Source organism: Echeneis naucrates, chromosome 1, assembly GCF_900963305.1.
Source record: "Echeneis naucrates chromosome 1, fEcheNa1.1, whole genome shotgun sequence".
Classification (NCBI taxonomy): Eukaryota; Metazoa; Chordata; class Actinopteri; order Carangiformes; family Echeneidae; genus Echeneis; species Echeneis naucrates.
Window position 1 is genome coordinate 8752998 of NC_042511.1, and position 116388 is coordinate 8869385.

Sequence of the window (116388 nt, forward strand, 5' to 3'; positions counted from 1 at the left end):
TAGCGTTCTGTCATTGTTGGCCTTTTCTGCACCTTTCCAAATAAACACTGTCCAGACAAACAAGCCGGCCTTCATTTTCTGTGACAATTCATTCTTAACTTGGGTTAGTTGTTTGGATGTTGGACATATTTATTCAGAACCTGTGAATTACTGATATTACCAGTATGGGTCGAGGTTTCAAAGCAATGTTCTGCTGTAGGAGCAGGAGAAAACTGTATTTTGGCAACAACACCCCCCCCCAAACAAAAACTTGAAGTCACTGCTGAAGAGCCATAAATTGGCAATCTATCTAGTGACCATCATGGAGCGACGGCACTGGTTGCAAAAATAGGTAGGATTGTATTAAAATCTATGTGAAAATGGCCATACTTCACTTACTCAGTAAACATTTTCCTGATGCTTTGTTAATCTTTGGTTTGAAGTCTTCAACACAAAATCATATACAGTAGGTATGCATCAGGGCATTGCTATATGTGATTGACAAACTTGTGACTACACGCAGCCAGCTGACGGTCAGGACTCACCCCCCTTCCTGAGCTCCCCAGCTCCAACTTTTCTACTCAATGCAGTGTCTTCTGATTTCCAAAAAATCTAGATAGTGATGTTCAAATTACAAACTGGGAGCTTCGAAACACACCAGTAGGTGATGTCACAGTGTGTTTACACTTGATCACATCCCGCTTTGTTTTCAGGTAGATAAATTATATTTAGCATGAATGAGTGACATACAACCCTGTTCAAAAAAACCTGATTATTCACTATGATATAAAGTTGATATGAAGCTTCAAATGCTAATGTTTGACAAGTCTATAGGTCATCTACTCAGTCTAGCTTTGAATAGGTGATATTCTGATCAGTTAAACTGCCCGTCCTGACTCCTAAACTGACTCAATAATTTCTTATTGTCCTGTTTTATTCCATGTGTCTTACTTTCAAATCCTGGTGGTTTGGATTTCCTGCAATGCAATCTGGCTGCATTGACTGTGAGTCTGATGTATTATGCTGTTATCTGTTAACATATCCTGAAGTTGTTGACCTGCAGAGGAGATGAAGAGCGAGGTAGGATGGTTCCATGGATTGCAATGAAAATTCCTTCAGCCTTTAATGGTCCATTCACTTTTGGTTTGACTTGAACTGGAAATAAATACTAACAATTTCAGGATCTTCTGACTGTTCTACTGTAAAATTGATGGTCAGGATTACAAATCTGGAGACAGTTCAATTGAAAACATCTGGGTGTGGAAAACTAGCAGTTCTCTCCACTTCCTTACTAACTGCGCCCTTGAGCAAGGTTGTCTGTCCCATTCTCATGTCCTCCCCCTCCTTTCATTCCTCCATTTCTTACCCCTCCTCCTTCCTTCCATTCAACCCTCAGCCCTCCCTGTGGCTCATCAATATATCAACCACCCTGATTCTCTCTTTATCTCAGTCTCAAAGGCAGTGTGCCACGTACATTAAATATTTAGAAGCAGACAGTCGAGTGCAACAGCCCCAGCAACCTCCACTGAGAGAGATTGGTGGGGTTCTCTCTCTGCCACTCCAGGGGCAGGGGGAGTCTCCGGAAGAGCCCAAAGGGTAGGAGAGCCCCGCTCTCCCCCCGGGTATCACTGCGCGCGTGTTGGGGGGGGTCAACATAGGGTGAGCAGTGCGGTCTGAATATCAAAACCCTGTGTGGTGGAGAGGGAGACAGGAAGAGCCAAATGGAAAATCAAATGGAGGAGAGGATAAGTGGTGTCAGTGTGGGAGGAAATCCTCAAATTAGGAACGTTTGACATGTTTCTATTTTTATTTTTATTCTTGTTTTATTTTCCTGTGTTTGCTCTTAATCTGGTCAACTGGTTTTGTGATGCAGCAAACACACAGCCAGACACAGATCACTTTTTGCCCTGTTGATTTTCACAACAGTCAATGTCTCCTCCCAGCTCTCAGTTCTCTACACTCAGTTTGTGTGTGTGTGTGTGTCCATACCTTTTGTGTAAACTCATTCTTTACCTCCCACACTTGCAGTCGTGAGCCGACAAACCGGCATGACAGTGAGAAAAAAAAGGCAGGACGTCTCTCCCTTGTTTGAGAGGGAACAAGTGATCTTTTGTGCCTTTGTGTAAATGAACAACACACATGTAGATCCAGTGAAAACAGCTATTAACGTCTCTTAATAATCACTTGACTTCTCACAAACAACTCTCTTCTTCAGCAGGGACGATTGCAAGTGTTAAAAGCTGTCTGCAGTACACGGTGAACAGTGTATGGTGTTTGTGGAATCCAAAGCAAAAAATCTTAATCCATTACAACATCAGCATATTTTTTCTTCCATTATGGTGGGAACCTCATTTTTTAATAGTATGAAGTTGGTCAGTCCCATGCTCCAGACTGCTCTCCACCCATCCACTCCCGCAGTGTCAGTAGGAAGAGACCGAGAAGAGTCTTTTTTTTAACAAATAAAACTAAACAAAAAAAGAGAATTTGTAATTTTTGTACATGCAGAGAAGGACAACCAATGAGATAACTCACTAAAAATAGGTGAATGTAAGAGTAATTGAGAGTGTTGTTCATTTGTACTGTGTGAGTGTTTAAGTGTGTGTGTGTGTGTGTGTGTGTGTGTGTGTGTGTGTGTGTGTGTGTGTGTAAAACAACATTCCATTCATTCCTACAGCACTAAGCTTGCCAGACTGGGCAGCAGCACCAGAGCACCAGTTGGAGCCACACACATACAAAAACACACAACCACAGCCACACATATGTAATTTCACTTCAATCCGAACTGAATAAAACATAAATATTTAAACATTGTGTCTGATAAGTTGTAATACTGATTTTAAAGTATTTATCTTTCATTGACCAAACCGGTGAGGCATGACTCACATATTTTTGTAATTGTGAGAGTTGCAGGACTCAAATCTCATCAGTTAATAAGAACGGAAACCTCTTTGGAAAACATGTTTGCTGTTTGTTATGTTAATGTTATGGACCAAGCATAACAATCACTGGACCAAGGTGGAAAAGCCAACTGCTGAATTTCATGTCAACACACACAGGCTGCTCACTCCCTCAGTTAGGGGAGCTCCCTTTTGGCGTAACACATTATTAGCCCCTAAAAAGAAGCACCAGCAAGAGAATTTGAGCCAATATTTAGCCCCAAGCCAGCGGAGACATCTCCTTGCTCGAAATGGAGCAAAAAGAAGTGAACCAAAGCCTTACCCCGTCTACAAAGCAGCGAGAAAGCCGAGATGTTCTAAGAAAATCCTCATGGCTTCAGGTCTGGGAGATTGGGGGTGATGAAATAGTCAGAAACATTGTAGTAATAATTTACTCTGTCACTGTTATTTTTTCTACAATAATTTTATCTGACAAAAAAAATTAATGTGAGGTCCCTGTTTGGTGATACATTACTTTTGCCGTTGGGTTTTCAGTTTACCTAGCGATCAGAGAGCATCCACCGAACTCATTCAATCACCAGAAGATGTGGTTTGCTTTTCTGTGACTTTTTTTTTTAGCTTGATTCTTTCAGCAGTGGTGAGACAACGTAGAAAAAGTTGTTAGATGTAAGTGCTATTTTTACTTGTATTAAAATATTTCTATTTTATTTTCCTCTATATTTCTACTTCAAGACATTCCAGGGGGAAACACTGTATTTTTGAATCCACTACATTTCTTTGACACACTGAGTTGTCAAATCCAGATGTAAATCGGCATTGTAGTATTTAGGTATGCGGTTCCTTTATCCCACAGTCTTTTGGTCTTTGGCAGAATGATTTTCCGTATGTTTCCGTCCTGCATCGTAGATGGATTAACCGTCCACTGCTGTTGTGTCTCTGATCCACTGGGGTGTCATGAAGTGGATGGAGTATTTTAAAGCACTCTGCCTTCCTCTGTGTGCATCACTCCACCACAGCTCCCAGTGAATCTTATCTGGTTCCAATCACAGAGCCAGCGCTTTCCAACCAGTTTGTCTAGCTGCCTTGCATCCTTTTTGTTTTATACTGCCTCCCCAGCAGACCGCAGCATAAAGCAGTATACTCGCCACAACCGATGGTAGAACATCTGCAACATCTTTCTGCAAATGTCTGAGGATCCAGGCCTCCTTCAGAAAAAGAAAAAGCTTTTCATACTCAGCATTATTAAAAACTGTTCTACTCTTCATTCAACCATTAAAGCCTGGTGTTTAAACTCAAGCTCTTACAGACTTTCTAAGAGGAAAGTCCTCTGAGGTAAGCACAAACTCAAACTCATAATTTATTGTTGCAGCATAATTTGTGGCATAATTTCTTTTTAGTATTAGGATTATCTTTTTACCTTTAGCATTTCTACACATTTTAGGTGTTTGAGCAAAGAAGTATTCCCTTTTAAACTTCAGATGGTTTGATTGTTTCAGTCACAAATCAATCAATTTTGAGGTTTGTTTTAACATTCTCTGTGGAATTAGTTGGTTGGGCCCCTCAGAAAGGGTCAGAACACGAGTCCAGTGGGCCAAGAGATAATCAGGTTGATAGTCAAAAAACAAACAAACTAGGGCCCATCTTGTGATGGGATCACATCTGCATGTTGACAGTCTGACTCATAGTAGTTGTGACTACATTATGGTCACGACGACGACGAAGCTATGGCTTCACTTTGATCTCAGCTACAAACCTGTAAAGTTTGTGACTGTTTCCCACATCAGTTATGGCACTATAGGGGACAATATCTGTCCACAGATGTGATCAATTGACATCTGCTGCAGTTCTCAAGGCCAACTCTGTGTTCGTTCTCATGACAGGACGGAACACACACAAGGTGAAAACCATGCACACTGTCACGGCTTCCTATCAAAGTGTGTACCTAAAAATGTTTTTAAATGTGGACTGAGCACAATCTTATGTAGCAAAGTTGTTGTGTTTGTTCTAAAACAGAGTAAGAAAAACATGAGTGAAGTGATGTCTTGGCCCATACAGAAATCACTTCCTTATCAACCTTTTAACACTGAAACAGGAAACAGAAATGAATAACACCCAATGGAGTGGAAGCACAGACACATGCTGGCCATTATTTAATTGTCACACAGATTGTGTGCGAGTGTGCAGGTCCACGTCTGTGTTGATGTACAGCATTTGTGGCGGGGGTGAATGACTGCATGTGTGAGTACATGTGTATGTGTGTGTTGGTGGGATGGCTGAGAGCGAAGGAAGCACATATGGCCTGAACAGTCAGGGATGGAGCTCAGATCTCCCACATGACCTGGTAGATAAAAATAAAAATGAGATAGAGAGACAGACACACAAACAGGGAGAGAGAGAGAGTTTGACTCTGCTTGGACAACAGTGATGTAAACAAGTGGCATTTTGGAGGATGTGATTAGAGATTTTTTTTTCTGTTTGAGCTTGTGCTACACATCTATGTTTGGGCTTCAGTGTTGGCTCTGTATTTGGGACAGGAAGTGTTGTTATTGGTTATCACCATGCAATGCAAACATACCTGTCATTTGTAATATTAGAGAAAATCTGCTGCCCTACTTACTACATTAAAGCGCTTTTTATTTCATTTCACATTTAGTCTGGAACTGTTAGTCAAATATTAGCTGCTGGAAGTTGATGGGAAGATCATAAAAACACAACCTTACAAATTCTCTCATTTGAAGTAAAGGAAAACTTTTTCTCTCATATTTCTCTGTCTCCGTCTCTTAACCCCTATCATTAAAACACAATGGTCCTCTATTTCTTCTTATTGGGGTTTTAAATGGAAATGAAACTTATTCTACCGCTGAACCTTCTGTCAGTCGTGCTTGAAATAAAAATCACCTGAAGGCCTTAAAATGGAAAATGCCTCTATACAAATGTTTGATGAAATGTTCAAAAATATTTGTTCAAAATATCCGTTTCATATAGAGCTTTTTCAACAACTGTTGCCTGTGCACCCTCCTCTTTTTCTTCTTTTTTCAGGGAGTATATGAAGTTTTAGTTGTGGCAATGCAGCAACTTTTGACAGCTCTATGCTCATTTTCAAAAACCTTCAGTTATCAGGGGTTGTTTCCTTCTGAGCCATAAGTCTTTCATCAAATTCACATCCGTGAGTGGCAGATCACTGGCAGTTGGGTGTAATGGCCTTGCTAAGGTGCATCTCAGCAGTGTGGATGTTTTTTTCCCACCCAGATTAAATCCTACCCATCAAAGCAACATGCTGGTCACAAAATCGCATGCTCTCCTCTCCAATGTCGCAAATGACACAAACAACTTCTAAATGGTGTCAGGACCCGTCACGCCTAAGGTGTGGCATGACCAGCTTTAGCTTATCACGCAGCATATCATCTTACAGCATCTGCAGTCTGATTTGTGTCTGCTAACGTACTACCAGGTGAAACAAAGAGCCAGTCAGAGTCCAGAGACCCAGAGAGCCGTTAAAACATGACATCCTGTTAAATCTGTGATATGAAACAGTCCAAACTCACTGAACACTGTGCAGATTTGAGCAGCTGGGTTAAGGCTACTGGTTTACTTTTTTTGTGTTATATGGGTGTGTTCAGTAAAGAGCACACCCATCAATGTCTTATTAGGTTAAGTGAATCTCGTTTGCCATCAAATAAGACTGAGATAAAGTTCAGATCACATCTTTGACCAACTACTGCAAGAAGCCAGTGCATGAAGGGTTTGCATACTTTTTCGTACCACTGTACAAACTCTATTTTCCCCACTACTTTATATTACAGGCGGTATATAATTAATATGTATATAAATACCAATGATATTATGTGACCCACCTACACTGGGCATCGCATGAGTCAGCCAAGTCAACCAATAATTAAATCACAGTACAGTCAGTAGCTCCTAATAAATTAGATTTGTCATTACTATCACTTCCTATTATCAACAACAGTGAAATGTTTAATTTTAGACATAAGATTACTATAATTATAATATCATTCGATGTCATTCCAGTCTGGTTCCACAATTCTGAGAATAATATCTTAATTTGGGCAGAATACCAGACAATTGTATCTGAAGTAGTACATTCCATATTTCTGTGGTGCACAGGACGAGCAATTCTTAGTAAGAAAGACTGTTAATCCTCTGAATGACAAATATAGTTTCATAGTGCGTTTTGATCAGAAATGTTTTTCCAATAACAATTCATAAGAAATCCCGCAAAGTTTGTTTATGAGCAAGACATTTGTTAATCACGGGCCCATGGTTCAGAGTTTCTGTTACCACTTCCACACGCTCAGGCTGGAGCCAGTCAATATTCACTCCATACAGCTCTGACATTTCATGCTGAAATGAGTATTAGTATTAAAGTATCCTGTTAATTAATGAAGTATCAGTATAATAGTATTCTGAAATTAATAACTAACTATCTAACTATAATTATAGTTTGATGGCAAATAAATTCTATAATGCACATTGGCACTACATCAAATCAAATTAAAATGAATTAATTTACTTGTCAGATAGTGAAAAATTTGCTCTATAATGAGTTTATAGAGCACTTGTTCTATCGTTGAACAGAGAACAAATTTAAGCCATGGTTCTCCACTCATCTATTTGTGGCATTATTCATTTTCTATCATATTCTTGATATTATTTTTGTTGCATTTTTGTTTATCGTGTAAATTTTATGTGAATTAACTTTATATACTCTCTTTGTCACCTCTGGCATTTGTTTGTTTTGTGTATTTATTATTCACCTTACTTTATCTATCTATCTTATTGAAAACTTTTGTTGGAGCAAGTTTTAATATATGTTGACTTCACCTGAATTATTATTGATTTCTTATTTTTGGTGGCATTAGCCCCTGCTGGTGTATCTACATCAATGGCAAAGTCCATATTTTTGATTGATACTGTCTTTTTTGAAAGAACAGCTCTCAGGAGGGGTCACGGTCCTCTCCGGAGCACGCTCCGAACTCCAGGCCGGGTTTTGTCGGTGTCCATCAGCGGGCTCCTCGCAGCCTCTCGCTGGTTTCTGCTCGGCTCCTGTCCTGATATCACTCCGCTGGCATGGTGGAGGAGCGGACATGATTATTGTGATGGTGGCAGGCGGCAGCCGCTGACTGCAGACTTCCGCCACTGCTTCCCATATCCGCGTTTTGCGCCGTCTGGGATCTTCTCGTTGCCTCACAACCGGACTACCGAGGGCGCCTGTGCGCTTTCTCCCCAACTCGACAACATCTTCACCGGGATTTCTTTCAAACCAAAACCATATGAGATGCAAGTTCACTGGGAAACTCCGGAGCCCGTTCGGTTCAGGCAGCAAAACTTTTTCTCAGAGGACAACGCCGTGAAACGGCGACCGGACTGTGACTGTTGCTGCCGCCGCCGCTGCTCCTCCGCGGGACGGTCTGTGTGTGTTTGACCGCCGGCAGCCCGCTAACCTCCGTGCTCTTGTTGTTTTTTGTGTAGTTTTTTGGGTTTTTACAGCGGAGTTGTTGTTGGGGGCAGCGTGGCAGCGCTTTTATTGTTGAATCCAGTTTGGGGCTTGTCCGGGGCTCTCTCACTCACGCTGGGTGTTATTTGTGCTGTCGGGGGCGGTTTGTTTGGAAACAGAGCCGGGGAGGGAACGACAAACGGTCCTGAGCCCTGAACCGTGTGACTGTCGGGCGGCTCTCAGCCCTTTAAACCTGCCCGGTTGGCGCTCACTTCGGCGGCTGTTGCCTGTTGTATCTCCCCTTCCCCTGCCCGCTCGCCTGGGACCGTTCGCCGGGAGGACAGCCGGGGAGAGGACACTAGGTGGTGGAGGTGGAGGCAGAGGTGGTCGGAGGAGGAGGAGGCGGCGGCGGCGGTGAGCTTGACGGGGGAGAAAAGTTCTTCCAAAATAGCAGCCACTCGGCCCAGTGATGGGGGACTTCGCCTCCCCCGCTGCCGGACCCAACGGCAGTATCTGCATCAACAACAGCATGAACCCGGCCGCCGGGAGCGTGGTGCCCGCCGGGGCGGTGGGCATACCTAAGCACAGCACCGTGGTGGAGAGGCTGAGGCAGCGGATAGAGGGCTGCCGGAGACACCACGTCAACTGCGAGAACAGGTACCAGCAAGCCCACGCCGAGCAGCTGGAGATAGAGCGGAGGGAGACGGTCAGCCTGTACCAGCGCAGTCTGGAGCAGAGGGCCAAGAAGTCCGCCGGCGGCGGCAGCAGCAAGCAGCCGCAGAGCAAGCAGCCGGACCCGGACTCCGGCTCCTCCGCGGAGCAGAGGAATAACACGCTCATCGCGGTAAGACCGAGCTTCCAGTCACACACTTCACCACACGCTGCGCCTCTTTCACCCCCTATCTCTGTCCCCTAAATGCTTGGACCCCATCATGCTACAAGCTGCACCACCACCACTACTACGACTACTACTACTACTACTACTACTACTACTTGTTCACTACTAAGAAGACTTGTTGAAAAAAACACGCTGGCAATTGCTTTGGAAACGCTTCACTTTTTTCGAAGCAACATGCCAACTGCCGCCTTTGTTTACAAAGAAATTCGGCTCCTTGTTGGACAAAACAGGCTGCTAGAGCAAGAATGCTGCACGATTTGGAAATGACAAGTCTGACAACTGATATTTGATCATATGCAAGATCAGTGCTGCTATAGGCTCAAAGGAAGGCTGAAAGTTTGGAAGGTCAAGTTATGATTTCTGCCTCAAAAGTGGCCAACCAACTTTTTTTTTTTCTTGTTCTTGTTTTTTTTTTTTTTTTTTTTTTTTTGTGTACGAATGGTTCTGCAACACTTACAAGCTACAACATTGCAACATTGCTTCCTTGCTCTGTAAGCTGTGAAACATACTCACAGAAACACAGTTTCAAGCACCTGATCACAGCCACCCCTTCACTGAGTGACCGGACAGTAGAGTAGGAGATGACTTCAGATGGCTGCCACAGCACTTCTTTGTTTTCACCAAGTTTTGAAGAGTAATTCAGAGTTAATCATGGTCTTACACACAAAATAATGCAGTGATCGCATAGTAAAAATCTAATAACTGGGCTCTATTACTGCACCCAAAACTGCCTGTCCTTGTAAAAATGTTGCAGTGGTGCTTTAGGAAATCAAATCCTTGCAAGTCCAACAGAGTCAATATAAACTCGTAGTAAATTTTATAGCAATGCTACGGTGACTTCCTGTTGGTAGGGGGCAGTGGTAACATATGGAGGGTTGTTGAATTTCTTAGGGCGGAGGATGAGGATCTTTGAGCTTCGTAGTCTTTCAAACTGATGAGCAGGTCTGCACATGAAAGTAATAAATTGTGAGATTTTCTCATTTTCAAAGACAATGTCCTCCTGTATTGCTTGCATCAAAGAGAGGGGGAAGGACATGGATAAACTGTGCAGTGTCCCCTCTTTGCACGACATCTCTTGTGGGCAAGCTCCGGTTTCCTTTAGAAAAGATGCACGTCGGGAATTTCAGCATTGTTATCCCTTTTGTGGCTGCAATGTGCCAAGTTCCACCCCTTTTGAAATGCAAAATCAGAATGTCTTTAATTTCAGATGCAGCCCCAGTCATTATTAAAGAGCAACACACGCCTGACCAGTTACAGTTTGAGAGAGCAGCAGTGGTTTTAATCGTGCAGGACCTCCCAGTGGCTCTTGTGGACATTAAACCGAACCGCCCGTGGCCCATGGCCGGCAACAAATGCTCAGCGAATGGAGGGATTGCTGCTTAAAGACACAGCGACATCCCTCCACTTTGTCTCTCTCGGCTCCTCTCTGTCACTGACGGTGACACACTGTATGCAAACACAGCACTGACCAGCTTAATCACAGAGATCTGGGTGTTGGTAGGCCGCTTTAGTTCTTAGCATTGTTTAGATATGGACTATAAGGCAGATGAGCAGAAATAAGAGAAAAATCTCACCCCTCTTTCATTTTTTTCCTCAGAAAAGCTGCAGCTAGATGGCTGTATGTAGTCACTACAGAAGCAAGCATTCTTAGAAAGCCAAATATGCTGTTGATGTGACTACACACGTCACAACCACACATGCACGTAGCATACACAAATACCCTGGGGGCCTGAATGTGTAAATCTGTAGGGGTTTGTCACAGGCAGTTGTTGGGACATATACAATGGGGAGAAGATGTGTTTGAAGATCTTTGTATCTACTCCTATAGGGTGAGTACAGCTGCAAATATGATCTTGCCGCGATTTACTTAGCTGTGAGATTTGTACAACATAACTTACAATGACATTTAATAAGGTTGTGGCTGTAAAATGTGTGTGCTGTAGGATTAGTTGGTTTGCAGTATTAATATAGTTACTCTCAGTTTTGAGGAATGTCTATGATTTATTTATTAAAAAGATGAAATGAGCAAGAAAACAGTGTTTCTAAGTGTGAGATAATGTTTGACAAAGTGGTAAGAAATGATTTAACCAGTTACGGCATATTCTAGCTGTAAATTGGAAATAATGAATGTGGAAATCCATGGTTCAAACTGTTTAAGCGTAATTGTCCTCAAAGTTTTGTATTGTCACAAGCACCTCAGTACACTGTGCCTTGGTCTAATGGTTCTCAGACACACCCACATCGGGGCAAGAGCAAGACTATAATTATGGAAAGTGTGTGTTTGTGTTTATAGGCTAACTATTAGTGAGAAAGGAGAAGAAGACACAGGGGGCCTATTATGCTGTTTCCCACCATTTCTTTGACAATGTTCTCATAAAAAGCAGCAGGTACAGGTAAAAGGGGTCCTGCAGTATGATTAACCATAACCTATTTCACAAGTGTCTTTTTTTTTTTTTAAAGTCACGTGTTGAATTCATAAACTTTCTTCAGCTCAGAAAATGAAGTTGGAAAAATAATAGGAAGGTTTCTAACTAAATACTGGACAGCCTTTCTGCTTCTCAGGTTGGGATAGTTAGGGGTTCATTCAAATCTCGTCAGTTTTAAAGTTTTATACTGTATATCCTATGGATGAATAGTCAAAAGAAATACTGTATGTTGTGGTAATGGTCAAGACGGATGAGACAGGCAGACAGACAGTGTTCAGCCTACAGGGACATCATGAAAGCCAATAATTATAGTTTTGTGATGCATTGAGAGGTTGTTTGTTAGCTCCCTGTCCACTGCGTGCGCACACACACACGATAACTTCATACTCGTAAACTAGTCAGTATATCGACACTGAAACCAGAGCTTTGGTGTTTACTAGGTGAATCAATTAGAAGTTCAAAATAAAGCTAATAGGCAACAGTTTTGTCTCCGATAGCTTGATGGTGGCACATGCTGTGGAGTCTCTCACAGATGTTGTGGCAAATTGTGTATGAGCAAAGATTGATTTTTGGTCCATGTTTAGGTACAAAGGAAATGGATGTCTTGTGAGCTGCACACCTCCAAACCGATCCACTAACACTTGGAGACCACGACAAATGTGATTGGTCAGCTCATGCGTACCCTGGGATTGTTGGTGGTAAAGACAAGATGAAGCTTGTTGATTAAAGGCCCACTTGCTCTCTTAATAATACACAGTACAGCCATCTGGTATTACACTGGTGCCGTCCCATCCCTTTGGATGAAGTTTTTTACATTGGACCCTTTTTTTGGCCTGTCTCTGGTTGTATCTGATGCATTTCGCTGGTGTGTGACTGGCTGTGCTGTGTTTGCTTAGTTTTCTGTCTTATCTCTGTTCTATTTGTATTTCCTCTGCTGCACTTACATCTATTTTTCCAAAGAGATCTTGATCTGAATAAGAATACCTGATTAAATCAAGACTATATATAGTGATTAGTTGAGGGAAACACAAGGCAGTGATGTGCAAAGGATGATGATAAATTGATTCTATTCATAATTTAACGTGCCAACACAAATTCAGCACTCACCTGATGATGGTTCTGCTGGGTCATGGTGTAGTAGGGGACATCAGTATGGAATGAACATGAAGTTATGGGCTACCACTCCTTTTTTTCCTTTTCAGTTTGATGACTAATAATTGAAAACTAATCAGAAGGAAGCAGGAAAATTATCCTACACTGTTAAATACATACAGTCGATGATTATTTGGTGGTCTGTTTTTACATTCTTTGTACCTTTGTCTTTCCACTGTGACATTTGAGAACCGCAGAGAGGTGTGAACTTGCTGATTACACGTGTTGGTGGAGAAATTGTTATGAATGGCAACAACACTGTCAAGCCAGAAAACAACAACAATGTCAGCTGTACTGCATGACAGTCTGTTGAGGCCAGTGTATTATTGTGTGATTGTGGGCAATTGTGAATCTGTACGGTCATCCTGTTTGAGCTAAACAAACATGAGACTGAAAGAGTTTAGCTGCCAAACTTGCCACCTATCGCAACCTGATGTGAAATAGTCTACTTCTGACACAAGACATTTACTACTGGTGGCCCTGCTAATGTGAACAAGGCATGTTTCTTTGTCACAATCTTGATGGGAGCACGTGCACTATTGTGCAGATCAAACCCATGACCTTTTAGTAACAGGCACGTGTCTCTAAAGCAACAGGGCCACAATGTCTCTTAAAAGCAGAATCGTGACCTGAGCATTTTTTGACAAAACATCCAGTCAGATCTGATTACCTAATCACTAACAAGTTTACAGCTGCAAGGCCAAGGTGCACAGTGAGGGGCTCGTTAGCTGCACTGAAACACAGTAGCTCAGGACAGACTGTCTTCGGCTGTGCTCCCTCCTTGGCATCCACCTCACCATGGAATGTGTCTCTCTCTCACACACACACACACACACACACACACACACACACACACTCTCTCAGTTGTCCTGCTCAACTCTTTGCAGCAGAGGCCGGAGTGTAGGCGGCTGAGTTTTCATGAATCCGAGGCCTTCCCTCTTCCCTCCCTCCCTTCCTCTCCTCCCTCTTCCCTCCTCTCCCTCCCTCTGTTCACCACTTCTCTGGTTTCAGCGTTAGTACAGTGCTAATGTAGTGTGGATGGATCTTAGTGGCTATAGCATTGTTAAAGTCAGCTGGGACTGTTGCCCAAGCACTATATTTAAACCACTGAGCTGGCGTGGAGCTGACACTCTCCAGTACTGACGTGCACACATGCAGGGCATGACGTCGACAAACACTCATGACATCACAGACGTGCTGTTTTTGACTCACTGCTCACTAATTTTCCCCTGACTCCCCCAGGTTTTCTTGACCGTATCCTTTAAAGTCTTCTCTTCATCTTCTCTCTGATTTACTCAATGTTTGTCACTTGTTTTCTTTTCTTCTTTTTCTTCTCACTCTTGTCCCTCAGTTTGCACACGTACACTCTGGATCTGGTTTTTGATTTGGGGCGGCTGTGACCACATTCCCTTCCACCCACGCTTGTTCACATGTTCTGCAGGAACACACACACATTCAGCACAGACTCTTGAATAAAGTGAGGAAACAGTTTTCCCTCCGGTCTGCGCAGTTCAGAAAGTTTTAGCTAGTTGTTTGAAAAAATGATAGTATTACCTGTGCCACGCACATGCTCACTTGCTTACTCTGCCTGTTAAGCTTGTGCTTACAACAGAATTTGGGATAACACTTTATCCATATTTCAGTCCTCAAATATTTCCTCAACATTTTTTTTTTGTCATCTCTTGACAGTTCAGCTAACACTTTACTGTCAAAACGCCAGTTTGGGATTTTGGGAGAGTATCTATTAATTGGCCTGTTTTCCTCAAATCTGTGTCTCACTTTTTATTCCACTTAATAAACAATTAATTAATAATCAATAGTAATTTGTTCTGTTATAGTAAAAAACAAACAACAACCAAAAACTTACTTATATAGGGCACCTACTAATATTATGTGAATCAGCATTAATGGCTTATAATTGACTGCATTTATGATTAGAGCTGAAACAATTTCTTGATTAAATGATTAGTCTGTGGACAAAAAAAGCTCCCAGCTCCTCGGATGGCAGGATTTCCTGAATAGCAAACTAAGTCTAAGTTTTGGACTTTTGGTGAGACTAAACAAAAAAATAATAAAAAAAAAAAATAATAATAATTGGAGATTGTTTTTGGCTCTGGGAGGTTATGCCAAATTCATAACAGTTGATTAAATGAGTAATGAAAAACTGAAAGGATTAGAGTCCATCTGATACTGGATTTCTGAAACTGACACTGATCAGTCAGAATTTCCCTTAACCTGCTTAAATCACAATTTTAATTGAATTCTGAAAAAAAGTTACAAAAAATCTCAACATTTGAATGGTTTGGTGTCAGACTATTGGACAAAACAAAGATGCTGTGGACCATTACAACCCCAAAAATTCCTGATATGTGGTCAAGTCAAGCTTGACCACATAGTTTGTTTTACGTTTGTTTTACGTTCAATGCAAATGTCCACCATCTGATGTGGAAATACCGTTGTATTTGTGTTGTATTCAGTAGTCTGCTGTTTGAATTATAGCTCTGTAGCTACAACATAAAGCCACCAGTACACTGAGAGATTTAACTGCTTGTAAAATGTTCTTAAGTAAACAGAGAACCACTGGAAGGTCTTAAGTGTCTTCAGTGTGATCATCTTATCTCTGTGGCTTGTCAGCCCATGCTTCCTCATTGTTTGGATTGTGTGTGAAGGCCATTAGCTTGCTGTTCTGCATACAATAGGAAGTATAGGCCCAAATAGGCATCTGAAGGGCAGTTTAGCTTTGACATAATTGATGGTACAATGGACGGAACTCATCTTTGTTCCTTTTACTCACTCACACTGTAAAATATGAATGAGGTTGTTATCAGAGATGCCTGGGTTCACTGCAATACACATCAGGTGTGTGTGTGAGAATGTGTGTGTCAAGGTGGATATATGTGCACTGCATTCCTCATTAATGTGAAAGTAGAGTGAAACTGTTGTGCATGTAGATTATGTGAATGGATGTGTGATTGTCCATCATGAAGGTCCATCAGTTCAGGTGTTGACTAACAACATTCGTGAGTTAAGCAAAGAAAGACTTAGGAACTAGAAATTCAACTCAATAGTGAAATAATGATAATAATGTGAGAATGGCTGACTACCCACTGTCAAGAAACCATCATTCCCAACCGTCTTACCGTCTTTTCTTTGAGTTGGCTGAACCAGTATATGGGAAATTTAGGAGGAGGTCTAGGCTGGTAAAGCTTTCTGACAACGTGTTTGACAATTTTCATGCAGTAAATTCAGGTTCTTCAGCCTGTCAATTGCATCTGGAGATCAAATAATCTCAAAGAGGTGATTCTTCTCCATAACAATTTTGAAAACGGCCTGTGAAAATTAGGGACTCTCTTTGCTGGATGTTGGGTATTAAGGCGTGAGCATGTGTCTGCATGAAATGTTGTGCAGTTTCACCTCATTTGGACTCAGATGTGTCACTTTGGAATATCTTATCATACGAAATATGACAAAGGGTTTCAAATAATGGTTTTAAATCTGATTCTTCGTGTATACTTGTGGCTATAACTTTAAATTAAATCTAGTGCAATATTTGGCTGTGAGGAAGTTGAAACAGACATGTAAAATACATAAACATTTTACATGAGTGTGTGCGTCATTTTCCATTGCTGGTCTTAGTGATAGTTGTGTTGCAGTTTAATGACCACACTACATTTACACTAGACAAATGTAAGAATGAACACTTTCTGTCTGTGGTTGCAGAGTAAAACAGTGCAGAATAAATATCGCCATGAGTTGTCAGCTTTCTCTTGGTGTTTGGGAACCACTCGGTGACCTTCCTGTTTGTGCGTTTAAACTCAGGGTTAATCAGGATCAGTTTGAAGCTTCCCCCCCCCCCGAAAAATCATTTCCCAGCACTAAATTGCGGTCTATCCATCCTACATCCATCCTCCGTTTTCACTTCACTCTACATCCACCCATTACACAGGGGCTTCTACTTTCTATTTTCATGCCCCCCATCTCCATTCACCCCTTCACCCTTCCTCTCCTACCTCTATTTGACCTTTCATTTTTTCCCTCCTTCCAATCTGCCCTCCCTTCACTCGTTTCAATGATTCAGACCCACCTGTGCTTTACCTTTCCCTCTCCCTCTCCATCCCTTGCTGTGTCTTTGCTCCTTGTCTCCAGTGATCCCTGGTTCAGGCTTGGTTAGCAGGCTTAGCACTCTAAAGCTCTCTCAGCACAGGTCGGTGGCAGGGAGAAATCCAGCGCTAAGAGGGAATTACCCACCGCGCAGGTTTCTGCAGAACATACAGACATGTACACAGACTGTTACTGTATATCCTCAGAGCTACAAGCACAGATACTGTACCCAGAAATGAGTACCTGCTCAGTTGCATGGGACAGGTCTATTAGAACTTAACCTGATAAAAGTTGTTACCCACAAATCTTTTTTTTTCCATGTCTATTTGTCTGTCTAGTTGTGCATTAATGTTGAGACTTGTATCATCTGTCTCTTCCCTCCTTTGTTAAATGACATTTGTTGTCCTTTCTAGAGCTGGCCAGACCCCCCGCACCTTCCTATTGAGCCAGTGTCATGAATTTTTTATGAATGTTTGCGTGTGCAAGTGTGTGTGTGGGGCCCTCAGCTGCATCAATAGCCATTAGTACAGCAGCCGGGGTAATTGTGCCACAGTGGCTGCAATGCAGGAGGGAAAAAAAACACATTATCTGATAATGCTGCAGAGGGCAATAGGGAGGAAAAGATGAGGGAGGACTCAGAGGGGTAGAGCAGGACAGCGTGAGAGAGGATATTAACCGTGTGGTCAGACACTTAGTGACATTGTTGCTATGCTACTGTCTGATAACTGATTTATACTAGGTGATTGCAGACAGGAAGTCCTATGGTAGTGAAGCACTGGGACCTGCAAATATCGCAGTGATTGTCTGATGAGTGCTTTGCAGCCTGGAAATACAAGACGCCAGCACATCCAAGTGAAACAAAGGCTGCGTTGTCAGCTGGCACCTGATTTATTTTGCGTAACACCATTTGGGCCAAATGAATTTATTTGTGGTGATCATGAACTGCCTCTTTCCCTTTTGCTAATATTGGTTCCAGTCTTTTAGTCAAAAAATACAACAACTCTTAGTCTGACAAAAGGTCCACTTACTCAAGTTAGCTGGCGCTTTCAACGAAGTTACTGAAATGAGAAAATGCTAACTAAGGTCTGGTGAAGGCTTTTAATATATACTTGTCCCACAAAGGTTTCTTAGAGCCTAGATAAAATCCCTAAATTGTGACAAAATCCATTTTCTGAATATTTTATTTTAAAGCTGGAGATGAATTCAGACTCGTGAGCTGTCTGGAACTGTTCCAGGTGCTATGTCAGTTTTTTATATGAATCAAAAATGGGATGCACTTGTATTTGTGGCACCTTGGAGATGGGCCTGAGATTAAACATAAAGATCTTTCAGATTTTAACTGAATGGGTCCTCGCTGATGCTGCTTTTTGAACTGGAGATATTTTAATATGTACATTTATACACTTAAAATATGTAAATGAACACATTGAGTAGCAAACTGCAACAACATTGTTGAGGCTTCACCAAATCACCAATGGGTATTTTTTTATCATTAACCCATGCTTGTATAATTTAGTCAACTGTCGACTATGTGGGCTCCAGGCTGCTAGAATATGCAACATACAGAAAGAATGGATTGAAAACTTGCTTTTGTCATTTACATGGACAAAACCTGCTGCACTTGTGGTAACAAGTTTCAAACGTTTAATTCGCTCTGTTTGTGTGTCTGTGTGCACGTGACGTAGTGTGTGAGAGTGGGTCATAGTGAAAATGCACCATGGATCTCAATCTAAAATGTGGTTAGGGTGAGATTAAATGTACAAGATTTATTTCGCACTATAAGAAATTCACATGTATGCATTTTCAGTTTGAGATGGAAAGTGGAGCAGGATTCACCCAGAGCAGTCAAACACACGGTTCACACCAAACCTCTTTTTTTTTTTTTTTTTAAAGATTGACAGGATTATCAACTGCTGTCACAGATCTATACAATATTTATAATCGATTGACTCAAAGTTTTTATTAATTACATTAATGTAACATGCACTAGCAGAAAGCAGACATTATTGAACATGGATGCTGAGTTTAGATTTGTTTGTTCAAATTGTAAGAATATGTGGATCTAGATCAAAAGTGTCATATTGTAGCGCCCTACCGAGTCTTGTAAACTTCACGCATTTCCCAGTTTCACTCCAGTCCTGAAAACTGTTGTGGTGTTTCAGTCTGTGTGGAACAGGAGTAATTCTCATGTTGTTATAACAACAGTCCTAAAATAAACAGCTTGTGGTGAATCAACTTCATCAACGTAAAAAGAAAAAGATGTCATAAGATTCAATATTGATACACATGTACCTATTCTGTGTTTCTTATTGTTACGTGTAGCTGCACTTTTTGGTGTGTCATGAGTTGAACTGAGTACTCCGTCACTACCCTTTCTCTAGATCACTTCCTGAATGGCTCCTAAAATAGCAGCGATCACAACCAAGGAAACGTGGCAGCTGCTCTTTTCAAACATCCACTCGCTTGCTTCCCTGTACTTTAGTTTGGTGTTATTAATTGGATTATATTTTGACATTTTTGGTGAAATTCAGTGTAAATTTGAGTAAATGGATGCGGAGCACTTTCAGTACACAATAAAATTTCTCCCTTTGCACCAAAATAATATAAAATGGCCCCAGTTAAGACCAGTGCTCTGTTAAAATTGACCTTTCCATGTTGCACACAAGCCAGCTGTAGTCTATAAAGCTACTTGGAAAATAAAGCACCCTTTTGTTTGCTGTCAGCGGCTCATTATCTTTAGACTGGCAGTGGAAAAAACAATGTCTCAAATTAATAAAAGAAGTGGAAAATGATGCACAGTGTTGAATCATATGAGAGCCAGAAATATCAGAGAAACAGGCGGATAAAAATTCATCATGCTGTTTCATTTGCGAGTTGGACAAGAAGATTGTTACCACTCTCTCTGCTGTGTGGATAATTGTCTGTAAATATAAAGCTAGTTTAAAAAGCAAAATATTAATTAGTGAGCTTAGCAGCACTTTAGCTGTGCTGCTAAGTGGCTCCTGTTAGCTTTGGGACAGAGCCAGGCTAGCTGTTTCCCAATGTTTCTTGTCTTTTTGCTAAGATAATATGAATTGCTGCAAGAAGTAGCCGTATCTCTTTTTCCAGTCCCAGTGTGCATCAAGGCCAGCTTGGGGGAGTGTGTGCAGTTCCAGAAACTGGACCCATCAGGGACATCAGTCAGGATGTCAGCAGGACTTGAACACAGCAAATACAAAATATGCTTTCTCTTTAACAGTTAAAGAGATAAACCCATCAAGAATCTTTTTTTTTTTTTAGCACCAGACGATGGATATCACTCTTAACTGGGAACAAGTTTGCAGAGTGAGAATCATTAATAGACATACAAAAGCTATGGCAGAGATCAGGTTAACATTCACGAGAAGCCAAATCCTTCAAAGTTACATGGTGGGCATGTGTGAGCTGGGACCAGGGAATGGATTAAGGAATGTTTAGTTGCAACATCACAAAAGTACTGATGACTCCTTTTAGGGCTATGAGCCTTTCTCTTTGGATTAAGTGATTGGATACTTTGACAGTATTTTCATTGCACTCTTCAAAATTAAAGTTAAGTCTGACTTTATTCAATATGGCGCCTTCAAAGAAAAGGTCAACTGCTGAATTGTTCCTTTGAAGAATCATATTTGGGAGCTCCAATTCTGACTTGAGGTTGTTGAGCTCTCAATCACAATCACAAAAACGTATTTTTTCTCTTCTGTTTACAGCTGTTCTTGATAATGTTATAGCAGACCTTTAAATGGTTTAACTGCTTTGACATGATTGTTCTTCAGAGAATGTAAACACAGTTTTGGGAATTGCCTCAGTCTGTTCCTGCTCAAAATCATGACCATGCTGGACTGAAGTGGAGATGCCTAAGATGTTAGTGTTCTTAAAAGCTAAAAGCTATGGCCTGAAAAGTTTTACCCCAGTTTGGAAAATTAAAAACTGTCTTTCTGTTGCTTCTTTTCCTGTTTTCTTTCTTTTTTTTTTTTTTTTTTTTTGGAAACGTTGAGGCTCACCTTTCACCGACCCCCTTTCCTTCCCTGTCAACCTCAGCGAATCCCACTGTCTTCTCAACCCCTACCCTCTGAACTCCCCTTTTCAACTTGTCTGTCTCTTTCTGCCTTTCAGTCTTCCCTCACAGAGACTGTGGACTTCACTGAGGAGACAAGATCAGCAGATGTTTACCACGTTCTCTGCTGTCACAAACTGTTCACTTCAGTTTGTCACGCAATGCACTGGAAGTCATAGGATCCATGTGGTGTTGTAAAAATAGCCAAGAAAAACTACATCTCCCTGAAGATTTGGAGCAGATTTGGGTCAGGCAGGCTATGATTTTTTGTCAAGCAAGCTTTGTAGAGTAGTGGCTTAAAGCTGGGCTGAAGACTCTTTAGTGATAATGTCCTGAAAGGCTTTCATCTGTGAAAAGTTGTAACAGTTTTAAATTTTGGCACTTACACTGCAGGCAGGGAAGAGCAGTGATTATGCTCTTTTCAGCCTTTGTTATTGTCACTTTTGGTTCTTCATGAAAACAGCCAGTCTGGGATTCTTGTTTTATTTTTGGCATGCTGACAGTTAAGGAACCATTGAGTTTTTTTAATGGATACTTAATGACTGCTGCACAAAACATAACAAAGAGAGCCCCTCGAGGATCCTAACCGTCAGCCAATGGATGTCCCTGGAGAGATGGAAAAGTCCTTGTTTTGTTTATGCACATATACTAAATATTTTTGAGCATTAACAGTATATTTTCCACACTATTAATTTTCCTGTTCATTACACCTGGTGTGTGAAGCGATTGGGTATTAGGGGGACAAGAATAATTTGGTCTTTCCTTTCAGTGTTGAGACAGGTAGACAGACAGATACAGATATTCTATGGCTTTAAGTGTCTAAAGGTATGGAGGAGCGAAGCTCTGTGAAGTGATTTGTTGAAGGAGTGTCAACTTTCTTTAGCCCTAGTGCTGCCTGTGCTCTCCGGACCAGCTTCCCTAACAACAGCAGCAAAGCTCGAATCCTCTCTGTGATCGCAGGGTTGCAATTTAGCCTGACTTTCAGATGTTTGTGGTCAGCTTCAGTCCATCTTTTGGTTTTAGAGGGATTTATGACACTTGTTGGAAGGCTTTTATTGCTCTTGTCAACCTGTCCCTCCTCTGCTCTAAGTGTGGGGAGGGGATAAAATACACAGACGGCAGAGAGGAGAGAAACACTATAGTGACTGACAGCAAAAGGCAGTCAAGACTCACACTGAGCTGAAGTGAAACAAGTGCACATTCACATTTTTCCATTTTTCCTTTGGTTTCTTGGGTGGGGCAGGGGAGTCTTTCAAGTGGAGAGAGGTAGGGGAAGATCTGTTTAAATGACAGAACCTACCCAGGTAGTTCAATATCCACTGTGCTTTCGGAGTGTGGAGCAGGTTTTGGAAAAACACTCTGTAAAACAAAAAACTTGATGAAGAGGAGGGTTTTCGTCATCTAAGAATCTGAATTATTGATTAATGGTAAAGTTCTGGTACCAAAATATACCAACATGCAAATATTTGTTAGCAATTGATATGGGACTCATTAGCGTCTGGTCATTTTCATTGCCTCTTCCATCAACCATTTTATTTACCTCACAAGAAAAACTGAATAGAATTGGGCAAAAACTTGAGGAGCAGAAAGTTAGCCACTGACCAGCATTCATTGAAGTGAGTTAACTTTTAATAGCATTGGACGTATTACTGGTCTGGTGTTGGTTCAGTCATTTAAGCATGAGCCTGGGACCTGTAAACCTGTGGTCTCTTTGGTGTGCGTGATATACTGACTTAAAAAAATGTGAACCCTGATAAAATGAGTCAAATTGTAGCCCTCAATACTTTGAGGTGTTGAACAAAGAATAGACTGAAATTTACAGATGAAATAATGATAGAAATTGAACACAAACATTTGTGGGCATTACAATATGTATTCTGGTCAAGACTGAAATAACTCAACAACAGATGAAGTGTTTTAGACATTCATGATGCCCAGGGCATCTAACCAACCAATGATCTTCAATCTAACGCCACCAGCAACTTGAACTCTTTATTTGTCCTGTGAGCCATTTCAGCAGTGTCCAGATGGATGACAAAGCATAGTTCACTTTCATTTGTGGCCTCTTATCTGCCATGCTAAACTGGGGTGACAGTGACAGTGTAAATAAAATGTCTTTTATTTATTTATTTATTTATTTATTTGGTCGCAAACGCACCACCGCCACATCTCTCCACCTTCACAGCGCAGTCGTAGTGTATCATTAGCCTTTTACTGAATTTTTTTTTTTTTTTTTTTTTTTTACATTCAGCTTTTATCTGACATTGTATATAGCTGTATAATATGATGTATTGGTTGTAAGGGAAAAAGCCTTTTTTTTTTTTTGTCTAATATTTTATTTTCAGATTTTCAATTTAACAAAAATACACAACCCACACAAACCAAAGAAGGACCTAACTCAAAGGAGGAGGTTATAATAATGTAAACAAGTAAATAAGAAGGGAAAAAAATACAGTAGATGAATAGACATAAGAGGCAATATAAGTAACATGAGTAACCCTGGCTTAACCAGAGGACTAGTGGTGTATCAATCTTCTATCCCCGTTATTTATTTATTTATTTATTTTTAAATAGCAAATCTGATAAAGGTGTTGGTGAAGTATCAATATAGGTCAAATAGGGTTGTCAAATCTTCAGGAAGGTGTTGTAATAATTTCTTGGAGAATATGTAATCTTTTCAAGTGGAATGCAGCTGTTTATTTCCAAAAACCATCTAGCTATGGGAAAAATCAGATTTCCACGCTACCGCTATACACTTCCTGGCGATGCACAAAGCTATTTCTAAGGACTTCTTTTGGAAGTTCATTAAATGTGTACTAATGATTGTAAAATTAAAAATAAGGCAGCGAGTTACTGGAGAAAAGGTAGACTTATTAGCCAACTCAGTGACGCTAACTTGGGTAAACTAATTGATAGCATTAAGCTAATATCTACATGTCATTATGTATTAACTGCTGACTGCATTTTCAAATGAACTTGTTCAAATATTTCTCTAAGAAGAGAAAGACAACTGGAAAAGATGACGGTTGTCATGCATCATTAGCCTTTTACTGACATTGTATATGGCTGAGATGTATAGGTTGTTGTGGTTGTAAGGGAAAAAAACATTTTCAACTGGCTAGCCAATAAATAGGTTGTGAAAGTTAAATCTGCAGTCAAGTGCCGTTTGTTTACTCCGCCATGCCCCCCCCAGAGGAAACACTGCAATAGCATGCTAACTAAATGTAGCATTGCGGATGGAGCTAGGATGGAGCCTTGCAAAGCTGCTGGCACAGCCTAGTCATGTTTTATCCATTTACAGAGAATTTGCTGTATTGCTACATGTGCCCAGAGACTTATGTCCATATCATCCGCTCCTCACTGTTGTCAGACTTCTTCGGGGGAGAAGAAGTTGAAAGTCTTTCAAATGTCTTTGCTTTCTTCTTGAACCTGCAGCACGGTCAGGTTTCAGTGTGGATAATGCATGAATGATACATCAATGCTGAAGGGGCACTGCGGCTGATTTCGAGCTGGATGTAGCCTTTCCCTGACGTCTGCATCACTAGATAACCTGTGTGATGTAATAGTGTTTACATTTAGTTCATAACAATGGTGAGGTCAGTACTACAAATGGTTTTGCTGGACAACTACAGGAAGGGAAAAGATGTTGCTGGAAAAGTCTGTGAGGTCACTGAACATTTCCAGATATGTCACCCAACAAGTGCACATAGAAGAAACTACACAGTAGCCCTTTATGTACAAAGACCCAGTAGTGGAGGTACTGTACTGTGACATTGATAAATCAGCCTTAAGCTTAAAGGCCAACCAGTATAAGCCCAGTGAAGACATACACATATTCTGACTGACATGGACCCAGGTGGCCAATACAACAGTCTGTGGTCTATAGCTTTTTCATTCTGCAACAAAGTCTGCATTGATTATCAGACTTGAATGATCTGTGTATCAAAATAATCCACTTGAGGTTTGTACTGTAGAAAAATAATATAGACTGTAACCTTGCCTTCCAGCCTCAGGTGTGTGTGATAGTGTTGAATCAGTGGGAATTAATGGCAGAGGCACTGTCAGCATTTAGATTTGATGATATTCTTTTATCTTTTTTGACTCCGACCTGCCATCTTCAGGACAGAAGATGGCAGGTAAAGTGAACAGTGTCAGGAATCCAGCAAAGAAATGGCCATTATCCCACTTTCTCTCTCTCGTGTGTCTGTCTGTCTGTCTCTCTTCTCCTCTGCCCCCCCCGAAATCCCAAGTGGCTGTTTTTGTGGATTGTTCTCCCGCCGTTGTCATAGTGACTGTGATGCAGACAGCCTGAACAGGCTGCCTGTCTTCTTGGATATATCAAGCGTGTGTTTGTGTGTACGCGGGTCTGATAAAACGGCACAGTGCTCTCGGCTTTGAGAGGAAGTGTTTGGAGAATTATGTAATGTCCTCTTTTTTTAAAGTGGGGAAAAGTCAAGAAGAGGAAGAAAAATCCTATCTGGCCATCTGCATGTTTCTCTCTTGGCACACTGCACTCTATAAATGGGATATGTGATGGTTAGGAATGCCATGCAGTCTGAGGCCTAAAGATTTTAGTATGTCAAGGTAGCTCAGCGTTGAATATTTAGTCTTTACCAACTCTCTCTCTCTCACACATATACACATAGAGAGACACACACACACACACACACACACATACACAGTCAAGCTGTGGGGGGTTGACGTGACGCTCTTTCCTGTGTGTTTCCAGTGAGGCAATGGGCTCCATGCCAGAAGCCACCCAGTATAGATGTGGGAGGGGAAGGGGCAGAAAGGAGGAAAAAGCATGGGGATGGGAGGAGAAAGCAAAAGACAGTAGAGGGAGAGGGAGGGATGAACTCAATGAGGGAGAGAGGGGAGGGTGGGTGGGCTCAGCGCCAAGTGGGAGGTGTGTGAATCCTTGTGATGCTGCCATTCTCCAGCAGAGAGCCTCTTATTGGACAACATAAGGGGGGTCTATAAATAGGCCCCTAATCTGCAAAAGAGGGAGCTAAAAATAGAGAGACGCAAACAGAGAGAGTGAGGGAGCGACAGATGGAGGTATTGATCAGGCCTGTGGTGACACAGAGTTGTAAACACAGAAAGAAAGTTTTGAAAATTCAGTAAAATAAATAAATGAATAAATGTAAAGGTTCCCATTCAAGGACTTGGAAAACAAAGTGGTTCAGGACAGTTAGTTTCAGGAGAGCTTTTTATTCCCGAGTGACACCTTTAATTTTAGTCTAATGGTCACACCACAGGCTACCAGTTCAGAACATCTCATAAGTTTCTCTTCATGATGAAAGCAACATGTGATGAGGCTTTTTTCATGGTGCATTCAAAAAGCTGATATCTGACAGTCAACTGCTCTGTTCTGATGTGAGGAATGTCAGTGTATGAAGGAAATTTAGATTTTTCAGGGCATTAAAAGAAGGATCAAATGTCCCACTTTATCTGCATTTTGATTCAGTTTGTCTTTACTTAAAAAAGAATTCAACTCTAAATAAGACTTGGCAATATAGCTTTTTTCACTCCAAGCTCAATTTTGTTTTACAAACTAAAATGACAAAGACATTATTCAAAACAAGCTTGCTTTGGGAATTTGAACAAAATTTCTCATTTGGGTTAAATTGGCAAAGTATAAAAAGTTATTATTTCCAATTTCATGTTTTCCTATGAAGTCTGACACCATTTTTGTCAAAGGGATAATGCAGAATGTAGCTGTCCACAGCAGCGAACCTGAGTGCACATCACTGCTGTTGTGCGAAACACATCAAATAATGACGAGTTTAGCCCACTCTAAACTGCTGCACAAGTTTGGATGATGCCTGAATGTTATTTTGTTGTTTCTTCATGATGACAAACAAAAAATTATTTTAATTGCATTGTATTGAATTGATCTATGAGAGCCCATGGGGAGTGTTGCAACAAAAATTAAAGAGAAAATAAAATTTTATTCAAAACAAATTCAAATTAATTGATTAAATCGATTACTGCCCAGTTTTAGCTCTCAAATAAACATCCAATGCTCAGTAGCGCCCATTAGATGAGATTTACCTTTAGATGATAAACTGTCTTTCTTTGATACATTCCAGATAATATAGATAATACATGGATGGATAGAAGCTCTAATAGCATGTCCTGACTGAAACGCGTCATGTTAATGAAATAGCAGAAACACCCCTCTGAACAGCACCACCACAACGTATAGCTGCATCATCAACTGTGTAGTTCTCATTTCATGGAGGATCAATCGTGCAGAGTAGATTCATCTGATATTTTACCATCAAGTTGTTTGAATGAAAAGTGGACATTGAAGTGTTTGAAGCTTTTCTCGACGTGTCTGATCAGATTTGTTTTTGACAGCTAAACCAATATATGTGTGAGCAGACATCTGTTTGTCCATTTTTTTCCTTACCTCCATATGCTCTTTTGCACATCTGTAATGCACACACCATGGTTCATTCTAAAGGCTCTGGGCGCTGGCTGAAGTTGAATCTCTACTGGTTTATCATAATTACCCTACATGTGTATTTTTTACTGTTGTACAGTGTGTTTATGTGTGTGCTCATAAATAAGGGAAGTGAACACATTGTTTGAGCTTTACACTAACTTTATTTTACCTGCTTTTCACCACACAGAAATCATCTCACACAGTCACAGGAATAATGACTTTCTGTACCTGATGAACAGACTTGCACGTACAACAGATACTTTCAATGTTGGAGGGGACCACTTACATTAAAAGGTTGCAATTAAATGTTTATTGGGATGGATTATCTGTCTAGAGCTAGATTCATGTCTGTGCAGGTCACACCACACAGACTGAAAGCAGTGGAGGGTATGAAGCAGACAACAGTTGGAATAAAAGGGGTGAGGAAGAGCTGCTGAGGTGAAAGCTGTGCATGAACTCGGTGTTGAAGTTCCATCCTGATCTTCCACTCTTAAGATAAACTTTTTTATGTCTTCTAATCTCCTCTCCTTCAGCCCCCTCTTTCCCTGCTCATTCAGAACCCTCTCAAGTCTCTAATTATGCTCACTTGCAGAGTGAATTGGGAGGGTGGGAGTGAGTGTGTGTATTCACTCACTCACACACACACACACACACACACACACACACACACACGCCCGCATGTTTAAGCCTGTAATTAGTGCTCTTTAAGATGACAAAAATTTCTGAGAAAATGTTAAAAAGAGCAGGCCTAGACGTGAGCATGTACAAGCTCATGGAGCCAGTGGAGAACAACCATAAGAAGTGTTCCACAGAGTCCTTTAAGAATTAAGTTTTCTTTGCTCACTGAAATTTGGCAGAAACGTCACTGAAATGTTGCAGTGAGGGGAAAAATGCAATAATATGCCATCAATTCATATAAGTCTCGTGGCTGAAAAGAGCTGCGGATGACTGCTGAATTACAGCAAGAGCTGTGGTCTTGCTGTGAATTTGAGTATAATGAGGCTATATTTAAAGTTGTGTGTGCTTGTGTGTTTTAGAAAGTGACTCATCATTTGTATTTGCTTGGGTACAGTAACCCAACACCCAACCCAGCCCAGTGAAAGAGCAGATTAACACTCATTGTTGTCTTTACCTCTCACCGGGCCCTGGCGTTTCTATTTTTTGCTCATGAGTTTTTGGCTGTTTTCTTGCCATTTTATCTTCTTTGTTCCTGCCTGTAACTTCCTGCTTTATGCCGTTCTCTGTCATCCCTCTCAAAACGCCTTGCACACTTTCTTCATTTGTTTATCTCAGCCACCCTTAGCACTGCCTCCTCTGCTCTTAGCACAAAGAGGATTTGGTCTTAGTTTCGTCACTGGCAGGATTGAAACCACTCTGTCACTTCCCCCCTGAGCCCCAGGTTGCATGAGGTCACTGCAGCATCCATTGTGGCTCTAACGCTGTGCAGTTGCACTGGATCTGAGGCCGTTCTCTACACAGCAGCTATGGCTGCTGCAGTCTGTGTGTGTGCTTGTGTAAGAAGCATATCACCTTCTGCTTTTGATTTTTCGCACATTTAGATTTTTGATTGTTTCAGTGATTTCTTTCTTGTGAACGACTGGATTTCATTATTTTCTAAAAAAGGATCAACAGTCATTGCCTCAAATCAAATAGATTTTTATGTTCGAGCAGACAACATAACCAGAAATCAGCATTTTTTTCACCAAAAATAAAATGAGCTGTGATCTTTAAAACATGATCCTTTTGTGTTTGTATTAGGGCACATGTTGTAAAACTGTAGATATGGAAAGAACCACTGGGTTGTTGCTCTGATCTTCCAGCTGCTAGTGTAGATTTGGAAATAATTCACAGCAGCAGCCCTCATATATAGATCATTATAGTTGACTAAAAAGTCCCCAGCCAAAGAGTCATCAGTAAAAAATGTAAGCTGTGAAGCAGCTTCGATCCAGCCTCAGTTAGCTTGTTTCCCGTGACTTCCTTCGCACAGAAAAGAACAAACACATATATTTTTTGTCACCTTTTTACTCAAAGTCCAGCTTGTTTTCGTCTTTCAGAGGAAAGAGGTGATCGAGTAGCTATTGAACTCTGACAAAGTTGCTTTAGGAGCACAAACCTCTCTGTCTCTGTACTGAACCACTGTCCTGTATGTGGTCAGTGTCATCTGATGTGCAGTGAGAAGTGAGATTGTCTGTCCAGTGGTTATTTCCACATAAGAAGACAATGCAGAAAGGGTATCCTGGTGACTGAAGGTCTAGTCATTTTCTGTTGAATGTAGGAGAAGAAAAGCATCATAGAAACAGAAAGTCCCAAAATGAAGCAGGCAGAAGAGTTTAAGGCCTTAGTTTTATATGAATCATGAAATTTTTGTTAAAAGCGTGCTTCACTATCAAAAGGGCTAAATGTCTCTAACAATAATGAAAAAAAAAAAAGCATTTTTAGTTTAATCAGATTGTTGTGCTGTATTTTGTTGAGGTGAGGTTCTTGCGTGCTGTGATGGTTAACATCTGCAAAGCTTCTGTTGTGACATAAAAAATTATATCAATAGATTTTTCAAAAGATGGTGGTGAAGGTGTGCACTTTAGACCATGTATCCAGCAAATTAGGTTTATTACTAATGTATCACAAAGATGCAAAATGGTCCGTCCCTGGTTTTTATTTGGTCATTTAAACAGGAGAAATTATGATCTGTGAGTCTTTGTGTCCTGATCATCCTCCTCCATCCTTCTGTTTCTTTCCCTCCATTTCCTCTCACTCTGTCTCTCTCTTTGTCTCTCTCTCTCTCTCTCTGCTCCCCTCTCCGACTGTCATTCCACATTTATGACCAGCCTGTGATGTGTACCCAAGACCGAAGGGGCACAGCAAGATGGCCGCTGTTGCCCTGGCAACAGAATAAAGAGCAGGACCAGAGAGTGAGAGGATTTTTTTTTTTGTCTTTTTGGTTGGGTGTTCAGGTTATCAGCAGAGAATATGTGAAGAGGCCAGCAGGGACACACACATACGCAGTGTCAGCCCTTTAGGTTCAGTCTGTGCATCGGCAATCAAAACTCAAACAAGTGTTGATGTGTTTTTGTGTGTCATTATTATTATTATTGTTGTTATTATTACTATATTTTATTAAATTGATATCTCACCTCATGGTGATTAGTGTGAATATAGTCCTTCACTACAGTGAAACTGGTGTGTGTGTGTGTGTGTGTGTGTGTGTGTGTGTGTGTGTGTGTGTGTGTGTGTGTGTGTGTGTGTGTGAGGGAGCATGGGTTGTGATCTTTTGCTGTCTGCCTTGATTCGGTGCTGGATTAGAGGGGTTACATAATGCGCTCTGAGCTTCAAGCAGCATACGCTAAGAGGATTACCACAAGTCTACTAAAGACACTGGTCCACAGACACACTTACACACACCGACTAACACACGCTGCTTTGGTGTGTAATTGTATACTAAAGTGTAGTGCTAACTTACATGCAAAATGCACACTTACACATATAGAGAGAAGTGTGATCTTGTACACAACCTTGGCAATTGGTTTGGGTGTACACAAGCTAAATCTACAGATACAGAGTGACACACACACCTATGACTTGTGTTATGCAACAGTGGGCTTCCCATCTGTTCTTCACAAGGCGGCAGACCTGGGTTTGTATCTACCAGCCATGACAAGAAAACAGAAGACCTAGAAACCACAATTTCTCCATTTACTATGACGTACTTTGCAAGAAACAGAGGCCATCAGAATGATGATCTGTTGCTCACAGATTGTATACAAACTTGGAAGAGACAGACTACGCAGCCTCACTGAAAGCTGCCAGTGCTACATCTAAAACTACCCTTCTGTAAAATTCTCATGGTTTTGTTTATATCCACTGCTTTGTGTTTGACATGAAAGTGGGATGAAATCTGATTCTAATATAAACCACAGTATCACTGTAGCTGGTGAATAGTTTTACATTTTTGACTATAAAACACTTTTGAAGAGGAAAGCCACACCCCAAAATGTGCAGTGTTTGACTGACCTTTCATAGATGGAATTGCTAGGAGAAATCACAACCATTGAGCCAACAAATTGTGACATCAGGACGTTTTCTCCTCTATCAACAAGTAAATGTTGGCTATTTTAGCAATTTACTTGAGCTGTGACAGTGAAATATGAAATATGAAACATCCCCACTCAAATTTTTGTTTAAGTTAACTCACAGTTGGTTGTCTCTTTAAAGGGTTCACTTATCCATCCATCCATCTTTAACTGCATTTCCGTCTCCGGGTCGTGTGGGGTTCAATTATAGTGATGGCAAATATCCAGACCTGGACTCCACCCTTTGGCTGTATGCTACCCATTGACTTGGGGCACAACAAAAGATATTGTATACATGGAAACATGTTGGGTGTCTGCTTTATTGCCTGCTTTATTTCCTGTACACGACAAAGAAATTAAAGTTATATCATGAACTATTTTCATCCAAACAAATGCTGCACCAAACACCGCAGAAAAATAAATGCAACTAGTTCCAGACCAGTTATGTCCAGACAAAGCAAGGAGATATGTTTATATGAAACTGAGCAAAGATTAGTGATGTGTTTAGTGTAATGTTTTTTTTGGTGGAGGTTCTCTCTCTTTTTTTTTTTTTTTTTTTTAAAACTATTTCTTTACTTCTTGTACTCTACTACATGTGCGTCACTGTGCCTGTTACCACCTCTGCAGGTGACACATACAGTCATACGTATGGCATGTCACAGTCACACCCACTCGCCCTTTGACAAGTGTAAATAGTGTAGGTGTCACCACTGTTGTGGTTGCAAACTTATGATTTTGATGTGTAGTGTGTGTTGTTGTTGTTGTTTTTTTTTTAACTGAACCCCGACAACACAATCTGCCCTAAAAGTGCAAACACAGGCTGACTGGGAGATAAAGTTAAACCTTTGATTATCTGAATGCCAAATGTCTTCGTCAAAAGGTTTTCTGTTTGCTTGAGGGGCTGTAGGGGTTGTAGTTTCCCCACTGGTCTTTGCTCTGATACGATTTTGCATGAACAAGTCATGTTGCCAACGTATTGTTCCCAAGCAACTCTTTCAGAAAAGTACCTGGCAGAAGATCAAGTGGCTTTTTGGACAAACCTCATACATCCACAAGTCAGAGCACAGCATTTGTCTTTAACTCATGTATACGGTAATTTTAATAGGCAGAATCAGAAATTTAGCAGCAGCACTGTGTTTTAGGCTATGTGTACACCAAATTTTTGTTTTAAAACACATTTTGTTTTGCTACTTTTCACCTCCTGTCCACACTACTCTGGTTGTTTTTTAAGCCTCATGAACAGAGTGTTGCTGTTCCTGTCTCTAGGTTTGAGCTCTTTGGTAACAATGATGTAGGTAAACTTGGTCACTTCTATTTAGTGTACTAACTTTTTGTACAACTTTTGTTGCTGTTCTCCATTCGTAGTGTTTCCTGTGATCAATCATTTGAGGTCAGACTATCTGTTTCCTGATACCAGCTGATACAAATGCAAATTGACTGGACTTGTGGTCCAGACATAGACCAAGCTTGACTTCTGTCTTGTTTACATGTCTTCCAACTTCAGCAGTGCAGTTTGTCATCTTTGACGTTGAGGAACTGAGTATGCACAGACTCTGCAGGAGTGTGTGTGTGTGCACGCGTGTGTTTGTTTACATGGTTGGGGTGGAGAAGGAAGGCAAATTGGGGGTGGACGAGAAAATGCTTGAAATGGCAGAAGAAACGGGGAGGGGGCCTTGGAGCAGCTCAAGCATTTTATAGATGCTTAAAAAGGGACCCTGAAGGAAGGAAGTAATGACAAACCTGCCCCTCCCCCACCCCTCTCTATACACACACACACACGCACGCACTTGCTCTCCATTTCCTGCTGTAATTGACCCATCTCTTTCTTCTCCTACTCATCCCTTCAGTTAGACCATTTTACCAACACTCACACTCACACACACACACACACACACACACACACACACACACACACAATTGATGACCATTCTGTGACCTGTCATCAGTTGTGAGCAAGAGAGGGAGCGGGTGGGAGAACACAGAGGAAAGATGGGATGGTGAGTGTGGAAGGGAATGAGTGGAGCTGAGTGGGAGGTGAGGGCCTGGGGAGGGGGTGTTCAGAGATGAGTCTGTTAGGACCCTCACGAGATTGGATGAATGCATGAAGTTTAGTATTAAAAAACACCTCAACAGCTGGAAAACTACACAGTAGTTCATTGTTACCACCATCTGCTAAAGCACCTGGTTGAGTGATGAACCAGAGCTTGTCAAATCCTTTTCATTTTTATTAGTTTGAATATTAAACTGAAGTCATATGTGTTATAAAAAGGCTAAGGAAGATTTGTGACCTGTTAGCATTCTGACTGTTAATAAAGTCATGGCTGCATTTTCTACTTGTTCAGTCATCTAAATGTGCATGTAGTCACACCTAAGTTAGTCACAGTGCCTGTGTGTGTGTGTGTGTGTGTGTGTGTTACTGATTTGTGGTTTATGATCACGACAGAACAACTCTATGCTGTGACTGTAAAACCGCTTTTTGTGACTTGATGGCTACTTCGGGGGACTCCTGCGCTGCATAGCTCTGTCACACCAGGTTGTGCGATACAAACGTCCAGTCACCTGACCTCAGCTTCAAAGAGCAGTTTTGCTGAACAGTGAGAAAGTCAACATTTCAGGTGCCCGCAGCTAATTAAGTTGCTTACCTGTTGGCTTGTTCACAACCTGTTGTTTTATCTGACTTATTGCTCTTCTTTCTCTGCTGAGATGTTGTTTTAGTTAGCTGGTGTTAACTCAGCAAGAGCGTGAAACTATGTATGGCCGAAACTATGTGAATAAAATTTAGTTATTCTTTATTTGACTTTTTGGTGTTGGTGGTGTTCTGTTTGTGTTCTCTTGGATGAACCTCTAATGACACAAACAACCCAAATCTTCACAACCAGCTGACATGTGAAAAGACAAAGAGAGTGCCTTTAATGGCTGAAAGTTTGGAAGCACTGGCAACATAAATTGTCGTATTACTTCAGCCTTGTGATTGGATATTTCCTATTGACACGGCACGCTGTAACTTCAGCACCTCCTACAGGGAGGAAGCGTCATCCTCATGGTGGGTTGGCCAATTGATCCAATTAGTTGATACAAAATTCTGGATCATTGATGAGGATTTTCCTGCTCTCAACAGTACAAAGGCATGAATGGTAAATGGTACATGGACCCAAAACATTAGAAGCTGGACTTCTGCTTGCAATTGGCAGGATTAACAGAATTAATCAATCTTTCCTCTCTGGGTTTACATTCCTCATCCCATAGTCCTGTTTTTAGTCTGTGGGACACGAGTCTGTTCTCTCACATCTGCTCTCAGTTGCTTGGTGCTTATATTATGGACTTATTTCACTGACTTTAATCCTTTCCTCTCCTTTTTGCTTCTCTTCTTTCCTCTCCTTTCTTTTGGGATTTTGCTTTGTCTTTTTTTTTTCTTGGATCCCTAACTGTAAGACTCAGTTTCCAGCAGTGAGAAGACAAAAAGAGAGGGAGGGTTGGAGGGCGGGGCTTAGTAGCAGGTAACTTTAGGGCACTTTGGGAACTTTTGCAGCAGCTGCTCTCTCCTGAATATATTTCCTCTCCTTTGATCACCAGCTGATCCTTTTCTTTTCTTGTCTTTTTAATTTCTTCTACTGTTCTCGCAAATTACCTACCAGTCTCTCTCTCTCTCTCCCTCCCTCCCTCTCTCTCTTTTTCACTCACTATTGCGCTCTGTATCTCTCTCTCATGCTCTGCGCCCAGCCAGCCACAGGAATGTATCTCGAGGAACGCCTGGCGAGACGAACTGGATCAAACGAGTTCAGAGCAGCGCTGGAGCCCGGCTGTCTCTTGCTCTCTCCCAGCCTCCATCTCCTCGTCTTCCTCTACACTCCCCCTCCTGTTCCCCAGTCTCCCGCTCCATGTTTTTCCTCTACCCCCCCCTCACCCCCACCCAGGTCTCCCCTTTTCCTCCTTGCTTTCCTGCAATTCCTTTCCTTTTTTTGCTGCTCTTTTTTTTGCTTTTGATCCTTTAATTTTTTCCCCTCTCTCTGCGCTCTCTCTCACTTTTCCTTCTCCTTTGCTCTCGTCTTTCTCTTCTATTTTTCTGGCATGATAGGGAGACAAAGAGATCTTCTGAATGCCTTCGCGTGTAGGAGGTGGACCTCAAGGGAGGAGATTGTGTGTGTGTGTGTGTGTGTGTGTGTGTGTGTGTGTGTGTGTGTGTTGGACTTTGTTTATATGCACATATTAGAGCCTTTTAGCCAAAAAAAAGAACGTAATGCAATTTGATACAAACACACACACACACACACACACACACACACACACACACACACAAGCACACAAGCACATACCTTACATCAGACAGCGAGCCATACCGTGCTCTCCACCCTGTCTGTCAGTCATTCAGGCGGCACTCCTAATTGGCTTATAATGCCCTTGTTACCATAGAGGGACCCTTTTGCCCCACCCCCCAATTCTGTCTGCTGCCTGTTTATTACTTTTAAAAACAGGCCATGAAGCATGGGGGTGGGTTAATATCTGTGTGTGTGTGTACATTCATCTGGGGGTTAAAGGGTGGGTGCAGAATCAAGTCTCCCCCAGGGGCACTTGTGCAGGGATGCACTCCCATCTTTGTCTGAGCGACAGTAGAAAGCTGTGTGTGTGTACATGCATGTTTATGGACATCATATGTGGGCAGATTTTATCTCTGTTCGCATGTGTCTGTGCATATCCAAATGCGTGTGCATGTGTGCACACGGATAATTAGTGTCTCATTTTTGTATTAGACTGGTGACTCCTGACAGATTTCAAGGTCAACGAGCCTCCTGTCTTGACTTGAATCTTGCTGACTGCTTATTATAGAGTAGCTTATTTGTTAGCAAAATGCTAACCGACCTTATGCAATTCTATGCCCCTAACAGGGCTGTTGTGTTGGTGTCATTAGAAATGGTCACTGGAAAACCTGAAAAAAACATCTTTTTCATACACAGAAATTAATAGTCACAGTCTGGTCTGAATCACAGTAGTATTTTTCTGTGTCACCAGAGATAATTATAAGAAAAATAAAAAAACAGTCATGAACTGATCAAAGTTAATCTGTGTTCTCAACCTTCACTCTTTGACCAAAACGAGAATTAGAAACATACATGAGCCAGACTGGTGCACACTGACATGTTCCTTTTTCACTGTGATTTATTTTGAGTATTGAGTATTCGCAAGTCTAACAGATGTGTATTAATTCATGGCTGAAAATAGTCCTTAACAAATGCAGTTTGCTACCATTTGAGTAATGTATAATAAAAACATTGCTCTTTAGTAGTACAAAATGAGTAACTCCTTTTTGTTTCTGATGAAACCCCTTATTTGTAATTGGAACAGAAGGAACAAATGGAGTCAGGGATCAGAAAGATTAGAGAGGTTGCAAGGTATCAAGGAGACTGAAGCCTCTTTTGTTTTGGACTGTGAAAATAGTTTCAACAACCCAATGTGATATGACCACTGAGTTCAGATCTAAACTCCAGAATATTAAACTTATCACATTATTGATTCTGACGAACAAAAAAAGATATACGGTTTTATCATTGCATTAATCAAACAAACTGTAATAGCTTTTCCTGTCCACGCTAATAGCATAAGATTGGTACATTTTCACCTTCCGAAGTTGTAATGACTAACATGTTAGCAAGATGGGGCACAGAACATCCATTACATCTATTTGGTCCTGATGTTTGCACCTGCAAAATTAAACCAAATAGTCATGCTTAATTTCATTTTTTCCTCTGTCGACTATTGATATAAATATCTGGCTTTTTATCTAGTTGATAAGACTTTTGGATCTTATAACAAAATCAGTCAGCTGAAAGAGGGTAAAGATCTTTAGATAGCTGAGAGGGAATGAATTCATCACCCTTCACAAACGATCAATTCATAAAAGTGGTTTTGTCGACTCGAATGCAGCAAATTACACCCTTCAGTTGGTTTTCTTACGACTGAATTTTTTGTGGTAGGCTACTAGACATTGTTGTGAATATAGTCATTAGATACATAAATAGTGGATATTAATAGGCTATAGAATAGTATAGCTGTGTACAGCTGTTCTTAATCATTTATTTATTTATTTATTTTGACTCATACTGCCTACTGATCCTCATAGTTCTGCAGAACCAGGCTTGTTTAACTCACGTTGATTCATTCTTAGCATAATTTTTCTGGGAGCTGCTTTGTACTCATATCTGTGAGCATAAACAAGGAATTCCTCCTTTGTCTCTGTCCCTCAGTCTCTGTCTGTTTTTCTCCCTGTACAACTGTCCAATGCCTCTTTAAACCACATGGTGTTTGAAATCAGGAAGTTGCCTGCCATCTTCTCATTGGCTGCTTGAGTGGGCTGTGGGCAGGCTTTACTCAATGCAACTGAGACAGGGATAAAAGCTGTGCCTGCTTCGCTGAGCTGAGGCAGGCTGTGAGTTTCCCGATGATCTCCCAACAGCATTCACACACGCTGAAATGAACACCCATACACTGTGTGGGTGAACAGTAGGAAAGTCAACAGAGATTAAGTGAATGTGGCATAGAAATGAAGGGAGGGGCGGGACAGCTAGTTCAAATGAAGAGCTCAAGGTAGGATGGAGATATCATTGGAGCCAAGGAGGAGGCACAAACCATGAGGGATGAGGACAAGACAGGAAAGAGGGAAATTAGAGATGTGAGGGGACACAGTCAAAGATGGGAGTGAGAATGAAAAGGCTGAGACAGAAGAAACGCTGATAAAATGAAGGCGATGGGAGGAGAGCTATGCATGTCACAGCTGGAGCGAAAGAGAGGATGGACAGGAGTAGAGGAAAGGTACATGTGACAGGGAGAGAAGGAGAGATGAGGGGGGAGGAGGAGGAAAAGAGCGGTGTATGTCGGCTGAAGAATAAGAGGTGTTCATGACACATCTCCAGGGGTTTCAACTCAACTTGTTCATTCTAATAGAAGCTAAAATAATCAATAACTTCCTCCGTTGCTCTCTTTCTTTCGCTCTCTTCTTTTTACACACATACAAACACATGCACACACACACACACAGGTTAGTTAACACAAAGTACAGCGTAAACTGGTTGTCTGGCCCTGTGAGTATAACCCTCTGAAGCATAACGGAAATTCACATCACACACATGCTACAATAGCTCTTATGAAATCATGCACAAACCCCCTCCTTCAAATCCCCCCTGAAACACACACACACAAGTGACATGAGGAGACAGATACAGAGCAGGAGAGTCCTGTTCCAATGTTCACTCACATGAATAAGTAATGGTGTTAAGAAGCAACATTGGGTGGGAGGGTAGTTGGGAGGTTAGGGGGTGGGGGGGTTAAGGGTGGGTGCAAACATGTATACACAGACCAAGCGCACACTTATTTTTTGCATGAACCATTTCTCAGGATCCCAGAACCAGTGCTCTGGAACAAAGCCTACTGCTGGTGTTACTCAGTGTGTGTGTGTTCATTGTGTTTCATGGCATGTGTGTGACATGTGGATTTTTATGGCCTGGGGGCACAAGGGGAGAGAGCGAGTAGGAGGAGAAAAAGGCAGAACTACTAATAGGGAGGGAGCAAGGACCAGTAAGGAGAACAGGGTGAAAGAGAGAGAGAATAAGAGAGAGAGAGATGAGTGTATGTAGTCATTGAGATTTTGAAATGAGCCGCAGGCAGTCTGTGTGCTCTCTCTCTTTACCCCCCACCCCTCCTTTTCTCTCTCGTTCTTCTTTGTGAGCCTGGAGAGCCAATAAAAGCTGTCCTAGTCTTGAGGACAATAATGGCCATCACATCTTTGCTGCAGTCAGTGTGGCCTACCTGCCTTGTCTTCTCTTTATAGCATGAGAAAGTGTCTTCAATGCCAGCTACATGTTATCACCCACTACACACTGCCAGTGTCGGTGCTGAGGTTAGCTTTGTACTTTGCACATAACCTCCTTTCAGTATCCGAGCATCGTAACACCTTCCTTTGTTCTCACATATTCTACGGACGGGTAACAAATGAAAGAGAAAAGCAACATAAGGTGTCTCAGTAAGGTGCTGGGCCACGTCATGACACCAGAATAGCTTCAGTGTTTCTTAGCATTGATTCTGCAAGTCTCTGAACTTGGAGGATGAGTTCTGTTTTCTCAAAAGAATTGGTGTGGAGAGTACTCTACATCGGTTCAAAATCTCCCTTAGATCTTCAGCTGGCTAGACAAATGGTGACCGTTAAAGCCACAGAAGGTGAGCCACATCATTTTAATGCTCATCAGTTCATTCAGCTTGTGACCTGCAGATGGGAGGATCCTCATCCAGGAACAGACAGAAATGTTTCATCATAAGGTGAAACTGATCACTCAGGACAAATTTGCTATGATTTGCATTCACCCAAACACTGCCAGTGTAACAGATCCACTGGATCCCCTCACTGTAAAGGTCAAGCATTCAAACTTGGCATTTGCCCACTTTAGGAGAGCACGCTGAAGAATGACTCATCTGATCATGTGACTCTTTTCCAGACCTTCTAACCCTGACCCTGCATTGATATGCTCTTCTTTTGCACATGGTCATCTATCTCCTGATGTTATATTATGGATTCAGATGTCAGTTTAGTCACTGCCCCTGTGAAAAAACTTGACCATTTTTAATACTATAGTTGCTGACACCTGTGCTGCAACTAAGGGCCTTCTCCAAAGTCACTTAGGTCGTCTCTTAATATAAAACCAGAATCGTGTTTCTGTTCATGCCTCAGAGGCTGATCACAGGCACGGGCACAGGACAACACAATAGAAAAGATGCTTGTGAGTCCTCACATACAGTGTCTAAGACTTAACAAATGCTTAACACTGATGCATTGCCAACATCCAAAGGTCCACAATGGAGCAAAGTTTTGATACAATTGATCTAATACTCGTATCCTGTACATTAGAACAAGTACTCAGTTCACACCTGAAAAAATGACAAATCATTTTTTGATTTGCATCTGACCTTTCATGCATAGTGGTCACTGCAGCGGACAGCGATTCGAAGCAGTTTTCTTCCATATTCATTAGTCTTGATGTCAGGCTGTACAGTGGACGCTAGTATGTCATCCCATACACTGCAAACCATTGGTCAGCCGTTGTGAGTGCAAAAAAAAAAAAAGTCCTCAAAACCAAGATGGCCGACAGACAGCCCCAAGTGCTGCACAGGGAATGAATATTTGTGCAGTCCTTGTATTATAGGTAGGTGCAGGTAAAAACCCTAACCCTAGTATTTACATTCACTTATTTTATTCATTGTTTTGTTAAAAAAATATTTTATCAGTTAAAAGTTCAGGAGCACATTTTCCAGCCTAATGGACCTATCACCAACTCCTTGAAAAATGTGTTTAAAAATGAAGTTGAATTTCTCTTTTTCATGTCTAGAAAGCAAAAAAATTGAGGGAGGTTTTAATAATTCATGCATGAAAGGGTGAGCAACCTGTTTCAATTAAGACAAAAAGGAACAAAAATCTTTCACCTTGTGAAGATGCCCAGTGGAGTTTCTGACCACTAGAGGCACTACAGAGCAAATTTACCCCACTTGGTTTATAGAGTGCAATGCCATACAGCTGTAATAGCTGGTTTCTGCCTGAATATAGCAAACCAAAACACTATCATTCTTTGTTTTTGATTTAAATTCGTTGACTTAAGACTAAGGTTGTCTGTCATTTAAGGAAATCTAGTGTTTGAGGCAAAGTGTCTGTTTACAGGAATGCCATGTGACTGGTTAGAAAGTCCTTCCCTGTAATGTAGAGATTGATATGTAACTGTATTACTCAATATGCTGACTATAGCAAATTATCAGAGATGACTCATCAGCTTCCAGGATTTCACAAACATTCATGCCATTCATACAATTATTAGTAACATGTAGTAGCAGTGTGAGTATGGAGTCAAGGAAAACAACGCAAAACACAGTCCACAGAGGACACTTCTCCTGCAGTGTGGTCATTAGCAGACGGATATATCTGTTATTCTGAGCAGCTCAAGGTGTGAATGTGTTTACAGTAAATAAATGGCAGTGTATGTAAGAGGCACATATCCTCACTCAACCTTGCCCTAAATGAAGTTTCTTCCACATCAGTGAACATTAGAAGAATTATCTGAAGTGTTACTTGATTCATGCTTTTGACTCACATTCCGCTTGCTCTGCCATTGTGGTTTTTTTGTTTGTTTTGCTCAGCGGTGTTGCCGTTACTTACATAGCTCAAGGTTGGCCTTTCCATCCTGCTGCATTAAAGCCCATCAAGGCCTGTAGTGTGTGTCTATTTTTAAATTCTACGGTCCGTGTGATTTGTCAGGTAAAGGATGAGATTTTTTGCATGGAGTGTACACACTTTGTGAAAGTCTACTGCACTAAAAATGTGTGTAACTCATATCCTATTTCTTGGTGTGTGTGTGTGTATGTGTAGCTACATTAGCAGATGTGTTTGGCTGGAAGTCATTTATATGGTAATGATGTCATTTACCTCTGAAATGCATCTTCCTCAACACTGCCAAATAGGGCTTATCCATACTGGCAAGGGTGTGTGTGTGTGTGTGTGTGTGTGTGTGTGAATATAGATCTGCTTTTGGGATGATGGTGTGGGGTTGCAACACCTGTATCCTGTAATATATCAAGATGAATTGCGTCTGCATCTGTGTGTGCTTGTGGGTCTCTTTGTGTATGTTTGTGTGTGGGCACAGTGTTAAGGTTGCCTTATGTTGACAGGAATGTGAAATTGCCATGTTTTGGAGGAAATGCAGAAGTCATTTGTCCAAAGTGAGTCAAAGCCTGCAGCTACACAGCCTCACTTCCCTCTTTGATGATGGACAGCAGTGTGCACACACTTAGCCTGCATAGCCATCACGCACACATACAAACACTTGACTTATTTATGTCTCTGTCACTGCAAGAAATGAGATGATCCTAACAGGCAAGATGAGATCCCAGACTCTCAGGTCAGCATTTCCTATCTGTATAACCACATATGCCTGTTTTATTTACACATATGCAGGCAACCACACTTACCTTCTGTGATATGAGGAGAAAAGTAAGACATATGCGAACCATGAGCTGTCTTGTTTATGATGGACAGATACCACGAAGCATTTTTCATTGCAGATTTAACCCAAGAAGTCCAAGAACGTTATGTGCCCTCATTATAACACCAACACACCACCACAGATACTCATTCGTATGTGTCTTGATGTTTGTGTCCAGGTTGCCAGCCTCTTACTCGTATCAACATGCCTGGGATAACCACGCAGAACTAGTCACTTTGGCGATAACTATTATTAACACCCAGATTACAGGTGTGAGCATCTTAAAATAACACATAGATAGTGGGGCAGTGGATCAATACGTTCATGCTGGGCTAATGATGGGTCTGCTCAGTTGAGAGACAGGATGCATAACGCAGGACAGATGGAGGAGAGAGAAGGGCTTGTATGGAGGGGAGTGAAAAATGAATGGGAAAGGATAAAGATGGAGTTTCAGAGGGCGGGCGAAAGTGTGTTGAGCCTAGTATAAAAAGTACCGTTTACATGAGGGGAACAGGAGTGACCACACACTGGAAAAACACAGGCATGGAAACAAAAAACAAAAAACAAAAACACAACTGCAGTTGTTTTTGCATTAAATGAAGATCACTCTGCCAAGAGATGGGATCATTGGGATGAAAGCGTGAGGGATAAGGAGCAGCAGAGATAGATAGAGAGGTCTTGATAGATTAGTCTTCTTTCTATCTGCCTTCTCTCTCTCATGATTTCTGCCCTGAGGCAGAGTGGTGAACAAACACACACTTGCACACATGCCAGGCGTGAACACAGAGATCCATTCATACTGTACACTGGCACAACAATTATCTGCCTTCAGTAAAAACAGCAGTACCGTGAAGGTGAAAATTATGCATGAAGTTAGTCATACTGTTCATTGTCTTTTACAGTTACAAAAACAACGGCTGTGCACTATGTGTCTGAGGCTTACTGCTAGCAGCTCTAATTATATAACTCCTGATAATTGAACATGGTTTCACTCACTCAATCATCCTCTACCGCTTATCTGTTTCGGGTTGCGGGGTACTGGAGCTGGGTGGAGCTGGACAGGTTGCCTACAGACAAATAAAGGCCCCAGGCCTGGGAATCAAACTCACAACCTTTTTGCTGTGAGTGAACAGGGCTAACCACTATGCCACCATGCTGCCTGAACATAGTTTATTTAACAGATATGTATATGTACTAGGGGTGGGAATCTTTTACCATCACAATTCGATTTGATTCTGATTTTTGGGGCTATGATTCGATTCAAACTAGATTTTCTAGTCAAAACGATTCCGAATGATTTCTGCTTCAATCTATAGGTGTGCAAAGGATCCTCATGACAAATGGAGACATTAAAGTCTTTTTCACATTTATTAAGTTTTAAACATTTATCCATGCTTAGATGGAATTGTTGCATTAAAGCAGCATCACATATTGCTAAAGTAAAAAAAAAAAAAAAAAAAGTGCAGTTAAACATGGGTTCCCAAAGTGTTGCAAACCATGCATATTATGAAGCTCATGTCAAGCTTGGTCTTCCTGGGCATTCTGTAAATCGGGCCCTATAAAATCCATGATCACGGAATTGGACAGTAAAAATGGCTGACATTTTACATAATTTTTATTTATTTATTTTTTCCCCAGAATAAAAAGAAACTTGTCTGTCAGGAAAATGCTCCAAGGGGGTCACTAATAATGCACGCCCCCCCCTACCCATGAACGAATGAATGAATGAATGAATGAATGAATGAATAAATAAATGTGGTGAGTTAAGCGTAGTGGGTGCGCTTCAATTCCCAGCACCTGAAAATGTCTAGGTTAATTGGTTAATTGGTGACGAGTAATGGACTGTGACCAGACCAGACTTGCCCGGTGACAGCACCCCTCCAGAGTCCTGATCAGACCTGACTAGACCACATACTGGACCTCCCCAGAGACTAGACCAGAGACCGGAACCCTGCAAAGAGTAGAGACTCGACCAGACCAGAGACCAGACCCCTTCAGAGACTAGAGGCTAGACCAGACCAGAGACTGGACCCCTGCAGAAAGACCAGACTAGATGAGACGCTGGACCCCCCTTCAGAGATTGCCCCCACCAGAGAGTAGAACTTACCCCTCCAGAGACTGAAACTGGAACCCTCCATAGAAAAACAGTTTAAAAAAAAAAAAAAAAAAAAAAGCCCGAATATGGGAAAAATAAAAAGCCTTCAACGAGGACGGGGCCAGTTGAATCTCTCTTTCCTCCATTGTTGTAGTTTCCTCCTTGTTTTGGTGCTTACTGCGCATGTGTATGTTCCAGAACCGGTTCAGTGGGTTTTTGGACATTTTAAATCGATTCTGAATCGTAGTAAATGAGAATCATGATTCTTATATGAATCGTTTGTTTGTTTGTTGTTTGGCACACCCCTAATATTTACTGGCATAGGTCTCAGCTCTGCTTTCTATCGTGGATGCATGACATGAAATTAAAAAAGGTGTGAGATGAGGTTTTCCACTTGCTTAAAGGTCAGCACAGTCAAGCCCGTTTTGTTAAACTCCTTTTTTCAGGTTAAAAGAATATTTACAGACGTTAAATGCAGGTTGATGACCTCTGTTAGTCACATCTTCATCCAAATTAAACATTTTTACTCTACAGTCGCGTTGCCACAATAATGACGTGGAAGTGGAAGTTGTCCTTTTCAACAGGTCACATACAATAAAATAGGAGTCAGAATAATAAAAGAATAAGTAACTCGGCTAAAAGAATAAAAATTAATCATGCTCACTGTTCATTTGAGTAGCACTTGTACTTAGAGGTGTTTGTTTGTTTTTACCACAAATGTAACTTGTTACTGCCATCTTCACATGAAGGCAAGACACACACACACACACACACACACACACACACACACACACACACACACACACACAATTGCAGCATGGAAAGATGCAGGTATACAGGTATTCTACCTCTGCCACATCGCGTGCCATTATCTAAGACGTGTCTATGTATGTGATTTGTGTTTGTGTGTGTGTACATACTTGGATCTTCCGAAGTGTTTGTTTCATGAATGTACACTAAATATATACTATGTACATGAAATTGGACTTTGTTCTTTCCAGGTCTAGTTGAAATGTGTGTTTAGGCTATGTAAACAAACACATACAGACACGTTCAAAGAGACACACAAAGGAAACGCAACAGCAGCTACCACTACATGACCTAGTTATGCACACAGTAAAATTGGAGCGAGTGAAGACAGCCAGGACGAGTGGATTTGAGCAGCATCTCATTAGGTGATTTATCACGGCTGAAGTGATGAGGCCAGTTGATCAGCTGATTTGTCAGTTCACAGGAAGGGGTTTGGCTTTCAAATTAAAGTTGGAGAGTCTTGCAGCTTGGATATACAAGAAGGAGACTGGTGTTGTGACTCAAGTCAGTGGGATGTGTTCTCGTGTGGCCATCGATCTGCACAACTAAGGACATCTGGAGCACAGAGTACACACGCTCTCACGCACACACAGGCACACATGCACACATGCATCCCCATCCTCAGCTCATTGCTTTCATTCCTCCAAGAGAGACACACACACACACACACACATCCCCATTCAGCATGTCTCCGGGTCAACACACACTTATTCACCATAATGCGTGTGCACAGCCAGTAAGATTCTGGCATTGCTGCCAAATAGCCATTGGGGCCCCTCCACTGGCTGCCACAGCGATCTGTTACCATAGCAGCCGCCCTCCTTCACTGTAGCGCTTGCTCTCTCGATCCCTCTGTTTGCCCTTAGCTCACAGGCAACAGCGTCAAGAGGGAAAACTGGTAAAGTAGAAGGAAAAAACTGTCATTTCTGTTACTCGAGCATCCATAAATCTCTCTCTGTCTGTTTGTGCGTGTGTGTGCATGTGTGCACATATCTGCACCAGTCTGCCCTCACGACAGACTCTGGCTGAGGCAGAGGCAGACTGGATTTAGACGTAGCCAATCGCACGCTCAGCTCCTGTGGCACATTGCCGAACAAGCCAATCAGAGGAGCCCCTATGAAACACGCAGACATAGACATACAGTACACTCATGCTTCACACTAATAATAACATTACACACAGACATACTTTGTTTTTGGCTGCAGATGGCATTCTCAGCGTGTGATAATGGGGAGGAAACAGAGGTGAAAACCCCCCCACAAATTTCTACCTGTCTCTCATCTTTTTTGTGCCGTCTCTCTTTTATTCTGTGCTCCCCTCACCTTCTCTCACTTTCTCGCTCTGCATTTCATGCTGCCCATGTTGAGTTTTTGCTCTTTTGTTGTTGTGTCCAGGGAGGACAGGTGTTGGACACAATCTGTCTCTATCGCTCTCTCCCTCCTGTGCATACACACACACACACAGCTGTCAGACCCCTCCTGGTGACCATCTGGCCATGAAACCAGGAGCCCCCCCCTTCTCTTCACTCCTTCCTTTCTGGTCGCTCTTTTCCTCTCTTGTTGTGCTAATCTTTTTTCATATCTGCAGTCCGGACTCTGGAGCAGTAGTAGTAGTAGAAACTGTGTTTCTGATTGCTTTCCCATGCAGCACAAAATGGACGGTATAATAGCCTTCCAGACCTGGCCTCCTTGCAAAGTGACCATCAGATCAGGGGAGACTGCAGTCCAAATGTACCTAGTGTCCTGATTGAGATTTTGTGGAAGGGTCCCCTGGTTCTCCTGCTCCTAAAGAGTATGTGTGCCCTTAAACAAGACGCTGAACTCCTAACTGCTCTTTATGCAGCGCTGTGTGTGTGAGCATGAATAGATGAATGAGATGCTTTGCGAAGTCGATAGACTAGAAAAGCACTATACAAATACAGCCCATTTACCATTCTTAGTAATTTAATATTGAATGGCTGCTGATATGGAGTCCTAATCTGATGTTGGTATGATTCTACATAATACAGCTGAACAGTGCGTCGTTGGGCTGGGGGGGGGGCTGCCTAGATATATTCTTTTAACTTAAGTTCGTTGATGGTTTATATACTTCTGCCACAGCTTAAGGTTTGAATCTAGCCAGCAGAACTCTTTCATTGCCTGTTTGCAATGTTTTCTACAATGTCCTGCACTGCTTAGCAAAAGAGGCTCTATGCGTCTGTTGTACCCACAAAGTTTGGATAGGATTTGTAACGAAATCCTGGAGCGCCAACCCAACTTGACCGTACATTGAAATTACAAGTTTCAAAGAATGGGTTTGTAACTAAGCAGTACAATAAATGTTTAGTGGAAATATTAAAAAATAATATAATATATATATAATATATTGTGTTTAGTATTTTTTGGGGGGATTTTTATAGTCTGGTTTTAAAAAAAATATATAAAAAATGTATACCCTGTCAGATAAAACCACTGTCAACCTTGGTAGAGGTGTAGATAGATGTGCACAACTATCTTCTTCACCCAGCATCTTCTTTTCTCCCGCCACTTGGAAACTGTGACACCTATGAGGCTTCACCTCTGCCACCTACATCCAGCTGCCACAACAAAACAGCAGCACGTGATCCTGCAGCGGCTTCCAACAAACAAAAGTCAAAATGTTAACTGAACTTCCCTCTTTACGAATTTATGCTGGACTTAATTGTATCCCATGGTGTTGGTTCAGTTGTCATCCATTTTGTGTGTGTTTCTTTCCCTTTTTTTTTTTTTTTTGTGAGTACCTCTGGAGAATCATAGTTTAAAGCAATATCAGTGGCCTGGGAAGAAGAGGCAAACCTCCCATTAGGGTTAGGTTTAGACAGGCTGGGTACACCCAGTCTATATTTCATTTAGAACATTTCCTTAAATTTTCTGCTCATGTTGTTCTCCATGATCAATGTAACACAAATTTGCTGAGCTGGTGTTAAATTTTCTTTGGCTGTTGATCTGTAGCCATGTACATTTCTCCAAGTTTTTCCACATAGTGTTGAGCTTATGATTATAAAAGTAAGTACTGGAAAGATTTTATTAATTGCTTCCCCTCCTCAGTTTGTTTTACATCTCTCATTCATGTTACATTGACCTACTTTGTTTTGATTGAGAGAGCAAATGAATATTGAATGGCATAGCTTATAGTAAAGACAGATTCTCTCTCTCTGCATGCATGCGCATGCAAGCACGTATGTGTGTATATGTGTGCGCAAGAAGCAAGAGTGAAAAACTTTGGTCAGTTTTAAAGGGTAGTTACAGTCTCAGACTATATGAGTTATGTTGATTTGTGTTTCTTTCTTTATTTTTATGCTGTGATTGCCAGACAGCCAAACTTTGAATCCCAGTTTGTCTTTCTGGTACCAAATGAGGAAGAACAGTAGTGGGTTTTCTCTCACAAACTCTCATGAGTTTATAAAGCTAATGAGTAAACAGTTGCTACTGCTCACTTTGTGATTTCATGTCTCTTCAATGTCCCATTTAGCAAGAAAACTCTGTAATTTCACCATCTGATGCAGAAATATCCTACTAATTATCCTTTAGCACTCTGTTCTGTTCTGTTTCTTCCTCTCCGTCTATGCTGAGTAGTTTAGTTAGTAGCTGCTAGCTGAGCCCATGTTGTTGAGTAAGAGAGAGAGGGGAGGGGGAGGAAGGCGGTTGGGGGGGGGGGGGGGGGGGGGGGGGTGTCTGTTGATTTACTAAAGACTAAAACACGACCAACTCCCCTCCCACACACCCACTCACACTTCCTCCCTCATCCCTCCCCTCCCTCTCTTTCCCTCTCTCTGTCTCTATCCCCCACCCCCTCCTGGAGTGATGGTACAGCTCCAGAAACAGGAAGGAGCCGCAGCTCTATAAATAGAGAGGAGCTGCTCAGCCAGGAACCACACACACACACACACACACTTACTTTCCCCTCTCGTCCCCTCATTCTCTCTCTCTCTCTTGCATCTTTGCTCTCTCTGCTTGCCCTCTGTCTTACTTACTCTTTATCTCTATAATGTAAACAATGCGACACATTCAAGAACACACACACAGGCAGAGATGCACACACAAACATGTAGACACAGTCCACACACAGTCCTTGACTCTGGTGATAATTAGTTAAATGCTAATGGTTTATAAATGTGTCTGTTGACACACATGGCTCCTTATCCCCCCCCTTCCTTTTCTTTTTTCTCTCTGTCTCTCTAGCTAACACAAAACACACAGACACATACACACACACACACACACACACACACTAAGGACTCGTGTTATTGAGTTGTGGGGTTAGGGTTGGGGAGGGGAAAAGAGATGGTTTTCTGTGGCCACTAGTTTTTATGTCAGGTCAGCAGGTTTGAAAGTGCTGATGACACACATGCATGCTCACACTCTTTGTTACTAAGCAAACACACACGCACACCATAATATATATGAGAGAGAGCTGTGATAAAATGCACTTAAATAATGTGTGCGCATGTTTGTGTGTTTGTAACTGTGCAACCTTACATGGGCAGGTAGATCAACACATCCCCAAAAACTGTTAAAACACATTTCTTCCCCTTGTTTCTTTGTGTTAATTTAGCAACAGTATCTCCCTTAATTTGTTAACTATGTTGGACACTAGCTAGCCTAAAACAGAACAATGTCAAAGTATGTGTTCAAATATATAATAAAAATGTAGAAGACCAGGCCTTCCTCACATCTGCCAGTGCTGAAAAACTGGTTTCATTAGCAAAATAGACAAAGATAAAATTTTAGGGTCTTTATTGTTTAAAAGATTAGAAGTGTGTGTGTGCGTGCGTGTTAAAATCATGGGTGTATAGGCCCCCTGTGTACAGGAGGCAGACTGGCAGGCGCTCTCTCTCTCTCGCACTCTGTGTCTCTGTCTCTCTCTCTCCCACACACACACCCTTTTCTGGGATGACAGCCAAATGGTTCTTTTGTTTGTACCTTCCTCTTGTCACTTGGAGTTTTCTGTCCTTCACTCCCACAGACTCTTTCTTTTTGTGTTTTGTCCATCTATTGCTCAATGTTCAGGCATCTGGTCAGGAAACCTAAACTTTTTGTGTCTGAAAAGTTTGAGACTCAGGAAGAAAATCTTACAATGCTACAATGAAGACCATAATGTGAAGGTGTTAGAGCAGAGCACTGCAAAGGGTAGAAACTGTGGGAATGGCCTGTCAAACCTGACCCCTTTTCCCTTCTTTTGCGACAAACACGCAGGTTAGTAGTTTCTTTATACTAAGCTAAGATAACTCACCGTTGGCTTGAACTACACATTTGGAGACTTAGCGTGGTATTAAACTTTTTATGCTTGTCTTGGATGGGAAACACATCTGTACAGTTCCTTTAAGGCCTAAATGTTACCCAGACCTTCATTCTGCGGACCAACGTGGTCCAGAGACAGGCCCAGAGCTCTACACAAATCAATTTAGCTTTCAGCGTCAGGCCACACTGCGAATCTTTTAATGTCTGGATTTTTTACAGAATGACACAGCACTTAAACAGTGTCATTGAGACAAAGGACAGACACTCTGACTCCTTGTCTTTGCAATTTACCTACATGCATTCCTCGTCTTTTCATCGGATAAATAATAATGAAATAACAAATTATATCTGTAAAGCTAATTGACACTCCACACAAATATTCAAAAGTTGATATCAGGACCAGGAAGAAAGCCCCTGCTTCCCTTCATCACATATAGAGGCTGTGTAAAGAAATTGTGAGATACTTGCTGGCAACTGTTCCTGGTTTCCTTTAACATCAGCAATTTGTTCATGGACGCTACATTGTCACTTTTCTATAGAGAAATGAGGTTCACGGACCATGTAGAGTTGTTTAAACTTGTTTGGATGTTAGTTCAGCCCCTCTGCTCCTCTCCCTGACATGGTAATTCATCAAAACAAACAACTTCAGATACATTTCACATAAATCTAAATTGTTGTTGTTGACCTAAAATTGTTTTCCTCAGGAAGGCATCTCTTTGTTATGCTCATGTGTAAGAGACTTTCCAACTCAGCATCACTGTTTCCAGGCACGTCATGCTTTTTACTATACCTCCACCACCGTTACACACACGCTAACACATTTACTTATTAAAGACCTGTTTAATTTAATTGATTCATTTCACAGTCTATTGAGCCAGACCAGGAACAATCATGCACTCGCATAGACTGACACATACATGCATGCACACGTGCGTCCTCCAGGTAAACCCAATGAAATTTGGCTGATTATGACAGATGTTTGTTCTAGAGAGTGTAAAACTGGAATGGTGCAGTATTTTTGAGTAAAGCAAAACCAACTCCATCCTGATTGTACTCCACAAAATTGAACTTCATCTAATAAGTCTCACCTGGATCCCATACTAAATTGTACATGTTTTCTGTACGTTAAGAGAATATATGTTCTGACTAAAAACTAAATTTACTTATAATTTTGGACCTTGCTTTTTAGTTGTTTTAAGTCTGATTCTCATATATGAAATGCCCCCAAAACTGCATAAAATACTTTGGCATCAATAAGTATGCATGTCAGTGCACTGATCTGATACCATGTCATGTATTAATATGCTTTATCGTTTCACAACCACTCTTCCAATAGTCCTACACCAGAGTTGCACAGTGCAGTTGCTAAGTACTCTTATAAAGCAATGAGAAAGAATTGATTTCTGGTAATACTGTAAATGAAGGTGCTGGCTGAAATCACCAGTAGGTGGACTACAGTCTTGGTCCAGACTTAGATGAAGATCCTATCTGGACCTTGACCTCTGACCTATACACTGATGAGAAATATTGCATTTCAGCATAGTGTTTCTGTTATAAAGAGCAGAGCTTTCAAGCCATTACAGCGTGGATTGCACAATGCTACACACTGATCAGATTGTTGTTTTGTACCAGCCAATAGGGAAGTTCAGGTATCAGTCATATGTGTAATTAAACATCTGTTAATATTAGTACTACATTAACCCTTTAACACTGAAGAGTGTTGTCCACTATTGTCCACCTGAACTTTTTGTTCATTTCAACCATAAAACTGCCAGAAAGTGTCCTGTGAGTAAGTAATTTTGACTATTTTTCCAGAACACTTCCAACCTTCAATATCAGGCAGTTTACTGTGTCCAAAGAGCAAACATTCCCAAACTTACAGTAAAGCAAAGTGCCATTGTCCGAATGCATCGCAGGCAGCATACTTGGTTTAAGAATAAAAACAACAACAACAACAACATCAACAACAACAAAAAAAAAACAGTGATTTTCATACCCATGTTTTGTTCACTTTCTTAGTGGGTGTTTCCACTGGTTAGCTGAGTTATTGTAACGCGTAGTTCTTCTCCCACTCCTTTTCTCTGACAAGTTGGTATTTTCCACATTGTCTTTCTGAGATAATTATCTGTGGCAGCTGTAATTCCTTCATTTCTTCAGTAAAGAATTTGTGATAACTCTTAAAGACTAAAAGTAAACGGACTTTTAGAGGTTTCAAAATTAAAATACATCTTAGGCATCAAGACCATAAGGCTTGATAATTTACTGAACATATATATATAAAAGAATATTTTAGAATAGAATATTTTATAGAATAGAATATTTTACTCTGTTAACCCTCTGTTAACCCCAAGTGAAGACAAGGCAACAACACAATATGAAAGGAACTACTAAGACTAAAAACTAGTACTACTTTTAAGCTTTGCCCCTTACTGACTTTTCACATTAGTGGATGTTTATGTAAAGGTCTATAAGAAATCTTGTTCAGCATCAAGCTTCATTTCTTTTTCTCGCCAATAACAGTCTCCCGTGATTGAAAGCAAAGGCATTATTCATTCTCATCTCTATTACATCTCTTCTTCTACTCAAGTTATCAGTATAATAACCAGCTAGAGACTCATTGCGACCTCCTGAAGGCACAGCACAGCCCAGACGCCATGTTATAACTTGTATTATAAAGACAACAATGGCAGAAAATTTCATTGTGTATTGTTGCAACTTAGGTGGACCTTGTGTTCAACCAGGCTGTCAAATGGATTACTGCCTTTTCAGGCTGACAGAACAAACTGATTCACAGGCAATGATTTCAGTCCAGGATGCTGGCTTGTCTGCCAGAAAGCTGTTTAAGAATTTCGAAAATAGTTCTTATTAAGAGAGTCTAATATGAAATCACATTTCAAGTAAAGTGACCTTTCTATTATATTTGTACACTACCAGTGTACACTACCTCATGTTCTACTTAGGATGAAAACAAGTGCGGGAATATTCCTGCTTTGTTCATGTACCTTGTTATTCCGGTATATAACCTGGGCATTGGTCATCCCTTATAATGTTTATGTGTATGTGTGTGGCTATATCCTGCTTTTTATTGGCAGGACTGTCCCCTGCAGTCAGAGCAGAAAGAGTGAAAGATTATGTGGCAATGAGGGAAGCAGTAGCGGAGAACAATAAAGGGTGGAGGTAAACCAGAATAGGAGAGGAGGATGAGAGGAATGGGTCCATGGTATATATGAAATATGCTGCAGGTATTTTCACAAAGAATGAAACAGTTTAGTGGCTTTAGATTAGATTCTCAAGAGTAATCCTGTAGACAAAAGGTTCCCATCGTTGGCCATTGTCCCCACATTAAGAGACATGTCTGCTAGATTCCTCCACATGCGGCTGTCTCGATGCAGATGGATTCTTTTATTGTGGAGACTTTAGTTTGAATTCGATGTGATGCTCAAGCTTTAAAGAGAGGGAGGAAAGGGAACGAGAAGAGAGCAGGCAGGGTGGTGGAGAGTGAGTAAGTGAGCAAGAGGAGGAGGAGGAGGAAGAGGAGGAAGGAGGATGCAGCGCACAAAGCACCAGAGCAGCAGGTTGCTATAACAACAGCACCTTAGTGGTTCCATCTCTGTCTCTCTTCTCCCCATCCCTCTCCCTCTCTGATCACCCTCTCATCGTTTGCTCCCCGCTGTCATTTGGCGCGCTGTGCCTTTCCATCAAGCCGCCTATCCCATCTTGCCCCCCACCACCCCACCCCACCTCTTCTCTCCTTCATCCTCTCTCCTCTTCCTCCTCTTCATCTTTGTGTTCTGGTAGCTCTTCCACTCAGAGGAAAAAGACCATCTGCCTGACAAATAAATCCCTTCTTCCTCCTTGTGTGTGTCTGTGTGTGTCTTACCTTTGTCTCTCTGTATTTTTGTCATTTTCTCTCTTTCTCTCTGTCTCTTGTGGGAACAGACAGAGGAGCAGTCAGCAGGTGTTTATGTCAAAGAGTACATAGAGAGATGCAGGAGGGGAAACAAGCAGCACTCTCTTCCTCTTCCTCTCCCTCCTGTCTTTGCTCTTTTACATCCTCACATCCCTTCATTTTTTTTTTTTTTTTTTTGCTCTGATGCTCTTTTTCCCCTCTGTTCTCCGGCACTCCAGCTTGATTGAACTACTTCATATTTCTCTGTCTCTGACTTGCCGCGTTTTCTCCTTGCTCGAGTTCTTTCTCACGCGCATGCTAACACTTCATTCCTCTCAATTCACTTCACCTCAAAGGTATTTTATTGCTGTGATTGTCAAATGAGTAAAAATATTGTCAGTGCCTGTCAGGTATATTGCTGTAATTCAGAGCTGTAATTAGTTGCTAATTGTGCTAAAAGAAACAAATGATTAATTAACTACAGTTAATTTAAAGTACATTGTACCGGCTCACAGTTTGCCATTCATTCTGTCATGTTCCCTCAGGCTGTGTTGTGCTGACTTGTACATTAGTGAGCCCACAGCACTACAGTCCATCCCTCTGAACACATTCTTCTTTGTTTCTGTCCCTGCATTCAGCATTTTATCAAGTGGTTAAGTTGATAATGCTTTTTTTAATTGATGGGTTTATGTAAAACCTCTGCGTGCATGTGCACATGCATGCATCAGTGTGGGAGGGTGTGATAGTTCACACCACCTGGATAATTATGGGAGTTTTTATAGGTGGGCCTTGAAAGGCGAGTCTGTTATTATCAACATGAGTCACTGGCATTTAGGGAAAGCCTGAAACACACACACATACAACACACACAACCTGGAGCTTGCATCCAGGATACCTGAATTATTTAAACACATTGATTGCAGGACCACACACACAAACACAGAGTTGAAGCCATGTTGTGACAGTGCAGATGTGTGTTGTCCTGTGTTTTTTCTCACTTGTTCCTGTAGTGGCTACGCCAGCAAACCACCCAACCCTGCCCCCCCCAAAAAAAGAGAGAGAAAAAACACACCCATGAAAACATACATACACGTACATTCCAATGCTGTAGTTTTGGTAGTCAATAATAATAATGTTTATCATGCCATAAAAATAATTAGGGTGACTGTCCATCATAGTAGAGGAGAGAGAGCTAGGATGACAGCCCCCCCACCACCAACCAACACGTAAACATACACCACATCTATACACCAGTAAACCAAGAAAGTCAGAAGAAAGGATCATTTGTGTGCTCTTTGTTGTGGTGTATGTGTTTTTGGGACTTGGTATGTGTGTGTACGATTGCCAGCTTGAGTGGGTCCACCTCAGGGTCAGAATACAATCTGAATATATTTTGTCTGTTGTTCCATCTGAATAACAAAGAGCAAAGTGTGCGTTTGCACATTCACATTACAGAGGTGTCGCCTGGTCTATGTGTGTGTGCATTTGGGTCTTTCACGTGAAAGCTGAGAGTGTAGATTTAACAAAATATTTAAATATTCAAAGCCCTTTTAATGAACCATGCTGTTTGAAATGTAGATCTTTATATGTAACTTGCAAACTGTCTTTACCAAAGTGCATTTGTGTGTCTATGCATTCGGATGAATTGTGTATATTTGCGAAAATGTGTGTGTAACAGAGGATAAGGTAAAAGGAATATTTCAGTGAAAGAAAGTAGTAGCGTTGAAATGCAGTTTTTCAACCTGTGATTCTGTGAATTTGCGTATTTACATTTTTCTTTTTTTACCCAATTGAATAATCATCGCTGATCTGTTGTCAGGATTCCTAAGAATATGAATTGAAGGAAATCTACATCCATAGACATTCCTCCTATGTTGAATTTTCCGTGAGTCTTAGGTCTGTTTTGACACATCTTTTAGTGTGAATCTTGAACACGGACTCAGATTTGGGTCGGAGCACAAAATCTCTACCCTGGGAACCTTTCACAAATGAGGTCCCTGCTTCCCATCCTTCATTTAAATAGCATCTACTATTTCTCTGCCAACTTCATTAGGGTTTGAAATTAACAGGAGTTAGGAGTGAAACTGAGATTATTAAATTGCTAAGAAACCAAAATTTTTATGCACTTTACTGCTTTTTTCCATCATGGTTTGGTTATCGCCAATTCACATTGTTAACCTGAGTCTTCACAGCTGCCATCATTCATACTAACCTGCTGGCTGTCTAACTTACATACTCCATAGTTTCACCCTGGCATTATTACACTGTTATTATGTTCTATTACTGCATTGCATTATAAGCCCTTTAGATAAGATTTTAATGTCAGTGCCGTAATGTGAGATCAGTTTTCAGATGTGTCTGCTAAACGTTTAGGTATTTTTTTAAAAAAGCACCCTCTTCAGCTTTCGAAAAAACACTTGTTTCGTGGGAGATAAAAGGACAAACTTGTGGTTTTAGTTTGTTCCTTTCCCTAGTTTCTGGCCTTAACTTTAGCGTCTTGTGTCTCTTTAGCCATGTCTCAGTTTTTGTTTGCTGTCCCTCTGTAGCTCCTCTTCTCTCCCACCCAGGTCTATGATAGTAATTACCTTAACTGCCAGCCGGCGTTTGTAAGCACCCTGTTGTTATCTCGTCTGTGCCATGGCAGCGGCAGTTAGGTTTAGGCTAAGAACGGGGTGTGGATTCAGAGGGAGCATCTCAGTCGTCTATTGGCTGATGCTAATGATGGAGAGGATGCTATACGAGCTGTTCTTTTGATCTTTTCTTCCTTCTACAGTTAACCTAGAGCCATGCTTGCTGTGATCACCCATTAAGGGAGCTGACAGTCTTCCCATTGCTTTGACCCGTCTTTACTTCATGTTACAGAAATGTGTGTGTATAATGTACAGCACATGCTCCATGTGTGAACTCAATGGTGTGATCATTATTTCAGCCAGATTGAGTCCATGCTGAAAGAACAATTGATTTGTCTTGTTGATATTTTGATTTTCAGTACACTTTGTGCCTTCTCACGACAGTTCTTGATGTGTGCAGAGAGGAATCAGCCTGTTGCCTTATTGATTTGGTATCTCGTGTTGTTTCCATTGTTAGCACCCTGAAGATCACAGAAAAGTTTTCTTATTCAGACATAATTTATATTCTTTCTCTTCTTTGTTCCAGCTTCAGGAAACTGTAAAGAGGAAACTGGACAGTGCAAGATCGCCCCTCAATGGAGACCAAAATGGCATCTGTGATGGAGGCAGCTACTCGCCGACCACCAAACGGGTACGAAAGGAGGGCTCTGGTGGTTTGGACTCACTAACAGGTCTCCCAAACAACAATAGCAGTGTACCACCCATCTCTCCTCTTCATCACCAAATGGACATTAAGCCTTTACTTGGTGGGCCCAACACTTCCACCGGAAACAACACTACAAATGGCAACGGCAACCATGTTGGCCGGACAGCCGATGAGCTGGGTAAAAATGGTGGCAGCCACCTCCCAGATATGAAGCTGAATGGCTCACTAGACCTCGAAGACAGCTTCGGCCTCCTCAAAGACCTCAAACAGGAGCCCCTGGATGATGCAGGTGGGATGGAGTCTTCAGACCCACAGTCGCTCTCCAATCAGAACAAACTGTTCTCTGACATCAACCTCAATGACCAGGAGTGGCAGGAGCTGATTGATGAGCTTGCTAACACCGTGCCAGAGGACGATATGCACGACCTCTTCAATGAGGACTTTGAGGACAAGAAAGAGGCTGAGTTTGGCAGGCCGGCGAACAATCAGACTCCAGGCCCACAGGAAGCATCTGGGAATACAACGGCACCAGGAGGAGGGGCTGCACCAGCGTCCGCAGCAGCCCTGCCTCCTCCTCCTCCTCAGCCTCCACAGGGAGGGCCGCAGGTTCCCATAGGCTCACCACAGGTCAGTGTTAAGAGGGTCAACGTGATGTCTACTAACCTCTATTCCTATGCTAAGCTTATGTGATTCAGTCAAGCACTGATGTCCGTAAGATATTTTACATGTGTGTTGGGGTTATAATGTAATGTACAATTTCACACACTAATTGAGATGCCTTTTGGTTTAAAACAATATGGTTTTCAGCATAGGTGAAAAATGTCTAAAGTTATAAACAGATTGGGATATTTTGTGTTTGGACTTCTCTCTTCAGGTCCGACCATCCTCATCGGGCCCTCAGTTTGCCACCACTGCCAATGGAACACCTCCACAGCAACCACTGCAGCAGTCACCAGCTGTTGCTATGGCATCAGGTTCACCATTGCACAACTGTGTGGCCCGTTCCCCTCAAACCCCAACCCAGGCTCAGACACAAGCAGTCTCTAGGCCTGGGAATGGTTATATGATGAATCCTGGTCCAGGGGTCAGTCAGGCTGGAACGGGATCTGTAGCGGCTGGGGTCGCCCCTGGAGGTCAGCCTGTGGGCCCAGTGACGCCTGAACTTTCTCCAGCAGAGCAGCTGAAAGCAATGGCCCAGCAACGTGCTAAACTGTTGCAGCAGAAGCAGCAGCAGCAGCAACAAGCAGCTAACTGGTCACCTGCAAATGCTCCAACCAGTCCCTACAACTCTGGTCCCTTTAACCAGGATAAACCCAACAGCCCCATGATGTACCCACCGCAAGCCTTTAACACACCACAGGGCCCTCTAGTGGCTGGTATGACCCCAAACAATGGGCCCAAAGCCCCCATGAGCAACTACCTCCCTCACAACCATATGAGCATGATGGGTCAACAACAGCCAAACAGCATCAATCAGAACACTTTGTCCAAGCAACAGCAGCAGCAACAGCAGCAAACTGCAGCCATGTTGTCCTATAACAACACCAAACCACTGAGTCACTTCAGTGGCAGTGGAGTGGACCACATAGGCCAGAGAATGACCCCACCGATGGGAGCGAACAGTCAGGTCAAAAACCCCATGATGCCCCCTTACATGGGTGGTGGAGGGGGCGGGGGCCAAGGGGCGGGGCCAGGGCAGACCCAGGGGCCAATCCCAGGACAGACAGCCCACCTGAGTGAGGAGCAGAAGAGGATGTTGCTGATGAAGCAGAAAGTGTTGAACCAGAACATGCCCTACAGCACCATGCAGCCTCACGGACAGGTAAGGGAACCACTGATGCCCTCTTCTGTTGTTTTAATCAAGTTTGCCTCTTTAAAATGTAGCTTGACCTCTGATTCTTGATATGAAAACACAGAGCATGTGCTGTGGAGATGAGAGCTCTGTTTAAGGGGGGTGTGTTAAAGAGCAGTCAGCCCATGACCTTGGGAGGAGAACGAAACACCCTGTAGTTTTTGCTTGTCACTCCTCAGGGAGCTGTGTGAAACAACGGCAATACCCTGGAGGCCTGGAGGCTCTCTAGTGATTCAGAAATAATAACAGGAGCTAAGTTTATTTTAACAGCTGACTGGGAGAGATTACAGAACACAGATTGCTGTTTTATAAAATCTTCCAGAGGTGCAGCAAGGGAAGGTAAAATGGCGGTAGTTGCCCCAGCAACAAACCAGGGCTGGGAATAGACATAGGAAAATGGCCTGTCGAGAGTGTATTGATGCCTCTGCAACACTAGCAGCACTGATAGGCCCCCCCATGCACACTCCCCCTCCCCCCAGACACACAAGCACCATGCACTCCCACACCATGCCAAACACCAAAGCTAAACGGCTCCTTTGCTCATATCCCCAATCTGTCACAGCTGACTGATGGCTGAGATTGGACCGCTAAGCCAAGCTAGCTGCTGTCATTACTGAAAGCCCACCCCGGGCAGTTTGTTTCCAGAGCCCAGCGACCGGCACAGCCCACTCTGAATGCTCTGGTGGTTCAGCCAGGTGTTAGGTGTCTTTAATAATCCACTGGACGGAGGGCATTAAGAAGGTGTGGGTGGACTCTACTTTAACAAATAATAAAGCACGCAAGTGAAATTCACCCTTGTGTGCTTCTTCTCATGGTTTTGCTCATTATCTCAGGGCCATTGTATTATCGTCAATAGAAAGTGCGTGTGGTTGTGTGTGCATGTGTGTCGATGATGCACTCGTCAGTGTTGTCTCCTTCTCTCTTTATCTCCCTGTCTCTCTCACTCTGCTTCCCTTGTGCTTATGATATGGCTACAGTCAGCCACCTCCTCCTCCTCTTCTTCTTCCTCCCTTCTGGTGATCTCTGCATCTCCTGTCCTGCTCCTCCTCCTTCCTCCCCTCTGCTCCCTCAGTCTCTCTCCCTTTTTCTCTCTGCCAGAGACACTCAGCACCAATAAAGGAGCAGATTTATTAATATGGGGCCTTTGTGGCTCCTGCCTGGAGGGCTGTGTGTTTGTGTGCATGAGTGAGAGTGCGCAGGTCTGTGCACATATATGTTTGTGTGGGTTTCATAGATTTAGGGGGCGGTGGGTATAAGGAGGAGGGGTGGAGAGATTTATTTGAGTGAGCAGAGGAGAATTGGAGACCAGGAGGAGAGAGGAGAGGGATGTGCATAGGAGAAAAAGAATGACTTAAAGGAGAAAGGCAAATGCAGAAAGAGATTTATTGTGGAGTGAGGATGGAGCATATTAAAAAGAAAGTCAAGGGCCTGGAGAGAAACAAATAGTGAGCAATATGGGATTAACGGTCTGATTTTTAAATACTCATTATTTTATATGTACAATTATAATGACTGTAATTAGTAAGTTATTTTTTTTATGTATAGTCACAAGGGTCTCAAATGACCTCAGTTGAATCAAATGGAAAACACGGCAGCATATAACAGAAAAGTATGTTGTTACATTGAGAATTTATTCGGTATTTGGCTTGTCCAGGTGATCTTTACAGATTATAAATATTTCTAGGAAAATTAGAAAGAACGGAAAAATGGGCATAAACTTTTTCATTTACCAGGGAGACTGACTCTGAAGAAAAACCCAAACAGAAACCCTGTTTTCGGATTGCATTATGGGAAGTGTAGTGCTGTCAGAGCTTGGCCACAAATAGAATTAGAAGTCTCAGCTCCCGTGGATTTAATATTGACAACATATTTTTAAATGTATTGCTCTTAAATCTTTCCAGCTCTCCCAAAGAGCTATATAAACTATCTTGAGTGCTCTTTTAATGGAAAAGGTTTCTAACACACAATCAACCTACAAGCACAGCTTCTGAGGTGGGTCATATTCAATTCAATGCCAATTGGCAATACATGTCAGCTGTAAAAGAGGTCTTGGCAATTGGCTTTCTAATATTAGAGTTTTCAAACCATCTGTGCCTTAATTGTATGAGCATTGGACAAAATTCTGCAAAATTCTTCAGTATGTTAAGGTGAGAAATCTTGTAAACAGTGGCAACATATGCCAAGTGTAGCAAACAATAAGGTGCTCCAGTTTAAATCTTACATGAACTAACAGAAGAAGCTTTTTTAATCATTTGGTCCAAAACAGAGAGTAAACAGACCTATTTTTAGTTGTAATTAATTATTGCTTGTTGACTTGTTAAGCATTCCCTCCATTGGAGAAATAGCTTACTGCCTGAATAACTAGGGGCAGTCACAGCACTTTAATCCCTGCTCATTTTCTGTGTGTCCTGTCACAGTAGCTGACACACAGTGACCTCGTGGCTCAGTAACATTTTCTTTCTGCCTTCGAAAACCTGTTAGCCTGTTTGTTTCTTTGTGTCTCTAGGCTGTGTGGTGATCACAGAAGACCACCTATCCCCTCACATCGGATCCCCAACATCAATTACATTTTAGTTCTTCAGTTTACAATTTAGGTTTTACTTCTTTCCTGTTAACCAAGATCTGCTTCGTCTCTGGCTGTTTCTCAAAGTTCTATTGCTAAAGCTGTGGTAGTGTGTGGCCGCTATTGTTTTCAGGTTGTGAGTCTGTGTTTGACTATCATTTGTTGGGTATCAATGCTCTCACAGACAGTATTTAAGTACTGTGGGAGCTTCTTTTTTTCACCACAGTGTGACAATTGTGCGCTCACTGAACTCTACAAGCGTAGTTGGGATATAAATGAATTGAGTTTGACGATGGGTGGGGTCTGACCTTTGAACACTTCTCCAGTAATGTAGTAACAACAGCTGTCTGCTACGACCCGCCAACTGATGACCTCAGTCCAAACGGCGTGATAGTGTTTGTGTTTTGGTGAAAGGGCAACAGCTTTGTGTACTTTGTCTGCATTAGTGTATGTGTACTATGTGTATTAGCGTTTAACTGTGTCTGTGTGTGTGTGTTGTAGTCACACAGGTGTTGCTTTAACATCACTTTCTCTGTCCTCTCTGTGTGCGGCTGTGTGTGTGTGTGTGTGTATAGGCTAATCCAGTTAGCAGCTGCTCGGGGAAACTTCAGCCTCACTCCTCAAAAGCTCGTTAGTCAAGCTTTAATTGTTGCCTCGCTTTGCATATCGCCATGACGCTAATTTATGCTGGTTGTCGCGGTTACAGTCGCCACAGCGGTGGATGTCTCAGCGGAAGCAGCAAGTGGGGGAGCAAAGGCATGTGCACGAGCCTGTGGAAGATGTTTGTGTGATTGTCTCCGCGTGACGGATGATGCCATGGCCTGTGTGTGTCTACGTGAGACAGAGTGATTGTGAGATGAATGTGGTTTGTTGCACAAGCCCGCACGCAGATGTATGGAACAAGTAACACGGGGGCGGGACTCTGGGATTACCTGAGTGATGATTGGACAAGAATGGATCGACAGGTGCTGGTCTCAGAGGAGGCCCTTGATGTCATCCTGATAAATCAAAGCCGTAGGTTGGCGTGTATATGTGGGAATTCATATGTATTTGGGAGGAAGCGTGTGCGCATGTGCACTTTTGCATGTACTGCTGGAGATTATGCACACCGACTGCAGCGCATAAAAGAGCTGACACCGGTGCTAATAGCCTTGTGAGTCACGACACCATCCCCCTCACAGACAGACACACAACTCAACAAATAGGTTCTGAAAAACACCCACAGGCATGCACACACTGCTAAAGCCTTTACTGCTTTTAACTTCCCCACCCTGCTCCCTCCAAAGGTAGCATCTCTCTCATCATCCTGTCTGTCCCAGGAACCCCGGCCACCACAAGGTCTCAGAGGCAGAAGGCTACACACTCTGCTGTTTTCACACACGTCCACTAAGTCTGAGCTGATTCTATGCACCAAGTTTAGGGCGCATGAAATATGTTTTGCATTCTTGTCATATACAAAATGGCTACAAAGTATCACAATCTGCAACATGGCGATATCAAACATTTGTTTGTAGCATTCACTTCAGTATTATGTTACCATGATATAATTTTCAAGCATGCTACTTCATCACAGGCTCACTCACTCACCATTGTGTCTCATATGAATCACTTTGAAGGCCTTCTCTATACCACAGGAGAAACAAAGCATACCTTCACAAATTTGTTAACAGGACATTGTTTGGTATACTACCCATATTTCCTGCCTGTTCTCTTTAGCACTAGATCTGCTGATCAAATTCTTTTAATGTTCCCAGGGTGCATTCCCTGCTCTGCAAGGCTGCATTCTTATTTGATGCATCTTAGTCATGAAATTAGTTACAAAATACAAATAATTAGTTAACCATAGTTTATAGTCACCCCAGGCCCAGGAACGGAACCCGTGACCTTCTTATTGTGGGGCAACAGCGCTAACCACTATGCTGCCGTGTTGGCATCAATCAATCAATCAATTAAAGAAAAATGTAAGTGATGTTTATACATAGGTCTTTTTATTTTTGTAAATTACCATGATATATTTTTCATTTGAGATGTGAAGTCTCAATAGCTGCTAGAAATTATATTAATAATAGCAAAAGTATTGATGAAAAATATTGACGTAATATTACACAGGATAGTATACGGAGGATTCATATATTTTTACTCCTAAATGTCAATAAAGACCAGTATTGGCGATAAAAATCCAGTATTAATAAGACTCTTATAAACCACAATGGGAAGGATGAGGAGAAGGGACAAAAAGGCAAGTGAGAGAGGAGAGAGGCAGAAGAAGTGGGGGCAGCACAACCCCAGACCAAGTCCTCTCTTCCCTCCATCTGTCTGCATGGCAAGAAGATATTGCCTTCCCTCCCTCCTTCCTTCACATACACACATTTTATCTCCCTCTTTCTCTGCCCCCCCACCACCACACATACACACACATTCTCTCTGTCTCCCTGAGTTGCACACACATAAAAACACACACGCAAATGAACACTGCTCACTCTTTTACGCTTCCCTTTCTCTATCTTGCCTCCCTCTCTCTCACTCTCACTCTGGCACACGTGTCAGGGCTTGAGCTGAGCTGATCTCCGATCTTTTAGAGAGCCTCTAAAAACTAAGGAACGGGTTTGACGCCGGAGCAGGGGGCAGGTTGTGAGGAAGTGTTTTGGTGGAGGGGGTAGGGTGGAGACCGCTGTGTTTTGGTGTGTATTTGCTCCCTGAGTCTGAAATGCTTCCTGTAACAACAAACATAAGACAAACAGCTCTTTCTGTGCCCCTTCTGTCCATTTTTCTTTCCTTACCTTACCTTTCCTTTGCTCTACAATCCTTTCCCTTCCTGTCCTCTTCACTCTTCTCATCTTCTCTGCCCGTCTCCCATCCACTCTCCCTCTCTCTGCTCCCTGCCTCCTTAACCACTCTTCCTCTCCTGTGCTTAGAGGGAGCTGTTAGTGCTGAGGTCCACTTCACTACTCCCAATCGATAATGTGTGTGTGTGTGTGTGTGTGTGTGTGTGTGTGTGTGTGTGTGTGTGTGTGTGTGTGTGTGTGTGTGTGTGTGTGTGTGTGTGTGTGTGTGTGTGTGTGTGTGTGTGTGTGTGGTGTGTGTGTGTGTGTGTGTGTGTGTGTGTGTGTGTTGCTGTCATTGCCTATGTTTTCTTAATAAAAAGTTATGTTGAATGCAATACTCTGTTCACGTATCTTGATACAAGAATTTATTAATGCATATGTGCGTGAGTGTGATTTAGTGTGCGAATAAGTCATGTAAGCATATGTTTCTGTGTGTGTGTGTAATACACACTAAGCATGCGTAATAGTGTGTTTATTATGCAAATACACAGAGATAAGCGCGCTAATATGTGTGTTTATATATCTCTGTGTGTTTGTCTGAGCAGCATTGGCAGCAGCAGGGGGGAAAATGATTCCCAGGATCCCACTGAACCCTCCACCTCCACCCCACAATATAACCCACACAGACCCTCCCAAAGGTGTTGGGTTTGCCCTAATAGTACCAGAGAAAACACAGACAGACCATCTACACCTATTCAACACATCCTCAGGGTGTGAATACAGGTGGACAAGAAATATCGATAATCACCTCCATCTACAGGCAGCAATATCACTGTATGCTGGAGTGTTTAGTGCAAGTGTGCATGTGAGTGTGGCTGTAATTAAGCCTTCTCTAGTGTCAGCCTCATTTGCAATTGTGACCTGCAGACCTAACTGTGTCAGAAACCAGTCATGACACTGCATGGTGTCTGAGTGTATGTGTATGTGACTGTAAGTATGTGCATATGTAGAAAGATCTGCTACAGCCAAGTGTGTGTGTCATCGTGGGGGGGTGGATCATTCTTATGCTGTGTCTGTGGGCCAAAGGGAGCGAGGAAGGGAGATGTAGTCAGAAGGCTGCATACTAAACAGACTGCTGTCACCCCGCCAGTACCTCACACACACACAGACAGACACATGCACACACACTCCGACACACTAACACACAAACATAAATGCATGCTTGGTTGCTCTACCTCTTACACACATAAACAGACTACATACACACAGATGATACAGGCATGCACACACACACACACACACACTCTCTCTCTCTCTCTCTCTTTCATGCTAGCTTAAACTTTGGCTGCCTTGCTCAGCTGCTGGTTACCATGGCAACCATAGCCTCCAGCACCTTGCAGCCCAAATCAATGGCAGCTTCAAGACAAGGGTAGGAAGGGAAGTGTGTGTGTTTGTGTGCATGCATACACACGACAGCCTGTCTCTGTCCAAATGTTACAGGCTATAAGCAGGTTGTACTTGTGTAAAGTTTAGTGATATGGCAGAAGGCTGAGCTGCAGATTGTATTAACAGTACACTATCAATGTTGTACAAATTGGATTTAAGTCTGGAATGAACAGAAAACTAATTTTTGCACATGTTGAGCGGGAGAAGAGGGAAAACAGTTGGCTATTAGGAAGAGTATGAGGTCAGGCCATTAATTTAGAGTAATAATGCGTTTGTCCCCACTTGCTAATCACCTTGTTTGTGTTGTTGGCTCTTAATGTGCCCACCATGCCAAGTGTCTCAAATGCACACACAAAGACAAACACAAGGGAAGACACAGATGTGACCCCGCCCTTGTCCCCAAAATGCACCCCATCCTCCCCATCTGCTCAGTCAGATGCTAACGCACACATACACACACAGAAATCCACATACACATGCTGCTACTTACCATTAACACGATTCACCACTGTTTAGTGATACACTCCAGCAGGTACACACACACACACACACACACACACAACTCAGTCAGTCTTGTAAAGTCATACACTTCACTCAAATGTGTCTGTCAAAAGTATCTGCATTTGCACGCCAGTCCTTCCTCTCAAACTCCCCCACCACTCTACCTCACCCCGCCCTACCCAACTCACACATCTAGCACTCTACTTTATCACTCCTCTGTGTGGGCTGAAAGGAAGAAAGGAAGAGGATGGAGGAGGAAAACCCGAAACAGGAAGAAGAGGGCAGATGTAGGGGGTGCAGGTACAGGGGGAAGTGTGTTAAGGCTCTTTGAGGATTAGGGTTGAGAATTTTGACTCTGTCTTACAGGGGAGGAGGAGGCGGTGTCGGTTGTGGTAGAAGGGGTAGATCGACTCCTTGGTGCAATTTACCTCAAACGGCTCCAACACAGCTAATCTGCTCTTAAAAGAGCCTAATCCAACAGTCTTGTACCTGATACTGAGAAAGGCGGGAAAGGAGAGTGGCAGGAGGAAGATGGGAAAACTGAGAGGAAAAAGAGGGAGGGTGTACAGCGAGAGAGAGAATGATGGGTGGGTGCATGTGTGTTGATGTGTGGCTCTCTGTGTAAGGCAAACAAAAATCAAATTAGCTGCGTTCAAACAGGCTAATGACTCTTTTGTGATCAGTGGACAAGCAGATTTTTTGATGGCCCAGAAAGGGACACCGTAACACAGACTGTACTGGCATTTTCTTACTGCAGTGTAGGCACAAACCCTGCAAACCTTAACAATCCTGTTCTGTCCCAGTGAACTGTGTCCTGGGACAGAATTCAGATATATTGTTTCAGGTCTTGCAAATTTAGCATAAAGGCAGTTTTGATCAATCATAGAATAGCACCAGGGCCCCTTTTCTGCTGGTTAAAAAACCTACTAACATTGTGCATTTGTTGCCCATGGAAAAGGCTCCACAATCAGCATTCAGACCAGGGTCAAATGATTCTGCTGCAAACACAGATTGTCATGGATGTAACACCAGACCTGAATAAAGCCACACATTTTCATCTTTCTGTAACATCTGCCATAGCACAGACACAGTCCTGTCACCTGTCCAGTGCTGTGCTCTGCTGTAAACCAGTGTCACCATGGCTACATCCTCCACTGAGCTAAAGCTCCAAAAAGTTTTAAAACACACAATCTCACAGAAGATCCAAAACTTTACAAGAGCCTGAACCCTGAGATGAGTTGTGACAGATTTGTCTCATTAGTTTGCAAGGCAGTTAGCAGTTCACCTTCCCTTTGCTGCATCCATGTGTCCTCTGCACTGGTGTGATGATACCGCTCCTCACAGTTTTGTCCTAAGTCCGAGCAAAAAGACAAACTCTGCTGGCAGTGGAAAGGGGGTCTAATGGGCTTCATCGGCAGGTTCACCTGCATTTCCAAACCGGAGTAAACCCACAAATATTTGCAGGAAAAGGGTTTTGTAGGCCAGTGATTAGTAGACTATTGATAAGAGAACAGCCTTCTTAATATAAAAAAAAAGAGATAAGGGAAATGTAAAAACGCTTTTTATATGTCTGCATGGTAAAGGTTTTGTTTGGTTTATAGTTGCACAACAACCATGATTAAACCTACCAACACAATAAGAAAATTAACACTAATCTTCCTCCAGTAATACCTAAAAATAATCAGAAAAGCAAGAAACGCTTTTAAGCAACTTTGCAAAACATCTTAGCGGTTTATAGAATAAAGCCCTGCTAAAGACTGCTCCGTATATTATCGTTAGTTTTTGTACTATTCGTTATGTTGCTATTGATAATGTACCTTAAAGCATTGCTGCAGTAAGCATAAAAGATAAATAGGATATGCACAAGGTCATGTCTGTTTCATCAACCTTTTCCATTTCCATGAAAAATGTGCTCACACCTGAAAGCGGCACAGTTGGATTCATCACACATCTTTGTGAAACACGTGGTATAAGCTATTGGCAATGCAGAGAGCAGTCACCGGGCTAGCTGACTGGAAAGCTAATGGCTAACATGCTACCCGATCTTGCTCATTGTCAGACAGAAAGCCTATTAGCCCAAATGCTAATGAGGAAAGACTATTGTGCTGTTAAATTTGGCTTCCTAACTGTTCAGGAAGCACTACCTTTCTTGGGCGCAGCACAGAGCAGAAATGGTTAAATAAAGTGGGTTTTGCAACACAGCTAACAAAAACCTCCACCAATTTAAATCTTTGCCAAACTACTTTTTTTGGACTGAAGCATACAGGTATGAAAATGTCCAATGAGCTGTCACTTGTTCCGGGGCAGGAAACATAATATATTAGACAATGACCAGTGCAAAGCAGCTAAATTGTGTTTGAAGACTCAGAGACACAAGGAATGAGCTGAGAGGCAGGAATTGTGAGTCATATGTTAGCGGGGTAATATGGAATGGAGAAGTGGGCTGCACTGGAAAAACAGGGCTGGATGATGAGAACATGGGGAAGACAGCCTCATGGACTGTATGATTTTAAAGGGCAGAGAAGGTGCATGGTGGAGAGAGACGGAAACAGATCACAGCATGAGACCACGTGATGGCACTGTGTGTGTGCGCGCGCATGCATGTGCATGTGCATGCATGTGTCTTTGTTGGGTGTGTTATATAGAGACAGATTGAGTAACCTGTCGAGTTGAACACACTGATATGAAGAGCAATAGTAATGCAGACAGAGTGTGAAAGAGAGAGCACACTTCAATGTGTGCACTATGCTCAGGTCTTTGTTTTTTGGTACCTGGAGTAAGTAGCTTTTTCTGGTGTGCATTCCTTGAACCCTTATATTTCCTTTTTCTGGTCTCTGCACACATTTTCTCATTGCCTCCCTCCTCATCTTCTCATTTCCCAGGTAGCTTCAGCCACTATATATTACTCACTGTATTATACCCCAATCCCACCCCCTCTTATGCTGTTTTCTCCATCCGTCTCCCTCCTTTCTTCTCTGTCCCCCGGCTGCTCTCCCTCTCCTGTGTTCTGTGTATTTCAAAGAAAAATGAAGCCAAATAAACTTGAACCCCGAGAAGGTGATTGATGGTTGCGCAAAGCTGCCTCTCTCCATCTCTTTCCTTTTTCCTCTGTCTTTATTCCCACACTCCCTGCCCCCCTCCCCACCTCTCCCACTGGCACTGTGGCTCCCTCACATACACACACAGTTTGATTAAGTATTAGGGACTACAGCATACTGCTATTCTCATGTTAGTCATTTTATGTGCTGACTTTTTACTACTACATACATAATGATTTCTGATGTTTCTGATTATACAAACCAGGCTCAGTTGCTTAAACTAATGATCTGCAACATTTGTGCATAAATAAATCTTTGCTTTGCTTCTCTCTTTCCTCAACTGAAAGAAAAAAGCAGTCATTCAATTCATGTGCACTTCATGACAGTGGCAGTACCTACCATGGGCCAAGGTGCCCAAACAAGAGCGCCACCTACAGAAATCCAGGAGACAAATGACGTTATAGCACTAGCTGGACACAGTCTTTCATCACCAAAATACCATAAAGTCAAATACTGAACAACACAACTTTTAACAATAATTGGTCCATTGTGGTTTAGAAGAAACATAAAAATGGAAAATGAAAAGCTCTTTCTTGCTCTAACTTCTGGAAAGGTGTGAAACTTCCAGCTAAATATGGATAAATATTCATTCCAACCGGGGTGTTCATCTATGAGTCGCTCCGTAAGACATTCAGACTCTTTTCACACGTCTGTGGATTGATCCTCTTTCCTCTGTGAGCACCTGCTGAAGTTTTGGTGTTGTAACCTGAAGACAGAGAGTTGTTTTCCTCCTGCATGCAACAACTCCTGTTTATGCACCATCAGCGACTTTAAGACCAGATGCAACATGTTCCCAGCATGAACTCATCTGTGTCAACACAATGGTTTGAATGAGTTATGACAGACTACGTATTTCTGAGGCATAATAGTTTTATAATAATAGCAATCAATAACACTCCTTTATAACGGGAATAAATAAAAGTAAATCTAACTACTCAGGCATAACATATTGGTCAGCGGCCGAATATTTTGTTGGCCCCCCTTTTGCTGCCGAAAACAGCCCTGACCCATGGAGACATGGACCCCTGAAGGTGCTGTGGTATCTGGTACCAAGATGTTAGCAGCAGAACCTTTAAGTTCTGTAAATTGCGAGGTGGGTCCTCCATGGATCAGACTTGTTTGTCCAGCACAGCCCACAGATGCTTGGCTGGATTGAGATCTGGCGAATGTGAAGGCACAGTCAACACCTCAACCTTGCTCCTCAAACCATTCCTGAAGCATTTTTTCTTTGTGGCATTTTGCGTTATCCTGCTGAAAGAGGCCACAGCCACCAGGGTATAGTGTTTCCATGATCTGCAACAACTTAGATAGGTGATATGTGTCCAAGTAACTTCTAAATAGACGGCAGGACCCAAGTTTTCCCAGCAGAGCACTGTGCATCACACTTCCTTCACCAGCTTGACTTCTTCCCATAGTGCTTCCTGGTGCTGTGTGTTCACCAGGAAAGCAATGCACACGCACTCATCCCTTCAGGATGTAAAAGAAAACGTGATTCATCAGACCAGGCCACCTTGTTTCATTGCTCCATGGTCCACTTGTGATGTTCATGTGCCCATTGTTGGCATTTTCGGTCATCCACTGGGGTCAGTATGGGCACACTGACTGGTCTGTGGCCGTGTAGCCACACATGCAACAAACTATGATGCACTGTGTATTCTAATATCTTTCTATCAAAACCAGCATTAACTTCAGGAATTTATGCAGCAGCAGCTTGTCTGTTGAATTGGGCAACACAGAACAGTCTTTGTTCACCACTTGCATCAGTGAGCCGCCCATGACCCTGTCGCTGGTTCACCACTGTTCCTTCCTTAGACCACTTTTGATATATACTGACCCCTGTGGAACTGGAAAAACCTCACAACAGCTGTAGTTTTGAAGATCCTCTGATCCAGTCATCTTGCCATCACTGTTTGGTCCCTGTCAAACTCAAATCCTTACGCTTTCCTGTTTTTTCTGTGTCTAACACATCAACTTTGAGGACAAAATCTTCACTTGCTGCTTCATATATCTCACCCACTAACAGGTGCCATGATGAAGAGATAATCACTGTTATTCACTTCCACAGTCGGTGGTCATAATGGTATGCCTGATTTAAAAATCTTTTAAAGTCTTTGACAAGTTGCAGTCAAGCTACTTTACATTAATCCGAGGCTTCTGGGACGTTCTGGTGGTCAGCAGGTTGAGACACATCACATAACTGCAATATTGCTTTGTATTCCAGGCACTTGTTACATTTCCCTCCTTTGTTTCGAACCACATTTACTTTTCTGTATCTTTGCTTGTACCTGCCAAAGGCAAAAATGATGTAAAATGTTCCAGTCTTTTAAAATACTAATTATCAGTTTATCTGTATTTAATCTTAACACGTGCTCTGTGTGCCAATTTTGATATAGCTAAAAATAAATGTAAAAATATTTCTAACCATGAAAATTATGACTATGAATAAAGTTATCAATTTGATAATAATAAATATTATTATTTAGGGAAAACAATTTTATTTGATGGGTGCAGGATGGGACCTGGATGATGGATCGGGGACCGCTCATCCAAAAATAGGATGAGAATCACTGCATGCACTTCATGGCATGGTCAGCAAACACATCTTCTGTGTGTGTGTGGGGGTGTGTGTGTGTGTGTGGGTGTGTGTGTGTATGCATGCACGGGTACAGTACCTTTCCTATACCGAGTTCATCTATCAGCCAGTGTGACATCTGCAGTAGAGGGAAGCAGCGTTATCAGGCACAGCACAGGACACCTATCAGGGGTCCTATTGTCTCATCTGACATGATAAGACACAGAAAGCGAGAGAGAGATGAAAGATTGAAAGATAGAAGAATGAGAGAGCTGTCGTGGAGAAGACCGTCCGACAGAAACTCATAGCTGAATACACACTTGAAGGGATCAAATCAAGGGAGGAACAGGGAGGAGAGGTAGAGCAATAAACAGGAAAAATGCATAGGATTTTATTTATTTTCATTTATTCAAATATCCCATATTTTCATATATATATTTCATATATTATTATCCACACAAAGATATGTTGGTAAATTTGTAGTTTAGTTTAACATGTCTCTGGTAACATGTTTGTAAAACCAGTCCTAGTCTCCGATCCTGGACTGAGACCTTTGGTACTTTTACTGTATTTAAATAGAACCTAGACTGATTTAATCAAAGAGCAAACTTTATACAATACAAGACCTTAAAGGTCATCACTGTATATAAATCAAGAGGTCATTTAATTTTTGTCGCTGTGGTGACTCTAACTTGTGTTGTGACAAATGCAAGCTCAGATGGGGGGGGGGGGAAACCCAAACACGTTTATAATACAGTGCCATTCAGTCTTCTGCAATCCGTGCCAATACTGCACCTAATAGAGTACAGTACAGACATACAAGTTACCGATAACACTGTGTGCACATGCAACTTGTGTGGCTTTAAGTGTGTATTTTTATTGGATTCCCCTCTCTGTTATTTTTCCGTCTTCTATCATTTCTTCTCAAGCTTTCCAACATCACATATGACTGCACAAATAAACACACACCCCTACCAGGAAAAATGTTCTGTCACCCCAATTCTGAGACACATTCATACACACCCAGACATTATGACCTCAGAGCGTAACACACACACAGAGAGAAGTGAAGCAACCGCAGCCAGCTGAAGATAATTCCTTTAGACAGAGAATTTAAATTTGGCGGCGCTGAGCGTCAGGCCTCCATGCTTCGTGTCACTCGGTGCTCCTCTTTGCAGCAGCAAAATCCAGATGCCTGGAATGTACAGTTAGTGTGTTAAATATGTTTGCAGCTGCTATTATTGTCTTCAGCTCTGTGTTTTTGAAGGGCTGATTTCAGCTGTGTGACTGTCTACAGAGGAGCTGCTGCTATCATCTATAGCAAAACTGCAGTTTTTCTGGTTTCCTGGTTTCTTTTGTGGTGAGCCCTCCACCAACACACTGACATTTGTAGACAATTTCAGAAATTTTTTCCAATAACCGATTATGATGCCACATAGGATTGAATCAAAAAGCGGACGTGTCGTACATTACATCAGCATGATGTCTTAAATACGGTGTTAAACAGGATTGGCAGCCTAACAACTTCACACTGAAGTCAAGTTCTCCTGAACAAACACAGAATTACATACCTGCATGTCATGCATAACTATTAGTAATAAAGCTGTAGGTGAATTTTAATATTTCTATATATATTTAATCCTATTTAGACACTTTTTGATAATACTCATTATTTTCTCTGAATAATTTATAACTTAGACCAAATTTCTTTAGATCAATTCAAGCCTTTTCCTTAGAGGTTTCTTGTGTTCAGTTTCATATAATCAAAAATATATTGAGACTTTGTAAACATTTTAATGTGTTTTGTAATTAATATTGTGTTGAAAGATAGCAGTTAAAATGATATTCTTGTCCCTTCTGTCTAGAAATATTTCAGGCAGGTCTCCCAAGTCTTCATGCTTACTTTAGTTTGTGTTCCATGAGGGAGGTGAGTAGAGACTGCGTTGAGGTATGAACAGCAGTGACTTTGAGACAGGTATGCTGTCTTATGATTTAGCTCAACCTGTGAGTCGTATAAAGTTGTGTGCAGTCTGAGCTGCTGCCATCCCTCAGACAAAGAGACAGGAAAGAGATCTCACCTCCCTCATAGATTTCCTGACCTTCTTCCCATGTCTACCATCATTTCGTTGAAGGTAAGCAGTAAAACACATTGTCATTCATCTTGTCCTTCCCTTCTCTCTTTTGCCCTCCTTTTCGTCCTCCCTTTACCACCCCCCCACCCCTTTCCCCACCCACCATCCCATTTTCCCTTATTGTAGTTTTTGTGCAAAAAGGCAGAAAATCTGCTTACCCTACACACAGGGATGTTTGCCAGTCTCACACGAAGTTCCAACTGCTTAGGGAAGCACAGCTTTACCCGTACCATCTACACTAGTTTGTGCGTGTGCATGATTGTGTGTGTATATACTAAATGTGCATGTATATTTTCTCTTATGACTTGTGTGTGTGTACAGTAAACAATATCTGTACATGTTTGTGTGTGCTTGTGGCGCTGCCGCTTTGTGTTTACAAGAGCAGGTTTCTTCTGCCTTAAGGTCACATAATTTCATGCTGGAACAAGACAATGTACCAGTTACAGCTTTTAATGAGGATCACATTTTTTTAATTGACAGTTCAGTGTGGTATAACAGAGAACATGTTGTTACATCAAGTGGTGCCAAGTCATCTCGCATGCTTTCAGTCCGTGCTTTTGAGTACAATACAAAGTTGAGATGTCATGCTCAGATGTGATATAAAGTAATGGACCTCAAACCAGTATGAAATCTATCAGATATCAATAGTGTTTTGTTGTAATGTATTCATCAAGAATTAAATCAGTTAGACTCACATCAGCACAGCCATGTCCAAAAGCAAAAAGTACTCGAGCACTGCCCAGAAAAGTCAAATATGGAGTTTACAGCCTTGCTTCCTAAAATAATGTCACCTCAGAGTTGGAGCATTCTGTCATTCTTTGCTGTGGAAAGCTTGCCTTGTCAGCATATTGATGATGATGGCTAGCACCCGAGGAAGCTCCCACACCCGTGGTGGTCCTTGGATCAGCACCTCGGACAGCAGCTGTGGCACAAATGACACTAGAAATGATCCACCTGAGCTGGACAGGAGAGCAAGAGAGGGATTTAGACATCAGGCTGATTTGTAACATTAACTTAAGCCTTACCCTTGGCCCTCTAGAAAATAAAAATTCCAAGGACAAAAACATGTTCTTGTGTCAGCTTTTGAAAACTACAACCATCTCCCTTTAACCATTCAAAACAAATCCTCCTCAGTCAAATCAAGTTTATTTTTTGTGTGATGATCATATCCAACTTAATTCCTTGCTGTTTGTCTGCACGGTGGTCATGTGACAGTTACTGGCTTGTGTCATAATCACGGAGTGGATTCTTACTCGGGTAGTGCAAAATTTTGCCGAATGTTATCCTAATGAATCCAGATTCAGTGTTGGTGTGTGTGTGTAGTATGAGGGGCGCTAAGTAGAATGAATGGGACATTTAGGAGGACAATCTGACATACTGTGGTCAAATTTATCAATTTGAAATTAGTTTCAAGTTAGCTATTCTGTTTTGCTGTTTGAAGATGTCGGGTGAGTTTTACAACGCTGAGAGCTGAAAATGGTTGACAGCAGAGAGGCAGAGTTTGTTTGAATTCGAAAAACTCTTAACGCCAGCATTACACCTTTTAATACATGTACAGTTATATATGCTAATCCATATCGGTACAGTCCACTTCATGAGAGCAGTTCTGTCAGAACGCTGGCTGGACCAAAATAGACTGCAGATCATGCTGACAGCATCATACATTGTGGGCATCGGAGGTTATGTGTTTCTGTTCTGACTGTGACACCACACACACACACACACACACACACAAACACCAGTGAGCTACCATCAGTCTTCGGTAACCATTTGACACCTGGGCTCTTGGCTGACTGACTACTTTGTGTCACACACAAGGGCATTTGGGTCTCCTTTGGCCTTTTCTGGACACCACTCACAGAAACAAACACACACACGCACGCACACCCACCATGTCATCGTTAAGGACCTGAAATCAAAATGTTTCAGTAGCAACTGCTGACCAGGTGTCAGCACACACACACACACACACAGCTACCTTAAATAGACAAGCAGCTCTCACATTTTTAGCGTCACGCCGCTTGGACCAGTAACCACAAGATATTGCAAAACCCAGGAACATAGCAATGTTTCCTTCCTGAGCCCCTGAGGATGAGCCATCTCCAGGGGCTGTTAATAAACAGGGAGCATTAGCCTGTTTCATGTGGGGGGTTTTAACAGCAGGAGGATAGACGACATACCTGCCAAATCAGGCAGGTATGTCAATTTGAATGAGCTTCTCTACACTTTAAGAAATCTACCCAGAATAACAAAACCCGTTTTTGTGTGGGACCTTGTGTTTAGCTCTGGCACAGTCTTCAGTCCTGCACAGTGCACACTCTATATCCTTATTGTCTAGTTGATTGCTGAATGTAGATGGGAAAAAATAAATCACTGTGCGTCCCAGACAGTTATTCCAGAGTCACTGCTCACTGGACCAGTGGTTTTCCAGTAGCACATATATTTGTTTTCCTACTCCATTTCACCTTGACATCGACAGCAGGCATTGGGTTTATGACATTGTGTGCACATGTGTGTGTCTTCCTAAAGGCAGCCTGCTATATGTTTCTGCCTCTCTTGTGGAAAGCAATCTTCCAGGTTGAGCTCATAAATCAGACTGGGGGGATGGAAATGGAGATGAAGCATGTGTGTATGTGATTGTGTGTGTGACTATTTGTCTCTTTACACAGAGCCCATACCTGTTGTTAGTGAAGGGGTGTGCATCTCCTCTGATGTTACATTTGCATTGCTGGATGTAAACATATTGTCAACCTCTTTGTCCATGACATGACCGATCTCTCTCCTTCCCTCCTGTATGGCCTCCCATTTTCTCTTCATGGAGGGATTAGACCACAGGGCACCCCATTCAAGATGAATAGCAATTTAGGAAACTAATAAGCTATAATGGACATTGTGCCCTCAGAGGTAACGGTAATGCAGTCACTCAACCTCCTCCCCAGTCCCCTCCGAAGTGGGAGATGTAAGAACCTAGTGCTGTGTGTTTGAAGGAGAGCAAACAGTGTCTGGCTTTGTTGATAACACGCTCAAGGAGCCTGACCTGCCTGCTTCATCTTTCCTTCCTTTCTGTATCTCCCAATCCCCCTTTTTGTCCTGTTGACTTTAATATGCTCAGTGTTTTTATAGACCCCCACAGGCCACTGTGAGGACCATTGCTGTTTAGAAATGGCAGGTTTTTTCCGAATCTAAAATGGTTTGGCCCTCCATAGATTTTTTTTTTTTTTTTTTTTTTTTTTTATGCAAATACCAACAACAGTAACATGGCTTAATATGTGGGTAATGGAAAATATGGTGTGAAAGTGAGGAAATATATATATATATATATAGTGACTGAGTGAAAAATCTTTGTGCATCAACAACAAAAAGTCAACAAAAATCAGGCCAATTTGGTGGAGGTTAGCAAAAGCAAGCACACTCCTGGAAAAGGCTTGAAACTACAAGAAGGAATACAACAACAGCAGTGCTGCAGCAGTAAAAACTAAAGCCCTTGCTACTCAAAAATGCTGCTGAATATGAAAACATGAACTTGATTATCTATATCCAAGAAGAGTGGGAACATCTGCAAATCACACGGAAAAAATATTCCCGTTCTGTCCTAACCTGACTTGACTGGAAACAAAACCAGTTGAGTTGTGTGTCTCTGGCCTGGCAGACAGCAGGTTAGCAACAGTGCTTAGCATGAAGGATGCTTGTATACAGTTTGTCTACAGAGGTTTAATACAATGTAAGCTCTCCTGTCTCACCATTGTCAAGGAGTCTTAGGAGTGCTTCTTATCCAAATGCTACACCACTGAGCTGATTAGGGAGGAAGTCTTCATGGGCGTGCATGTGTGGGTATGTGAATCAGTGAGTGTGTATTTATATGGTTGTATGCTGTTTGTGTGAATTTGTTTGTCTATCTGCTTTTACATCAAATTAGCTAAACAAGTGTGTGTTTGTAGTGTGAAAAGCCCCATTCCTGTAACAACTGCAAGCCCTTTGTCTCAGTGAGTGTGTGTGTCTTTTGAGGCTCCTCAAAAGCTGCCTTTTTCTCTCTCATGTGGCCTCTCTGGTATGTTTGGTATTTCACAAAGCCTCAGATCCTCCTCTCCTCAAAGGCTGGGGGAGGTGTGTGTGTGTGTGTGTTAGAAGGAGAGCAAGAGATGCTGGCTTACACACACACTCGTGGATCTTAAGTGTCATTTCTCTGCCTCATATTTGTGTGTTGAGGGGGGTGGGGTTGTAAGGGATTGTGCGTGACACTGTGATTAACACACACATAGATGCACACACACACACGCTGTGGCTCTGTTCCTTCCCTTGTTAGCGTGCATGGTAGGGATTTCTTGGTTGGCTGGAGAGGCAGCATTTGTGTATTTATGTGCACATTTGCTCTCTCTCTCTCTCTGTGTGTGTGTGTGTGTGTGTGTGTGTGTGTGTGTCTAAGGAGACCAGGATGTAATTAGACACAATGGCAGTAGCTAATGGAACAGCTGCCTCTTTGTAAATGTTGCTTGCTGCTGCTGCCATGTGTATGCACCAACAGAACACACACACACACACTTTTTGTGACCCACTAGTCGCTCAGGGCATGACACCATGTCTTTCTTTCTTTCTCACCTCTCTGTCACCTCCTTGCACACAAAGAACGCTCACTTTTCAAGCCTCCTGCCTTTCCCCCCCTCTTCTTTCACTTTCTCCTGCTCTCTCTTTCCTTGCCCTCTTTTTCCTTTGCTCGTCTCTCTTTCTTTGTGTCTGCTCTGTTCCTTTGTGTGGCACTATGTCTCTATCGCTGTTCTCTCTGCCTCACTTTTCCTTTTTGCGCCCTCCCTCCCTGCCTTTTCTTGGCTATCAGACCATTTTTCCAGCAATGAGACTCATCACCCCTCCCCCTTTCTGTCCTCTCCCTCCTCCTCTTCTTGTGGCAGAGCTCGTATCATAGAAATGATAACACTACGTCACTCTGTAATCTGGCAGAGGAGGGCTGCAGCGCACGCACACATACAAACACACACACACTGGGCTCTATACTCACTCCGTCGTTGTCGTAGCAAAGACCATATCTGTCTAATTTTCCATCTATCGCTTTCCCCCTTTTCTCCTGCTTTTTGTCTTTCACACTCTGGACTGTAGACCTTGACGTGTGTGTCTGTGTCAGATAGTCACAACAGTTGCCTGCAACGTAATGCCGCTGTAAAATCTCCATAGTAATATGACCTTGCCCATGGCAGCCCTCCATCTCATCCATGTTTCCATCTGTCATCTCTCCGTCTTTCTGTCTCTCTTTCCTCTGACAGGCAGCTGTCTGGTCCAATTGATAAGGAAGTAAATCTCTCTGACCTCGTTGTGGGTGGGCCCTACCTTCACTTTACAGTGAAATGAAAGCATGGGAGAGAAAGAGAGGGAAGAGAGTTTGGGTGGGGTTGTCTGTCTATATGGAAGAGGGGTCACTCACACAAACATATTGTTGTCATACTTTCACAGAACCTTCAATCTTATCTGCGCTATTAACATTTTTCCACAACATGGCATCAACTGACTCCACATAATATGCCTTAAATGTACTACTGTTACCATAAAGACATACTAAGCTATTGTGATGTCATCTTCAACAGGTCATGAGTATAAAAGAACCTAACTCTTTAGTTTATAATGTTGTGGTTTTGCAGGTTTCTATAGTGAGAGCAAAGTAAAAAGGTAAAGTGAAAATGGCAGATTTGCTCAAAACGCCTTGCCTCACACAAAGTTGATGTAGTAATGATGATTTTTCAACAAATCACAGTTACACAACCTTTTGGTATCTCCTCAGTTTGCTTGGAACCACAATGTCAGCCAAGAAGGTGAACAGAGCTGAGTAGATTTGAGTGGAGTGAAGCTGGTACAGTGCTGTGGAACAGGACCACATGAGTCACAACACTCCCCAAGTGTGCTGAGAAATGACTTAAATTTAGCTGTGGTTTGATCGTGATGTTCTGGAGCTTCTGATCGTTTGTTAATGTCTGCCGCTGTCATGTCACTCTGGTCTGGAATGGCACAAACAGTTCCTGCTGAAGTTGCACAAACTTGTCCTCCCTTTTCATTTCCTGTCACTTTCCTCTGTGTTACCTCACACACTGGCCCAATGCTCAGTAGTTACGATAACACTAAAGTGATGATTTATCGCTCTGTCACACCACAATTCCAACTCAATTAAAATATTTTAATTGAAGAATGGGTTTCAATGAATAGTTAAAGTTAGCATCACCCTGAGTTGTCACTTTTTTTTTACAGATATATAATCTTTGCAGTCTTTTTACACATTGAATGACACAAATATATAAAGGACATGTTTTCTTTTTTCTAAACATTTGGTTAACATCACTCTCATGTCAGTGTGCTAAGCCTGTAGCCTAAATCAGGACATAGTTGGCTTAGTTAGCATAAAGATGGGAAAAGGGAGAAATGAAACAAAGTGAAACATGAGGTGCAATGTTATTTCATCTGATTGAAAAAGTGGCCAAACCTGCAAAAAGTAGATTCCATGTTGTAATTAAGTGACATTATCCTGAAAACATGTGTCTAAATGTGTGTATTTGCATCTTTAGACGGATAATTTAGTTTGTTTGTCTCAATTCTTGGAGAGTAAATATGGTTAAAGTGTGTATTCTGTTGGCAAAGGCAGAAACGTACAGGAACATGCTAATTTATTCACAGTCACCTCCTCACCACGCCTTCAGCAGGAGTTACCTGGTGTGTCACACCCCACAAGCTGTGTGCGCACAGGCACACAAACAAAGCACCAAAACTTTGGGAGGTGCACAATGAATCCATGTGTTTGTGCCCATCTGAGCACACAGTGCAGGGTAGGAGGATGCCATTCCTGTTACCTTGTTTTAGAGTTTTGTTTTTTGGTTTTTTTGGGTTTTTTTTTTTTATCCTAATCCTCAACTCCCTCCCTTTCATCTCCCCTTCCCTGATCCTTGTTCTCCATGCCTCTCTCATTCCAGCAGCACCTCCCCCCTCCCCCCTTCTTCCTCACCTCACTAACCCTCTCTGTCTCGCTCTCTCTATCTCCCTCCCTCTGCAGAAGGTCAGGGATTTAAGGACGAGCAGAAAATCACATGATAGTGTCCCTGAGACTCTGGCTGTAAAAACTTCCACATTCAGCCAACCAGGTTAAACTTTTCACACCACCGCACTGATTTGTTTCAACCATCGAGGAACTCGCAGCTGCCCTCATCTACAGTTTAGCAGTTACTGGCATATGTTTAAGAGCATGTAAATCATTCGGGATCATTGTCGTCTCTGTGTATATCCCACCTCAGGTTCTTCTCTGTCTCCCGTCACCAGCAGCAGTATTAAGAAGAGGAAGCAGAGGAAGCAGTATTATTCTTCTCTGGAATGTCGCATCCAGCTAAATTTAGAGCTTCAGTTTCCGTTCTTCTTTCTCCTCTTCTGCCACTCCTTTTCTCCTGCTCCTCCTTTTCTCCCAATTTGCAAATGAGACTGAAATAGCAGGCTTTGTGTCTTGAAACTCACCTGGGAATATGGAGCCTAAACGCTCCTTCATACACCACCTCCCTTCAGCCCGCCAGCATCTGCATCAGAGAATCAGGCCCAGACACTGACTTTGCAGTCTTGTCATATATGATGATGACTTGCTACACCTGAGAGTGCATTTTCCAAACTATGTCTTCCACTTTGGCGTTTCCCTTTTGTTTTGCGATTTGTGATCATAAAATTTTAAATTTGTCTTTTCATGAACACCTGTGCATTACGTGGTATGATCAAACAACTACTAAATTGTTGTGAGGTTCTTCTTTATTACTCTTACTACTAAATGACTTGAAATATAACAGCTTTTTGTTTGTTTAAGTTATAATTGTGGTTTATTTAGTCACAAATATTTAGTGTTACAGAGAAATACTTAGTATTCCTCAAATTAACCATGACATAATTGCAAACATCTAAAGTTCCCACATTTTGCCCATTTCAGGTGTTTTATTACGTTTCATTAAGCACCAAAGAAGATATCAGTGTAGTTTTACATCTAGTCTCTCACAAAGAGAATCAGAGGAGAGTATCTGAGCCTCTCTTCTCATTGACTGCTGAGTGATGGGTAAAAAATAGAATAGATATATGTTAAAGAAACAGAGAAACAAATTTCCTGCAATGTTTGACACAGGGTCCAGACGGACTGGGCCGTGGCTGTGGGCAGCTACTGGTTTGTTCTGACATTACAAAGTTACAGAATTCCTGACAGTTCAGCTCAGTTTCTGAATGTAGGCTGTGAGCTAGAGTTCTGGACTGAGACCTTTGATAATGTCACTGTAGATAGGTTGGGAGAGTAATATCACCAAAAGCTATAATGTCCCTGTACTCTGACTGATTCTAGTCATCAGGGGCTTGATAACACAGTGTGACATGTCAGTGATTCTTCCATAAGGCTTTAGGTACATGTATAACTCTTGGACACGTTCTGGGTTTTGTGGGTGTTTGGCACTAAGTGTATTGTGCACCGTGCTATGTTGTGTGTATGCTTAAACGAGTGTTACAATCTATCAATACAGCCCCTCTGTTGTACCCATTACCACTGATTCATGCCTCGCTCTTAATGGTCAAATCATTAACATTATTTAGACCACAGGCTGCTCTTGGATGTGAGGCTGTGCATTTCTCTCTCTCCATGTTTGCCCATAGAGGAATGTTTGTGCGGACGTAATATACGTGTCTTTGTGTGTGTTTTCCTGAATGTCCTCAGGCTGCTCAAAGTATTGATCTTCATATAGTCAATGAGAAAGGCTAACGACACTACAATATGCCACTCCTGCCTACCCCCAATCAATGTCAGCAGCCCCAGCACAAATGGTCGTCTCTGGGAGGAACTGGCGCATTAGCTCATCTCAGCTACCATTAACCAGCACGAATGAACATCACTAGGTTTTGAAAGACATTGTCAGTAGTGAGGATGAGAAAATAAGAAAGCATATTTCATCTCTGTAGCACTGAATCTTGTTATACTTCTGTGGGTTGAGGTGGATGCACAAATATCTGCAAAACCTAAAAAACGCTCATACGCTGATATACACACAACTGCACACAGAAGAGCACTAGCTAACCGCCAGATCATCGGTTTTCTATGGTGGAAGGGTTGTGTTTTCATTGATTTCTTTGCAGCAGAAACAGGAGGCACAACATTAGACTCCCAGGACTAATGCACACGCTCACAATCACACACATATACACGCATTCACAAAGAAATGTGGAACGTATCAATACTGTGGGTCAATAATCTAGGATATCTCATCTGTTTAAAACAGTGTCCCTTGTGCTTTGGATGGATAGAAGAAAGTGAGAGAGGCAGAAAGTAAAATGAGATGCAGGGATATCCCTTCTTCCTTCCACACCATGTTCTTCCCTTCCTCCGTCTCCTGAGGCACACAGAGAACCAGAAAGAGAAGAAACAGAGAGAGAGAGACGTTACAGTCACACTGCTAGTATTACCTTCACCATTGGTCCCTGTAGATTTCTCTATCACTTACTAACACCAGTACGGCACAGTTAAACACTTACACGCTCAGTGAGTCATTCATTGCACTCTTTTACCCCGCCCCCCTCTTTCGCTCTCTTCCATCACCTCCAACTGTTTGAGGTCTAAATCCCCCCATACTCACCGACTTAACCCCTCTCTTTCATTGCATTCCCTTCACTTGTGCTTGGATCTACCAGTAACCATTAGCCGCAGCGTCTGTATGTGTGTGAATACGTGTGTATGTGATCAGTAAACTAATGCTTTGTCAAGTGCCACGTTCCTGGCACGTGGTGGACCTCACTGCTGGGGTAAAACACAGGAACTACAAATGAGCTTTCAGCATTGGTACTAACGTGCACAGACACTTTCTCATAAATGTTTGTCTTTCTTTCTCTCTTCCTCTCTCTCTATCACTCACACACACACACACACACACACACACAAACATAAAGCCATATGTACATTACATTTATCTGCCCTCTTGTGTACAGCCATATTGCAAATTTTGAGGCTGTAAAGGGGAATTGAAATTTCTGTATTCTGTGGGAGTTGATGAAAAAAGTTTCTTACTTTTAACAAGAAAACCGCCTATAGGAACCTTGGATATTTAGCCATGCTCACATGCAAAAGACTAGCATATGTGCTGCAGCAAAAAGTCTTTCTTCCCACCTCAAACTGTAAACTGCACAATTGTCGAAGCTTAATACACTTAATGCAGCAATGTTACGGGATCAGTGTTTCTGCTTCAGTGGTTTATGCAGCTTATAAGAAAGAGTATAAATGAAGCACATTAAAATATCTAGAAACAAAAATTGAGGCTGTTCAGAAACACTTGTAGGGCACTTTTCTAAAACCAGAGGGCACAGCAGCTTTCAAATGATAATGCTCAGAAAGCCGAAAAAAGGCCACACCCTTAAAACTGAACAACACCACCAGTGCCAGAGGCAAAGGTCTGCATGCCACGCATTATTATGGTGCTACACAGTGTCATAGGCTCAGATCTAATATATTTAAATTGGTAGATGCTGAAAAACAGGTTCAAACAATTCTGTTGGCATTAATGTTCACCGCAGAATATTGGTCTTTCTGCAGGAGACAGTGACTGTTCAATCATATCCTAGCAACAGTAACAAGCTAGGCAAGGCCTGTCAAACAAAGTGTGTGTTTGGCTGTAATATGAGCAATATGCAGTGCACCTTTTTCTCAAGAAATTAATAACACAAAAAAGGCAATGTGCAAAACATGCCTAGCTAATTAGTTATCTGAAGTAGTAACCTAAGCTAGTGTTGCTGCACAAACCAATAACTATCAAACCAGTTAGAGTATTGAGATTTGGACAAGTTTACACAATAATGACAGAACATTAGCTTCTTATTTTCAGAAATAGGAACCTCAAAGCATCTTGCAAGTTTGAATTTATTTTTGCACTCTGGTGTGTTTCAAGTTTAGCTTTAAGGCTCTATGTCTGTTTTCTGTCTGCTAAATATTGGGTTTCAGACTATGAAATGCATTTTAATGGATTTAGTCTTTCACAAAAAATTGAAGCATTAAAAAGTGAGCAGAGGTTACAGGTTTAAAGAGCTAAATAAATTCACGTACTGTAGTTCCCATTAGCTAGCTAGAGCTATTCTATGTGATGTATGTTCAACAAAAATTGATGAGCACTTCTATGGTGACTACTTTTGTTGCAACACTCTACAACTGTTTGCCAGTATGCCATTAAATCTGCTCTCATTGTCACTCCAGACTTGTAGTCTCAAAGCTCACCAGGAAAAGTGCAATGCATTACCGTCCTTAGCACACACACCCCACCTCTGTTGTAATGCACTAATTATTACAAAGCAGTCACTGTTTAAAGATGTCTTCCCCCATTGACACGCCAGTGTGTATATTGTCTTCAGAAGTGAAACCCTAAATGGGGCATTTTAATTGTTAGTTTATGGAAAAGCTGCTCAGTGCATGGATAAACACACGTCACAAGTTTGGTCCCCGGGGTATTTCTTTCTTTCTCTCTCTCACTTGATGGAAATGTTTCAGATAACTTCAGACCCACATCGTTGCCGCCTCCCTATCCCTCTCTACTCTCCTCTTCTATTTATCCCTGTTCATCTATCTTTGACCCCCAGATCCACCTCCGTTTCTTCCTGCTCTCTTTTCCTTCCCACCTTGCCTTCCTTCTGTCATTCCCTCCCTCCTTCCCGCTCTCCTCCCGTCCCTCCCACTCGAGCCATCAGTGTAGTGTGAATCCTTTGGTAAACGTCTGGTGCCTTGCAGAGCTTGTCAGTAAAGCCAGAGCTAATTAGCGGAATCACAGAATAATTAGTTTTTCTTCTTGTCATTTAGTTCCCGCCACCCCCATCACCCCATCCCTCTCCTCCCACCTCGCCTTATTTTTTTGCTGTCAACAGTCAACACTGTCACTGAGCTAGAGGCACAGCTTGTGCATAGTTTTACCCTCCATCGCTCCAAATATCTCACCCTCCTCATTTCTTTCTTGATATCTCTTTGAATCTCCTCTTCTTCTTCTCCTCTCTGCCTCTTTCTAGATCTCACTTTGCCTGTTTCTTTTCTACATCTGTCTCCTCTCTCCCTGTGGAGTGTTTCCCGCCCACACCTTTTTCTCTATTGAGGTTTCTCTTGCTGGTGTTGACTTAAACACATGGTCGAGCTTGTTTTCTGACTGCGTGCCTTCCTCCCACTCTGCCCTCCATCTTCCCCTGCCTCTTTTCTCCCCTCTTTTTTTCCAGCTTGCGCTTGTTTGTCCCTATAGCCAGTGTTTGTTTACACATCTATCGCTCCCTCTAGGTTGGTCGACAGTCTACTCCTTCGAAAACGATTTCCTCTATGTATCCCTCGCTCCCTCCCTCTGTCCTCTGGCCATTTCTCTTTATCTCCTCGGGGTGGCTGTTCACTCCCTTCCTTTATCTACGGCTTTCCCTCCTTCCCTCCCTGTGTCATTCTTCCACCCACCCATCACTTGGCTCTCTCTCTCACTCTTAACCACTCCTCGATTGCTCTTGTTTTGTAGAAATGATAAGGCAGCAGGAGGAAGGGTCTCTGGTCACAACCAAGATAATTGGCCCTTTACAGCTCAGTTTTGTGTGGAGAGAGCTCCGGTTCAGTCTGGCTTAGCCGCCTCTCCACCAGAGCCACACAACATCATGCCAGCTCCGCCGCAGTGAAGGTCTGCCATTATCTGCACAGGTAGACTTTCAGAGAAGTAAAATGGGAGCTTAAATCAACAGATGGCCCATTCTTTGATGATGAATTCTGGGTTTACAGTCTGCTAATGCCTGAATGATCCATCGGCACACTCACTACACTGTATGAGTTAGCTTACATATCATAGAACATATAGTTTTTTGGTTTGTTTGTTTTTTTTTTAAAGCATGCTCTATCAGCAGAGGATCAGATGTGTTTGTAATATAAAGAGGTAGCTCCTAATGATGAACCTACTGCGAATATTGACCCGTTGTTACTCCCCTCATCCCACTATAGCTCACCATTTGCTTCAACAATGAATATTACCTCCAATCTTATCAACTAGTGGGTGAACATAGTGAAGAAATAATCAGCTAAAGAGCCAGATCATACAGTATTCCAAATGAATCGTAACATTTCTGCTTGTCATGTAAAACAGACAGTGGATGCTTCCAAATTCACCATAGCAGCTTCATGATAATATTTCAGTGTTAACATTTGGTTGTTCTGTTGCTTCAAGTGGTCAAAAATTACCACTTAATGGTAATTTAAAATACTTTAATAGTGATGTGATGGTATTTGGGTTTCTAGCAGCTTGTTGTTAAAAATCAGGATCAGCATTTCCATTAGCATCAGTGTAGGTGTCATATTTCAGGTAGTTTTGTTGCTCTTCAGAGGTGTTTCTTCCCAACATGACATTTTTGGCCAATAGCTAATCACTTATTACTGTTCTGTCCTCTCTGTATTCAGGTTGCCCAGTAGACTAAGGAATCTGCCAGGGCAATATTGCATACTGCATGTGTATTGGTGTTGAAATAGATATTGGAAGTCTGATAAGTTATGTGTATTTGGTTGGTCTCTACATTTAGGATCAGCTAACAGTCTGAATGGCTCACATTGTGTTTTGTTGATTTTTTTTTTTTTTTTTTTTCCTCTTCCCTTGCCATAGTTAAGAAGCATTAAATCGACTGGTGATTTGCCCCTTTCAGATGTAATACAGTAATTTTAACAATATTTGAAACTACAGCAAAGAATCTAATGGAACTGGGTGGAAGCATGCTATTAATTTGGGCCAGCCTCAGCGGAAGATTATACTAGAAATCTAAGTGTGACAGCATGTTTCTTCAGAGTAGCAGGGAAATACTAAGAGCAGGAAGAAAGACAGAAAGAGCTCTCTTTCCTCATCCAGGACAGGTGTGAACAGAACAAGATGAGTATTTTTCAGCAGCAGTGGATGGAGACGCTGCTCAGCTTCACTAACAGTGTGAATATGATGTTACACCACCATGAACACAATGGATACCAGCTTTAGAGATCATTAAACAATATATTAGCTGCTGACACGTTCCATCATCACTCTACCTGCATTCGCACACCTACACATACACATATGATCACATAGCGCTTTTCTTGTGTCCACCACTGAACACCTCTCTTCCCCTCGCAATCTCTCCTCACTTCTCTCCTTCTCTCTCCATCTGTTCTGCTGAGTCGTGCGAACACGAGAGGGTCTATACATCACCTCTCCACCTCCCTTGGGAGATCGCAGTGGAGGAGGGGAAAAAAAGGAAAGGGGGGGCTGCTGTCTGCCTGGTGCTGTCTCACTCTCTCTCTCACACACACACACACACACACACACACACACCAGCAGCAGCTGTTGGCAATGCCTGCAAATTGTTTTTCCTGTGCCTATTTGTGGTGTATTACTGATTGGAAGCGCAGTCACATTCAGGGAGCTCTATCTGTGTGTGTGTGTGTGTGTGTGTGTGTGTGTGTGTGTGTGTGTGTGTGTGCGCGTGCATTAGGAATAGACCAACACTTAGTTTAATGGAATTTCCATTTTCTACTTTTTGAGAACATGTTGTTATCTGACGAAGGATTGACACACACTCATCAGGAGTCACAGAGATGGAGAGAGAGAGAGTGTGATAAAGGGACAGAGGGAGAAAGTGAAAGACGAGGAAAGGAATGGATGGGAGCAGAGTGAGTGATTGATGGAGGGAGGGGTATCACCAAACAGGCAGAGGAAAAGAGAGAGAATTTAGAGAAAGACAGAGTAATGCAGCGACTGTGGGAGGGAGGGAGGCAGACAGAGAGATGAGTAGAATGCAATAATGTGATAAAGCAGCTGAGGAGTGGAGGTTTTTCTACACTCTGACGCTTTTAGTCCCATTTCTACTTTTTACGGCAGATTTCATCATATTACCAAAGGCCATTTTGGCTCTATTGTGGATAATAGGCTGCTGTGGAATTATTGGAGATGCTGGCTTAGATAATGGTCATTCTCTCTCTCACTCTGTCTCCCCTACATTAGAGAGGGAGAGCTAAGGCAGAGAAGGTAAAGGAGGAGGAGAGAGATTAATGGCATACAAAGATGGCCAGAGTTGGGGGCGATGGAGATAGCTGAAGGTGCAGCACATGTAGAGGTAGCTAAATCTGTGAGAGAAAGGACACACACAAGAGGTTGTGTTTCCGTAGATTTTGTTTGTGTGTACATGTGCTCAGACTGATTTGTGAATGTTTGATTCTAATATAATAAGTGGATAAGAAAATTGGATTTATTCATAATTTTAGCCCCTCTCAGCAGCCAGAAATACAGAGCAGATGTATTCCTGAAGGCTTACAGTATGTAAAAAAAAAAAAAAAAAAAAAAAACAAGCACAGCTTTTTTTGTGTGTGTGTGTGTTGGTTTTTATCAACAAAACCTCTGCGAGCTTGAGCTGCAACAATGAGTCTATTTATTTATTTATTTATTTATTTATTTATAAATATTTTTTTGGGGGGGTGTTAATGAATTAGATATATATACATATACCCTTTTAAAAAATGCCATTTCTATCTATCTTTATTTTAAACTAAATAATTTCAGATTTTTGTCTGTAGGTCAGATAAAAGAAGACATTCAAAGGCATCACCTGTTGCCATAATTCACTGATGTTTTGTAGATAATCCATCAAGATCAGAACAAAGCCACTGGTTTATACCACAGATCAACTGAGAAAACTCAATAATTTCTGTCTTTCTTTCTTAGTCTTATGATAGGAAGCTAAATATTTGGAAACTGCTGGAGTTTCTAAGGTAATTTCTGAGACTCCTTTGACCTTGATGGGGTCAAATAAAAACTCTATACTCTCGAGCAAATGGCTGCACACGCAGACTCACACTAGATAATTTTGTTAATATCTTAATGACCTTGATGAACTCAAAGCTGACTCGAACATAAAACAAAAGTAGTGTTTGTGTTCGACATCCCAGCGACAGTACCTGTCACCCCTTTCTCCCTGTTCTCCCTGTTGAAGGCCAATGGCGTCACCGTTGGCACGACTGGGCTGTCCCATTTCGAATTCTGTCTCGCATGCAGCCAACAAATGTGTCTTCCTTTTCCTGAGAAACAAGATCCAAGCTATCCCAAAAGTCACAACTAAGAGCTCACGTTTAACTGCAAGTACTGGATTTCAGCTGACAGTACAAGTGTTAAAACCAAGATTTTTATTTTTAAAAAGCTATGTGTTTTGCCGGGGCTGCTTGGCAACAGAAGCCGTGCTTTGCGATGCAGAGATTAGGGTGGGAACAGTTGGTGACAAACATCCTCCATAAATTGGACTTTCTCATTTTGGCTTGGCGTTCATGGTTTACAAGGACCACACCATCATAGACACACAGTGTCCTTAATAGACTGTGTCCCCTTTATTGCAGGGGGTGTCGCCCCTGAATTAGGACACAGCCAATGAGTCATAACCGTGAGAGTTCCCCAACCTTAACACACAGATACACACATATTGTAATTATTTTCACTTTTCCCATGATCTGTTTTTCTTTCAAAATGAAACCCAAACCTAATTTATCCTGATACCTAATCAAACATTAATCATAGTTGTGCCATATATTGTTTCATTCACTCTATAGTATATAGTGTTTACAAGACTTTCTGAATAGAATACGTCAGGAAGAGAGAAAGGTGGGGGTAGTTGGAGGGGTGGAGAAATCGGGATGGGAAGGTGGATGGGAGAGGAAGGGAGTCAGTTGATGTGAAGACATAAGCAGGGTAGTGGGGGAGAGGGCCTGAAGAAACACAGGAAGAGAAGAGATGGAGAGACTGAGGAGGAATGGTGGAGGGTAGGGGGAGCCTATTGCCCTGAGACTACGGCAGAGAGAGAAAAAGAGAAGGAGAGAGCAAAAGAGTGATAGCCTTATAGCAGCACCTAATGGCTTCTCTGGAGAGAAGGAGAGGGAGGGAGTGCAGAGGAGGAGTAGGCATAATGAGGGGGCGAAGACAGAGGCAGAGATAGATTTAGAGAGGTAGATGGAGGGAGAGACAAAGAGAGGTGGAGGTTGTACGGCCATTCAGTAAAGATGGTGTCAAAGAAAACAGGGGGAGGGAGTGAAAAACGGTAAATGTTCAGAGGAGGGGGGCAGAATGATAGGTGCAGAGGCAGAGACGGATCCAGACATTAAAGGAGCGACGGCAAGAATAAAGATGGATGATCGTGGATGTAGAAAAACAAATGTGAAACAGGTAGAAAAAACAAATCAATGCAGGGGTGAAGTCGAGAGGAGGAGAGAAGAGCTGTTGGGCGAAATGAGGCAGGCGCGAAGAGGAAGGATCAGCCCTCGAGGTGAACAAAGAAGGAAGGAATAAGGGGAAGATGGATGGAGTCGAACGGCGGGTGGACAGAGAAGGAGGGGGGAGGGCAGTGAGAGGCGGAGTTGTGGCTGGATGGGGGGATCTTAAAAAAAAAAGAAATGGGGAGAAATGGAGATGAGCGAGAGAACAGTGCAAAAAGAGAGAGACTGAATGAGATGGGGGAGCATCGAGCGGTGAGACGGTAAAGGAGGATATTGAAGGGGCTGTTCGCAGAGATGGAGGATGAGTGGATGGATGAAAAGGTAGTTTACTGCCATAAGCAGAGAGAGGGAGGGAGGTAAACAGAGATGGGAGGATGGAAGGATGTGTAGAAGATATCTTTACCTCCGTTAACAGCCATGTAATAACACTGATCGCAGCTGTGAATAATTCAAAGCCTCTAGTTGGGAATTCTCTCTGGGAAGAACCCGAGTGTGATAACCTCACACACACACACACACACACACACACACACACACACACACACACTTGGCGCAGTGTTAGATTTCCTCACTCCTTCTGTTTATTGCTGCTTCTAGCTACAAGCTTTGTATATTGCTCTCAATACACATATACGTGTGCACGAACACACAGTAGTAATAAAGGAGGTTGTGATATAAAGCACACAAGAGAGAGTAATAGAGGGGAGAAGAAGAAGGGATGGAGCAGTCCAAATGCTGTGGCTCTAAGTTGTCACTCAAATGCACCATTCTCAGCCACCATGATTAGATTATATAGAGACACATCAATTTCCCTCCCTCCCTCTCTTTCTTTCTCTCTCTCTTATACACACAAACACTCGCACTCATGCATTATATTGTCCCATTTCAGAAACACACACATTTACATCGCACATGGACACTGTCTCTCCTCCCGTGTGCAAATGTCTGCACGTGTGCCTTTAAGGTCTCCATGGCTACCGTTTCCAGAGTGATTTACTGTAGCACCTGGTCCCTCTCAGGGTGGTACACTCGTCTGCTCGCCACAATCACTCCCCGGCCACCAATGATCTCATCCCTTTGCTCAGCTCAGGCTCCCTCCTCCTCCTCCTCCTCCTCTTCCTCCTCCTGGCTTGTTGTCATGAGCATGATTCAGTCCTGTCCTCTGTCCTCTCACTGCTCGTCATATTCTGCTGTCTGCCACCATTTATCCTCCTCTCTGACGGCGTTCACAGGAGGGAACTTGTGTCGAACTGAGAGTGAAGTGACTCAAAGGAAGAACAGCTTGGAAACTGCTGGACTGGCTCCATCCGACATCCGTGAATAGTAGATTTCACTTTGATTTCACTATTTCCCAAAGATTTCACAGGTCATTTTTTAAGCATCTCGTGTTTTAAACACTACATAGTTAAAAAAAAAAAAAAAACTACAATAAAATATCAGAAAATGTCGACATGAGATTGGGAGGAAATACATAACATATTGGTTGGTATGGGAGCCACAGATGTGATTTCACATTTTCACATCTACACACTTATGGAAGCAGATCTATCGATCCCTTAAAATCTAAACAAGTTGCAGCAACTATTCCTTCGAATTTATACTGTAGAACCAAACTAAAAGTCTGAAACATTGAGCCTCTCTGTGCCGCCGCAATTTGACACAGCAGTGCTTTGAACTATATCCTACATCGGGAAGCTGGTTTGTTTGGAGTAGCATTGCTACGCAGCAAAATGTTAATGCAATGCAAGAATAATTCAGTCTGTGTTCATCATCTGAGAGCAATGCTAACTTTTGCTAACTTTTTCCAGCACATATTTTGTTGATAAAGGTATTAGATAAATTGAAAGTATCTGTTCACCCTTAGAGGCACATGAGTGGGTGCACCAAATTCTATGAGACTTCATATTTCACTCAAAACCACAGATGTACACACTGTGGTGTCACAAGAAGACAGTCTGATGAGCACAAAGGTCTGCGTATGCCTAATCTTCTGGGAGCCACGAACGTCTGTGCAAAATTTCATGGTGATCCACCCAGCAGTTGTTGAGATACTGTGGTCATTATAGTATTAGCAGTGGACTGCCATAAAGAATGCCATAAAAAATGTGAACATAAAGTTTTTGAAATAACCTTTAGATTTCACTGAGACTGTTTTCCAAACCCTGTCACTGTGTCTGCTGGAGAATCAAAAAATGTCTTTGTGGCTGTTCAAGCTCAGGTGGAGCTGTGGCGAAGTGGGGATGGAGGAACACACATCTTAATGTGTAGGCTGAGAAACCAACCAGGCTATAATATCCTCTTAATGGACCATGAAATACAGTAAAGACATGTCTTATCTGCTGTCTATGTTCATGTGTGAAGTCCTGCAGGCACACAGTAGTAAAAGTCATTTTGTTTTAAGCTCTAGATCCAACACCGTAGTCTCACCTAGAAGAAAAATAAATAAACAAATAAAAGTTTTTGTTGGGTAAAGTGTAATTGAAAGAATTCCACGCTGCATGACAGCAAACAAGCATGAACTGACATCTCAGGCTCTGTGCTGTCTGTGGGTGGCATCCTGTGTACGCAGAGAAATCCCTTGGTTAAGCACACTGCCTCCAAAGAGCGTTCATGCTGCAGGGATTCATTTACTTCAATTGATCCACTCCTGTATGCCTACATGCATTTCACAGCAGCTCTGCATGGCATCGTGTTGGTTCAGTTATGGTTAGAGGATGATCCCAAGAAAACCTCTTAACCCCCTCCATTGTTTTTGAGTCAATGTGGGGAATTTTGCAGTGAGGGGTTGTGTGTATTTCAAATTGACGTTGCCCCTTAAATTATATGAGAGTGTGCATGTGTGTCTGTATGTGCGTAGATAGGGAAGATTCAGAAATAGGCCAGTTAGGGTTTAGAGCAGAGATGTTAGAGATTAAACAGACCTCTGTGGGGAGCAAGACTCCTCAGCAGCAGTTTAAATATAACTCTCTACAGGGAGAAACTGTCTAAGTGTAAGTGTGTATGGACTTGTTTTAGTATATTTGTGGGGTCTGACAGAGGTAAATGTCAGATTGAAGGTTAGAATTAGGTTTGGGTTTAGGGTGGGGGAAAAAGTTGTGACAATCAAGGGTCCCCTCAAAGAGAGGTATACGTGTGTGTGTGTCTGCCTTCGAGGTGGGTAGATGTATCATTCTTCAAATGAAATCCCATTGGTTGAGAGGCAAACCACTGGCTTCATATGTCCACCTTTCCTTGCCTGTGTGTGTGTTTGCTTCTGTGTGGAGTGGACACATGTTTTAAAGTGATGTCTTTTTTACCTTTGGTGATGTGGGGATGTTAAAGACTGTGAGGTCTGGCTCCGCCATCTGTTCGGGGTTTGTATGTGTGTTGTTGTATGTGCATGTGTGGTTATGGATCAGTCAGCAGGTGCTGCATAATACTTATGTTTTATCCATGTGTTGTAATATCCAGCTCACCTTTTTTATCAGTAAAAACGCTTAATACCGTGACTTTATGCCAAACATGTTAAACTGTGAGAAATCGAAAACATGATCAAACATGCAGCAGGTTGTCCTTTCTCCCATATGGTGACTTTCATGTCTGATTGGAACAAGCCAAGAATTCTAACAATGGAAATACTGTCTCCAGTGTCACTTAGCAACACTGGCTGACTGTCCGTGCTGCTCATTTCTTAACGGGATTGCATATCTGTTATAAGTTGTAAAATTAAATCTTTCATTCTAATGTGTGTGTGTAGACCAAAGATTTACATCTACATGGGTGCAACCTGCCGTTTTTTTTACTCCTGCAACTTGATGAGAGGTTACTGTTTCCATAGCAACAGCTGCACTTCCGTTTTAACAACGACTTTTCACTTTTATAGCATCTTTAAATTACGGAGTGAAGAATAATTGAAGCCCCTGAACATTTTACAACGCAGGTTTGAGTACTAATTTTGCTAATGTCAGGCTGTGTCCTCAAGCAGAAACCAAATCATAAAAACACTCACCAAACTGTGACAAATGTCTGAACTTCGTGTTCAACAGATATGGCTGTTCCTCAAACTAATTGATTTAATTTGATTTCCCTCCAAAACTGCCATTTCCACCAGCTGTCAGTTCGTAGCTGAGCTGACCAGCTGACTCTGCAACAAGCTGACTCGCTGTTGAATCAGATAATGTGCCTTCTGCTCAGAAACCAGACAGGTCAGTTTGCACCACTGAGACTTTCCTTTGAAATGGCCTAAAACATCATTATGAATCTTTGCATGTCAGCATAGTGATACATTCACACAAATATTGGATGTAGACTCTCCCGGTTCTCTGAGTTAAGGAATGAAATACTGGACAAGTTCTCTACCAGTAACTAATCTTTACCCTTTCAGTTATTCAGCTGAAGTCATGGTGAGGGCAACGTGATTTACTGCTGTTGCCTCGCAGTGAGAATGATCTGGGTTTGATTCCCAGGCCTGGTTACATGCTCTTCCTGTGCCTGCCTGGGTTCTCTCTGGATACTCCGGCTTCCTCCCACAGTCCAAAGATACGCACATTTAGCGTAGTCGGTGGCTCTAAGGTGCAAGCATGATGTGGATGGATGTTTGTCTCTGTATGTCCTCCCTGTGCTACACTGGTGACGTATCCATGGTGAGCCCAGCCCTCACCCCATGTCAGCTGGGATTGGCATCAGCCCCCTATCAGAGAAGCGGGTATAGGTAATGGATGAAGTAATTAATTAAGTTACTCCATTTGGAATAATAACTTGTGTCTAATGAAGTTTCAAATCATTATTGATAGTTAGAACTGCAGTGAACTTCAGTGAAAAATCCAGTCTATCATAATGCTGCTTGACACTAGAAGTCTCCTGCTTTAATGGAGGTCCATTCATAGTGCACAGCACCAAATTAGTGGATATATCTCACACAACCCTTTCAGGCATATTAGAGCTGAAACAATTTATTGATCAGTTCACTATGTAGTTAGTTTTTGGACTGTTGGGACAAAGAAAAAACATATATTTGATTATGTTACCTTGAGCTTTGTCAAAATATAATTATGAGTTACTATTTCTGGGAATTTTACACACAAAAGCCTGATCTGTCTTTCTAGAGTCACATTTTAGATGAAAACTGTCAATTAGACAGATTGAATTTGACAAAAAAAACATCAAGCAAGATAAAATATTCAGAGAGTAAGTGTAAGGGACAGTGTTTTTCCAGCTCCGATCTTTCAGGTTCACACCCTTGAAAATGTAGACCACCCCAGCCACTAACCATCTTTATGAAGCACCTATTCTACTTTTTTAAACATTTTCATTTGCATATTTCTCCACTTCTCCGACATCACAGGGGTCAGAGTGCAAGGTCGGCCAGTGTGAAGCTCAAGGACGTTCAGACAGTGATAAGCTCTGGCTGTGAATGAGATCAAACCTGTGACCTTCAAGCTGGTCTCACCAACATGACACGGCTTTCATACATCTGTAGTAGAAACTGTAGACTGCTGCAACATCCACCTTTGACTGGATGCAGAATGCAAAACTAACACAGGCAAATGCACTTCCTTTTCACTCTCTCTATTTGGTTGCAGCAAGAGTCTAATGAAGCATCCCATTATCCATCCATCCACTCATCTCTCACTCTGCTTCGACGTTCCTCCTCTCCTCCTCTTCACCCCCCCTCCCCTGCACAAGTGTATGACAGATGTGAGCCACTATGAAGCACACACACGAAACCAAGTGCTTTGCCGCCAGGCACCACTGTTTTTATGGGCTCTGTGTGTGCGTGTGTGTATGAGGGAAAGTGCATGAACGTCTGTGTTTACACATGACATGCAGTTGTGTTTCGCGCAGTGCGAATGCTCTGATTGTACGATGCTTGTCTTTGGATTTTAATGTGGATGCATGTGTTTAGTGTCTGCAAGGTTGCATAGTTGTGCTTGTGCATGCATGCACATGTGTACCCACACATGTACACTCCATGAAATATAGAAATGATATGGACAATCTTCCTGTCTCTGTCACCTACACACTTGCACACAGACATTTCCCCTCACTTCACATGTAATGTAATCACCTGGGCTCTCCATACTTCCTAACCCAATAAAGCTGACAGCCTCCGCTACACACACACACAAATGTGCACACACAACATCCGGAACAACCTGCAATGCATTTAGCTTGCTTTTCATTTCATCCTGTTTTCCGTTCCCTCTGCCGTGTCGTTCCTACTGCAAACTGACTTCATAGCAGCCGACCACAGCTGTTGCAGTTTCAAACTCCAGCTTCAGGTGTTGCTGGTGGTTAGCAGCTAACCTTTGATTCTTGTTAGGTGCTAAAACATTTCTGTTAGGCAGCGCGGGGTTGGGGACAGAGTAGACTGTTGGTCCAAAGAACCAGAACAAAGCATCGAGGGGGGGAAACGGCCAAACGCAGGCACAGGGAGCCGGATTGACAGAGCTGAAACAGGAAGCAGACAGCCTGACTGTGGATCCTCTTTGTTACATTATTCAACAATATTCATGAATTGGGACAGAGCAGACAGAGAGAATAGATGATGAAATGATAAACAGAGGAAGAAGTGGTCAAAGAAAGTAATAAAATTGTAGAATGACTGTGAGGGTGTTTGTGTTCAGTCTGACTTGTCCGGGTCTACCTGGTGTTGCAGAGGGGTGACCAGGCACGGCGGCCATAACTGCTCCTCTGAGCACCATCTGCTCCTCGCCACAGCAACTGTTGCCAGGGTACCTGCTCTCCTCTCCGCTGTCCCACCTTTTACTCCTCCCCTTTTGGCTTTTCACCTCTTGTTTTCATTCCCAAAAGAAGAGCTGCTCTGCTTTCCTCCTCATCTTTCTCTCATTCTGCTCTCATGGTTTCCTAATTTCCTCACACATGCTCTTTTCTCTTCCCTTCCATTAATTAGATTTGCTTTTTCATTCTGGAGAGGATACCTGCTCTCTATTCAATAAGCTTTATTGGCGTGACATTCAATTCATTCTATATTAGCAACGCTTCAGCGAAGTACTAATAACACTGAAATAATACTGATGCGACTGCTAATGCACTTGCTGTTTTGCTTTGTGTGCTTTTCTCTTTTGCATGTCTTGGTATTTAACACTAAATATTGTACAGTATATGTTGACCGTTACATACACTGTAACTTTCATTTCTTCATCCAGCTGATAATTGGCAACACAAGCACACACAAACCCACACTTACACACCACCTTCACCAAAATCTTGAATTCTCTGCGACTTCTCCTCTCTTCTCTCCTGTGTAATCCATCTTTCTTCCATTCTTTCGTTCCCTGGCAATTGCGAGGACATGACTCAGGGCCGCTGTCTAGAGAGGGAGAGAGAGAACCAGAGGAAAGAGTGAGGTTGATGGTGGGGTGTTTAGAGAGAAAGGAAGAAAAGAGGTAGAGTGAGAGTTGGGGAGAGAGAGAGATCATAGATCAGAACCGTCATGATTGAGCCATCTGCTGAGAGGAGGCCAGGGAGGCACACTCTCTCTCTCTCTCTCTCTCACACACACACACACACACACACACACACTCACCCACACTCGTGCTTAAAGATCACCACTGCCACCCGTTGGTCTTTTCATCACACTGCACCCCTCCTTCCCCTCTCTGCTCCTCTCCTGCATTGACTGACTGCTCTGCTGCCATCCAGGAAGAACATGCCAACCGGAGATGAGACACGTATCTCTGAACATCGATCAGTCTGGTCTGGCTGTCTGCTGAACCAGTCTTGAGCAGCTGATCGTGTTTGCTCCACAGTCTTCTTGTGCTCTAATATATGTGGTTTATCTCCACCTAACTCCTTTCTAAGAAGACCGGATTCTCAATACGGATTATGAGGCTTTAGCTCTTTCAAAACATATTGAGTATAGTGATGTGCTACAGATTCTGGCCAGCGCTACAATTCACCACTGCAATCCTGCTTTTGCTGTTTCATTCCTTCCCTGCAGTTAAATCTGATTTGTTGTACACTGTCTGTTCCTCCGTCTGGCTGTGGATGTTTGTGTGTGGTCGTATTTTTATATGTTCAAACCTTCTTTACTGGCCTGAGTCATTTCATTCTTCTCCTCTAAGGCCTCTCCCCTGTCTTATTGCCAGCAGTACTAAGCGGTGTCCAATCTCGTTCAGCTGTCTAACCTTTAATAGATTCATAAATGCTCCCTTCCCATTGGCCAGAGGATGTCATTTCATCCTATTAGAGATTAGCATACGGTTGAGTGGAGGAGGAAGTGCTCTTTATATGCTAATGAGGCAATTATGAATGCCAGCAACAACCCACCACTGCCCTGTTTGGAGGACTCAGGATGCCCGACGAGCTGAATCTTGAGGCTCACCTGTGTCGATCTGGCTTTCAGGCAGCTGGACCATGTTTCTGATTGGTGACATAACAATACTCGGCTGTGTAGTGCCAAAACAGACCGCGTGAAGTTGTCACTGTAAATGCCCACACTGCTGAGAGCATATGTAACATATGCCTTCCTGCTGTACTGACTTAGCTGTGTTACTTTCATTTGCAATTATGATGTAACAGTGATGGAAAGGTTTGTGTGATTTTAGGCGTGTTTGTTAGTTTTGTAAAGCATAATTTGTTCACTGACTGTTTAATTTCCAGAAAAATTGATCAAGATAGTAATAAGACCCTGTTTTCTTTTAATCACAGGATCTGCAGATATATTTTTTAAAGAGTGTCACAGCATTTGCATTGGGCATTGTTAGCAGCATGCACACTGTGGGGCTGCACAGGTGCTCTGGTCTACAAGTCATATTTCCCACACAAGTGAAAATGATTGTTCAATACAACACCAGCCAATAATTGTATCATCACTTTAACATTTTTGTTGAGTGAAAATTAAATGCAAAATCAGCCATGAAATCACTATCACGACATTGGCCACACTAATTTCAATCTGGTTTTCATTTATTTTTTGTATATAATGCAGAGCAAAACACCGTCTTGATCCCATTGATGCTGTTATGAAGGGGTTATCGTGGGTGTGTGAGGGCCTGCTGAATTATTATACCAAATATTGGATTCATGCCTTTCTGCTGTACCTGGCTTAGATGTGTTACTTTCATTTTCAATTATGATGTAACAGTAACAGTGATGGAAAGGTTTGTGTGATTTTAGGCGTGTTTGTTAGTTTTGTAAAACATAATTTGTTCACTGTCTGTTTAGTTATAAACAGTGGATGTAGAAACATAAATGTGATTAAAACAGATTTAAAGGGGCCTGCTTTTTAAATTGTACTAAAATCAACAGTTCTGCCATCTCTGTGCGGCACTACTGATGCTCATACGGGAGGCTGGTAAGCTTAGCTCACCTCAGCACAAAAACTAGAAGCCTAGCTCTGTCTGCAGAACAACAAACACCCTTAAATCTCGCTAATTAACATTATATACAAAATTGAAAACTCTAAAACCAACAATTCTCTGTTTTGAGACATCATATTAATTGATGGGCCTAAATGTTGAGATGAATGTAGAACTGTTGATGAGCAGCAGCTGGTACCTTAGAAATGATTAACAATAGTTGATAACTGGGTTCTAGCATATTTAATGTGAAATGAACCTGTCTCATCAATGTGTCCTTATTGAAGGATGATTGGCCACCCAAAAGCTTTCTGACCTGTCTGACTGCCACCTCCTCTCTGTCTGTGCAGGAGCAAGGTGTGGTGGGGATGTCACGGCCACCGGGCGCCATTCCTCCTCCTCACCCTGGTGGGGGTGTGGCCTCTGGTGTGGGCCCCAACCAGGGGTCGGGACCACCTCCAGGCTACGTTGGCAATCAACAGCAGGCGGCCATGATGAAGCAGATGATGGCGATGGAGCAGGAGAAGAGGGTGCAAATGCACATGATGGAGCAGCAGAAGCAGCAGCTCTTCAGAGAGCAGAGGCAACAGCAGCAACAACAACTACTGGCTGAACAGGTGAGGGTTTTACATGCCAGTGTGCTCATAGCATGAGGTTAGTGTCCTGTTAAAAAGACAGGAAGGTCTGTGTGATTCATCTGTCATGCATTAAATTAGAATTTGTGTGTGGGCATTGTTTGTATGTGTCTGCAGCTCATCCTCTCTTCTTCTTAACTGTTGTCTGGTTGCATGTATAATTACCCTCAACCAGCCCCCTCTTCACTACTTCCTTTTCATCTTTTCAGTGTGTATGTTTGTGTATGCATGTGTATGCGTGTGTTTTTGCCACATGCTGCCTGCTGTGATAATGTCGTGTTTTCTTTTTATTCCTCTCTCTGTGAGGGAATCAAGTATTAAAGGGTTCTGAACTCTGAAGTCACTACCCACCATGGTGGTTTTAATTGGATCTGCAAAAACACACAAAATATATACAAAATATAGGTGTCTGAAAGGAAACTTCCTGCTGATGTTTAGTGTATGTCAACACCCAGAAACACCCTCTCTTGTCCAGGCACATAATGAGGAGCTGCTAATAATGATCTGCAATTCAGTCTCCATATCAATGATAAAAGCTTCTGAGCATTTCCATTTAATCTTCTATACCTGGAGCACAACTATGACGACAATAGGACTCCCTTTGGATTCCTGTTCGCAATTTGTTTAGGAGGTTGTTACTTTGCACTAATCGAACCCTGCCAGCACATCTGGCTCTCTGTGTCACACTAAAACATCTGCTTCACTTCTACGTAATACCTGCCAAACCTTGACTGTATCCAACAGTATCAGCTCTAGTGGCCAGTAGTCAGCGTCAACGTCTGCAATCAGTGCATGCTTCCTACTACTGTTGCTGGTTGTACTTTTTCATTTTCAACTCAGTCATTTGCTTCATATATCACACCACTGACAGTGGCTCACCAAGCATTCTCCCACTTCAAACTGTATTAAAGTAGCTTGGTGATTATGATCAAATGCTGATATTTTTATCTGATTTACCGATTTGAAACTGCAAGCAACAAATATTTATATTTCCATTAAAGAAATGTCTCAAATAATCATGAATTTCTCAGTTGATGCACACACCGATAATTTCATTCACCACAAACTATGGCAGAAAAATTGATCAAGATGGTAATAAGACCCTGTTTTCTTTTAATCACAGGATCTGCAAAGATATATTTTTTAAAGAGTGTCACAGCATTTGCATTGGGCATTGTTAGCAGCATGCACACTGCGGGGCTGCACAGGTGCTCTGGTCTACAAGTCATATTTCCCACACAAGTGAAAACGATTGTTCAATACAACACCAGCCAAAAATTGTATCATCACTTTAACATTTTTGTTGAGTGAAAATTAAATGCAAAATCAGCCATGAAATCACTATCACGACATTGGCCACACTAATTTCAATCTGGTTTTCATTTATTTTTTGTATATAATGCAGAGCAAAACACCGTCTTGATCCCATTGATGCTGTTATGAAGGGGTTATCGTGGGTGTGTGAGGGCCTGCTGAATTATTATACCAAATATTGGATTCATGACGTCTGTAAATAGGAGCTACATCATTCACTCTTACCTTCTATGTGCCTGTGTCTGTAGCTCCAACAGCAGCAGCACCTCCCCAGACAGATGGGCCAAGGCCAGAGGAATCCATACCCCCAAGTCAGTCAATACCAAGGTGAGACACTCAAACACGTGCCTTCATTTCGTCTGTGCAATGATGCACACAATGCTTTCAAAACACACAAGAATGGCAGCACCCCAATAGATTTTCTAATCAGGAAGGTAAGACCCGATCTAAATTCTTCACCGTCCTATTGACGGCTGCATTAGAAAATGGATTTTTAGAAAACCAGCTTCTACTTCTTTGCAGACCATCCAGATGGTTAAAAAAAAAAAAATCACATATGCGTACTTAGCGCAATGAGTACGGTATACATGGTGGAGTGCCAAGACATTTAGACATTTAACAGATTTTACAGTTCAATCACAACCATATTTACTGACAGATAGACACACAAACATATAAGAGCATGTATGCAAACAGCAACACTGACTGATCATCACCCTGAAACCAAACTCTTTCCTCTCTGTCAGTCTCTGTCAGAAACATCAGTTGGTGCTCAGATGCTCTTCAGCCTCTCTCTCTCTCTCTCTCTCTCTCTCTCGTTCCCTCTCTCTGCTTTCTAAAAAACTATATATATATATATATATATATATATATATATATATATATATATATATTCCTGCTCTGCCTGTTACCACGGCAACTTGTCTGTCCTGGATCCCCCAGAGTTCCGGTGAAGTCAGGGAGATGGATGAGAGGAGGGAAGTGGGAGACAGAGTGGAGAGGAGGGGGGTGGCGGCAAGAGGAATAGGTAGATAGCCCAGTAGGTAGAAGGAGAGGTTCAGAAGAAAGACAAAGAAAGAGAGGGAGAGACGAGTGGGTGAGCGTGATGGAGAGATGAAGAAAATGCAGAGGGGGAGGAGAGAGTCAAGTCGAAAGCCATTTATAGCCATCAGAGGGACTGTCTGCAAGTCTGGGAGATAATGTGGAGAGGAAGAGGGGGCTTCAGCATGAAGCTCTGGCCTAGATATTACCTTTTAGTCCAGCTATCCTGCAGTGAATCCACGATTCAAAAGCTCTGAGTGAGGTGGTATCATCTTCAGTCAGAACACACTAACACTCACTCTATTCATTTATATTAAATAAACTGATGCAATGAATATATATGTCTGACTTGCTGTGTTTCAATACCTCCATCTCTTCATTTCCTACTTAGTTACTAGTCTGAAGTATGTTATCCTCTTAGTTCTCACTCAGTTTCAGTTCCGCTCCGAGCTGTGAGGGAGGTGAGGGATTAGTCGAATCATTTCAGAAGTGGGTTTATTAGAGGATTTAGAGCCATTTCCACACTAGCAGACCTACTGAGCTCTATTACTACCGAGCCTCTAATAAGAAAAGCAGGGAAGTTTGGTGTTTGGACTTTATTTAGTTTAGTTTTTAGTTATTTTACTGTGGTGGGATTAGAGCTGAATTGGGAGGGAAGCATCTGTTGGCAGAGTAAATAGCCAGTCACTAAACAAAAATCTTTGTCTCAGCTTTAACTTCTTAGATCAGTTTTCTGTGCCGTTTGGTGATTTAAGTGGATGTAGTACATAGGCTCGGAAGCTCCTTTACAACAGTCCAGGTCCTACTGTACGTGTTCTCTATCACCATATGTCTCTCAAATTCTCTCACAACACCCCATTGTCTCTCTTCTCTGTTGTTTAAACTTCTCTCAATCTTAATTCCCAGGTCCTCCTCAGGATCTGGCATCTCGGAGCCAGGCTCTGCAGAGTATTCGGGCCGCCCGCCTCCTACAACAGCAGCAGCAGAACCAGCAGCAGATGGTTCAGATGAGTTCTGTCCAGACCCAGGGGAGCTCTGTGGGACCCCAAACTGACATGAGCCTATCGTATGGCAGCCAGGGGTCTAACCAGGGTTCCCTGTATGGGCTCAACCCCACCATGAGCCAAATGATCCACCAGCAGCAGCAGCACCAGAGCCAAAGCGTCCAAGCCTCAATGGGTCTTCCACCACAGCACAACCCATCAGGAGGGCCACCCCGGCAAGCAGGAGCAGGTCCCGGAGTTGGAGGCATGCCTGGAGGCCCTGGAGGTGGTGGAGCTGGAGGATACGGGGGACAGGGAATGTTAATGAACTCCATGACACAGCAACCGCTAAAAGGCCCACCCAATGCCAAAGCCCAGGCACAGAGACTGCAGAGCATGCTGGGAGCAGGAGGAGGCAGCGGCGGGGGAATGGGAGCAGGCGGCTGGCCGCAGCACCAAGGACAAAGTCTGCAGGTCATGGGGGGAGGGGTCGGAAGGACTACAGGAGGAGGGGGAGGAGAGATGGTGGGGTTCAGCTCAGCCCAGGGTTATGGGATGCAGCCAGGTCAACCCCCTCGCATGGCCAAGCAACACTTTCAGGGCCCGGGACAGGGGATGAGCCAGGGGATGGACCCCAGGGTGGGCAACCCAGCTGCGGGTATGGGTGGCCCAATGATGGGTCCTCACATGGGAGGTCAGCCCAGGACCAACCAGCCCCGGCCCATGGTCATGAACCAGGGTATGAACCAGGGGGTGATGGCCCAGGGAATGACTGGAATAGGGGGTTTTGGGCCAGGACCTGGGGGACCAGGTATGGGAGCAGGGGGAGGCGGAGGTGGGCCCTACGGACCAGGGGGTGTTGGGGTTGGAGGGCAGCCGCAGGGCTACCAGAGGACAGCCAATCAGGACATGTCATCCTATGGATATGGGGGCGGGCCCTCAGGTGGTGGAGCCTTCGGATTGGGCGATGGCTCAGGGGCGGAGCTGGACTCAAGCGATGGTTGGATGGAGGAGTTTTTCCCGAGCCAATAGCCAAAGGAGAAACTGGAGAAGAGTTTTTCCTGGATGAATCAAATGTTAAAGTAGGACAAAAGTTAAAACCTGAGAAAGTAGAACTAAAAGGATGACACGACAGGACTGGCATGTTTTTGTTTTGTAAAACATGAGCAAGGTTATAAATGAGTATGTGTGTTATGTTTTGTTTGTGAGTCTGTGCGTGCAAGTGTGTGATGGAGTGAGCGATCATTATGTGTCGTGCATATTAATGAAAAACCAATATAGAGATTAAGAGGTGTGTTTCATTAGTTTCCCTTTTGTTCTCTCCACGGAATGAAATTTTCTCATGTTCCAGTGTCTGAAAGCGAGCCTCGTTTACACAGCAGCGCTTTGAGCCCGAGCTTCAGCAGGGGCTGATTGAACACCACAGACTGATGAAGGGGAAGGAAGACTTTTCTCAAGACAGCCATTTATTTGTGTTTGCTTCAGATCTCTCAAGTATGTGAGGAGCTGAAGGAGGAAAAAGCTCTCTCAATGCTCACATTTCCTCTCTTTTGTGCCCCCCCGCCCAAACACCACCATGCACAGACACATACGAACACACTCAAATCTGTCTCACTCTCACTCTCCTTCCTTCTCTCCTCCCGTCTTTCCCACTCTGTCTCCAGAGACTCATTTCTCACTCTTAACACTCCTTTCTCTGTTTAAATTGTGAACATCACAACAGAACAAATGATGTTCCTCTATTTTGCCATACAAGCACACTCTGCCCTCTAGTGCTTTTGTAAGGCGATCGACCTGGGTGGCTATTTTTTTTGTTTGCTTGTTTGTTTGTTATTTTGGGAGTGGAGGTCGTTTTTCTGTGTGTGTCTGTGTATGACAGGTATGCATGTGGAGAAAGACAAAGAGAATAGGCAGCTAAAGCAAGCGTTTGGAAAAGCTCTCACACACACACACACACACACACACACAGACACACACAAACACACATGCACACAGACATGTATACCAACTCACAAACAGATAAGCAAGCATCAGCCCAGGAGGATGAGTGGATGTGTTAGAGGCAGCTAACAGAGCTAATATTACATTAAACCCTCTGCCTGTGTGACACAAACCACATCACATGCATCAGGCTGACACGAAGCAAAACGATTCGCTGGGCACTGAATGTATTCAAGCACCACAAGTGACTTCTTCTTGTTATGAGGGAAAAAAGTTTATTGAAAGCCCACCTACATTGTTTTATTTGTTGCTGTGTTATTTCTAACAATGACGTTGGTTGTGTCTTTGTCAATTAAAAAGAGAAAAAAAAGTTTAAATTAGCCTTCTTTTTAGTTTGTGTTGTCTTCTGAATATCTGTTTGTCCTGCCGTCACACCACAGCCTTCTCCTCCATTGTGACAGCTGGTTGTCAATCACCGTCGCCCTGATTTACATCCTGGCTTCTCTGGCAGCGCAGCTGTAAAAGGCCCTTGCTCAGAACTAGAACGTAACTGTGCTACAATGTAACACTACTGTGAAGAAAGCCAAGTTGTCTCCTTCCAGCGCTTTCCTAGGAAAACAAACCACTGCTAAGCCTTGAGTTTGATTGAGAGACAGCTGATTGGGCTTAAAAGGTGGTACCAGTTAGCACCAGTTAGCACCAAAACAACCAGTGCTTCCACTGAAGGAAGTGTCTCCCCTCTTCTGAGTCAACTGGAGGCTTTACACCAAACCTTCTGGCTTTCATTCATTGTCAGCAGGCTGCCCATTCTCTTGCCCAAATGGTTGCATAATAAATATGTCAAATAGGTTTTAATACAGTAGTGGTTGGTAAGATAACACCTTGATTCTCTATCTGTTTTGTAATCTTGGCTGAAAGGTGACTGAAAGCAATTCTGTGCGTGCATTACTTTGTATTTAGCTCATCAGAGTGAACATTTGGAGGATGATGCTGTAATCAACAAACCAAAAAGCCTTCTTCTCTGTAGACTAACTCCTTGCCATCAACACATTTGTTCTGGTCGTTGGTGTTGTATAATCCAACCCTTTAAATACACTTTAACCGCCGCGCCCATCATCCTGTAAGTGTTGCTGCGTTGTGCAGCGACCACATCTGAGGTTCTGTGCTTTTGGTTTCTGTCGTGTCTGGGGAGTAGCAGTCCTCCGTCTCACTGTGCAGTTTGAAGGTCAAGGACGGACAGATGTAAGGGGTTGTAGCATTCCCCAGCGAATGGTTAAAAAAATTAAATAAAAAAAAAAAAATGAAGCCCTATGTCAGTGTCTGGAGAAAGTCGTGGATTCTTTGAGCCTCCCTGCTCACACTTCCAAAATTTTGATAGTGCTCCAGTGCTGCAGGCAACTGGAGGCAGCGTGTAGGAAAACACCTGAGGTGAACCGCTCTCAGCTGGGGGGCTGGTTGGTGAGAGAGACCTCTGGCTCAGTGTTAAGGCCACAGCCTTTTAGCCCTTTTGTCCTCTTCAGAGTGAGGGTCCATGAAATGGTTTGAAATCCCTTCAGGAAGAGAGGAAACTTCCTCCATATATCATTATGTACCGGGACCAAGTCTGTAGACAACATTTTAACAAGAATTGTTGTTGTTGATGTTCTTTGTTATATATATATTTTTTGTTTGTTCGATTTTTTTGTTTTTGTTTTGTTTTTTGTCTTTTTTTTTTTTTTACTGGTGCTGACATATATGTGATTATGAGAAAAAGTATATAAAAGATAATGGCTATTTGTAAATATGTTTTTACAGGTTTAAATACATCAGATAATACAGTCTCTACTCTGTAAAGAATTTACTGTTTGTTGGAAAAATAGAGAAGTATTTTTATTTTTAAGTTTTTTGGTTTTACTTTTAACCCATCTGAGCTATGCCATTGCACTTCAGACAATGTCTTACTACTAATTTGTATTGTAAACCTCTTCTCTTTTTTGGACTTTTTTTTTTTTGTTTTTGTTTTTGTTTTTTTTCTAGTTTGAGATTTGACTCTGTTCTTAAGCAGTGCTTATTTCTTTTTACCCTGTACAGAATTCTGAAATGTTAACAAAAGAGAGTTACAGAAGACTTTTTGTTTGTTTGTTTTTCAAAAAGATACAATAAAGAGATCATGTTCTGGCTGATCATATTAAATTAAAGTTTCTGGTGTTTTTGCTCATTTGACAGTTAAACTGAGAATAGGGGGCCTCGGAGATAACGCAGTGGAATAATTCCTAAGGAATCCAGTAATATACAAAATGGCACATAAAAGATAAATACATTTGGAAAGTAAATGTTTGTCATTACTCTGAAAAACACCAAATCACTCATTTACAAAATAAGAAAGAAGATAATGGTCTAAGATTTATTTCCACTGCGGTCCCTGAAGATTAGAAACGCAGACAGAGATAGTGTCACTAACAGAGACATGTCTGTGAGTTTAATGCTCACCAAAGGGTGGCTGCTGTCTTTTGCTTGCAGTGCTTTAAGTTAAGCCAGAATGGCTCTTTACTAAAGCTTCACATGCGACATGAACTGATGAAACAACAGCAGCTCCTGTACAGCCAAAAAAAAAAGAAGAGAGAAGTGAAGTTTCAATTTATTTTATTGGGATAATGTCTGTTTCAGGACTCCACAGAGCACAACACCATGTGTGAGCATATACAACAACATCAATACTTAGCCAGTTAGCTGGCAAGCAGTGGTTTCATTTCATTTCAGGCTCATAAGACTGACGGAGATGAATGCACAGGCTCATTTATGTAACACCTAAAACCAGACTGACTAACTACTGCAGTAATGTTTTGTCTAACAGACCAGATTTGCATAATTAGACTTGCATATGCTAATGAACAGAGCCTTAATTCTGTCTGGCAGTAATAGCTATGATGAATCATGGGCTCCCTGATGGTGTCAGCAGAAAGACATACAGACAGACAGAACACATGCAGGGCCAGGACCTTTTGGCTCTCATTCATCTTTTTCACCATCCACCCACTTCAAACTCAGTCCTCATCCTCCGTCAGACACACCTCCTTTTTCTTTGCCTCTTGTTTTCATCATGGCCACCATCTTCTGCTTCCCATTTTTCCTTTCCCTTCTCCTCAGGTGCCTTGTTTCTCCTTAGCTCTCTCCCCACCCACCATTACCACACACACACACACACACATACAAATCCACCACACTGCTTTCCCATCTGACGTTGATAAATGGAGACTTACACAGATGACAACATCATTACTCATGTTCAGTAGCGACGCCACCTAGGACAGAGAAAAATGAGAGGAAGAGGGAGGATGAAGGACAGGACAGGAGGAAGATGGGGAGTGAAGGGGTGGAGAAGGGAGGCTGCAGTTGGAGGTGTTTGCTATCCACCCTTGAGCGCACACCACCTTAACATCTCCAGAGAACACCATCTTGAGGTGTTCATTACTTGTGTGAAAAAGTAGAGCAACTGTTGATTGTACCGGCAGCTGGGGAGATTGAAACACATCAGCTGCAGGGCTGAAAGAAACGATTGCTTTTTATCATGAAATCTGCTGCACCTTCTAATTAATTTAGTTTTTATTGTGTGAAATGTCAAAAATAATGACAAATTCCTATCGCACATGACCAGCTTCCAAGGAATTTCCTCCCAGAAACACACATATTACATTTATAATGCAACTCAAGGACTTTTTCTCAACTATTTCTCAATGCATATCCAGCTTAGGTTAATTTGTGACACTAAATTGCCTGAAGGTGTGATTGTGAGTTTGGTTGGATGTTTGTCGGTATACACTGATCAGCCATCACTGACAGGTTTGTCCGTGTTTATAACATAAACTATATGGTTATGACGGCACATTTCAGTGGGTCTGTTTTCTTCAACATCATGTGGATGGCCAACTGTGTATGTGGGGAAGATATGGCACCAGAATGCATTATGGGAAAAAGAGAAGCTGGCAGCGACAGAATGACCTTGGTTGATGTTACTTTGACACAAACCATCGGCCTACACCTGGTCCAGACCAAGCCCAGTCCTTCATGGCCTCTGTCAGCAGGACAATGCTGCAACAACCAGGTCAAGGTGTTGATTTGGCTGGAATTCCCCGGATCTCAGTCCAGTCCAATGTGTGTGGGATGATCTGGACCAATAACTCTGATCCATGGAGGCTCCACCTCACAACTTCCAGGAAACAAAGGACCTGCTGCTAACGTCATGGTCCAGATACCACGGCTCACCTTCAGAGGTCGAGAGGAGTCCAGGCCTCAACGGGTCAGGACTGTCTTTGTGGCCAAAGTAAGACCTGAACAATATTAGGCCAAAAGACCTGTGAGCTGTCCAGGGGGTACCCCACCCTCATTTATTGTCTGTTCTTAGTTTCATTGCAATCCATCTGATAGTTGTTGGGATTTTAGTCCCGACTGAAGTGGTGGATCAAAGGACTGATTATTGTTGGTGCAGCTGAAAGATACTAATCTTCTCCGTGCAACAATTTTTTGAGTGACTTTTGCCGCACTGATTTGTAAATTGTACGGGAGTAATAGTTTTATGAATAGACTCGCCCCTCAAAGCTCAGCAGATCATCAGCAGCAGCAGAGACAATGAACCAGCCACAACTCTAAGTTAATGACAGCCACTTTTCTCCTGTAGCCAAACACTCGCAGACACACACCATCAGCTCTGCACACACTCCAGAGGTGCTGTTATGGGTTCTAATCAGAACAACAAATGATGTGTCACAAAGAGTGGGAGATGGGTTACAAGAATCATTCACTCTCTCTCCTTCTCGGGGGTAATAAGGTGAAGAAATGTAGCTGCAGAAATGTGGAGTGGAAAGACATATGGAGGAGGGGGAGAGGATAGTGTCGAGTGAAAGCGAGAAAGGCGTGTGTGTGTGTGTGTGCATGCATGTGGTGTCAAGTTGATGAATGTGGTAGCAGGGGCCATTGTGGTGGTGGAGGAGTAGGAGGCCACCAGATAACAGCAGAGCAAGGCCTAAGCTGTCTCACACCATGAATAAAACACCATGAAAATCTCTGCCGCTCTCTCTCTCACACACACAGATTTCTAATTACCTATGGATGACTTTATCTTTCTGTTTCATTGCGTTATTTAAATGGAAAGTATCAGACTGTGGGATAAGTGCTCTCTGTGCTCTGTGGCAGATATTGCTTCATTAAAAAATCAACAGTCCAGAAATGAAACACACAACAGTGATGGTTGGAGGAGTCAAATACATACTTGGAAATCTATATGGCATATATATGGGCTGGAAAGTCAAAAAGACATGCATCCTTCAAGGATTAACATATGTGAGCTATTCCAGCAGAGATATGTGTGATTGGCTCTCTGTTGCTTATATAAAAACAGAAGTCAGCCAATGAAAAACTGCCAGACCTGAAAGAAAGACTCAACATCAACATGGCCCTGTAGGGCAACCTTAAAATACCAGGTTACCGGGCCAAGATCACATTTTAGGAGCTGTTTTACAAAAATCTGCTGAGCATATCTGAACAGCCAATATGTGGCATTTTCAAAACAACACAGCTCCAGAGCCGCACATGAACACACACGGGGTGAACATGCAAGTGATCAACTAATAACTCATGTTGTTTTCAAAACCTATTTCAAACAACCTGCTCGTGCATTGTGTATTTGTAGTGTGCTGATATATAAACACACTCAGGGATCTCATTTGCTTGAGGACCAGCGATTACCAACAAATTGTCTGGTTGTGAGCAGTGGTGTGGTTTCACCTCGTTTCTGTCAATATGGCGCCCTCAAGTGGTCACTCATTGAAACAAACACACGTCTCATCTTGTGTTCCCTGTACAGATCATTTTCAACCATTAGTATAAAACATCAGCATTCAAGTGTCATTAAAAATGTCTCGCCGTTCACTCTTCTTTGCTTGTTGTTGTTGTGACTGTTTAAAGGTGACGGTGTGACACTTTAAGTGAAGCTTTTATTCATGCAGCAGGACCAGCAGATCAAATCTGACAATAACGGGTTTGGGTAAATTGTTTGCCCTGTCACTGTGCTAGCCCTGAGTTATTCTTAACCACTGCAGCAGGAATCCAACATTTGAAAGAAAGATCCAAATGACTTCAGGGTCACCTGAAGCCGTGCTCAACCCGTGTCTGTGAGGACATCTGTGTGTCTGGACTGATCAGGTCATCGATGTAAGCACAGTTGAGACCTGGAAATTTTGCAGAAATAGCCCGCTGAAGTGTTGAAGAGGGAGTGAAGTGCAGACTCATAACGTGAACACAGATTGTTAAAAAGATGAGAATAGTATTTCCTGTTTCCATGGTGGTGCTGAAACCAAGACGAACAATACTGCAAGAGTTTTTTTTTTCCAAACAGCGCATGTACACAAGTTCTGCAGAAGTTCTGCAGAATTTGGATTGAGAATAATTATTACCAGTTTCTGGTGTTGCTTATCCCGATAAGATCAAACTAAATACACAGAAATGATAAATAATAGAAATAATAAAAAACAATATACGATAAGTAAACTGTCTCCAGTTAATTATGCAGGCTAGTTTAGGTGGGTGAAATAGACTGTGTTTGTTTATAAATTTATATTTATGAGTAATTCTCACGCCATCCACAGCTGCTGTAGAGCATAAGCTGTTTCTCCTTCAGTTTTATTAAATCCATGCAGCCAGTGAAGGCAACAGCTGCAGCAGGATGGCTATTTTGTGATGAATCTACATCCTCTGACATCAGGTGGTGTTACCCTTTATTAAATCAGGTACACATGACACCAGGGTGCTACAACACAACCTGCACATAACCAGACTGTCCATTATGCAGTTTTGAGGTGGGAGATGTTAGGTTACAGCGTCTCATCAGTGCTGTGAGTCACTGCCTCTTCTCAATTTCTTTTTTAAACTACTGCAGCTTTTCATATTTTATTCTTGAAGAACATGGCAGAGGAGATGCAATTGTGTCACATTTTGTGGTGTGATGTGAGCAGTTGTGACATGAGCTACAATTGTGTGTCTGTTTGTGTGAGACTAACATATTAATTAGGGAAGAAAATAACTTTCCTCCTGAGATACCTCAGTATTTTCTAACAAATAGGTCTCTCGTGTTTTCACAGTTAGATTCCTCTTTGAACAAAACTGAAAAGGTCTATAAGCACAATAGCAGTCCCATGAGACTGTAATCATAAACACACCAAAAAACCTGGATGAAAAATGACAACCATGTGTCTGTTAGAGACTTTATCTCTGTGACTGCATGGTAGAGGGACTCACTGAGGCTCTTTACAAAAATGTGCCTGTCGCTGACTTGCACGGCTGTGGACCACAAAGGACAACACAAATCTTCCTGAATATTAGTAACAGTCGAGCTCGGTTCTGCTCGGGCTTTCTGACTCTTAGAGGGAGTTTTTTCCTGCCCCCATCATCAAGTGCTTGCTCTTGGAGGGACATGTTGGATCTCTAACAACTCCATAAAGAGTTTGGTCAAGACCTGCTCTGTGTGTAAAGTACCTTGATGTTACTCTGTTATGATTAGGTGCTGTATAGTTAAATATAATTTGATTTGAATAATACGCCCTGTGATGGACTGGTGACCTGTCCAGGGTGTGCCCCTCTCTTGCCCAACGTGAGCTGGGATTGGCTCCAGCGACCCCCATGACCCGGGAATGGATAATCAGTAGAAGAATGAATGAATGAATACATGACAATAATAATAATAATAATGTTTTTGTTTTTTCTTACTGGCAGTAATAAAATTTATTTTCTCTTTAACTGATGCAATACTTCCAGCTCTGACTCCCTGTCAGTCTTGTCTGGCAACACACCCAAGTCCACATATCTGAAGACAAATTACTGAACACAAAGATGGAAAACCTAAAAATACAAAAGGGCTCCACCTCAGCTGTTCATGCTGTCCAAAAATACATGTTTTATTAGGATCTCTAATAAAGAATCTTTTGGTGGTTTGTACACAAAATATTGGGGTGTTAAACAGATTACATATTAAATCTGTGTGTTTTTATTTTATCTTTCTATTCTCAAGTATGGAGATCAGTCTAAAGCTGTAAGTCCCCTTCAGTCCTCATTATACTTATTATTATTTATTGGTACTTCTTGTTGTTGCTACATTGTGTAGAATGACTCATATGCAGTTTGACACTGTAGCACATCAGATCTCACTTTAAGATTTATTCATGTCATTCTATATTTTCAGATGGTGGCATCAAACTGAAGTTTTCCATTAAGTCTTTGTTGAATGTGAAAAAATAATTGACTGAAAAATCATGCTTGAAGAGAAGCAGCCACACGCTGGCGTCAGACTTCCTGACTGCACCGTTGGTGCTAATCCTTACAAATATGACACGGTTCTTCCGTTCAAGACTCAGTCAGATCTTCAGAGAAAATACTGTACACTAGTGGTGTAGTGAATGACAACAACGTAAAGTAAACATAAAACTCAGTTAAGGCTTCATTGGTATGCGGGTATGGTGTGGTATCAAGGTTGCGTTTCACATTGGTGTGTTAACAATGTATGTTTTTACCATTAAAACTGAAACAATTCTGACAAATGCTGCTGGTCAACCTCCATGGACTGTTTCAAATTAGCTTTGTAAACATTCTGTGTACAAAATTAACATCTATAAAGCTTGTGTCAATCAAATCCTGCACTGTGTTATGGGGATCTCAGGCTGTTGATTAGCTTTTGGGGTTTGCATAAAATAGTCTCAGAACTCATGTTTGCATGTGGAGATATAAGATGGAAGTCATGAATTTAGACAAACAGATGAATGTTTCCTTCTGTGCGACAGATTTACTAAACTATTTTCAACCCTTCTCTGACTATGGACAAGTACACATGCCGTCACTAAATGGGGTTTAAAGAAAAATACTCATAATTGTGTTGTGATCTTCTTGATATATTTTTTATTTATTTGTTTGTTTTATTTCATTCTGCAGGCTGAACAGTCAAGAGTGAAATACTTTGACTGAGCAGTCCCTTTTCAGCAGGATCTAAAGTTATAGTGCAGTTCATGTGAAACGTTTGTCAGAATTAGGTAATATGTTTGGACACATCGGACCTCTTTGTGTCCTGTTGCCTTTAAAGGTCAGCAGATCGGCACTTTCTGCTGGACACTTCAGTCTTTGAGAAGCACAG

The 116388-nt window shown here is 42.3% G+C and overlaps 1 protein-coding gene across 1 annotated transcript; it reads left to right on the forward strand.

Moving 5' to 3' along the window:
* Nucleotides 1-7974: 7974 nt before the first annotated feature.
* On the forward strand, nucleotides 7975-108566 carry maml3 (mastermind-like transcriptional coactivator 3). Its single transcript, XM_029502588.1, has 6 exons — nucleotides 7975-9178; nucleotides 57719-58465; nucleotides 58713-59660; nucleotides 101674-101940; nucleotides 103521-103599; nucleotides 105220-108566. The coding sequence occupies exons 1-6, from the start codon at nucleotides 8804-8806 to the stop codon at nucleotides 106326-106328; spliced, it is 3525 nt and encodes a 1174-aa protein (XP_029358448.1). The 5' UTR covers nucleotides 7975-8803; the 3' UTR covers nucleotides 106329-108566.
* The last annotated feature ends 7822 nt before the right edge of the window (nucleotides 108567-116388 follow it).

Bases quoted from the DNA above. Each gene is read 5' to 3' on its own strand.
- maml3 (XM_029502588.1), top strand. From the start codon at position 8,804: ATGGGGGACTTCGCCTCCCCCGCTGCCGGACCCAACGGCAGTATCTGC. The intron at 58,466-58,712 runs GTCAGTGTTAAG...TTCTCTCTTCAG, and splicing joins TTCCCATAGGCTCACCACAG to GTCCGACCATCCTCATCGGG. The intron at 103,600-105,219 runs GTGAGACACTCA...CTTAATTCCCAG, and splicing joins CCAAGTCAGTCAATACCAAG to GTCCTCCTCAGGATCTGGCA.